At 37.8% G+C, this 144,179-nt stretch overlaps 3 protein-coding genes, 1 long non-coding RNA gene, 1 other non-coding gene and 1 pseudogene across 6 annotated transcripts; 4 read left to right on the top strand and 2 right to left on the bottom strand.

Annotated features, from left to right (window-relative positions):
- The first annotated feature begins 18,919 nt into the window (after window positions 1-18,919).
- LOC141830762 (putative galacturonosyltransferase 4) lies at window positions 18,920-35,832 on the top strand. The gene is made up of 8 exons (XM_074718185.1): window positions 18,920-19,028; window positions 19,134-19,168; window positions 19,383-19,497; window positions 19,627-19,832; window positions 33,032-33,249; window positions 34,177-34,534; window positions 34,631-35,206; window positions 35,557-35,832. Exons 1-8 carry the CDS (start codon window positions 18,920-18,922, stop codon window positions 35,830-35,832), a joined length of 1,893 nt encoding a protein of 630 aa, XP_074574286.1.
- Window positions 35,833-42,272: 6,440 nt separating this feature from the next.
- On the bottom strand, window positions 42,273-55,443 carry LOC141830567 (uncharacterized). The gene is made up of 8 exons (XM_074717972.1): window positions 55,243-55,443; window positions 47,299-47,664; window positions 46,588-46,908; window positions 46,302-46,514; window positions 46,096-46,188; window positions 45,873-45,980; window positions 45,536-45,796; window positions 42,273-42,401 (listed from the first exon to the last, which is right to left on the bottom strand). Exons 1-8 carry the CDS (start codon window positions 55,441-55,443, stop codon window positions 42,273-42,275), a joined length of 1,692 nt encoding a protein of 563 aa, XP_074574073.1.
- Window positions 54,965-55,071, top strand: LOC141831286 (small nucleolar RNA R71). The gene has a single exon (XR_012602031.1). It is a non-coding gene; the product is annotated as a small nucleolar RNA R71 (small nucleolar RNA).
- Window positions 55,444-75,021: 19,578 nt separating the features above from the next.
- Window positions 75,022-133,827, bottom strand: LOC141830813 (sodium/hydrogen exchanger 6-like). Of its 2 annotated transcripts, none has more exons than XM_074718243.1 (22): window positions 133,635-133,827; window positions 108,344-108,395; window positions 108,193-108,252; window positions 108,075-108,099; window positions 107,889-107,974; window positions 107,692-107,803; window positions 103,371-103,433; window positions 103,240-103,259; window positions 103,071-103,156; window positions 88,086-88,114; window positions 79,396-79,427; window positions 79,243-79,290; window positions 79,079-79,139; window positions 78,911-79,008; window positions 78,757-78,832; window positions 78,648-78,667; window positions 77,807-77,904; window positions 77,620-77,729; window positions 75,801-75,881; window positions 75,535-75,632; window positions 75,367-75,428; window positions 75,022-75,221 (listed from the first exon to the last, which is right to left on the bottom strand). In XM_074718243.1, exons 1-22 carry the CDS (start codon window positions 133,825-133,827, stop codon window positions 75,067-75,069), a joined length of 1,665 nt encoding a protein of 554 aa, XP_074574344.1. In that variant the 3' UTR covers window positions 75,022-75,066. The 2 variants fall into 2 exon arrangements, with proteins under 2 accessions (XP_074574344.1, XP_074574345.1); XM_074718244.1 differs by having other exon boundaries at window positions 75,098-75,219; window positions 75,358-75,428.
- LOC141831036 (uncharacterized) lies at window positions 79,576-80,646 on the top strand (annotated as a pseudogene).
- Window positions 83,081-84,098, top strand: LOC141830302 (uncharacterized). Its single transcript, XR_012601957.1, has 3 exons — window positions 83,081-83,134; window positions 83,238-83,567; window positions 83,740-84,098. It is a non-coding gene; the product is annotated as an uncharacterized LOC141830302 (long non-coding RNA).
- Window positions 133,828-144,179: the final 10,352 nt, after the last annotated feature.

Below are 144,179 nucleotides of genomic sequence, written 5' to 3'. Positions count from 1 at the left end.
AGTTGTCAGTAACTCATTTAATTAACAAACATACGATATCTTAAACACAGGGAGATTAATGTACTTATAGTAAGAAGGAGCCCATATTATAATATGGGATTGGTGCGGTAATGCAATAATAACTCTCTAGTGGAATGAGTTATTATTGATGGACTTAAGCTGTGTGTTCAGGAGGAACATGAGAAGCTTAAGCCCATCGGGAGACCAAAACTAATTCCTCCTCGAGGTCCCTACTGCAGCCTCTAGAAATCCTCAAATTCACCTTAGGAAGAATTCATGGAGACCTTTGAAAGAATTCTAGAAGACCTCTTGGAGACCTTCGGAAGAATTCTTGAAGACCTCAAAAGACCTTGGAAGACCTCCGAATGAATTCTGAAAGGATTCTGAAAAGAATTCTATGAGAAATTTTGGATAGAAAATTCTATTTATAAAAAAAAATTCTAGAATTTTATTTAGAATTTTTCCGAGAAAAAATTCGGATAAGAAAAATTTTTTTATAAGAATTCCCGCTAAGAAATTTTGTCTCTTCTTGTACAAAATTTTATTATAAAATTTTATGAATTAATTTTGTTAAATTAACAAAATATTAATTATGAAATCTCGTTAAATATTAGCGAGATATAATTAAAAAGATTTTGTTAAAGATAAGAACAAAATTAATATAATGGAAACTTATTAAAAAGATAACAAATCTTATCCGTTGGATTTTATTAGATTTGTTCTAATAAAATCTTATAAAGAGATTTATTTCTAAATAAATCTAGATAAGATAAGGTTGTTAGATTCTTTCTAATAAAATCTTATTAAGAGATTTATTTCTAAATAAATCTAGATAAGATAAGTTTATTAGATTGTTTCTAATAAATTCTTCTTAAAGATTTTAGTAGATTTTTTCTAACTAAATCTGGATAAAAAAATTTATTAGAATCTTTCTTAAATTTCCATGATGGCTTAACTATATAAAAAGGAGTTTAGGGGAGACAAAAGACACAACAATTATTTCTTTGCCGCCAACCCCTCCTCTCTTCTTCTCCCTTCTAGGGTCGGCGCTTGTTGATTCTTCCTCCCCTTTGCAAGCTTCGGTTCCTATCCTCTCTACCTCTACTAGGGCCGGCGCACAAGACTCCTAATCTTGCTAGGGCCGGCGGCCAAGAGAGTCTCGGCCACCAAGAGATATATCTCGTGTGTTCTTCAACCCTTGGCAACCCCCTTCTTTTATAGCCTAGCCATCCCATAAATATGGTATAATTTGAGCCATAAACATGGTATGATTGAATCCTAAACATGGTATGATTTAGATCAATCAATTCGGAGATTTTGGCAAGATTTCGGAAGTTTCCAATTCGAACCGAGGTGTTTAATCGATCAAACAATCGATTAAACATCGCTACTTTTTCTCATTAACACTGGTAATCGATCAGGTGATCGATTACCAGGCTGGTAATCGATCACCTGATCGATTACCTGCCTTCGTAATGAGAACTTTGGTAATCGATGCATGCAATTACACACACCCTTTGGTTGGTAGCCCGCATGTTACTGATGCTGGACTCAACAACAATGGAATCCCGCACGTCAGTATGCAATATATGCAAGCATGATGTATGATACTAGTCCATGCATCATATATCACACTACATATCCAAATAATTTGGTCCATGCACCACCTATCCCACTACAGATCCATATCATATGCTCCAATAATCAGAATGCTATAAGGTCACCTATCTAGCATATATACTGGTAATAGCATATGAACAGGTAGCAGGTGATGTCAGAATCAATGGAGATCGGATAACCAAAGCATGTCAAAGGTATCAGAGGATATCAAGATAACTGAATACTGATAAACACAACAACCAAAAGGTATCCGATACTATCAGGTAACAGTAATAACCGATATCAAAGTCTGATCAAAGTAGGAAGTAAAATAGGTATGAACAGGAACATGAATTACTGATAACTAGCAAATTACACATATCCTAAAGACATATCTATAAAAGATAAGTCAATGTACCCGCCTGCCAAGATAGGTTGCGTAACTTGGACATATATTGATTTTATTCAATCACTTTTGGATTTTGTATCAAATTACCATATTTGAGACCAAAAGTCATAAGTAATGTACGTGTGAAATTTCACGAATTTTTGAAACTCGTACAATTACTTATGCATTTTTCAAATTCGTCTCTGATAACTGAAATTCAGTTTATCAGTCGACTGTGTCAGACTGCAGTCGACTGCTGAGTCGACTGATATACTCGAAGTCGACTGATACTTCTGTTTTCAGCTTATTTTGAGAAATTAAGTCATTTTTTTCCCTCCGAAACGATTGTTGGTGCAACATTAAAGAGGGATAATCACTTTTAAGGATAATTTTACCCTACTTAGTCTATGCAATCACCTTTTGATCTTTGACAAAAAGGGGGAGAAATATGAATGTTTAAGTTAGAGAGAAAAATAAAGTTTTTCATGCCTATTCATATTTGATCATGCTATTCATGCTATTCATGTTATCATATTATGATTCTGTTAATACTCTCTGTTAATACTCTGATATCATGTGATTTATGCTTTACTTATCATGTTTTAATCACATGCTATGCTTTACATGATTTAAAGACCTAACTTAAACAAAGTTTTGCCAAACATCAAAAAGGGGGAGATTGTTGGTGCAATCTTTGCCCCAAGTGCATTGAGTTTCAATGTTTGGCTAAACTATGTTTGAAGTTAGGCAATACTTGTGATCTAACATGTGTGATGCAAGTTTGCAGGAAAGTCCAAGCGTAGTCTTGGCAAAGCAAAAGTCCAAGTGGGTAGTCTTGGCAAAGCAAAAGTCCAAGTGGGTAGTCTTGGCAAAGCAAAAGTCCAAGTGGGTAGTCTTGGCAAAGTCTTGGCAAAAAAAGTCCAAGTGGGTAGTCTTGGCAAGGAAAAGTCCAAGTGGGAAGTCTTGGCAAGGAAAAGTCCAAGTGGGAAGTCTTGGCAAGGAAAAGTCCAAGTGGGTAGTCTTGGCAAGGACTTGACATGACGAAGCTGATGGAAGCATCTCAAGCTAGTGCAGGGAAGGCATGAGGCTGTGGGAGATGTTTGAAGGCCGAGGTCTAGGTCAAGAGAAGCTGAAATGTGATTTTTCAGCTTCACCAGTCGACTGGCCCTGCCAGCAGTCGACTGCTCATAAATCAGACGCACACAGAAAAATCAGTCGAGCCAGAGGAAGACAGGAGTCGACTGGGCAGTCGACTGGTGTTATGGTGAGTCGACTGTTGCCAGTCGACTGGTCTTGGACAGTCGACTGCTATTTGAACGTTGCAGAAAATTGGCAAGCATTTAATGCGCTTTAATGCGAGATTTTGTTGCCGATTGAAGGCATCAGTCGACTGGCCCTGCCAGCAGTCGACTGATGTTGCAGAGTTATAAAAGAAGCCTGCACGAGAACAACTCAAGAATCTTCGCTATTCTTTTATTACTTTGTGCTTCTTCTGAGAACTTGTTTGTTCTCTATTCTCTGCTTACTTTCTCTCCTCCTGGACATTATTTCATATCATTCTTGAGGAGATCAAAAGAGTTGTAAAGGTTTCTCCGCCTTCGAGGTTTTCGAGAAGGAGAAGATTCATAGTGCATCGGGTGTGTGCGTGCGTGTGGATCCTTGGATTAGTCACCTCTGCGGAGGTGGATACCAAGTAAACAAACCGGGTTAGCGTTGATCTCTTGTTTTCTCTTTTATATTTTTGCTTCCGCTAATCTCTGTGCAGAGAAAGATCAAGAAAAATCGAGAAACGCTATTCACCCCCCCTCTAGCGAACCAACCGATCCTAACAGGTAATAGGTTGTTTAAAGTTAGACTTTAATGCTTTTATGATGATATTCATGCTTATTGATTCATGACTCATTTATTATCACTGTGATTATTTGTTGTTATTTTATAATGATGCATTAAAGACTTAACTTAAACATATTTTTGTCAAACATCAAAAAAGGGGAGATTGTTGGTGCAATCTTGCCCCAAGTGAATTGGATTTTAATGTTTGGCTAAAATGAGTTTAAGTTAGGCAATGTTGGTGATCTAACGTGTGTGAATTGAGTTCACAGGAAAGTCCAGGTTGGAAGACTTAGAAAATGGTGAAGTCCCGGAGGTGCGACCTCTTGGCAAATGGTGAAGTCCCGGCCTCTTGGCAAAGGTAAAGTCTCGGAGGTGAGGCCTCTTGACAAAGGATGAAGTCCCGGAGGCGCGGCCTCTTGGCAAAGGAAGACTTAACATGATGAAGCTGAGGGAAACGTCTCAAGCTAGTGCAAGGAAGGGCACGAGGCTTATGGAAGGCGTTTGAAGGCTTGCGTCAAGGCTAAGGGCTGAAGAAGAAGTTGAAAGGGGAGTTTCAGCTTGATCAGTCGACTGACCAGTCGACTGGTGATTGATCAGAAGCACACCGAAGCTGACAGAAAAATCAGTCGAGTGAGCAGTCGACTGGTATCAGTCGACTGGCGTTGGAGCAGTCGACTGCTAAGCTACCGTTGGGTGACAATTGGCCAATTAAATGAGAATTAAAGAGCCGTTTGAAGTCCATCAGTCGACTGGCCTTAGGAGCAGTCAACTGATGTACAAAATTCTATAAAAACGTAGTTTGATGATTGGAGAAGGAGTGATTCATTTTTCTATATTCTTGCACGAACTCCAATTATTGTAAACCTGATTCCTCTTCCTCTAAACTTCACTACCAATCTTGTACAAAGAAGAGATCGAGTTGTAAAGGTTTCTCCGCCTTCAAAGTGCTTTTTGAAAAGGAGAAGTTTCATAGTGGAAAGGTGCTCGCTGTGTGTGGATCCTTGGATTAGTCACCTCGTAAAGGTGGATACCAAGTAAATCGAACGGGTTAGCGTATTGTTCTTTTTGTCTTGTTTTCTTTTGCTTCTGCTGACCATTTTCGCAGAAAGATCAAAAAATGCTATTCACCCCCCTCTAGCAAACGCATTGGTCCCAACACTTTACTAGTAGCCTCGGCCAATTCTTGCTCCAGCTGCCTGCTCTGCTCGTTCGCCTCGTCCCGTTCCCGTGCGAGCGTCATGGACTGCCGCAGTATACAGTAGCTCTCAAGGCCCAGGTCCCAACTTCATACTCAGCCTCCTCTTTCTCCTCACTGAGTTGCCTCAGGTATCTGTCTATGGCGAAGTTGTCCATGGTTTCTCGACGAGATCAACTACACCAAAGGTAAAAAACTGTAGAGAATGATTGGAAGGTTGAGGTAACCCCAAATATATAGTCCTACAGTTGGCACCATCACCATCCGATCTCACACCCCCCAGCCGTAGATTTGTGCCAGCAATGTCCAGTGATGAGCGTAGATCATATATAGTATTTTAGCTTTGTTTTAACGCTCATCTACTTGCGATTTATTGCATATGCTACACTTTGTCACACCTTATTCTTTTATATTGCATATTTTACTCTTTTGCTCGGAGATCTGCTCTTTGTATATTTTGCTTGACAGGATGTGATTTAGAGCCAAAACGATGCATTATTGATGGTGGAGCAAATGGTGGAGAGAAACAAGAAGAAATGGAGCAAACACGAAGGAGAAGAAACAAGGCAGTGCCTAAGGCACGGCCGTGCCTCTACCCGTGCCCACTTCCAGAGCAGGACCGTGTTTGGGCCGTGCCTATTAGGCACGGCCGTGCCCCAGTTTTTGCCAGATCCAGCTTTGGGCCGTGCCTCAAAGGCACGGCCGTGCTTCATTCCAGAGTCGCGCCAGGTGTAGGCCGTGCTTCTTAGGCACGGCCGTGCCTATTTCCAGAGGCACGACCTGCCAAGCCGTGCCTCACAGGCACGGGCGTGCCTATTTCCCGAGGCACGCCTGCCCGAGGCCGTGCCCACTAAGCACGGCCGTGTGACGGAAAGTGCACGGGCGTGTCTACCTATCATTCTGGACTGCTCTGCAGACTTAAAGTAAAATGGGCATAACTTTCAGCTCCGATTGAACCACAGGCCGTGCCACCCCTCAAAATGAAGCTAACTTCAAGATCTACAACTTTGCTTCAGGGTGTACAGAACGATGACTTCTCTAGGCCGTGCTAAATGGCACGGCCGTGCCTCCTGACCGCGGCCACGCTGGGTGCTCTGCCCAAACTGCAGACCAAACTTCGAACCAACATAACTTTCGGCTCAGATGGAGTTATGGGTCGGTCCACCACCCAAATTGAAGATAATTCAATGCTCTACAACTTTGGTTCAGGGTCCAATTGAAGAAAACCGGGTTTACTAGGTGAAAAACCCATTGAGGCGGAGCCTTGTAAACCAGGGACAATCTGGGCAGTTTTGGGTGAGTATAAAAGGTGGAAACAAACCCAATCTTGGGTTATCTTGGGTCATTCTCCAAAACCCTAGGTCTTGGCTTGGGGAAGGTGCCTCCCCACTCTTGGGGAGGTCCTACACTTCATCTCCACCGATCCATCCTACACCGGAGCAAGAAGATCTTCAAGGGATGCCCACGCTTCAAAGATAAGTCTTCCCCTTTCTTGTGGATGACTATTTTCATGTATTCTTCTTGTAATCTTCTTGTAATGGAGTAGATCCTTGAGTTTAGGATGTAGGATGAACATCTATGTAATGATGGTGATGTATGAACTAGTTTATGTCATTTTCCCTATTCAATGAAATGTTTACCTTTGTTTCATGTGTATTGTGCCTTGAACGTGTTTGATGAAATGTTTGTGTGAGCAAATATGCATGATTATGAGGGGTAGATTACTTTGTAGGGAGATCCTAGGCCGTACACCGGGGCGCTTCGTGACAGGAAGAAAGCCTTGAACCGGGCGAGTCCGAAGTGATTCCTACATAGTGGTAAACCCCCATAAGGGATATCTAATGGTTGATGGCCACTAGGACAAGGTCCTTAACAAGATACCCTGTGACAGAGGGTAGGAATCTAGTAGTATTCCGGGGCGCCTGAGTGACAGCGGGAATGCCTTGAACCGGGCTATCTAGAATCACCTTTACTAGAGGGCCACAACATAGGACTTCAAGGTCAATTGCCAACAAAGCCTGACGAGGTCGAGTTGGTATTTTGGTTAGAATCCCTACAAGGTGGTAAACATTGAGAGTTAGGGAATGAACATGAATTAGGGACTTCACCTAGCATGGATGTGAAACCGAAATCCTAAACTTATCCATCTCATCCATAAACCCCAAGCCAATCTCTCTTTCTCTGTCACACACAACACCAATCCTCAACTCAACCATTTCCTTCTGAGTCTAGATAACTATTTAGTGACATCACTATAGCTAATACACAGTCCCTGTGGATCGATATCTTTTTATTACTTGACGACATTCCGTATACTTGCGGGAGCCTATCAAGTTTTTGGCGCCGTTGCCGGGGACTGTTGCTATTAGCTTTAGTGACTAGCAATTTTAGTTACTCTAGACTTTGAAAAATACAAAAAAAAATTCAAATATAGAAAACCCAAAATATTTTTCTTGAGGATTTAATGGATGCTTATGCAAAGAGGTTATTCCAAAGGGAAATTCAAGATTTGCTGAGTTGTTTGCCAATATTCAAATGTGCATATTGTGGTGCTGATTGGCATGTGATTGATGCATGTCCAATCTTATATGATCCTGTTTACATGTTGGGTGGAGAAAAATATGGATGCATCCCTACATTATGAATGAATGGTCTGGTGAGTCCCAAAAATAGGGCTGGTGCACTCAATGTTTTAAGTTAGGGCATGAAAGTGAAAATTGTAGCAAGAACATTGTGAATAAGAATCCTGAACATGAATATGTAACCAACCAGCATGATAATGATTATGACACTGATTTGTTTATGTATGATGATAACTTGGGTGTGTCTACAAGTATGGTTGGTAATTTTGGTGTTGAATGGGAAAATTTTGTATCATCACAAAATGTGTTATGTAAGGATTGTTTGAGACAGATAAATTTTTGTGATGCTTGCACCAAAAAACATTTTGATTCTAAATGGGAAAAGTTTGATAATCTTGCTGAGGACTTATTGGAAAATCAACTCTATCCTGCTATTGATGAAGTTTTTAAAGATCTTGTAATAGAATATTGGAATGATGTGGTAAGAGGATATGTAGGGCTTCGTATCTTGGTTGAGGAGTCCCAAGAATCATTTTCCTCTGTTCCACAACCACTAGATATTGTGGACAATGCAGGATTAGGAGACATTGAAAGGGTTAGTGTAGGGACTTGTGAATTAGAGGCCAAGCCCCAAGAATCACTCCCTTAGTTGATTCTCCACCCACACCACAACGCACCCTACCATCAAATATGTTTGATGATTTGCTAGACTATGTGATTGGTAAAGATAATATTTCTTGTGATTTACCTTTGCTTACCGATCTATATTTTCTTCTCAAGCATATTAGTGGTAGGAAATCTTTTGATAATAATTGGCATACAAAACTTTCACCACAACTTTATGAGATTGCTAGATGTAACCATTTGTATATAAGCATATTTAATGAAAAACTCAGGGCCCTCCACCGTAGGGTTCTGAAGTTTCTTACACCTCCACGGTCGAGGTTTAAGTAATAAAAATAAAGGTCAAGCTTAGGACCTTAAACAAGCGCTTCTTGGGAGGCAACCCAAGACTTTATTTTAGTTTCTTGCTTTATTTTCTTTTATGCTTTATTTTGTTTTCTAACCCATAAACCCTCTACTTACTTTTTCTTGTCTTATTTTCTTTTGAAGGTTTCATCGATATGGAGGAGTGTGCTTACCTTGAGGAGAGGAAATAGGCAACTAAAGGCCTAGAACATCTTCTGAGCTTCATTGGGTAATTTCTCTCCAAATAACATTTCTTCTCCATTATTATTTCTTTGTTTTCATTGAGGTATAGAAAAATGTAAGTCTGGGGGTTGTACATATTTTGGGTTCTTAGTTAGATTTTGTTATTTCTCTTTTGGTTTCTCCATGCATAATAAATTGAAGCATCACTTATCATAGCATTGATGGTTTGTCTTCTTGCAAAAATGCTAGCACTCTCATTTTAGATTTCATTGATTTGATATTTGGAGATAGTATGTTTGATGATCTGATCTTTCCTATCCTTGGTAGCATGAAGTGAGCTATATTTTTATTGAAAGAATTTGAGTTTTGGCCTAATTTTAGGATCTCTCTACACTATGCCTAGGTTTGATAGTAGAAAGTCTGAAATTAGTCATGAATCATTGAACCTTTAGTACTTGCGCTTCTAAGGTGATCTCTCAACTACATTTTGGTTACTGGATAAACTCGGATCATGGAAGCTCACTTGGAAAAATCAAGATCCCAAAAAAAAAAAAGAAAAAAAAAAAAAAAAAAAAAAAAAAAAAAAAAAAAAAAAGAAAAAGAAGAAAGATATAAAGGGATAAAAAAATAGTGTCGTGAGTGGAAACTGATTAGATACCCCTTTGAGACTAATAAAGGTTACTGGGGAAATATCTATCATGTTTCTCTTGATACCGAGTATTCCTTTGAGACCTTGTGTAGATGGTGCATAGCATTTTTGAGAGGGATGAACCATGCGAGTGTCTATCGCCGGAAGCAAGAGGAAAACTGGTTAAATGATGACTTGACTTTGATTATGATTTGACACTTGAAAACCCAAGGCCACATTTTACACCGAGCACGGAGAACTAACTCTTAGGCCATATTTAAGTGATTTTAATGTTTAGCTCACCAATGAAACTATAGGATAGGATTGATTGTGATTCATTAGATATTATGATACTCCATTATTTCAATTCATGAATCTAAATGCAGGTTTTTGCTTGAGGACAAGCAAAGGTTTAAGTCTGGGGGTGTGATGAGCGTAGATCATATATAGTATTTTAGCTTTGTTTTAACGCTCATCTACTTGCGATTTATTGCATATGCTACACTTTGTCACACCTTATTCTTTTATATTGCATATTTTACTCTTTTGCTCGGAGATCTGCTCTTTGTATATTTTGCTTGACAGGATGTGATTTAGAGCCAAAACGATGCATTATTGATGGTGGAGAGAAACAAGAAGAAATGGAGAAGAAGGAGTAAACACGAAGAAATGGAGGAGAAGGCCGTGCCTAAGAACACGGCCGTGCCTCTACCCGTGCCCCAGAGAGCAGGACCGTGTTTGGGCCGTGCCTATTAGGCACGGCCGTGCCCCAGTTTTTGCCAGATCCAGCTTGGGGCCGTGCCTCAAAGGCACGGCCGTGCTTCATTCCAGAGTCGCGCCAGGTGTAGGCCGTGCTTCTTAGGCACGGCCGTGCCTATTTCCAGAGAGTGCGACCATGCCAAGCCGTGCCTCACAGGCACGGCCGTGCCTATTTCCAGAGGCACGCCTGCCCGAGGCCGTGCCCACTAAGCACGGCCGTGTGACGGAAAGTGCACGGGCGTGTCTACCTATCATTCTGGACTGCTCTGCAGACTTAAAGTAAAACGGGCATATCTTTCAGCTCCGATTGAACCACGGGCCGTGCCACCCCTCAAAATGAAGCTAACTTCAAGATCTACAACTTTGCTTCAGGGTGTACAGAACGATGACTGCTCTAGGCCGTGCTAAATGGCACGGCCGTGCCTCCTGAACCGCGGCCGCGCTGGGTGCTCTGCCCAAACTGCAGACCAAACTTCGAACCAACATAACTTTCGGCTCAGATGGAGTTATGGGTCGGTCCACCACCCAAATTGAAGATAATTCAATGCTCTACAACTTTGGTTCAGGGTCCAATTGAAGAAAACCGGGTTTACTAGGTGAAAAACCCATTGAGGCGGAGCCTTGTAAACCAGGGACAATCTGGGCAGTTTTGGGTGAGTATAAAAGGTGGAAACAAACCCAATCTTGGGTTATCTTGGGTCATTCTCCAAAACCCTTGGTCTTGGCTTGGCGGCGGTGCCTCCCCACTCTTGGGGAGGCCCTAAACGCTCCATCCTTCGCCGATCCACCTCGCATTCCGACCGATCCATCCTACACCGGAGCAAGAAGATCTTCAAGGGATGCCCACGCTTCAAAGATAAGTCTTCCCCTTTCTTGTGGATGACTATTTTCATGTATTCTTCTTGTAATCTTCTTGTAATGGAGTAGATCCTTGAGTTTAGGATGTAGGATGAACATCTATGTAATGATGGTGATGTATGAACTTGTTTATGTCATTTTCCCTATTCAATGAAATGTTTACCTTTGTTTCATGTGTATTGTGCCTTGAACGTGTTTGATGAAATGTTTGTGTGAGCAAATATGCATGATTATGAGGGGTAGATTACTTTGTAGGGAGATCCTAGGCCGTACACCGGGGCGCTTCGTGACAGGAAGAAAGCCTTGAACCGGGCGAGTCCGAAGTGATTCCTACATAGTGGTAAACCCCCATAAGGGATATCTAATGGTTGATGGCCACTAGGACAAGGTCCTTAACAAGATACCCTGTGACAGAGGGTAGGAATCTAGTAGTATTCTGGGGCGCCTGATGACAGCAGGAAAGCCTTGAACCAGGCTATCTAGAATCACCTTTAGGGGGTAGGAATCTAGAGGGCCACAACATAGGACTAGAATCATCTCAGGTCAATTTTATGCCAACAAAGCCTGACGAGGTCGAGTTGGTATTTTGGTTAGAATCCCTACAAGGTGGTAAACATTGAGAGTTAAGGGAATGAACATGAATTAGGGACTTCACCTAGCATTGATGTGAAACCGAAATCCTAAACTTATCCATCTCACCCATAAACCCCAAGCCAATCTCTCTTTCTCTGTCACACACAACACACAATCCTCAACTCAACCATTTCCTTCTGAGTCTAGATAACTATCTTAGTGACATCACTATAGCTAATACACAGTCCCTGTGGTTCGATATCTTTTTATTACTTGACGACATTCCGTATACTTGCGGGAGCCTATGATGGGATGGCTCGGACTCTATCACAGTCGGGAGGTCAATCGGCTCTGGCTTCGTCGTAGCTAGAAGATCGGCTAGCTCGGATGGCACTTTGGCCTGGCTGGTCGGCACAACAAGAACTTCAGGCCATTTAGCCCCCTCGGGATCAGGGTAATCCTGTCGGTCGGCCTCGAGTAGATCGTTCCAGGCCTTCTTTAAGTCTAGGAAGTTGAGGTCGGCACCTCACGCAATAATCCCTGACTTCACGAATTGTCGAATGGCACCGTCAAAGCCATACTCCATCATTTTGCTCGACCTTAATACAACCAAATTGAAGAAGTCGGACGAGGATAAGAAGGCTCGATGATGTTCTACGAACCGAGCCTCCTCCCTTGTATGAAGATCCTCCATATCTATTTGGGCCACCTTGAGCTCAGAAATAAACTTCTCTTCTTTTGGTCGGGCTTCCTCTAGCTATTGACTCAGTTGCCCACGCTACTGGCCAAAGTCTGTCCTTAGCTTGAGAAAGTGATTACCAACCGTGGCCAGCTCAGCCTCTCATCGCGCAGCAATATGCTCGGCTTGCAAGCAGGACTCCCGAGCTTGCTTCTCGACCTGGCACAATTCCTGGGCCTCAGACCTGACCTGAGCCAGCTCCAGCTCATGGACATGGGACAAAAATTGTCCTGGGCCTTAGTCTTCCACTCCTCGGCCCTCGCTTGCGCTCTTGATTGAGCACTCTGAGCTATGACCACCTCAGCTCGGGCTCGATCAATGTCCATCAGGGCCTCAGCCAACTCTTGTGGCATCAGGGATCGGTCAGCCAGTTCTGCCGGCAAATGGATTATTTCACCATCCATCTGAGCGATGTGTTTCTCCGATCGAACCAGATGGTAGTGCAAAACTTTTTGCTCTATACTGGTCTGCAAACAGACATACTTAGTTAGCAAACAGAATAATAAACAAGGCTAAGCATAATTAAATTTATCTTTATATAGGACTCATATAAGTGGTCACTCAGCTGTCGGACAAAGTGGGCTTCTGGTCTTTAATCAATGCTTCATCTAGGTCTATCTCTTCTTCATCAGCATCATCATAAACCAGATCATTAAATATTTCAATCTTGTTATCATCTTCATCGTGTCCTGTGATTGGATGATTGAGAGAGTAGGACTGATCGTACTCAATGTTGTCAATGTCTTCATCCTCATGGTTGTCTCTGTCGCAGGAGAAAGGAGCAACGTAGGGGGGTTGTGGAGCCAACATTCTCTTGAAGTTGTAGCTGGTGGGGTGGTTGATCCCAAATCCCTCAATCAACTGATAGAACTCCTTTGTGTGATCATTGATTGATCTTGCATCCTGCCTCAACGTTTGATATCGTTGAAACATAGTCTGAGTATAGTCGAAAGGAAGAAAGTAACTCTTCATCTTCTTCTTAATTTTCTCCCAGTCAGTGGTCTCGGTCTTGCCTTGTTTCTCTCATGAGCGTAGTAGTTGTTTCCACCAGGCAGATGCTTGACCCTTGAGTTGGATGACAACCAACTTTATTTTCATCCGATCAGGCACCTTCTTATAATAAAAAATACTTTCTATTTTATTGAGCCAATCAATGAATCCTTCCGCTTGTAGGGTTCCTGAAAACTCAGGTAGATCAATTCGAAAATCGAAGTCTATATACCGTTCCTCTTGATTTTGACACTTCGAGACCCTATCAGGGTGGCGGTAAGGGTTGTCGAAGGTGGATGTGAAATCACGGTCATAGCTCCTTCGATCTTCAAAATCCTGCATCGTCAAACACTGGGTTAGTTCTGAGACTTGCCTCCGCAAATTCTCAATCATCACATCTTGAACTGTACAATCACAGTATTGGATTTCCTCCATCAGAACTTGATTATTGCCACCATAACCGCGATGATCACGACCACGATGACCATCCATTGAATCTGATGCGCTCTGATACCAATTGACGTAGGACGGGATAGTGATTATCCTACAAGCAATGCTTTGATACCAACTGACGCCGGACAAAATAGTGATTATTCTAGATATGAAAGATTGGAGGAGAAATGGGAAGATAACAAGTTCAAAAAATTTGGAAAAAATCGATAGACGGCCGCGTCGGCGCTTCTTCTAGGGCTTTTTCAAAAAAAAAGAAATTTTTATTAATCAACCAAACTGCTTGTCCCCTAAACATCAACTCATAAGATGTTTATATAGACCCAGACCTTAAGAAAGATTCCTAATCAAAAAGAAAATTTTCTTTACAAACTCGAAAAGAAAGACTTCTAATAAAAAGGAAAATTTCTTAACAAATTTGAAAAAAAAAATTTCTTAACAGACTCAAAATTTTAAAAATCCTAAACAGACTTCAAATATAAAATCCTAAGAAAAATTTTTAACAGACTCAATTCTAAAAATCCTAAACAGATTTTAAAAATACTAAAATAATAAATAATTTTTTTTAAAACTACTCTAATCCTAGACTAGTTAAACCAAAATTTTTCTCTAAATTAGCTAAATATATAATTTCTTGAACCAACTTTATCTTAGAAAGTGATCATTGTTCTAATAACTAAGATAACCCCTTTGCCTCATCACCGCTTGGAAGCTGATTTTTGAAATACATATTTAGTAAGTCAAAAGGTCAAACTTGAATCTAACATAAGGTTAAACAAATATTAAATAAAAATCTATTTTATTAATAAAGATAAAAATAGAAAATCATCTCACACAATTCATAGGATTAACTGTATGATCATCTAGAGATGGTTGAGATGAAACTAGGATGAAAAAATTTTAATTTAATTAATTCTTAAAAATCTCTAATTCAATTAATCCTTAAAAATCTCTAATTTAATTAATCCTTAAAACTTTCTAATTTACTTAATCTGAAATTTTTTAAAATTTTCTTAATCATTAAAAATTTCTAATTTACTTAATCCTTAAAAATCTCTAATATAATTAATACTTAAAGTTTTCAAAATTTTAATTAACTAAGTTTCAAAATTTTAACTAAGTTTTTAAAATTTTAATTAACTAAGTTTTTAAAATTTTAACTAAGTTTTCAAAATTTTAATTAACAAAGTTTTCAAAATTTTAATTAACTAATGAACTAAGTCTAAAATTTTTAATTAACCAATTAACTAGGTCTTAAATTTTAATTAACCAATTAAGTCCTAAATTTTAATTAATTAATCAATCCTTAAATTTTAATCAAGTCTTAAATTTTAATTAATTAACTAAGTCTTAAAATTTTAATTAACTAACTAAGTTTTAACTAATCTTTAAATTTTATAATTAATGAATTTCTTAAAATTTGTGGTTAATTAACTAAAGTATTAAAATCCTAATTAACTTAATCTTCTTAAGATTTTTTCTTAATCAAAAACCTAAATTTAAACCCAAACCCTTTAAAAGCCCAGCCTAACCTTATCCGAGCGCCCGGATAGAAAATCCAGGCGCCCCGACCCTCTTCCCGAAACCTGTCCACAATTTTACACAAGTGCCTCCAATTTTTAGGATCCAAGCGACTGGATATTCCTTCCAGGCACCCCGCACCACGCAAAATTCAAGCACCCCAATTCAAATCTAGGCACCTGGAAGTGGTTTATAAAAGAAACCTGAGGCCCATCATATCAAACTGCACCAAAACCTATACTACCTCTAAAAACCACCCTTCTCGCATGGTCGCCAAGCGTATAGGTCATCAGGTTCTTATTTCTTCATAAAAAATGCCTAGGTAAGCCCCCAAACCAACTCTAAAATAATTTAAATTAATATATTTTTTTGTTAAAGCTTTATTTTATCCATTAGGATTAAGAGGAAGACCACTGTGGCTGACACCTCTAGTACCCCTAGTACAGATCTCAAATTTCCCTCTGAGGAACATAAGATTGGGTTTGCATCATTAACATTTGTACACATACATTCTAGATATATATGTAGGACATTTTTTGCACGATCATACATACCATCCTTGGAGGTCGTAGAGCATTACGACCTTTAACGTTTAGTGTATTGTACTAGCCTGGTTAACATGAATTTGTGTGCTAGTTGTACAATAACCTAGTTTAAATCGATAATCTGACCTATTTCACCTAAGTTACAGGGAGGAATATCATCATATTATCCACCATCATTAGAGAGCACTTAGGACTACGTCATTCATCATGTCTATTTACCTGCTACCCCCTTAGGGATGTACTTTAATTTTGGGGATCCCTAGTCACACATCATGTTAAATTTGAGAGGAGTCCCAGTGGTCGGAACACCTCAGCCTCTAGGCCCCTGGAGAGGCTCCAAGCACTCAAAGTTGATTTGGTAACCTCCAAGTCAGCATGCAAATGCCTAAAAAGGATACAGAATCCCGAAAGATGTCGAGTTAGCATTAGAAGCAGATCGACGGGATAACGTGGAGGTGCCTGGAAGGACTTCCAAGCACTCGGATCAGCTTTTATAAGCAGTTACGAGGGAAAATCCTAAACACAACTTGCTACTCTAGTATGCCAACTTTCTATGCGCAAATAGTTGATCTAGTACGCCATCGTAACACTACCATGATGACTTTCTATGCACCTACAAATCCAACTAAGGGTTCAACTTGGATTGTGAAGTCGAGATCCAATAGTTGGATAATTGTCAAATGATAATATATTGTTTATGAGCTAACTTAGTTTTGTAGGAATTTGGGCAACCTGATAGATTCCATGCAACTGGAGGTCCGAGCGACTATATAGTTTCTAGGCATTTGGAGAGTAATTTTTTGCAAGATGAATTTGAGGCAACTGAAATGAATACAGGCACTTGGATAGAAAAATGCTAAAAATACATCAAAATGAATAAGGCCATGCTTGAGTCACCCGGAGGGGAATCCATGTGATCGGAGGAGGTCGAAATCGATGAGCACAGTAGAAGTCACCTAGAAGGATGTCCAAGCGACCAGAGTGGAATCGCCCGTAGGGTAATCCAAGCGATCGGAGAGACTAAATTTCAAAAATCAGCAGGTTGAATTTCCAAATCGACATGCACAACTAAAGTCGCTTAGAAGATTGTCCAAGCGATCGGAGTGGGCCTATAAAAAAGGGCTCGAATTTCAATGCTATATATGAATCTCAAGCTTTCAACTCTTCATTCTCTATGTTAAATTCGCTATCCAAGCAAGCCATGGAAGTCTTTGACAATCTACATCAAGCTCCTATCTTGTTGTTGTTGATATTATTTCATTTATTGCATTTTTTAGGAGATTTGTATAGTTGTTACAATCTCTTACATTTTGTAATCATCTCCTTCTTGCCGAAAAGTTTTTTCGGAAGGAGAATTTTAGTGATTTGTCCATCAAGGTAGTCTAGTATCGGATTACGAGCCTTGGAGTAGTAATCCGATGAGGATTGTGAACCAAGTAAAAAACTTGTGTGCTATCTTTATTTTTTGCTGCAATCTTTGATTTCGAAAACTCTTTAAAAAGAAAAGTTTTTTAAATATGAGATTCACCTCCTCCCTCTCGCGTTTTTCTCGATCCAACAATCAACACCTATCTTGATCCAATGCATATCACAATCTTTGATTGCCCATGCCTACTTCCGATAGCTTGGAGATGCAGTCTCCTAGATTCACTTCTAGTCATCCAAAACCTAAAGGTTTCTTGCAACACACAAAGATTAGTCTGAAGTATCATAGAATATGTATATATGCTTAGTATTTGGTCTGCTTAACATATTGAGCTTGCCTGGTATGTGATCTGTTTAACCTATTAAGACTTCTTATTTAAAATTTACTACTCTAGGACTTTCTTTTTGTCTAGGAGTTCACTCTTATAAAATTTTGACACTTGTCTACAGCTCATTCTTTTAAGACTTTTCCCTTGTTTAAAGTTTACTTCTCTTGGACTTTCACGTCTATCTAAAATTCACTCCTTTAAAAAAAATTTCTTGCGTATAGTTCATTTCTTTAAGAGTTTCACACTTAATTGTCTAACATCCAGTATCTTACGACCTATTAGGATTTTCAACCAACTATCAAACATCTAATCACTTTTGATTTGTTTAGACTTTACACCTAACCGCCTAACATTTAATTTCCTATAACATGCTAGGATTTTTAACCAACTATCAAGTGTTTGATCTTTTTGATTCACTTGGATTTTTTTTAATTAAATCCTTAGCAATCTTTTCTAAAAGTCTATTGTATTAATAATTTTTTTAAATATATTGATCAAACATTGTAACTTTATGTGAACTTAGTCAAAAGGGATCGACTATACCAATATATATCTCTTTGTTCTCAAAATTTATAAAGTTTAAATATTTTGAAAATTATATAATTTATGTACCAATTTTGATCAACGGCCACTTTCAATTTTCTAAAAAAAAAAATCATAAACGAACTAAATTATTTTGTTTAAATGTCAAAGTCAAATTTTAATAATTAAAAAGTGAATGACATATACTTGAACTAGAACCGTCAATATGAATTGGGTCCGTCAAATTATTTCACCTTGTCAAATAATTTAAATAAATTAGATTGAAATTTTATCATTTCATTTAAAAATTATAGATCCTTTAAGACCAACTCATGTCAAACTTGAATTGGTTTGCGGATTGAAAAGATTTTTTTAATTTAAAATAAAAATAAAAATTTAATAGATCGTAGACTGACCAATCTAATTTGTAATCAAATTTAAAAATTTTATTTTTTTATATTTTATATTTTTTTATAGACTTGTAAATCTATGAATTAATCTGTCTAATCCAAACTCATTTTAGAGGATTGAATTGAGGACTTTTTAATTTGTCCATTAAGATTGATGAGCCGGCCCTACTATGAGCCCGTCCATTTGACAGTTATAACTCGAAATAAATTTTCTTGAGATTATGAAATAATTTAAATTCAAATCTCACAGAGACATGCACGTGTTATCCACGTCATCGCGAGAGTTCCGCTGGGGCTAGACACAGGACCCTTCCCTTCCTCCATCGTCGTCCAATCGCTTTTTATTTTCGTCCGTTTCTGGAAGCCCACAACGGCCATTTCGATCCATGAATGCTTGTTTTCGAAGGCGGCGGTAGGGAACATGGCGAGGAGGAGGAGGAGGACGCTCATTCTGTTCTTTCTCTGCATCACTGTTGTCGCGCCGCTCGCTGTCTACACTGATCGGCTCGCCACCACGCCTACTTTTGTCGGTAATGCCTCCCTGAAGCAAGCAGTCCGAAGAAGAATCAATTTATCTGTGTTCATCTATTCCTCTCTCTATCACTTAACATTGGTTCCTCTTTGCTTTTCAGCAGCAATTGATCATCTCGATGACGAGATCCCTTTCCAGGTTTGTTACTCCTAGTTACAAGTTACATCAGATTTTTTTTTTATTGTGTTTTCCACGTTCTGGAGTTCAGGTAATGTGACTTATATACTGAATGAACGTCATTCGTATGGCCCTTTTCAAATTTTCTCTAATATTTCTCGAGTTTATTTTGTGCCTTTTGATCTATAACCTCGTAATAAAAGATTGTCATTTTTGTGATTCAACATCGCCGCAGGAGTCTCTTGATGCTGTCAAAGGACCAACTTGGACAATTTCCCCTAAAAATATGAGTGATTCATATCAGATCCATGCTCACTCTAGTAATGGTGTCTCGGTATCGGAGGCAAGAGGTAATTTCACTTATTCTTGCTGCCTTTTTATTGCAGTCCCATATCGTAACTAGTGCTTGCACTTCTGAAATTTGTTTCAGAATTTGTGTTACTGTGAGTTTGATATTGGCCTTTTATGTCTGATGATAGAAATATATTTGAGCAATGCTGGTGACCGTCCAAATAGAGTCCTATCCGAAGATATCAAGGGAACTAGATCAGAAGCAGAAAGTCTAATTAAGCAAGTGACTAATGAAGAGGGAAAGTATGCCGGCTTGCAGGAAGGAGAAACCAAAGGAGAGAAAATGCCGACAGGATTCCATAAAATTATATCTAAGACACAGTCTGTCAATCAGGTAGCTTCACATATGAATTTATCTGCTCAGATTAGGTTTACCTCTGGTTCTACCAAAAATTGTTTACTCATACTTGTTATATCATAGGTTCAAAAATTCCTACATAGTTTCTCAAAGAATAGATGTTGGAAAATTGGTTTCCATAACCAATAACATGAATATGGACAATGATGATTATTTTGCACGTAGACCATCGAAGGCTAATTTCCCGAATGAATGATAAATTCATGTCCAAAAATATTCAAGTAATAAAGGGTTAATCCAATATGGTCGAACGAAAGCATCATACAAAAGTAGGTCTATGGATATAAGTACACCAACGCTAACTTGAATATGTGTAAGTGATATCTCTTGTGGGATCATTGTCTAAAATATTGGGATTTATTCTTGAGATTTAGTTTACGTGGAACTAAAATTAATAATGGATGCCCTAATTGAAATGGGTCAAGATAGTTAAAATCAAGGGGATTAACACCCCATTTTTTTCATTTATTGATTTGGTGGCCCAATAAGGCTTAAACTTGGTAGTTTAGTGGACTTCCTAAAGGCTTCCATTTAGGATGCCCAATTCTACCAACCAAAAATTTTGACCATTAAGTCAAAATTAATTAAGGAATATTAATTTCTTTTAATTCATGCACTCTAGCATAATTACTGAAGGAAAGTGTATGGTGGGTATAATCAATGCATTAATATTTGAACGGTCACAAGGTTGATTTTTACTGCTTTATTAATTATTTTAACCTTGCATACTCCCTCCTCCCAACAATAAAAAGGGCTCAATACATAACTTCTAACTTAATTCTCAAGTTGTGAATTTTCCTATTGAGTTCTTCTCTCTTCCTCTCCTCTGTAAAGAGTTCTAAGACTTTAAAAATTTGTTAGGACTGAAAATTTAGAGTGTTCCTATATCGAGTTGTAGGTTGTTGTATCTTGTGAGGCTATTACCAATCAACCGTAAGCACCTGGGCATGACAATATCGTCTTAAAGAAAGAAGGACTAGTCTTTGCCTCATCTTTAAAACTATTATCCGAAGGGATAAGCTCACTTAAAAAGGTATGTCAATATCTGAAGAGATAACTCGACGATCAACAAGATTCAGTTAGTGATGATGATATAAAGAAGGGTATGCTTATTACTCAAAGGGTGTTTTGATGACCAAAAGGGTGTATTGAGATTATAAAGAGGAAAAGATCTATATTGTCATATTGAACTCCACTAGTTCGAGACATCAACTTATCAGCAAGGTGGTTGAATCAACTTTGACAACTATCCAATAGCAATCGTAAGACAATATTGTCAGTTATGATGATCATGGAGCTCACTCGTATTGAAAAGAAGGTTAATGAAAGGCTTACAATGGATGGCTAAACTAGGAACTAACAAGAAGAGGTGCATTAATAATAACCTAAACTGAAAGGCCAAGGGAACTACTATTGTGGAAAATCTAACCATAGAACCAAGGATTGTCCCTCGAAGAGGCAAAAACGAGGTCTTAAAAAGTAGAAGGCCAAAGGTCAGGTGTAGTTTACTGTGACATACTCACTCACAACAAATGTGTTTGACACTTTTTATTGTGCTGGTATTCAAAACCAATATGATTGTTACCTTGGAGACTAGTGGATTGACACAAGAGCAACACAACACGTATGTGCCGATAAGGAGATATTCTCTTCCTACTCCAACAATCTTTAGACAAGAACTTTGATTGGGTAACTCATCTAAATCTAAGGTCGTAGGACTAGGAAAGATCAAACTCCATATGTCCTCGGGAATAAAGCTAATGCTCACTGATGTCTTGCATGTTCTTGATATTCAAAAAAGTTTACTATTGGAATCTTTGCTAGTTAGGAGAGACATCAAGCTAGTATTCGAGGCTGACAAGGTCATACTTATGAAGAATAATGACTTCAAAGAGAAGGGATACTTAGAAAGTTATTCTAATTGAATACAACTCTTGTAAAATATAACTTGAGCAATAAGACTCCTCCAATTACCCATTTGATAGAGTCATCTGAGTTATGGCATGATAGTTTGGGACATGTCAACTTCAACATTCTACGTAAAATTGGATCTTTTGCCAAATGTTGAGTTCAACTTGAGTCACAAGTGTGAGACTTGTGTAGAGGTTTAAATGACCAAATTATCCTTTCTATCAATAGAAAGGAGCACCACACCTATAGAATTGATACACTGGTATATATGTGATTTAAAGTGCACGTAAACTAGAGGTGGAAAGAAGTACTTCATTACCTCTATCAATGATTGGATGAAGTACTATTATATGTACTTGCCAAGAGGAAACAATAAGGCTCGTAAAGTGTTCAAACACTACAACAATGAGGTTGAAAATCAACTTGGCAAAACCATCAAAGTCATCCACATTGATTGAGGAGAATACGGGGCACTTGAGAAATTTTACTCTAAGATGGGTATCATTCTTCAAACAACTACTCACCTCAATCCAATAGTCGAATGCTTGAACTTCTCCAAGCAAATTAGTATATCCTCTAATTTAAAAATTGAATTTATGTTTAAATAAGTTGGAAAATTAAATAAACAAGCATTGTAATTAATCTTTCTCACAATATGACCAAATAAAGAAGATATATCTGATATGAATGCATCTAATGTAGATGTGATTGAGGAAATTTGATTTAGTAAATGCAATATGAAAATTTATGGCACCATTAAATATTTTATAAAAATCATTACTCAGTACAATTTCCATCATTGTTTTGACAGATATATTCCTAATATGTAAAGTGGGGTGCTTAGTTTGGTAGATAGAAGAAAAGAAGACATTTAATTCAATTTGTTGGCAAGCATCAAAGATATAAGTAAATATAGAACGAATTGTACTAAGTGATTTGCAAATTTTCAAACTGTCATCTTGTATTGTGTTTACTTTCTTTTGGCTTCTCTGGATAACATGAATGCATTATATCATATGACTCAAAGTCATCATTAGTAGCTAATCGATTGGACTCCAAAGATGTCAAGTCAATAAGGAGTTCTTCTAATATTGCACCATTAAAAGATTTATTCATAACATCATAGGAAGACTCTTCTAAAATATTCTTAGGGGTTTTCTCTAAGGTTGGGTTATGAAGGGTTTTATATTTAAATACATTTCTTTTATTTTAGCAGCAAGATCATGGATTTTAAGAGAACTGAGATCTTCTGTTGATGTCTTTAAGTTCAATTCATTTGAGGAAGGTTGTTTTGTTTTTACATAGTTGTTAGACAATTGTCTCTTAAGTTTAGTGGGATTATATCTATCTTTTCATTGTCTTCTCTTTTCATGCCAAAGTGTGATGGTTTTTGTTTGTCTTGTTCTCTACTATTTTGGACACATCGCTAATAAATTTTAGCAGATTTACTAAGTGTGAATTTGGCAAATCATACTTGTTTAATGGAGGTAAAATTATGTTGGTCAAAATAATTTTCAATGTCATCTAACCAATTAAGAAATACATTGGGGTCCATAGTTCCATCAAATGTAGATTCTAATAGGTGGTTCATAAAAATAGTGATTCTTTTTTAGACATGGGATGATATGATTGTGGTCTTTGTATACATGTCATCCCTAAATTTAGTAGTGTATGAAGGATAACCATTATATTCATTAAGTTCACCATTCACACGAGTATAATCTAGTTGATATCTCTCTCACATACCTAAAATCTAAATCTCGCATGTATTTAGTGGTAGGTATTATGTTTTCTCTTATAAGTTAATTCAACTATTGACAAATAATGATGATTATAAAATAAAATAATATGATCAATTAAATGAGATATAGGAGAATATGATATGCTAACACACAAGTAGAGTAATTAAATTGATGATGATATTATTTATGCTGGATGATGATTAAACCAAATAGGAATATTTTATTTGATGGATGGTAATTAAACAAAATAAGAAATATTTTATTTAAATGATAACTAAACTAAATAGGAAATATTCTTTTAAGAATGATGTCTAAACTAAATTGGAAAAATATGATGATATTTTGATTTTATGAATAAGATGCTAATATGCATGAATTTATGAGAAAAGACTAACTAAATGTAAGCAGGGTTTGAAATCTCGTGCCGTATCGGACGATACGCACGAAATTTTTCGTTCCGACGAGCCACCGGCACCAGCACAGCGCCGGCACACGAAATCCGGCTGGGAACGCCGCCGGAGGCGTCGCCCGGGCTCGGCGACGCCTCCGGAGGCGTCGCCCGGCCGCCGGAGGAGCCTGTTAGAATATTTAGGATAAATATTATTATTTCTTTATAGAATAATTTTTTATCTAGAATAAGTCCCTATACTCATGTATAAATAGGGACCTATGGCTTGTAATATTCTAAGATATTCCATACTATTTTACATGGTATCAGAGCGAAGAAATTAGGTTTATCCACCTATCCCTAATTCTCTCTCTTCGCCGCCGCCATCCCGTATCTCTTCCGCGACTCCGCGACTCCTGCGCTTCTTCTTCCCGAAGCGCCTCTCTGATCGCGGCGAATTGCGATCGTGCCGAACGGAAGAACGCGTGAGCGCCGGAAACTTCCCAGCTTGTTGCGGCGTCCTCCCAGCGTTCTCCTCTCTTCTCCGGTATCGCGGCGTCCTCCCAGCGTTGCGGCGTTCTCCTTCGCGATCTGACGCGATCGTTCTCCGCTGCTCGCCCGACAGCAATCCATCTGTCGCTCCTAATCCAGAGCACCCTCCGCGTGAAGGAGAAGACTCCTTCGCCAGTTTCTTCTCAACAGGAGCCATTACCGGTGACTCCTGTTCGCGCCAGCGCCGATCGAAGCCGTCGCTCCTAATCCAGAGCACCCTCCGCGTGAAGGAGAAGACTCCTTCGCCAGCTTCTTCTCAACAGGAGCCATTACCGGTGACTCCTGTTCGCGCCAGCGCCGATCGAAGCCGCCGCCTTGCTCGCTGTCGCTTTCGACGCCGATCGCGAGGGGCGATTTCTCCTCCGCGACGCTGCGTTGTTTTGATTTCCCTGTTTTGCTCCCACAGACGGCGCCTATCCGACTCCGGAGGCTTCGTGATTGAGACAGACCTCCGTAGGTCTCCCTGTTTGTTTTGATTTCGCTGTTCTCTGTTTTGATCGGTTTCCAGCTTCCTGTCCCAGCTTCCTGTCCGGACCAAAACAGCAAAACAGCAAACAGTAAAAAAAAAAAAAAAAAAAAAAAAACAACACAAGGATCGGTTTCTTCCCGATGGCTACCTCTTCCAGCTCCACGACATCCAGCGCTTCAAAGTCAGATATCTCAATTTTTACCAACCACATCACGGCACCACTCTCTTCCGAGTTGTTGGATGGTAAGAATTATTCCTCTTGGAGCTCTCACATTGAACTTTGGCTTGTTGGACAAGGTTATGAGTCACATCTCACCCAAATCGAAGAAGATATTCAAGCTACCGAACGTCCTCTGTGGAAAAAGATTGATGCTCAGTTGTGCTGTATTATCCGAGCCACCATTCATCCATCTCTTAGGGATGTCTTCCGCACTCACAAAACTTGCAAAGCTGTTTGGACACAGGCTCAACAACTTTTTACAAATACCTCTCGGCGACTCTATCAAGTTTGTGAAGATCTCATGACTATTCTCAGTGCTCATCAGATTAAAGATTCTATGTCAACTTATCTGGGTTCAGTGTCTAGACTTCTTTGTGAATTCAATGAACTGCTTCCACCTGCGGCCACTCCTGTTGCAGAGCTTGAAAATCGGAAGAAATTTTTTATGTCTCTGGCTTTATATGGTTTGCCCACAGACTATTCTCATGTTCGTGATCAGATTTTGGGTAACCCCACAGAGGCTACTATGGATAGTACCTGGGCGACTCTCCTTCGTGTTCCTGCCAAAGTCTCGACGTTACCTCCTTCCAGTCATGTCGACTCATCAGCCTTGGTCTCTCGAAACAACAACAGACCTCCACCTCGTAAGGGTGGCAAGGGACGTCCTTGGTGTGATCATTGCCACCGACCAGGACACACAATTGATAAATGTTGGAGTCTACATGGCCGACCACCTCGTACTGCACAGATCGTCCAGAGTTCTGTTGCTCCTTCAGCTTCCACTTCACAGTTGCCACCAGATCCGACCCCACCACCCTCCTATGACGACTTTCTGAAATGGTATGAGGATCGAAAGACTTCTGATTCCCCTGCTACCGTTGCACTCACTGGTAATTCCTTTGCTGGTATATCTCACTCTTCGAGTCCTTGGATTCTTGATTCCGGAGCCACCGATCATATCACTGGTAATAAATCCCTTTTTTCTTCTCTCTCCACTTCTGGCTATTTACCTTTTGTCACCATGGCAAATGGTTCTCAAACTCAGTCCCAGGGTATTGGTATTGTTCATCCTTCTCGGTCACTTTCTATTCATAATGTTCTTTATGTTCCTGGTGCTCCTTTTAATTTATTGTCAATTAGCCAGCTTACTCGGTCTCTTGATTGTGTCATCTCATTTACTAAATCTTCTGTTTCCTTACAGGACCGGAGTACGGGGAGGATGATTGGCTTCGGATGTGAGTCTCATGGCCTATATCGACTTCAACAGTCCTCTCTTATTGGTTCGGCGACGGCATCTCCTCTTCTTATTCATGCTCAATTGGGACATCCTAGTCTTGATAAGTTAAAACAATTGCATCCTGGTCTTTCTCACTTAGAATCTTTGTCTTGTGAGTCATGTCAATTAGGAAAACATGTTCGTAGTTCGTTTTCTCCTCGCATTGTGAGTCGGGCTACGTCCCCTTTTGCTTTGGTCCATTCTGATGTTTGGGGTCCAAGTCGTGTTTCCTCTACATTGGGGTCACGGTATTTTGTTACCTTTATTGACGATTTTTCTCGTTGTACTTGGTTATATCTAATGAAGGATCGCTCAGAGTTGTTTTCTCTTTTTCAATCATTTTTCTTTGAAATTAAAACTCAATTTGGTATTTCTCTTCGAACCTTGCAGAGTGATAATGCACGTGAGTATCTCTCTACTTCATTTCAGACATTCTTAGCATCTCATGGTGTGTTGCATCGGACGTCTTGTCCTCATACCCCTCAACAGAATGGAGTGGCCGAACGCAAGAATCGTCATCTCCTTGAGACCACCCGGACTCTTCTTCTCCATTCTCATGTTCCTCTTCAGTTTTGGGGTGACGCTGTGCTTACTGCGTGCTATCTCATCAATCGTATGCCTTCCTCCACTCTACAAGGTCAAATCCCTCATCATGTTCTTTATCCTCATCAGTCTCTTCATTCTTTACCACCTAAAGTCTTTGGTTCTACATGTTTTGCTCATGCTCTCGATCCTGGCATTGACAAACTCTCTCCCCGGTCTCATAAATGTGTCTTCCTTGGGTACCCCCGGTCTCAGAAAGGGTACAAGTGTTATTCCCCTACTCTCCGTCGGTACTTCATCTCTGCTGATGTTACGTTCTTTGATTCGGTTCCATTTTTTGGGCCAAATGGATCTCCGTCCGAATTGTCTCCTTCTACGCCTGCACCAGTGGCTATCTTTTATCCTCCGGAGGAGTCTTTTTCACCTCCGGAGACATCTCCTCCATTACAGGTTTATCAGCGTCGTCCTCGTCTTGCTTTACCGCCGCCCACCACTGACACTGCCATGGACACATCTTTGGAGCCCAGTCTTTCGCCTCGTCCTCCGGTCCCATCTCCTGAGTCTGATATTCCCATTGCTCTTCGGAAAGGTATGCGTTCCACTCGTAATCCCTCTCCTCATTATGTTTCTTTGAGTTATCATCGTATTTCTCCTTCCTATTTTTCTTGTCTTTCCTCTTTGTCGTCTATTTCTCTTCCGAAGAATGCAGGTGATGCCTTTGCCCATCCAGGATGGAAACAGGCAATGCTCGATGAAATGTGTGCCTTGCAGAGCAGTGGGACTTGGGATCTCGTTCCTCTACCATCAGGGAAGTCAGTTGTCGGTTGTCGATGGGTGTATACGGTGAAGGTTGGTCCAGATGGAAAGGTTGATCGGCTTAAAGCTCGCCTTGTTGCAAAAGGCTATACTCAGATCTTCGGATTGGATTATGGGGATACTTTTTCTCCTGTTGCCAAGATGTCTTCTGTACGTCTATTCCTGTCCATTGCTGCGATTCGTCATTGGTCTCTTTATCAGTTGGACATCAAAAATGCTTTCTTACATGGTGACCTGCTCGAGGAAGTCTACATGGAGCAACCTCCGTGTTTTGTTGCTCAGGGGGAGTCTTCTGGTCTTGTATGTCGCCTACGAAAATCTTTATATGGCCTCAAGCAGTCTCCTAGAGCATGGTTTGGTAGATTTAGCACTGTCATTCAACAATTTGGCATGACTCGGAGTGAGGCTGACCATTCTGTCTTTTATCGTCACTCATCGACTGGTTGCATCTACTTAATAGTTTATGTTGATGATATTGTTATCACAGGTAGTGATAATCTCGGAATTTCACAGGTGAAACAGCATCTTTTCAAACATTTCCAGACAAAAGATCTCGGCAAACTCAAATATTTTTTGGGAATAGAAGTGGCACAGTCCAAAGATGGGATTATCATATCTCAAAGGAAATATGCAATGGATATTCTAGAAGAAACAGGTATGTTAAACTCAAAGACAGTCGACACCCCTATGGATCCTAATGTCAAGCTCATGCCAAATCAGGGGGAGCCTCTTTCAGATCCTGAACGATACAGGCGATTAGTAGGGAAACTAAGCTACCTTACTGTTACTCGTCCAGATATCTCGTTTGCAGTAAGTGTAGTAAGTCAGTTTCTCAACTCTCCATGCAAGGAACATTGGGATGCTGTGACACGTATTATTCGATATATCAAAGGCGCTCCAGGAAAGGGTCTGTTGTACGGAGACAAAGGACATACTCGAGTCGTAGGTTATTCTGATGCAGATTGGGCAGGATCTCCCATTGATAGGAAATCTACTTCTGGTTTCTGTATATTTGTTGGAGATAATCTTATTTCTTGGAAAAGCAAAAAGCAGAATGTTGTGGCAAGATCCAGTGCAGAGGCAGAATATCGAGCTATGGCCATAGCCAGTCAAGAGCTTATATGGCTCAAACAATTGCTTCAAGAGCTAAGATTTGGAGAGGTTACACAAATGTCACTTATATGTGATAATCAAGCGGCCATGCATATCGCCTCGAATCCAGTTTTTCATGAGAGAACAAAACATATTGAAGTTGACTGTCACTTTGTCAGAGAAAAAGTCATATCTGGTGAAATATCTACAAGTTTTGTTAACTCACAGGATCAACTAGCAGATATATTCACCAAGTCACTGAGAGGTCCTCGGATTGACTACATATGTAACAAGCTGGGAACATATGATTTATATTCTCCAGCTTGAGGGGGAGTGTTAGAATATTTAGGATAAATATTATTATTTCTTTATAGAATAATTTTTTTATCTAGAATAAGTCCCTATACTCATGTATAAATAGGGACCTATGGCTTGTAATATTCTAAGATATTCCATACTATTTTACAAAAATCAATTTTTAGGAAGAGGAACTACATTTATACCTAGATGATGTGAGATTCGTTGATGTTGAAGTTGTTCGAGTTTTGATTTGGACCAATAGATGAAGATACTCAATCTGCACTTCATTGAATCTAAAAGAGACAACCATTTCTTACAAACTAAAAAAGGAAAGCACAATTAATTCTTTTTAGAAATTTTGTTGGCTCTTGGCTGTATCAGTGTCTTGTTTGCAATTGGGAAAGCCGATATACGATGGTCGTTGTCGTTGTGATGAGCTAATGATGGTGATTCCTTGGAGGGAGCATTCAACCAAAAGCAACAAGATGGAGTTGACAAGACCTTTATGATGCTACCAATAGTGCTCGTGGCAATACAAGAGGAAAACACAAATTTACTATGCTACTTTTTTACAGCAATATTTTTCCTCTTTTTTTTTTCTCAAACGTTTTCCTTTTAATCTCCACTCTTTTTGTCACTTTATTTCTCACCTTTTTTCCTTCCCACCCCCCCACTTTTCCCTCTCTTTTTGTTTTTGATTTTTTTGCTCGATTTTTCTCTTACTGTATTGCTATAGTAGATTGATATTTTTTTCTTTTTCAAAGGCAAAGCCAATGATGACAAAATGACGATGCATGAAGATAATGATAGGGCATGAGATTCAGACTAGAACTTGAGAACAAATGAAAATAAAGAAATAATGATAATGGTGAAAAAACTATAGAAGGTAGATATGAAAATAGATATGCAGAGGATGCAGTAAAGAAAACTATGTATGTGATGATAATAAGAAAATGGAATCACAATAAAGAGTACTCAAAGATGTAAAGAAACAAGTTGGGTTTTAAATTGTGAATGAATTGTGGATGGGGGCTAATTTTTTGAATTGTGAATGAGTTATGGATGTGGACGAAATTAAAATTAAAGGATAATGGATAGCAGAGATAACTAGTACTGAAACTGAACCACTAGGCTTCAGCTCTGATACCAATTAACGCAGCACCAAATTCAAACTATTGAACTACCTAGAAACTAGGAACGAAATTGATAGGAAAATAAGGAAATAACCTCACACAGATAAATTAAATTGAAAATTATATTAATTCAAAGATGATTAAAATACATGACTCTGGACTCCTTTTATAGACTTGACTCAATAGTAAATATAAAAATAAATATTCTAAATAAAAAAGGCTAATCTAATAGGGATTATAATTATTCCCTATGTGTTACCCAAATAGAAAATATTAATTACCAAATAACAAAAATAAAATCTCTGATTTATTGTAGATGCGCCAATCTTAAATGTTTTCCGATTTAATTCCATTTATTGTGAATGCTCCAATCTTGAAATATTTTTTTATTCTTGAAGATTTTCAATTTCTTTCCTTTTATTGAGGATAAATCAATCTGGCATTTTGCTTCAATTTATTTACTTCAAAATTATTTTCTTTCCTGCCATATTTGTTTCCTTGTTTGCATTATTCTTTTCCTTATTTGTATTATAAGGTGAGCAAAGATTCTTAATGATTCTTATACTGTACCACAAAGGGTATAATGTAGTATTGTAGGATATTCTTGATAGGAGATCACTTATGTAAGTGCAGAGTGAGGGCTGCTTCAAAAGTATAAACACTTATAAATGCCCAAGCATTGTCCATGGTTAAAACAAACACAGTAGAGAACTGGTAGAAGCTTAGGAGTTATTGTGTGGGTATGATTTATTTGATTTACATCAATGACTGAACAATTCAATACATAATTCATTGGGAAGCCAAGTAAATCCAATCATATTCCACTATGGAAGGTTCAAAGTCACAAGCTACCTCTCCCCATTCAATAATCTTCTTGTTAGAATTCTTTTATTAAGACTTGAAACTTATCCATAATTTCCATTTATATGAGAGATTATTAAAAAATTAGTTTTCGTAACTAATAAGATGAGTATGGAAGGTGGCTATTTCATGAGTAGACCGATAAATTGATTTCCTAAGTGAATGGAAATTAATGTCCACAAATATTCAAGTAATGAAGGGTTGACCTGATATGGTGACGAAAGCATTAGTTCATATAGGTGTAGGGTCCATGGATATGAATACATGAATGCTAACTTAAATACACATAAGTGATAATTCTTATGGGACTATTGTCTAAAATATTGAAATTTATTCTAAGATTTAGTTCAAGTGGAACTAAAATTAATAACAAATGTACTAAATTGAAATTGGGCAAGATAATTAAAATCAAGGGAATCGACAACCCATTTATTGATTTATTGGCCCAATAAGGCTTAAACTTACCAACTTAGTGGGCTTCCATTTAGGAAGCCCAATTCTAAGCAAACCAAGAATTTTACCATTAAGTCAAAATTAATTAAGGAATATTAATTCCTTTGAGTTCATGCTCTCCCTCTAAATGTGGAAGCAAAGTATACGGTGGGTGTAATAAGTTCATTAATATTTGAATGGTCACAAAAGTGCTTTGTTTGCTCTTCATTCTTGTTTTTTAACCCTTCATACTCCCTCCTCACCCTTATAAAAGGGGCTCAATACCTCACTTCTAACTCACTCAATTATCAAGTTGTGAATTTTTCCTCTTGAATTCTCTCCATCTCCTCTCTAAAGAGTTCCAATGCTTCGAATTAGGACTCAAAATTTGAAGTGTTCTATTTCGATTCGTAGGTCATTGTATCTTAAGAGACAATTGTCGATCATCAATAAGCACGTAGGCAAGAAAATATTGTTTTAAAGAAAGAATGTCTAGCATTCACCTAGTCCTTAAAACTATTATCTGAAGGGATAAGCTTACTTGAAGAGGTGTGCCGATATCCAAAGGAATAGTTGATAACCGATGAAATTAAGTCGGTGACTTCATACCAAGAAGGCAAGGGGTGCCTTGATAACTGAAAAGGGTATGTCAATATTATAAAAGGGCAAGATCTACATTGTCATACTGAGCTCCACCGGTTTGACTGGACCTAAGGTGGTTGGATCAACTTCGACAACTATCTAACAACAAAAGAAACATATGCACCATAATTATGATTGAGGTCCCTAGATGCTGACCTGTTTATTCTACAGGCTAGGAGACTTTGCCTTTCACGGTCACCATTGCTATTGGGTAAAATATGCTCTATGTTCTACCAATATGAATCATGTATGTTCTGGCCTCCTTTGTGAAAAAACATCTAACATTTACTTAAAACTTTCTTTAGATGTAGTCTAGTTTGCTTCGGATAAATTGTGTTCCATGAATACCTTACAATCTTTTTTTCATATATTTTGTATATCTTCAGGAGAAACCAATCACTTCTTTTAAATCCATATTCTTTTATCGTTCAGCAAAGTGAAGTGGTAAATAAAAGGCAAAGATACACAATCTGTGATGAAGAAAAAAAATTGTTCTTGTCCCATTGATGTGTGTGACCAATAATTGTGGACTTTCACTTGTTTTGCACAGCAGATTGTGCTTGTCAAATATAATTTCGGATGCTATTCTTATGATAACGCAACATCAAGAAGGATATTGGATATACCCCAAATTCATTCACATTCCAATATTAGTCTGGTCACTAAATAGAGGGGTTGAAATCAGCATTGTTTTACCTACAGAAATACATTGGTAGTCTTTTCCTTTCTTTGCCAACTAAGTTTGAAATAGACAAAATCCAGTGATCATCTCTAAATATATGATTTTCTTTTAAAAAGGATCTTCATAATCCAGAAATGAGTTCTAAAGTTGCTTCAAGTGGCTTATCTCTTGCAAAAGTTCAGCAATTCAAGGACCAGCTAATAAGGGCAAAGGTCTATCTTAACCTTTCGCCTTCCAGAACTTATCCTGAATTCATCAGGGAGCTTCGAGCACGGGTGAGGGAAGTTGAGCACACACTTGGAGATGCAACTAATGACACTGAACTGCCAAAAGGGTATAATCTCTTATTTTTAGTTGCAACTTCTTAAGTGCAAACAAACTTTTCATTTGATATCATTTGTCTGGTTCTATTTGGATTATAGAATTATAATAGAGCATTACTTTGCCCTTGGATAAGGACATGACAAGGTTACTACGTTTGTTAATAGCAACATTAGTCCTTTCCAAATTCAGGTTAAGAAAACAAAATATAATATCAAGTTTGAAACATATTCATAAGATCATCCTTTATTTTCTTTTACAAGATACTTTGTATGCCCACTTCCATATCATATCAAGTTGGTCAATAGTATTTTTATCCTTCCTCCATATTCAGTTTATGAAAAAGAAATGTAATATCAAGTTTGAAAAATATTTGTAAGGTCATCCTTCTTTTCTATTTTATGAAAGTTGGTATGTCCTACGTCTGTATGATCATTGTTATAATCAGCGTCATCATTCTTTTATGGCTTTGAGGCAGTACAGCATCTACTTAATTATTCTACTTTGCAACAACACAACCTTGGCAGCTAAATCCCTTCCCAAATAGTTCATTCTTTTTGGGTTACGTGCTGAACTGGTCCCATGATTTTACAAAGGGCTTCTTTGAGAAACAAAAAAGTTTGGGGGTGGAAGTTTGAGGGATGAGGGATTAACTTGTATTCAACCTTTCTCATTGCTTGATAATGCACCTGTATTTGTTGCATCCTTGGAGTTGTTTTTAATTAACCCTTGTTAATTTTTTTTTCTGCATCCAGTTTGCATTTTAGGACATCTATCTGCAGGGCTTGTCATTGATGTTTCTAACAATCATTAGATATGTTGTTGCAGTGTCTTCTATATTTATTAAAAACAAACAAACTGAAGATGATGCTTCTTAGAGACTTAACAAAAATTTACATGTGTGATTGCTTGTTTGATAGCCTGATTGTCATTGATCTAGTGCCCATGAGAAACTGAAGATGATGGAACAAACTTTGGCAAAAGGCAGACAAATTCATAATGACTGCTCTTCTGTGATAAAAAAGCTACGAGCTTTTTATCAATCTGCAGAGGACCAATTGAGAGCTCAGAAAAAACAGGAATTGTTCCTGACACAAGTTGCCGCAAAAACCCTTCCTAGAGGTCTCCACTGTCTTCCTTTGCGTCTCACCACAGTGTATCATTCACTTGACTCAAGCAAACAGCAGTTCCCTCACCAAGAAAAGCTTGAAGATCCCAAACTCTTTCATTATGCACTTTTTTCTGACAATGTACTAGCGACTGCAGCAGTTGTTAATTCTACAATATTAAATGCTAAGGTCATCTTCTAATTGCATTAACCATTGTGTTTTATTTATTTTGAGTTTAAAATTGCATTCATGCTTATCGACGGATTCTTTTCTTATTACATGCAGGATCCTGAAAACCATGTATTCCATATTGTTACTGATAGGCTCAACTACGCAGCAATGAAGATGTGGTTTTTAGCAAATCCACCAGGGAAAGCTGCAATTCAGGTTCAGAATGTTGACGAATTTACATGGTTGAACTCAAGCTATAGTCCGGTTCTAAAGCAGCTTGGATCTCAGTCTATGATAGATTATTACTTCAAGTCCCACCTTGCTAAGTCTGATGGAAATTTGAAGTTTAGAAATCCAAAGTATCTATCTATCCTAAATCATCTGCGATTTTATCTACCAGAGATCTTCCCCAAGCTCAGCAAAGTTGTTTTCCTAGACGATGATGTCGTTGTGCAGAAAGACCTTTCCTCTCTCTGGGCTATTGATCTCAAGGAAAAAGTTAATGGTGCAGCTGAGACCTGTGGTGAAAATTTCCATCGGTTTGATAGGTATCTCAACTTTTCTAATCCTCTTATTGCCAAAAATTTTGACCCACGTGCTTGTGGCTGGGCATATGGAATGAATGTATTTGATTTGATTGAGTGGAGGAAACAAAACATCACGGAGATCTATCATCATTGGCAAAAACTGGTAAGAAACATGTTCTATCTTCATAAAGCACTTTTGGTACAACTTCAACTAACTCTATTTCTCTCTGAAGCATATATCAAAATGCCAATTTGGTTATCTTAGCAAATTACAGTTAGTGTTCACTATTCAGCATTTGATATATAACAATGTGGTGTCCTTTTACTCGTGCCAAATGCATGACATTATATATTTCCTTACGTAGATACTTGTGCGACATTCTCTACTGTTTCTTGTTCATACACTGTTATCCTCAAAGCAAACCTTGACGGTTTACCAAGTTCAGATCCACATTTATGCTTCATTGACACTTCCGAGTTACTTCACTTTTTTCCCCCTGTTTTTATCTACAGAATGAAGACAGACTATTGTGGAAGTTGGGTACTCTACCACCAGGTTTAATCACATTTTGGAGGCGCACTTACCCTCTAGATCGTTCATGGCATGTTCTAGGGCTTGGGTACAATCCAAATGTTAGCCAGAAAGATATTGCAGGTGCAGCTGTGATACACTACAATGGAAACATGAAACCTTGGCTTGAAATAGGCATCGGGAAGTACCGTAATTACTGGTCTAAATATGTGAACTACGACCAAGTTTATTTGAGAGACTGCAACATTAATCCTTAGGAGCCAAATGATGACTTCGTATCCCATCGAACACTGCTCCAGCTGATTCATTTTTGAGCTCCGGTTCTTTTGACCATGCATACTCTCTTTCTTTTTTTATTTTTTATTTTTTATTTTTTCAGCTTGTTTAAGTAAATGCATTATGCTTAGATACGTTCTTTGTGCTCTGGTTTCGCAAAAGCAACTTGGGCCTTTGTATTAGGTTTTCTTTTCTTTGTATGGATGCTGATATTCTTCACCATTTATGATAGATAATTGGGCATTCCCCTTCAATAGGTTTATGCAGATATTCGCAATTTTAACTTTAAAATGGACTTTCAGTAAACATATTTTCTTAGATAGTATTCAAAGGTAATAATTCTAGTTTCATGGGATCATCTCAAACCCTTTTCCATTAAAATATGTGTAGTATGAATATAACATGAGTAATGCTAATGCAAATAAGATAATAAATTGATATAAAAAATTTAAACAATGATTGAAAAATAAATTAATAACCATTAAATTTAGTTTAAAAAGTATTTTTATTTTTTTTTAGTTGGCACTAGGTATCGAGCTTACATTAACTAAGGGTGATCGGTTCAATTTCATGGATGTTTTTCATCAGCTATCAAGATAAATTAGGAAGCACTCGCAATAGATGATCCATCAACCTAGGTCAATCAAAGTACTTTCATTTTACACTTATGTGTTATGTAATTAATTTAATTTGCCTGGAACCTGCAATCAGAATATTGAAACTAGGCCTGGAGGCTACCTACAATTGGAAGTTGGGACTATGAAGTCGTTGGAAACGTTGGTTTTTTCCGTGACAATTGGAAGTTGGGGCTGCGATGAAATTCCAACACTTGGAAAGGTAGGGAAAGAGACTAAGTTTGGACTATGATGACATAGATATAGTGGAGGATTCCTTGGGGTTATTGTCTTGTCAGTTACTTCATGGGACAGAACTCCAACAATGATGGAGGCATTGAGGTTGCTAGACATTGGAGGACTCCGTACAAGTTCCACATACATAAGAGTGGGTTGGTTATCTTCCACTTTGATACGATAGTGAACCAGGACCGTGTGTTGTTCAAGGGATCATACTTTGAACAACAGTCCACTATTCCTAAAGATAATGCTAAGTTATTTCTTGTTTGATGAGGATGGTCATTTTATTCTGGCATGAGTGCAAATCCATGGCTTATCAACGGATTGCTAGACTGAGTAGGTACTTAACCTTGTTGGTTCGGAAATTGGTCGGCCAATGTATATGGACAAGCTAACCCACATGAGAACGAGTCACCTATGCGTGGCTATGAAATGAGGTTGATAAAGAAGGAAAGGAAGTTTGACACAATGCTGATCATGCTCGCAACAGGTGCACAAGTCAACTTGGAGGTTAAGTTTGGGACAATACTAGAATTTTGCGATGGTTGTCGGCGTATTGGCCACTTAAAGGAAAACTATTGGGTTGTGCGAAAGGAACCACAGGAAGCTGCAATGTATGTAGGCTGGTCCATGTTTGAGCTCATGCAAAAGGCAGAGTGCAGAGGCTACACACAGATAGTGCCAGACACAGTAGACTAGGTTGCACCGGGGGCCATAGGATCTAGTGTCTAGTGCGGTGAGCGGAGGGACCTTGGGAGATGTCGGTGCACAGAGCAGTGGATCCCAGAACAGGGACACCACCAGCATGATGCAAAGTGAAAGTAGTGTAGAGAGTGGAGATGGTGGCATAGTGAGCGAAGACACCAGTAGCATGAAGACATGGGCTTTTGAAAATCTAATATTTTTCCTTAGTCTACCAAGCATTGCTCTAATTGTCTTCTAATTGTACTGATTTCGGATTCGGGTAGAGGTTTAGTAAATATATCTGCTAAGTTAGATTTAGACTCAACATAATCGAGTACAATTTCTCCCTTAGCGACATGGTCTCTAATGAAGTGATGTTTGACTTCTATGTATTTTGTTCTAGAGTGGTGCATTGGGGTTTTGGTCAGATTTATAGAACTTAAATTATCAATCAACAACCCTGGTGTTATGATATTTTAAATTATAATCCGTTAATGTATGCATCATCCAAAGTAGTTGTGTAATATATTCACCAATGGCTATGTACTCTGTTTCAGTTGTAGATAATACAATATATTGTTGCTTTCTACTACACCAGCTGACTAGACATGGATCCAAGAATTGTCAAACTCCACTTGTACTTTTTTTGATCTAGTTTGCAGCCAGCATAGTCTGAGTCAGAGTATCCGACTAGGTTAAAGTTGCTATTCCTAGAATACCACATTCTAACATTTAATATTCCTTTTATGTATCTTAGAATGCAATGGTATAAATGATAATGATGTGAATCTAATCCTATGTTCCTCAGTAGGGAACCTGGGTCAGTGTTAGGAGTCCTAGAGGGGTCAGCCTCATTAACCCTTTTCTTAATCCTATTGCATAAAATAAGAGATTTTACTATCAAAATTTAAACTAATTAATTTTAAAGTGATTTTAGAGGTTTACCTAGGTATTTTTGTAGAATAGAACTAGAACTGACGACTTATACGCGTTGTTGGTGCCGCGGGTAGGGGGATTTTGGAAGTAGGAGAGGCTTTGGTGTGGTCAACAAGTGGTGGGCCTCGGTTTCTTTTATAACGGGGTTCCGGGCGCCTAGAAGCGAAATCGGGGCACTCGGATCTTTTGCGGTGAGGGGGTGCCTAAATTTTCTTTCCAAGCGCCGGGCTTTTCGGGGTGCCTGGGAAAATTCGTGGGCTGGTTTCTATTTTCCATTCGGGCGTTTGAATTTTAATTTCCAAGTGCCTGGAAAATGTTATTGGCCTGGCTTTTCGGGTCTGATTTTTAATTTTTTGAGTTTATTTTAATTAATTAATTAATTGTTTAGTTATGGTTGATTAATTAAGGAAGATTTGGTAAAATTTGTTAATGTTGTTAAGGTTAAGATTTGGTAAAATTTATTAAGTTATAGATTTGGTAAGAATTTAAGTTAAAGATTTGGTTAAAATTATTAAGTTTTAGGGATTTGGTAAAATTAATTAAGGTAAAATTTATTAAAGATTTATTAAAATTAATTAAGGTTTAATTTCATTAATGATTAAGAATTAATTAAAGATTAATTAATTAAATTAAATTAAGGATTAATGTTTTCGTTTTATTAATTAATTTAATTAATTTTTGTTTAATTAATTTTAATTTTCAATTTATTTACGTTTTAATTTAATTAATTTAATTATGTTTTCAATTAATTAATTATTAAATTATTTACGTTTTAATTGATTTATTAATTTACATTTACGTTTTAATTGATTATAATTAAATTAATTTATGTTTCCTTAATTGATTAATTAATTTAATTAATTTAATTTAAATTTTAATTAAATCAATTAATTTAATTTACTTAAACTTAATTCATCTCACCCATTTTTAGATGATCACACAGTTAATCCTATGAGTTGTGTGAGATGATTTTTTAATTTTATCTTTGATTAAGAAATTAATTTACTATTATCTATTATTTGATTAACCTTGGGTTAGATTCAAGTTTAACCGTTCCACTCCCTAAACATACATTTCAAGAGTCAGCTTCCAGGCGGTGGTGAGGCACAGGGACCTTCTTGGTTATCGGAACAACGACCACTTTCTAAGACAAAGCTGATTCAGGAAATCATATATTTAGCTAATATAGGGAAAAACTTTGGTCTAACTAGTCTAGGATGTGGCGAGGTAGCTTCGGCTAGTTTGACTTAGCTAAGCAGACCAAGTAAGGTACTCCTTACCCCACTTGACTACTTAAACTAGGTTTCTCCTAATGTACTATCATCTCGCCCCACCCTGGTACTATGTTGGGCAAGTGTTAACCAAATATTTAGTCCTTACCTAGCCTAGGTTGTTCTAAAAGCAGAAAACAAAAAATAAAAAAAAAAAATGCAAACAGTTATTTATGCAAGGTTTTAGATCCCTTGGATCACGACCCCTATTGGGTTTGATCAAATAATGTATTTGATCCTTGGGGACCCAGAATTGATTCAATCCAACTGGATTAATCAGTTTAGATTTGGGAACCCATGCTTGGACTCTTGGTTTCTTGGGTCTATGCAATAATGTCATGTATGCTCTATGCTTAGCTTTATGTCCAATCCCAGATCGATTGTATCCAGCCCTTTGGTTTCCAAGAATCATATCAAGATACTTGGAACCTGAGGTGAATTTTTCAAGGGATCTTTTTAGATCATCAACTTGAAGTTTCAATTGGGAGTTCTCTTCCTCAAGTTTAACTTGAGTTGAGTCCCCAACTTGAACAACTTTAGTTGGCGGTCTGGAGTTGACTTTCTCCTTGAGGAGTGCTACCTCCTCTTGGAGCGATTCAACTTGGGCATTGGATTTGGCTAGCTTTTTTGTTAAATTAAAAATAATGGAATATAATTTTTCAGTACTTACAGTGGTATTGGAACCTTTGGAAATGGATGAAAATGCAGATGTGGATTGAACTTGAACTTGAGTCGGTATCTGACTCGCTGTCGGTCTCCATGTTGGTTCATCCTTAGCCGGAAGTGCAAGAAAGCTCATGGTCGGTTCTTCTTCTGACTCTTCTGATGAGGATTCATCCCACATTGCTTTGAGAGCCTTCTTTCTTGATTTGCGCTCCTTCTTTTGATTCGGACACTCTAATCTGAAGTGACCTTTCTCCTTGCACCCATAGCAAGTGAGCTCCGTTTTGCTGATAGAAGGTTTGTTGGAATTTGACTTTTGAACCACCTTCTTTACTTCTGATTTCTTTATGCCACACTTCTTCCGCAGCATCTTTCGAACTAAGTTCACAAGTTCTGTTGTAACCTCGTCGTTGCTCTCAGAATCTGATGATGCATCAGATTCTTCTTCTGTCGTCTTTTTGGACCTTCTTTCTTTGGATGGTCCTGCAATAAGAGTTATACCTTTCTCTTCCATTTCGGCATTAGTTTGTTCGTGCAATTCAAATTCTGAAAATAGCTCATCTAGTTTTATTTTGGAAAGGTCCCTGGAGACCTTGTAAGCATCCACCATAGATGCCCACAAAGTGTTCCTCAGGAACGCTTTCAATGCGTACCTTATGACATCCTGATTCTCAACGGGTTGTCCGATCGCGTGTAGTCCATTCAGTATGTCTTGGATCCTCGCATGAAGTCCACTTGCTGATTCTCCTTCCATCATTTTGATGTTGTATAATTTGTTCATGAGGAGATCTCTCTTGCTAACCTTTGTATCTGAGGTGCCCTCATGTAACTCAATGAGTTTGTCCCAAAGGTCCTTTGCACTGATGAAGGGTCCAACTCTGTTCAGTTCTTCCTTGGTCAACCCACATTGCAACGTCTGGGTTGCCTTCGCATCTGCTTCGATCTTCTTTCCTTGTGGCAGCATCCCATTTATCGCAAGTTTGTGGTAGACCGTCATTATCGGTCGGGATTGTAAATCCCTGTCTGTATGATGATCCACATTTTCACTTGTGTCTTTAGGTGGTACTCCATTCTACCTTTCTAGTAGATGAAGTCCTCCCTAGAGAACAGAGGTGGCCTTGCGGTACTAAATCCTTCCTGATGGGCCATTTGATTCTAGCACACAAAAAAATAAAAAATTGTTCCAAGACTTGATCTTGGATTAGTAGTGTGGGAGAAAAATGAAATAACTTGATAAAAAAATTTAAAAATTTTAGTAAACTTGCTCGACCAGTGGTTGCACTGTGTTCGAGCGCCCCTCGCTCTGATACCAATTGTAGGATCATTGAGAGCGCTAGAGGGGGGTGAATAGTACTATCAGTAGCATTTTCATTTTTCATAAATTCATTCATAAATTCAATGATCAGAGTAAAGTAAATTGCAGCGGAAAATAACAAACACAAAAACTCACAAGACAAAGGTATTTTTTACTTGGTTCACAGCCACATGCTGCTACTCCAAGGCCCACGATCGTTTGATCATTTACGTTGGGCAATCCACTAAGAAACTTCCCTCTTACGAAAGGGAGTTTATCGATTACAAAATATAGGAACGGTAAAAATATTACCGTCCTTAGAAATAAGTACAGAATCGAATGAGTATTACCGAAGTAGAAGATTTGCAGACTTTTTCGTGCAGCACTTCGGTGTTAAGACGACGTTCCTGGGTGTTCCTTCGCACGCAGACAGTCGTCGGTTGTCTTTGAGTTGTTGTACTGAGGGGTCTCCCTCGAAGCTCTTATATAGGGCTTTCCGGGCGCCTGGAACCCTTTCCAGGCGCCTCCACGCTGTCCGCCGATCCACCATCGGCACTGCTGACTCGGCACTTCCAGGCGCCTGTATCCCTTTCTGGCGCCTGTATGCTGACGTGGAGGTTTCGGATGAACTTTGACTTTCACAACGCTTATCTGAATCTGGGCGCCTGGAACCACTCTAGGTGCCTAGAAGTTGAGGTGTCCCGACCACTAAAACTCTGTCACCTCACTGCTTCGCTAGCCTGGTTCCGCTGACGTCTGGTCGCCTGGACCAAATCCGGGCGTTTGGACTCCGATCGCCTGGATTCCAGATAAGGGCGCCCGGAATCAAAGTTTCCGCCCCTCCTTTCCTGCATTACAAGTTAGCACAAAACAAAGATAACAAGAAGGAGTAAATAGTTTTGCAACTTCTTATGGTCTTAACTTCAGATTTCCAGTGAAACCCTGAGTTAGACCAATGTCTACTGTTCCCACACTGGGAATGCACCCTTATCCACTCCATTCAGGAGAATTTACATGTTTACTAACAAGTCCTCCATACTTGCTAGACTTTCTACTTAGCCTCGATTCTCGACCCCTAGGATTGGCAGCTAGACATCTGGTTCACCTGACCTGCCTAGACTTTCCGCCAAACATTTAGTCCACCTGATTTGTCTGGACTTCCGCCATGCATCTGGTCCACCTGACTTTCCTGGACTTTCACTTGGTGCATTTGATCTGCCAAGACTTCTGCCTAGTCCTCCAGACCAAGACTTCTCTGTCTAGCCTTCAGCTAGGACTTTCCATTGCATAATTTCCACTAGGACTTGCCTTTGCCTAGCCTTAATAGGACTTTTTTATGCTTCCAGTATACTTAGATCAACACATTAGAAAACACCACACACTTAATTTGAACCTCTTGTCATCATCAAAACTAAGGTTCGATCATCTGGTACTTCCTGCACCAACAACTTACTCGTCTCAGGAGAATTACATCTGCCAACCCAGTCCTCTACATGATCTAGTTGAACTTTTGCTGAGCATCTAACCCTCAGCCCTGAGGATTTTCCTCCACTAGATGTCCTATCACTCATAGGGATAAGTTAATGACTGGAACTTGATACACCACCACTTCAACATCTAGTAGGGTACATCTAATTCCTGAGAGATATGAATTTCTCATAAGTGAATCGAGAGACGTATTACTTATTAAGGATGAGGAGTCTATTTCTTTGGTTTTTTGAAGAAGTCTCTGAAAGAGAGATTCATGGTTAAAAGCCACGAAATCGAAAATAGATTCCATGTATGAAAATCAAGTTTGAAACTTGGTGGATCCACTTGAAGAGATAACACCTATTTGGTGCAAATGAGTTTTTATTCAAGAAAAAAATCGACATGGATGATAAGTTGATTACCCATAAAGCAAGACTGGTGGCGAAAGACTATCGGCTGTAATATGTTATTGACTATGATAAGACCTTCTAACCAATGACTATGCTTAAATCTATAGCAGGATCTTCAACAATTTGGCTCCTTGTCTTTAATTCATCAAACTTCTATATATGCTTAGCTACAAACAAGTTATTATGCTTTAAACTAAAAAGTTGATCACATAGTTTATCATAATAATTTATTGGCAAATACTTCTCTCTTGCTTAACCTTCATCTCCTGCCATGAGTTGATTGTGTAGGATCGCTAGGGGCGCTAGAGTGAGTGAATAGCATGCGACTTATTTTCATACTTGATTCATCGTGTTCATTCTATTAGATTAGTAGATAAAATAAGAACGAAGACACCAAAATTTTACTTGGTTCCCAACCCCCCAAGGGTAAAGGCCTATGTATAGGAGACATTTATCCACTAGCTTATCTCCTCTCTGAATTTTTTTCAGAATCGGAGAAACCCCTTAAACGTTTATGTATAATCACAATTATTATAAAAATAAAGAACAAGTATAAAGAACTACAAATAACATGTTGCCGAAATCAATCCGCACTACAACAAACTTGACTTTCCGCAGCGCGCAATTAAGCTATCTGTAGCGCACATCGTGTAGGGTCTAAAGAATGTCCACATCTCCACAATAACATGATATTGTCCACTTTGGGCCTAAGCCCTCATGGTTTTATTCTTGGGCTCTCCCTAAAAGGTCTCATGCCAATGGAGATACTTTCCATCCTTTTAAACCCATGATCTTTCCCATGTGTTTTAGATGTGGTACTATGTTTGCACCCTTGCAACCCAACAATCCTCCCTCAAACAAAGGACCCACATCGCGTGCTGCATAACTCTAAGCTGTTGAAAGTCATAATACATCCGCAGCACGCGAGCCGCGCGCTGCGGAAAGATGCTTCCGCAGCGCGCGGTCTGCGCGCTGCGGAAAGTTGCATCCGCAGCACGCAGGGCGCACGCTGCAGAAAGGTGCAATTTTCTGCAGCACACGCCCTGCGCGCTGCGGAAAGGTGCATCCGCAGCACGCAGGCCGCGTGCTGCAGAAAAGTGCTATTTTCCGCAGCACGTGCCCGCGCGCTGCGGAAAGGTGCATCCGCAGCACACGGGCCGCGCGCTGCAGATAATTATATTTTTAAAATATAATAAATCTATATACACAAATATATAATACAAATACAAATAATTATAACCTGTTCAAAGCTCTAACATTTATAATACAACATACAAATATTAAATAATATCACATTCACAATTTTAAAATCATAGCTCAAATATATCAAAGATAACCATCTACATTTAGTTAGACAAAACAAAACAAGTTCATGTTCATCTTCACTACAAACAGTATATCGATTCATCCAAATCAGTCAGACAAAACTATAAACATCGATGCCCAAGCTACTGTGCTTCCTATTGCATCCTCAAGAAAAAATATTTCTTCGTTTGGTCGAATTAGCTCCACCTTCTCCACAAAAACTCTATCAATCCAAACTTTCCAATAAGATCCACCAAGAGGAACATGATGTACTTTTGCTTTTGGATCTGTGGATGCAATTCGACCTTCTGCAACCGCTCCATCAACAGACCAATGAAGCAGCTTACATTTAGCATTAACACTGATATCTCCAACAGTCATCTTCTTTAGTTTTGACTATATCACAATAAACAATAATTAATGATTAAATAAATTTTATAATAGAGCATGTTATAAATAATAAACAAAAATATAATATTAGGTTAAGATAGTTACCTGAGCTGCAATATTACTATCGCCACTAATATAATTTCCAACACCGCTTCCAATGCCACCACTAGCAACCTAATTTGACAAACAAATACCAATCAGATTCTATAAACACATAACATACCTAAGTTGGGAAAAAACATAAATACCAATCAGATTCCATAAACACCAATCAGATTCCATAAATACCAATCATGCATTTAAAACAGAAAGACCAATCAACAATTCATCAGAAGAAATACAATATAATTCTGGATAAAATCAGAATACCTATATAACTCTACAATAAAAATAGCCACATTACTAACCTGTTCTTTTTCATTTTGTGACTTTATAGTTTGAAAATAGGACCTCATTTCTTGCATTTCTTCTTGAAGATTATGCACTATACTTTCAAGATGCTTGACAGTTGTATTTTTTTCCACAAAAGCTCCGACTTTTGATGGTTTAACTCCAAAGCCCATTCCACGCACTCTACCTCGAGATTCCTTGCCAAATACAAGGCTAATTGCATCATCGGCAATGTTAGTTGTGTTTAAAGCTTCAGGTGGGCATTCTTCTATTTCTTTCTGCAAATATCAATATACAAATATTGTAAAATAGCTTTATCTACAGTGCTAGCATATGTATGAAAACTCTTATTACTATTTTATCTCCAATAGCTTGGCTAATAGGTTGGCCATTTTTCTTCTTGTGACCTTCAATCCAAACTTGTGACCTTGTAATTGTTGTATCTGCAGGACTTTCTTTTTCCTTAAGTATTTGACATATATACATATAAAAAAATTGTTAGAAATAAATAATAATATATATAAGCATATGTATAGAAATTTTGAATTCATAATTGTTTATAAATAATAACACTTACCATAATATTAGCTAATCGAGCATAACCTCTCCGGCTCATCGTGTGAATGTGATCTTGATTTTCCCTCATTGCTCTAAATTTTACGCTCTTTTCCTGAGAATAAAAATATATATAACATATTCACATATATCCAAGTACGTTAATCCTACGAGTAGTTCTAATATATCAAAATCCATTACAAGTAAATTCACTTAATTAATACTTACTTGAAATTCAGGTGATAATGTTCTCTTTACAAACAATTCCCACTGTTGTTGATCCATAAATTCAGGCTTCAAAATATTAAGATTTCGTGAAGCTACTTGACCTGTATTGGCTTCTCGTACAAGTATTTGCAGTTTGGACTTTCTATCACGCCATAACTTAGCCAACTTTTGAAAGATTATTTTCTTTTCACACTCCTCCACATTATAATTCACCTGTACATTAAGAAACACAAAATTATAATAACTTTTTGTTATAAATTAAAACTTATTAAATTCAATACATTACCTGAAGACAACTCCACATCCTATTCTTCACATCTTCATTCACATCGTTCCACCCATCTAATGTATATGACACAAATTCTTTTACCATACACCCAAGAAAAGAAGCATATTTTATAGAATTAACCCCAATTGGTTGTCCGAACTCATTACGCTCCAGCTCTTTAGGCATTAAATGACCACTAGCTAATTTCAATTTTGATGGACCCCTTGCCTTTTTCTTATCAATTTTGCCTTCGTCAATTGACTGTGTATCATGCAAATCCTCTGATGAATTAGGTGAAGTATTAGAGTCCACTCCTGATAGCCTCGTCACTAGATTAGCCTACAAAATAGCATAAAGAGAATGGAATATATAACTATGTTTTACTATAGTAAACCAAGATTAAAAAAACTTGAGAATATATATGGGGTCTTGTAGACCTAATATATATAATGGTGACTGAAGTGTTTTATTTTTTTATTCATAAGCTCAATATTCTTGTTCCCTTGTGCTCTAATTTTTTTTCTTCTTTGTACTCAATCTTAAATCTTTTTATAAGAAGTGTAATAGGTTTCTCGAACTCTATGGTTTTTCAAAACTTTCCCTATCATATAGTAACAACAACAAACTTCTTCCATAAACCAAGACTCCCTTTGGACTACCGGCAAGTAGATGCTAAAGCCATCATCAATTCAGTTTCACTCAATTAAAATTCAAACACACAACACTTACCTCTGCTTGCCGCTGCAAAGGGAGGGAATGGCGCTGCGGATTCATGGTCAGGCGGGCGCCCGGGCAGTGAGCTCTGGAGGAGACCTCGGCAGTTGGGCGAGCACGGGAGGAGTGACGGCGGCCGAGCGAGCACTGGTCGTCGGTCGGTGAGCGTGGAATCTCATGAAACCGCGTCGGCGAGCGAACTGCTGGCCAGGAGATATAGGGCGGCGAGCGAATTGGGCGGCGAGCGAGCTGGGCGGCGTGAGAGCTGAGCGGTGAAAGAGCTAGGGCGGCGAGCGAGCTGGTCGGAAGATCTAGGGCGGCGACAGCACGGGCGGGAGATCTAGGCGAGAGAACGGGCGGTCGCGAAAGAACAGAGGCAACCTAATCGCGAAAAGGTGAGGAAACCTAAATCGCGAGGAACGGGCGGGCAACGAAAAAAATAGCCTTTTTAAATATATTTAATATAATTTTAACAGCGTATTCTTTATTCGTGCTGTTAATACTATTTTTTTAACCCTCTTTTAACAGTGCAGAATTTTTGAATGCTGTAAAAAATATTATTCGTAGTGCACGATTATATGCGCGCTGTTAATTTTAAAATATAATATATTATCCGCAGCGCACTTAATTATGTGCGCTGTAAAAAATATTATCCGCAGCGCACTATAGATGTGTGCTGTTAATGACGCGCTACGGAAAGTCAAGTTTGTTGTAGTGTTTATGTTGGGTTTTTCGTGCCGCAAAAACCGCTTTTTGCGTTGCGGAAACCCCGAGACCCATGCCACCGGATCCGTGCGAAAAATGAAATAATTTGCACATACATGTTTTCTACCAAGATCTACTCTAGATCTACGAGTTTAAGAATTTACCCTCGGTGCGTGCCCTTCGCGTATCCCGCTCGTCCAAACGGTGTCGGATCTCGAGAGCGTCAAGCGCCGCTCCTCTACACGTATCCACTCGGACAATAGGTGGAGAACCAAAACCTCAAGTGTGCTAGCACCAAGGAAGTTTTGGCCAAGGCTAGAGGAGAGGAGAGGAAGAAAGAGAAAAACAGAAGGAGAGAGGAAGAAAAAGTCATTCACGTTGAGAACCAAAAGTGAATGAAAAACTCCATTTTTCATCCTCTTGTGGTGGGCCCACATCAAGGCAATTCAAGGCAATTTAATCCCATTAAAAACCTTAAACCTCCATGAGTTACAAACCTCATTTGTAACCTCCCATGAGGTGGCACCTTGATGATGTGGAGCCTCTCTATTGGCCATCACTTATGCCACCTCATCTCAAAGTCAAATGGTCAAGTCAAACATTGACCATGAGGTGGCATGAGTCAAGTCAACATAGATGATGACATGGCAAAAAGTCAAGTCAACATTTATGATGACATGGCACAAAGTCAAGTCAAACTTGACTCTCAAGTCAAGTCAAACTTGACCATAATGTCTTCCTTCTTAAGTCAAGTCAAACTTGACTTCTAATCTCCAAGGTTGATCAAATCAACTTCTCTAGTCTAATTTGGATTACACTTAATCCAATTTGATTCATCACATGAATCTAATCCTCTTGGTTCATCATATGAACCTAATCTCCACCCAATTGCCCTTTGAGTGTGACCCTATAGGTTCTTGTAACGTTGGCAATGCCCCTAAACCCATTTAGGGACATAAGCAATGAGAGGTATCTAGCAACACATCATTGCTACCCAAGTTACAAGAATGTTGAGATCCAACATCACCTTGTGACTACTAATTGTGACTCTCACAATATATGATCATGTCCTTCTATCCTTGATATCAAGATTGATTAAACCGAGGCATAGACCGTGTCATCCTCTAATCAATCTATGTCTTGAACTCCAAGTAGACACACTACAATCAAACGAGCTCAACATCACATGTTGACTCATTTGGGCATGGCCATGCACTTTAGTGGTCTCACTCTATCAAGAACTAAGATATCACTCCCGTTATATGGGAGGGATAGATCCCATCTACATCACTCACATCCCACTACATAATTTGTTACATACCCAGTAATCGCCTTTATAGTCCACCCAGTTACGGGTGACGTTTGACGAAGCCAAAGTATGTAACTCCTTATGTTGGGAACCATGGTGACTTCAGGTCTAAGGACTAATAGTCATACTAATAGCCACATGAGAAAGTATATGACACTCATATAACGATCCATGATACTTTCTCATGGCGGGTCATTCAGTATACATTCTCCAATGCATACCCATGTGTCAACTTGATATCTCATATCCATGACTTGTGAGATCAAGTCATCATGTTGACCTACATGCTAGTCTCAACGTATTAACATTGTCCTTGAATGTTAATACTTGACTAGGAATGCTTTAGAGTAGTGTTCTCTATATCATCTCACTATCGATTCAACCAATCGATTGATACAGATATGAACCTACTACTCAAGGACATTATTATACTTAGTTATTTGGCACCAATACAAGTAAGTATAATAACCACAAAAGAAATGCCTTTATAAATAAATAGAATATGATACATTGAGTCCATACATCAATCATCACATGATTGGCTCTAGGGCTCTCACTAACAACTGTTGACTTTGCCACAAGACCTTGACTGTAAACGTGGGCCCTTGACGGACGCTACAGTTCTACTATCCATTCATACATTCCTCTACTATCATATATGAAAAATTTAAAACTAAACTTTGCAGCGGAAACAATACTACTTTTTTTCATATATATAACAGAATAATAATATAAAAACTAACCTAGGTTGCATGGCAATTCTAGATTACAAAGTTCTAGACATGATAATTAAATTACTGAACATGATAATTAAGACATTGTTTAACATGCATATATAAAATTAATTGCATGGCCGAGGCTTGGTCAAGTCACCACCACACACATCTTCTCAGCCCTGTCCTGCTGCCTCCCATTTCTTAGTACCTGTTAACTGGATCTGCAATATAAGGAAAGTATCTATAAGCATAAAGCTTAGTAAGTTCCTTTCCTACTCACAAAATCCAAACGTTACATAACATCATAACATTAAAGCATACAAGCATATCAACATCTCCTAAACAGGCATAATCAATCATTTGACATTCACATCACATACATGCAACATAGTAATCATTTGTCTTTGTGAAAAATATTTAACTTAATAGATAAACATAATCCTCATCATTTTGGGGATCCCTGGCTTGTACCCATTCATTTCTTTTGCGCGCATACATACCAAGTAGTACGAGGTAGCTAATCCCGACTACACGGTTACTAGGTCTTCTCAGATGTCCTTCGACCTAGGGGCGTTTGGCTGCCTTAGGGTGCCCTTCCCTTTTTGGATTCCTTTTCAGGTTCCGGTACAAGCCATTCATTCAAAGTAAAATACTTTTTATACTTTCCTTTCCCATCATAGCAGGAATGTTCCATAACATCTTTCTTTCATTCATACTGAACATTCATGTCATACACATTCATTATATTCATCATAAGGTATAACATAACATCTTATGTTTAACCACATTTAAACCTTAATTTAGGTTTGGTTGCACTTTCTCCATAAGATTTAGCTTATTTAACCTTAAACCAACCGAATTAGGAGATTTACATCCCTATCATCGATCGAAAGATCAATTGATAGGCTTAAATCGATTCAAGGGTCGATTCTTTAGCACAGTGGCCTCTGTAATCGATCAAACGATCGATTACAGAAGCCTAATCGATCAGAAGATCGATTTTCTCATTTCGGTGTCCACAGTAGGCTTGGTAATCGATCAACCGATCGATTACAGCCTCGTAATCGATCAGCCGATCGATTACGGCCTCTTAATCGATCGGGTGATCGATTAAGAGTCGCCGATTTCCTTCTCTTTAAAGCGTGTAATCGATCCTCTAATCGATTACACCTTCTGGTAATCGATCGTCTAGTCGATTACCAGGCCTTCTGTTCTACGATCCTAAGTTCTGTTGAACCGACTAAAAGCTACAGATATATCCAGAAACAAACATCTATTTTAATTATGCCACGATTTATATTACCTTATTTATGTTATCATGAAGACAAATCGTTGGTAACTAGTATTTGCACTCTAAACATGCTTTAAACCTTTAAACAAAGAACATATAAACAACGCATGATTTATTCTACCGCGGTAATCCTTTAACGAAGAGAACATATAAACAAAACATGATTTATCTACAGCAGCAATCCTTTAAACGAAGAACATATAAACAAACATGATTTATCTACAGCAGAAAACTATCATCGTAGTCATTATACTGCAGGTGAGGGAACTTACCTGGTTCGAAGATTTCTGGAGATTTTTACCCTAACGAACAGCCTCGTTCTCCTTCCTTGGCTGAGGGAGAGGTCTCCAAAATCCCAGATCTCTCGGGAAGAACAGAGAAGAAAGAACGAAGGAGGAAAAACTCATCTTGTGCGAGGAGGAGGGTTTATAAAGAGAGATTGAACGGAAGTTACATTAACTCCCGCAACCCATGAACCCATGACTTAACCCCACTAAGTATTTCATCGTTTGGTTTAATGAAACTTTATAAACCTTCATTTTAACAAGCATTTCCCTCATGCCTTTAACAAGAATTAACTACTATCCCTTATGGTTCCTTAAGGCTTGCTACATATTGGAGGTCCAAGGGTCAATCCCTGGCACCTCCACATTTCTTTTTTTTTTCTTTTCTTTCTTTTGCAAAGCCTCCATGGACTCAACTTAACATCTTAGGTTATTCTTAAAACATAAGTATTCATTCTTTTTATCATAATCAATCTATCATTTATGCATCAATATCTAGAAATTATCGAAGGAAATTTCGGGTATTACATTGACTAAGGGTACTTCCTTGTTCCTTAGTCTCTTGACGTCTCGATCCAGGATTCGTAGGGGTTTACTTTCATAACTTAGGTCCTCCTGGATTTGTACGGCCTGCGGCTCAATCACTTGGTCCGTATTGGAAATACATTTCTTGAGCATCGACACATGGAACACGTTGTGAATAGCTGCCATCTCCTGAGGTAGCTCGAGCTCATAAGCCACCTTGCCAACTCTGTTCAAGATCTTGTACGGTCCCACGTATCACAGACTTAGCTTTTCTTTCTTCCCGAATCTCATTATTCCTTTCATAGGAGATACTCGGAGAAATACCAAATCTCCGACATTGAATTCTAAAGGTCTATGTCGCTGATCCGCATAGTTCTTCTGCCGGCTCTGAGCAGTCTCTATCCTTTGGCGAATATTCTGTATCGCTCGGGTGGTGTCGTCAATGAAATCTATCTGGAGTCCCATCTCTTTCTTCTCACCACCTTTGTACCAACAGATTAGAGCCTACATCTCCTCCCATATAAAGCTTCATAGGGTGTCATTCCGATGGTAGCTTGATAGCTATTATTGTAAGCGAATTTCGCTAAACATAAGTATCGGTACCAGGTCTCTTTGAAATCCAAGACACAAGCTCGTAACATGTCCTTCAGTACTTGGTTCACCCTTTCTGTTTGCCCATCTTGAAGGGAGTCGCTCGGAAATCGTTTCGTTGATTTTCCTTGTACAAAAATTTTTTGCACAAGGACGAAACTTTCCATGCGGCCCCACGGATCGATGGCTTCTTGTGTTTGTTTTCAGGTTCCATACAAAGGTAATTACAACTAATAAAAGCGGAATAACTTAGTCATACCGTTCACCTTTGGATTGTGTGGATGATGGTTTTAAATCAAAAACCTCTTGGTCTTCTCTTGTATTCCTCTAGCCCTCTTGGACGTCGTGTGGGCGACGATCCTCCAAGATGTGATCCACCCGAGAGCTTTTCTTTCTTTCCTTCCGAATCCTAGAGCAAGGCTTCTTCTTCTTCTTCTCTTCTCCTTCTTCCTCTATTTCTTCTTCTCCTTCTTTGGCCGCCGGCCCTAGCAAAGAGATTGCTTCTTTGTGTGCCGGCCCTAGCTCAAGGGGAAGATGGAAGAAGGGGGCGCCGGCCCTAGCAAGTAGAGAAGAGGAGGAGGAGGGGAAAAGGGGTAGCCGGCCCTAGCACTTGGATGTTGCCGCCGGCCCTAGCAAGAGGAGGCAATAAGTTATGTTTTTTTTCCTTAATCCTCTTACAAACCCCTTCTTTTATAGCCAAGCCTTCTCAGAAATTTTTAAAATTTTCCAACAAATTCCTTAAATAGATTTTGATAGAATAAATCAATCAAATCTTTAAGAATATTTGTTTTAAAAAAATCTGACAAACTTATCTTATCCAGATTTAAAATTAAAATCTCTTGATAAGATTTTGTCAGTTTTTAATAAAATTTCTTTTCCTTGTTTGCGGAAGAAAAAACCGAACCAAGTTCTTATTCTTGTAGCCGGCCCTTAAGAATAAAACCGAACCAAGTCTTTTTATTCTTAAGTTGTAGTGGGCCCTAGCAAGAGAATAAAATCGAACCATGTTCTAGTTGAACCAAGTTCTAATTAAACTAAGTGGGTGGATATTATGGCTTCATTTAGAGGCTACAACAGGGACCACGAGGAGGAATTGGTTTTGGCCTTCCGATGAGCTAAGGCTTCCCGTGTTCGCCCCGAACACACAACCTTAGTCCATCAATAATAACTCATACCACTAAAGAGTTATTATCGAACTACCGCACCAATCCCATATTACAATATGGGCTCCTTCTTACCATGAGTGCATTAGTCTCCCTGTGTTTAAGATATCGAATGTCCGTTAATTAATCGAATTACTGACAATTCAATTAATTAACTTCTGAGTCCGAGAGTAGTACCACTCAACCTTATTATCATGCGGAACTAAGTCCACCTGCAGGGTTTACATGATAATCTTTATGAGCTCCTCAAGGGGACATCATCAACCTATTTAATAGGACACAGTTTCCTTCTATAATCAACAACACACCATATACATAACATTATTTCCTAACTCATCGGGCCTTTTGATCTAACGAGATAAATCTCACCCTTTGATGAATCAAAGAAATATATGCTAAGTATTTGTGCTTGTTATTATATCCGGATTAAGAGTATGCACTTCCATGATAACTGAGGTCTAGTCCGATTATATAGTCAGTATAAATTGAATGACCTCAATCGGTCCTGCTCAATACACACAAAGTGTACTAGTGTAATTTTATAGTTAAGATAAACTAATACCAAATTACACTACAACCGTTTCAATGGTTTGTCCCTATCCATCACGGTTGTGAGCACCTTTATAACTTATAAGGAACTGATAACATGATCTTCTGTGTGGCACCACACACCATGTTATCTACAGTATAAATTAAATGGACAACTGTATTTGACTAAAACACAGACATTTGACTACATATGATTCTCATTAGAATGAATAAAATTACAGATGTTCTTACAAAAGCTCAGGCTTATAGTATACATCCCTACACATTTGTATCATCTGGGGATGTGGATTCTTTTGAAGTAACATCACTGAATACCGGTGCATTCATTCTCTTCTTCCCTTTCCTCTTGAAAACCAAAAGATTTTATTTCAAAAATATTTTCTGAAGGTTCCTCCTTATTATCAAGAGCCCAATCTTTGATATTTTACACAATTAGATTATCTCATATGCGTCTGATTTGTTCTAATTCAACAGTGATCCACTAGCGGCTGAATCTAGCATGCTCTTGTTTTCAAAAAAAAGCCCCACATAGAAGGTGTGCCCACTCAATTTCATGATGTGGGCACTGCGGAAGCATATTTCTATATTTGTCCCAAGCATCACATAGAGATTCTCTTTCTATCTGTTGGAAATTCAAAATCTGATTTCTCAAAATCATCACTTTTCTTGGTAGGAAGAACTTATTTATGAATGCTCGTTCTAATTGATCCCATGATTTGATGCTTTGAGGTGGTAATAAGTACATCCAATCCTTAGCCGAGTTACAGAGACTGAAAGGAAACATCAATAGCAAGATAAACTCAGATTGAACTCCTTCGTATCTCACTGTATTACAGTATCTGTGGAACTCCATGAGGTGAGTGTAAGGATTTTCTGCTTCAATTCCCTTAAACTGAACCTTTTGAATTTTTGCTATAAGGCCTGAATTTATCTCAAAACTTAAAGCAGAGATTTGCGGAAGCACGATAGGATCCAATGATCTTCCTGAAATTGGTGAGGAGTAACTTTTCAGCGGCATGTAATCCATTTTCTCAATTTCTTTCCTACAGAGTCAAGAAAAGTTAGCTAGGCCTCTATTATGCAATTCTGAAAGAATGTATAAGAATAAGAATGAAAGAATTATATGGAAGTGAATGAATGAATGTGAAAAGACTCTTAATGTAAAAGCTTAGTGAAAAATTACGCACTATCCCCAACAACGACACCAAAAACTTGATGGGCTTCTGCAAGTATATAGAATGCCATCAAGTAATAAAAGATATCGAACCACAGGGACCGAGAAATCAATCACTAAACTAACACAAGAAGAGTGGAGAGATCACGTAATTTGGGTTGAGATGGGGAAAGTGAGAGTGTAGTCGAGCTCCTAAACTTCAATCGAAGAAAATCAACTAGTGATAGGATTGGAAAAATGATCCTAGGACTTCACATTCCTCGAGATTATGTTTGATTGACTATGGACTCCTTACCATTCTTCAATGTTTACACATTTATAGAGATTCTAACTAAAATATCCAATTAGACCTCGTCTGATTTCCTCGGAATAAAATTAATAATCCTCTAACGTTACGATTGCTAGTTTGAGATGACCTAGATAGCCTAGTTATAGCTCTCCCGCTGTCACCGGGCACTCCAGCATACTACTAGTATCCTACCCCCTGTCACCGGGTATCCAATTAAGGACCTCTCCCTAACAATCAATAACCATTAGCTATCTTTCATAAATATTCATTGTAACCTAAGAATTCCCTCGGAAAGTCCGGTTAAAGGTTTGTCTTCTGTCACAAGGCACCCTGGTCATACGATCCTAAAATTTCCTTAAACCACAACTCACCCTCATCCTTATAGATTTATACCATTTACATTCATTTCATCAAATAAGCACAAAGCACAAATTCATAAAGCAAATGCACAAATATATCATAGAACATGATAAACACAAATCCATAGTTACAATCATCCATAATATACCTCGATTCCTCCTACATCCTAGAATCTAAGGTTCTACTCCATGATGGAGGAGATACAATGCAAAGAAGATTTAAAGAAATACATTTTAGATCCTAATCTGAGATAGAAAAAGGAAATAAAACATATCAATGGATGTCTTCTTCTTTGCCTTGCAATCTCCTCGTCGACGATGGATGGATGCGATGGAGTAGGCCCGAAAGGATGGATGCATCGTCAATTTTTCTACTCCATGATGGAGGAGATACAATGCAAAGAAGATTTAAAGAAATACATTTTAGATCCTAATCTGAGATAGAAAAAGGAAATAAAACTTATCAATGGATGTCTTCTTCTTTGCCTTGCAATCTCCTCGTCAACGATGGATGGATGCGATGGAGTAGGCCCGAAAGGATGGATGCATCGTCAATTTTTACTTCGGATGGCGATTACGGTGGCTCCCTATCACTCTTAAGATCTCTCTCTCCTTTTTAGGGCAAATAAGAGGGGTATTTATATGTTCCCGAAATCAAGTCCTCACCGCACGGCCCATGGCACACGGCCAGCACGCCCTATCACACGGTCGTGCCTAGTAGGCACGACCATGTGTTGCTGACCCCCTGGAAAATAGTCACGGCCAGAGCCTGTTGAGTCTCTAAAAATCAACGGCTATGCGACCATGCCTAGGCACGGCCATGAGCTGCTGACCCCTGGAAAATAGGCACGGCCAGAGCCTGTTGAGTCTCTGGAAATCTAGCACGGCCGTGCTTGTGAGGCACGACCAGAAGCAAGTGCTCCTCTAGAAATTAGGCACGGCCGTGCCTGGTGGGCACGGCCAGGCCTTGGCTCAATGCTGGAATGGAGACACGGCTGTGCCTGTTATGCACGGCCCTGTGAGGCTGGCTCTCTGGATGAAGGCACGGCCGTGCCTGGTAGGCACGGCCAGGGATTGATGCTATTCTGGTGGTGAGGCACAGCCGTGTCCTGGTGGGCACGGTCCCTTGGAAATTGAGACACGACCGTGCCTTGGAGACACGATCCTGTCTTGCCTTGTCTTCGGTTAGTTCTCCATTTCGCCTTCTTTCGCTCCATTTCCGCCCTACAAAAGCATAAATGTAAGAGCAAACCTTCAAACCAGGAAATGAAGAAAACATGCCTAATGCATAGATAAAGATGTGATAAACGTAAGAAAATGACATGAAATACAGAAAGATGTGCAATGAAAACCTCAAAAACATATATATTCCCTACGCACAATCAACAATTCATAGTGTGAGAAATTTATAATTGGATTACAATTTGTGAGCATCTCTACATATGTAATTATGAAAGTATTAAAATTATCTCTAGTTGATAAATTGATGAACACGGACGTCATCAATTCCGTTGAGTCTAGTAAATTTTAAACTCCTTGATTTACCAAGTAGCTGTTTCACCGGCTAGAAACATTGAATATTGAGAGTTAAATATGGATGCTATTTAAAGGTAACTAATTCATTAGAGTGACCTGCCATGAGACTTTATATGATTCTATACATATGAAAATGAAGATCTCAGTGCAACTTAAGTGCAAGTTTCCTTAGACTTGCGGTATTCAAGTCACCTTGGTCATGGAGGGTTATACTTTGACATCTTAAGCAAACATCTCTGAAGAGGTGTGGACCCAGGATGATTGGGTATATATATGTCGAAGTGCCCGAACGTATTTGAAAAGTCGGTAGAGGATTCATCGCTCTTTGTAAAAGCGACATACTGCGGCAGCTTGTTAGGATTGTTATTGAAAGTCTTTGGCCAAAGCATTACATGTCAAGAGTATGACACTCTTGGATACATGTAAGAGTAACTTGAATCCACAGAACAAGAAAGCAAGCTTGGGCTGGGTGTGATGTAGTCAGCCTAGTAGGGACTGACACACACAGATCATGTCCTAAACCAAGCAAGTATAAGACGGTGAAAGGAATGAGACACGTTCCATTATAGCTGTTGAAGGGTTTAGAAATTATTCTTAAATCAGTTGTTGATTTTTTTGATCAATTGGAGATCATGACGTACTGCTAGGTGTCACTCATGATCGATCTGTAATTAAGGATTAATTTCAGACGGCCAAATAACCGAAAACCTATTAGGTCACACGCACTACAAGTTTCTTAGAAGGACTTAAAATGAGTTTGAAAACTGGACTCTCAGACTGAGAGAAATGAAGTTCGATCAGACCGGACAAAGGCAAAATGATAGGTTTCATCTTATGAAGATAAAATAAACAAAATCGGAGGTGGTTTGGTTATTGAACCAAACGATTCAATTTTGAATCAAAATTTAATCAACTTGATTTGGTTCATGATGAAAGATATTTTGACTAAACACTGCAATAAATTTGGCTTTTTGCAGCGCGCAATTAAGCTATCCGCAGTGCACATCGCATGCTGCATAACCCTAAGCTATTGAAACTTATAATTCATCAGCAATACGCGAGGCGCGCGCTGCGAAAAGTTGCATCCGCAGCACGCAGACGCGCACTGTGGAAAATTGCATCCGCAGCGCACTGTCCATGTGCTACAGATGCAACTTTTCGCAGCATGCGCTCGCGAGCTACTGATGCAATTTTCCACTGCGCACGCCCCGCGCGCTGCGGATAATTATATTTTTAAAATATAATATACCTATATACACAAATATAATACAAATAAAATAATATAACCTGCTCAAAGCTCTAACATTTATAATCCAACACACAAATACCACATACAAAATATCAAATACTGTCACATTCACAATTATAAAATCAGAGCTTAAACAATGTGCATATATATCAGAGATAATCATCTACATTTAGTTAGATAAAATAATTCAAACAAAAATTCATCTTTACTACAAACAGTATATGGTCAAATCTATATCAGTCAGACAAAACTATAAACATTGATGCTCAAGCAACTACGCTTCCTATTGCATCCTCAAGAAAAACATCTCTTCGTTTGATCGAATTAGCTCCACCATCTCCATGAAAACTCTATCAATCGAAACTTTCTAATAAGATCCACCAAGAGGAACGTGATGTACTTTTGCTTTTGGATCTGTAGATGCAATTCGACCATGCAACAACTCCATCAATAGACCAATGAAGCAGCTTATATTTAGCATTAACAATGATATCTCCAACACTCACCTTCTTTAATTTTGACTATATAACAATAAAAAATAATTAATGATTAAACAAATTTTATAACAGAGTATACTATAAATAATAAATGAAAGTATAATATTGCATTAAGATAGTTACCTGAGCTACAACATTGCTATCGCCACTAATATAATTTTCAATACCGTACCAATGCCACCATTAGCAACCTAATTATACAAACAAATTAGTTATTGTTAGTCTAATACAAAAGAAATAAGGTAGAACAATTTCTCACATATTGAAAGAAGCAACTAGAGGAGAAAAATACATAGCCGACAAACTATTCTGTATATGAAATGCATATAAGAAAGAAGAAATCAGCAATAAGAAGAGATTCTGTAAACAATCAGCAATAAGTGTGGAAAGAAGAAAATCTAAAACAGATAAGAAGCACGCTAAGAGGAGATTAAAGATTTAATCTTCTAGCATCTGACCCATTCCCATATCAAAGACCTATATTTCATCATTTGCCAAAGACTAGCAAGAAGCACACTATAATTTGCTCCACTAGGAGCAATAATTGTCATAGTGGCATATAAAAGGAACATGTATACAAATTCTCACAAAAAAGAAGAAACAAGTCATTCACATAAGTTCAGACATCAGAACTCAAGATGTGAATGGATGACAATTATCAGCTTAGAAAATAGATGAGCTAATGGAAAGATCAGAAGCAAAAGCAACAACCAAACAAAAGCCGACAGATAGGTAGGTCCAAGAATGTACAACTTTCAAGAATATTGGGGGTCCGCGTAGTGTGGTTAGTGGGAAGTAGCAAGTAATTTGCTCCCTTAAGAGCCATATAAACTTATCACAAAGGCATATGAAAAGCATGTGTATAAGAAAGAATCAGAAACCAGTTGCAGCACCTTCTGGAACAAATTCCTGTAGGAAAAGAATTTGAATTCCATACTAGAAAACTCTCCCAAGAAATCCTATTCCAATCCTCATGTTTGAATTCATTTCTTGTGATTGGAATCATAGTATACAAGCATATCAACATTACAATGTACATTTCTTAGTATCTTGAACTATCAATAATGAAAAAAAAAGCAGTCAACATCAGCAAAGGAAATGAAGACTTATCAAAATTTTATCTACAGAAAAAAAGGAGGAAAACAGTGCTTGACTTATCAAAATGAAAATGAAATGAAGAGAAACTAAATGCTGCCTTGATAACCCATCGGCAAAATGAGTCAACATTTATTAATTGAGTTTTCAAATCTGTTGCCTCAAAAGATCCCTCTAACTAAACATAGAGGAATGGATTTTTTTTCCATTTCCCGTCAAAATTATCTTTTGCCCACTAGCCAAATAAGAGGAATCCTATAGGGTTTTAGAATCCTTGTAGCAAGAGAACATTATGAGGTGCATCATCCATGTTCCATTGTGATTTGGATAACTAATATTTGATTCATTAAATCAGCCTCTCAGAAAATGCTACATAAATTAGCCTCTAGGAAAAGGCCCAATACATGACCAATACAGAGACATGAGAGATCAGATTGTAAAGGCTAAGGTGTATGCAATTGCTGGACTTAAAGATGCACACAATTGGAATTCAGCACTTAAAGGCCTACTGGAATGCAGGTATGACACTGAAGCATTGCTGAAAATTAGAATTCAGCATTGCTGTACTAGAAGCATTACTGAAAATTTATAATTTTCCCTTCCAACACAGGTATGACATTGATTATGCAAGCTGAATACCATGTTAATGCAAGTTGAAATTCTATGCACACAAAAAGGCAAGCTAACTCGTTTATGCAAGCTGAATACCATGTTAATGCAACCGTTGATGCCCATAAGGTATTCCGTGGGAACGCTTTTAAGGCGTACTTGATTACATCTTTATTTTTCAGAAGTTGTCCTATGACGTGTAGACCACTTAGCAGGTCTTGGATCCTTGTGTGCAGTCCACTCATGGATTCCCCATCCTGCATCTTTGTTATAGAGCCTATTAAGGAGTAAGTTACACTTACCTTCGTATCTGAGGTTCCCTCGTACAACTCAATGAGTTTGTCCCATAAGTCCTTAGCACTTATAAAAGGACCAACTCGGTTGAGCTCTTCCTTGGTATGACCACATTGTAGTGTTTGTGTAGATTTGGCATTGGCCTCAATTTTTTATTTTTTAGCGGCGCCCCATTTCTCGCATGGTTGCGGGATGTCATCTATGTTGATTGGGAGAGTGAATCCAGTCTGGATTACGATCCACATCTTCACTTGCGTTTTCAAGTGGTATTTTATCCTCCCCTTCTAGTACATGAAATCTTTACCCGAGAAAAGGGAAGTCTGGCAGTACTGTAACCTTCTTAATGGGTCATTCAAGAACTTGCACACAAAAAATAAGCAAAAAAATATCCTAAGACTTGATCTTGGATTAGTAGTGCGGAAGAAAATTAATCAAAAATTAGAGCGACGAAAAAACTTGCTTGATTAGTGGTTGTACTAATTTCGAGCATCCCTCGCTCTAATACCAATTATAGGATCGAGGTGAGCGCTAGAGGAGGGAGGGGTGAATAACGCATTTGTCGCTTATTTACAAACTTGAAAAAATTCCGTAACTCAGAGTAAAATATATTTCACAATGGAAGAATATAAATGATACTTTTGTTTTACTCAGTTCACAGCCACTGGCTGCTACTCCAAGGTCCATGGTCCTTAACCGTTTACGACGGGCAATCCACTAATTAACACTCCTTTTTCAAGAGAGTTTTCGCCTTTATAAAATTTAGGACCGATAAACTTTTACCATCTTAATAAGTACAAGAAAATACAGCAAAAGTAAATATTTTTACCGATAAGATTAAATAAAATATGGGCGCAGTTGTCAGCGCAATTTTTTGATGTTACAATGATGTCTTAGATGCTTCAGTCATGCGCAAAACAGTCGCAAAGGTAACATGAAAGAGTATCATAGGATTTTCCCTCATAGCTACTTATATAGCTTGATCCATGCTATTGGAACTCCTTCTAGGTGCCTCCACATCATCCCGTCAATCTGCTTTCGACGCTGACTCGGCATCTCCGAGCCCATGTATCCCTTCCGGATGTCTGGATGCTGACGTGGAGGTTGTTGAGTCACCTTTAACTTCGCTGCGCCTTATCCATCTTCCATCGCCTGGAGACTAAGGTGTCTCGACCACTTCAAGCTCGTCATGTCATCCGCCTTGCTAGCTCGATTGGCTAACGTCTGGGTGCCTAGATCCCTTCCGGGCGCCTGGACCATACGGTCACTTGAATCCAAATAGGGGTGCTCAGAACCTAAAGTTCTGGTCCCTTATTTTCTACATAACAAAGTAAGTCCAGAACATATAAAACATGAAATAGATAATTTATCAACTATCTAGTCTTGACTTTTCTATTTTCAGTGAAACGCTAGGTCAGACCGACGCCTACTGTTCCCTTCCAGGGAATGTGTCCTTACCCATGTAGGATCGTTGAGAGCACTAGAGGGGGTGAATAGCGCTATCAGTAGCATTTTCATTTTTCATAAATTCGTTCATAAATTCGATCGATCAGAGTAAAGTAAGTTGCAGCAGAAAATAACAGACACAAAAATTCACAAGGACAAAGGTATTTTTTTACTTGGTTCATAGTCATAGGTTGTTACTCTAAGGCCCATAATTGTTTGATCGTTTACATTGGGTAGTCCACTAAGAAACTCCCCTCTTACGAAAGAGAGTTTATCGATTACAAAATATAGGAACGGTAAAAATATTACCATCCTTAGAAATAAGTACAGAATCAAATGAGTATTACCGAAGTAGAAGATTTACAGACTTTTTGTGTAGCACTCCGACGTTAGGACGACGTTCCTGGGTGTTCCTTCGCACGCAGACAGTTGTCAGTTGTCTCTAAGTTGGTGTACTATGGGGTCTCCCTTGAAGCTCTTATATAGGGCTTTCTGGGTGCCTAGAACCCTTTCTAGGCACCTCCATGCTGTCCGTCGATCCACCATCGGCGCTGTTGACTCAGCACTTCCAAACGCCTGTATCCGTTTTCGGGCACCTGTGTGCTGAGGTGGAGGTTCCGGATGAACTTTGACTTCCACAATGCTTATCCGAATCCGAGCGCCTAGAACCACTCCGCCGTGCCTGGAAGCTGAGGTGTCCCGACCACTAAGACTCTGCCACCTCATTGCTTCGCTGGCCTGGTTCCACTGACATTCAATCGCTTGGATCAAATCCGGGCGCTTGGACTCCAGTCGCCTGGATTCCAGATAAGGGCGCCCAGAATCAAAGTTCCCGCCCTTCCTTTCCTACATTATAATTTAGCACAAAACAAAGATAACAGGAAGGAGTAAATAGTTTTGTAACTGTTTATAGTCTTAACTTTAGATTTCCAGTGAAATCCTGGGTTAGATCGACGCCTATTGTTCCCATACTAGGAACGCGCCCTTACCCACTTCGTTCGAGAGAATTTACCTGTTTGCCAACAAGTCCTCCAGACTTGTTGGACTTTCTGCTTAGCCTCGATCCTCGGCCCCCAGGATTTGCTGCTAGATATTTGGTCCACCTGATCTTCCTAGACTTTCCGCCAAACATCTGGTCCACCTGATCTGTCTGGACTTCCGCTATGCATCTGGTCCACCTGACCTGCCTAGACTTTCACCTGGTGCACTTGATCCGCCAAGACTTCTGCCTAGTCCTCCAGACCAGGACTTCTGCTGCCTAACCTCCAACTAGGACTTTCCATTGCCTAATTTCCACTAGGACTTATCTGTGCCTAGTCTCAACTAGGACTTTCCTGTGCTCCCTGCATACTTAGATCAATACATTAGAAAATACCACACACTTAACTTGAACCTCTTGCCATCATCAAAACTAAGGTTTGATCATCTAGTGCTCCCTGCACCAACAATCTCCCCCTTTTTTATTATGGCAACCTGAGTTTCAAGTTAAGAAAATATTTTTGAAAAAAATATCATTTAATTCATGCTTAAGAAAATATTTCTGAAAGAATGTCATTTAATTCATGTATGTGATAACAATTATGCAACATGTAGAATGATATAGCATGATTATCAATCTCCCCTGCTTTTAGGACTCCCCTGAATTTATATTTGGGAAAACAAATAAGTTTTTAAAATTCTTTTATAATTTTATACTCTCCCCCTGAACTTGATAAGGTTTAGTTTGATCAATTTGATATAAAATCATTCAAGTCCCTTAAAAGCACTTTTGAAAATGTTTTGATTTTTGAAAGCTTTATGAACTTGATAACAATTTGAAATCATTTGAACTTTTCAAAAAAATTTTAAAATCATTTGAACTTGAAATCTTTATATCTCTCCCCCTTTGACATAATCAAGATATAATAAACATATAGGTTTGAGTCCAAGCATGTTATCTATATAGAAAATAGTTACATAAAAAAAAGTTATCTATGGGACATATGTCCAACTTAGTTTTCAGCTAACTACCAAGAAATAGTAGTTTGACCTAGTTAATCAAGTTTAAGTGTATCATTCCATTTAATTTATGTTAGGAACACTTAACTTGATTCATAATATGTGTTTATATCCCAAGTTTTGATTCGATGCATAGACATAAGCATCTAAAACTTAGGCTAAAATCCTATGCATCTCACACCGTTCTAGGTTTCACAATACACAATCAAGTTAGCTAGTGTATTTTGTGAGATGCTTAACCTAGATCTATAGGTTCATGCTTTCTAGGAGAGAATTTTAGTCTAAGGCTGAAATATTCCTTTCATTTTTTTTGAAATTCAAAATTTAAAAGTAAGTTTTTCAAAAAGAAAAAATAAACTTTTAAAATATTTTTAAAAAACTAAGTAATAGTAGATTAGAAGACATGGGTTTTTGAAAATCTAATATTTTCCCTTAGTCTACCAAGTATTACCCTAATTGTCTTCTAATTGTACTGAACTCGAATTCAGGTAGAGGTTTAGTAAATATATCTGCTAAGTTAGATTTGGACTCAACATAATCGAGTACAATTTCTCCCTTAGCGACATGGTCTCTAATGAAGTGATGTTTGACCTCTGTGTTTTGTTCTAAAGTGGTGCATTGGGGTTTTGGTCAGATTTATGGAACTTATATTATCAATCAACACCTTGGTGTTATGATATTTTAAATTATAATTCGTTAATGTGTGCATCATCTAAAGTAGTTGTGCAATATATTCACCGATGGCTATATACTCTGGTTCAGTTGTAGATAATGCAACACATTATTACTTTCTACTACACCAGCTAACTAGACATGGATCCAAGAATTGTCATACTCCACTTGTACTTTTTTGGTCTAGTTTGCACCCAGCATAGTCTAAATCAGAGTATCCGACTAGGTCAAAGTTGTTATTACTAGGATACCATATTCTAACATTTAATGTTCTTTTTATGTATCTTAGAATGTAATGGTATAAATGATAATGATGTGAATCTAATCCTATGTTCCTTAGTAGGGAACCTGGGGTCAGTGTTAGGAGTCCAAGAGGGGCTAGCCTCATTAGCCCTTTTCTTAATCTTATTGCACAAAATAAGAGATTTTACTATCAAAAATTAAACTAATTAATTTTAAAGTAATTTTAGAGGTTTACCTAGGTATTTTCGTAGAATAAAACTAGAACTGACAACCTATACGCGTTGTCCGTGCCGTGGGATGGGGGATTTTAGAAGTAGAGGAGGCTTTGGTGTGGTCAACAAGTACGTGGGCCACAGTTTCTTTTATAACAGGGTTTCAGGCACCTGGAAGTGAAATCGGGGCACCTAGATCTTTTGCTGTGCGGAGTGCCTGGATTTTTTTCCAGGCATTTGGATTCAGAAAACCAGGGGCGCTTGGGAAAATTCGTGGACTGGTTTCTGATTTTTCATTCGGAGCGTCTGAATTTTAATTTCCGAGTGCCTAGAAAAGGTTGTGCCTGGCTTTTTGTGTCTGATTCAAATTTTTTGAGTTTATTTTAATTAATTAATTAATTGTTTAATTGATTGATTAATTAAGGATTTTATTTGTTAATGTTGTTGAGGTTAAGATTTGGTAATTTTTATGAAGGTATAGATTTTGTAAGATTTAGTAAAATTAATTAAGGTAAAATTTATTAGGGATTTGGTAAAATTAATTAAGGTTAAATTTATTAGAGATTTGGTAAAATTTATTAAGTTATAGATTTATTAATGATTAAGAATTAATTAAAGATTAATTAATTTAATTAAATTAAGGATTAACGTTTTTGTTTAAATAATTTTTGTTTAATTACGTTTTATTTTTCAATTAATTTACATTTAATTAATTAATTTAATTAGTTTTCATTAATTTACTTTACGTTTTAATGATTAATTAATTTACATTTACGTTTTAATTGATTATAATTAAATTAATTTATGCTTCCTTAATTAATTAACTTAGTTTTAATTAATTTAATTTAAATTAATCAAATCAATTAATTTAATTTACTTGCCTTAATTCATCTAACCCATTTTTAGATGATCACACAGTTAATACTATGAGTTGTGTGAGATGATTTTTTAATTTTATCTTTGATTAAGGAATTAATTTACTGTTATCTATTATTTGATTAACCTTGGATTAGATTCAAGTTTAATCATTTGACTCCCTAAACATACATTTCAAGAGTCAGCTTCCAAGCGGTGGCGAGGCATAGGGACCTTCTTGGTTATCAGAACAACGACCACTTTTTAAGACAAAGCTGATTCAAAAAATTTTATATTTTGCTAATCTTGGGAAAAACTTTGGTCTAACTGTCTAGGATGTGGCGAGGTAGCTTCGTCTAGTTCAACTTAGCTAAACAGACCAAGTAAAGGTACTCCTTATCCCACCTAACTACTTAAACTAGGTTTCTCTAACGTACTATTATCTCGCTCCACCCTGGTACTATGTTGGGCAAGTGTTAACCAAATTTTCAGTTCTTACCTAGCCTAGGTTGTTCTAAAAGAAAAAATAAAAAATAAAAAATGCAAACAGTTATTTATGCAAGGTTTTAGATCCCTCTAGATCACAACCCTTACTGGGTCTGATCAAATAATGTATTTGATCCTTAGGGATCCACAATTAATTCAATCCAACTGGATTAATCAGTTTAGATTTGAGAACCCATATTTGGACTCTTGATCATATTCTCACTTACCGAAGGTCATATCAGCTCAAGATTGTTGGATATATTGAATTTGATTTTGATGGATGCTAAGATAGCATGAAATCTATACCAGACTACTTCTACCTGCTAGCTGGAGGAGCTATCGCTTGGAAGAGTGTGAAACAATCTCTTGTGGCCTCTTCCACTATAGAAGAAGAGTTCATAGTATGTTATTATTAGTGCAATCAACCTGTAACACCCCCCCCTTCCTACATATTCGGGGATGCTACTTACTTTAACATTATTAAATCCTAAATAGAAATTCCCATAGACAAATTTAAAAAAATATTCTGAAAATAACCAAAAGTTACTATTTTTAATAAACCAACTGTTCCAACTCTTAAGATGCGGAAGCAATTGATATAAAAGATAAAATTAGTATGAGCAAGGTTTTTATTTATTCCTTTGATTTATTCCGCGGTTCCGCCGCCACACACATCGAACAGTGCTCCTGCTGCCTCCCGTTACTTAACGCTTTTCTTTTCCTCTATCTGCAGTATAAGGAATGCAACTATAAGCAAAGCTTAGTAAGTACATACCTAATCTCACAAAACAACGAAAATCATTGCATGCATTCTTTCGTAATCAAACAGGAAATAACTTGTAGTTATGAAGACATGTACTTAAGCAGAAACTACCTGAACATCAAAATACTTGTATTACATAGAAAATTTCTAAGTTTCTTTATATTTGAAAATTCATACATTTGGAAATAAGTAAACATACTTAAACATACTTATGGGCCCGGGCGGAGTATCAATGCGCGCATCTTTGATAGAACTCGGGGTAGCTAGTCACGGAATGCTACCAGAGGACTTATCTTATCAGGCGACCTTTGGCCTGGAATTCCTTTCCTTATGGGCGAACCTTTGGCCCGGAATTCATTGTGGGCGAACCTTTGGCCCGATACCCGCCTCTTAAAAGTAAAATACATTTCTTTACATATTATAAAGTTCTTATACTTTCACTTACAATATCTTTGTCCTTTCAATCATTTATCATGTTTTACTTCCATCCGAAATAGGAAGAATAGTTTACGTATTCATGTTTAAATCCTAAATCATGCTATGGGAAGAACATATGTATATTCCTATTTTAACATGAATGATACTAGAGGAAGAACACATAAATACATTCATGTCTAACATAAATCATGTCATGGAAAGAGCATACATATAAATACATTCATGTTTAACAGAAATCATGTCATGAAAAGCTTACATAATCATGCGGAAGAACAATACGAAAACAACTTATACTGCAGGTGAGGTGTACTTACCTTATCTTCTCTACTCACTAGGTTTTCGACGCTAGGGTTAATGAAATCGAAGGTCTTCTTCGAAGTGCTCTAGCGCCTTCTCTGTGCGACCTAGCAAAAATCATAACTATGACTTAACCATAATTATTAAATTAACTTGACTTAACCGGCTTAAGAGTTAACCCTGTACCAAATCAACTCATTTTAATTAACCAATACCTAACTTAATCCATTAACTAAGGTTAATCAACCATTAAATAATTAACTAATTAATTAATCGACCAACTAATTAATTAATGAGATTAACCACTTAATCATCTTTTCATTAACGCTAATGTTACCTTACTAAGTCTTTCTTCGGCAAGGTAATCAGGCGGTGGACAGCGAGAAAACTAAAAAGGGAAGCTAGGCCGGCTCCTTCTCTTCTTCCTACTCGACCAGCAGTGGCGTTGGCAGAGGAGGGCAGAGGCGCCGGTAGTGAGCAGAGGAAGCAACTCCTCTCCGGCGTTCCGGCGGCAGCGAAGGCAAAGCCGAGAGGAGACGGCAGCGGTGGCGGGCGGCGAGCGACTGGGCCTCTGCAGTTCCTTCCTTCTCCGACGACGGAGAGCGGCGGCAGTGAGGGTGCGGCAGAGCAGAGAGGAGGTGGCGGCGCGTTAGGGTTGTGCGGCGACAAACAACCGGATCGTGGCTAGGGTTTCCCTTCTTATAGCCCCCTTCCGTTCCGAGTTTTCCGCCAGCGGACGCGGGCGGCGGCGGGCCGGGCACGGTCGCGTGGACGGGTCTCGCGGGCGGGGTCTCGTGGGCAGAACGCGGCGGTTTATCGAGGAGTGCACAGTAACCTTATAAATTCGAGATTAAGAATTTTCGATTAAACCGGGTCTAATTTCTTAAATCGAACCAGATTAAATTTTGGTTCGCTTGGTTCGGCCATCAAACGACTTCCGAATTGACCCAAACTAATTTTGTTAGATTTGTCTTTGCAAGACGAATCTTTTCACCTATTTTATTTTATCAAAATTTCTTCCAGTATGAACCAAACCAACTTGGTTCAGTTTGATTCAATCTTGGTTCGTTTGGTTCACTAACCAAACGGTCTCTGATTTGACCCAAACTAATTTTGTTTAATTCGTCTTTGCAAAGACGAATTTTCCCTTCTATTTTATCAACTCCCTTCTATCATTTAACTAAAGGACCTTTATTGAAATTTTAAATCTAATTAAAAATCCTAAAAATTGTAACAAAATTAATATGGGTGTTACACAACCTCTAGGGTTTGATGTTTGTTTAACAATATGTTTAATAGAGTATGGTCAAGATTAACCTAGTCAAGAGAGAAGTCTAGTCAGATCAAGGTTGACCAAATGTCTAGTAAAAGAAAAAGTTCAGTTAGGTCAAGGTTGACTGGATGACTACAAAAGAAAAAAGTCTAAGCAAATTAAGGGTGACCGGATGCTTAGCAAAAGAAAAAAAATCCTAAGAGAGTGAATCTTAGATAGTAAGAAGTCTTGGAGGAGTGAACTCCAAGCAAGAGGAAAATCATAAGGAAGTGAATTTTAGATAGTAAGAATGAAGGCGCTGGAATTCCATCCTATTCAATTTCTTCTAGATAAAAAACTTATACAGGGACAGAACCTTTCTAAGCAACCCACATGATCGATCAGACATGTGCTTGATCGATCAAGCAAGTTCTTGATCGATCAAAACACACCTTGATCGAACCATAAGATCGCTGGCCTCTTGTGTTGGTATTCAGGATCCATACAAAGAAAACTAATTACGCAGCAGAATTATTAAATTAGTTATACCTTTCCTTTGTAGCCGAAAACCTCCGGAGCTTTTGTTGTATTCCTCTCCTCTTCTTGGACGTCGTGTGGGCGACGATCTCCCAAGAGAATAAACATCCACTTCTCTTCCCTCTAAGCCTAACTGCCGGCCTCCTCTTCCTTGGTTCCAAGCTGGCTACACCAAGGTAAAGGCTTCCTCCTCTTGCTTCCAAACCACCGGCCACACCAAGAGAGGATTAGGAACGCCGACCACCCCTTTGAGAGCTAGGGTTGCACCGCCACCTCCTCTTCCTTGGATCCAAACCACCGCCCACAAGAGGGTTGTGAGATAGTTTAGGGTTAGGGAAAGGGGGGTGCCACCTCCTCTTGCTTTAGGTGGCGTTGGCTCCCTCAAGAGAAAAAAAATCGAATAGGTTTTGGGTGGATGCGAGGCTATATATAGAGGCTACAACAGAGACCTAGAGGAGGAATTGATTTAGGCCTCCTGCTGGGCTTGGACTTTCCGTGTTCGGCCTGAACACACAGCTTAAGCCCATCAATAATAACTTATTTCACTAAAGAGTTATTATTGAACTATCGCACCAATCTCATATTACAATATGGGCTCCTTCTTATCATGAGTAAAGTTAATCTCCCTGTGTTTAAGATATCGTATGTCCATTAATTAAACGAGTTACTGACAACTCAATTAATTAACTTTTAATTCCAAGAGTAGTACCACTCAACTTTATTATCATGCCGGACTAAGTCTACCTGCAAGGTTTACATGATAATCTTTATGAGCTCCTCAAGGGGACATCATCAGCCTAAATAATTAGGACACAAATTTCTTCTATAATCAACAACACACCATATAAACAACACTATCTCCCAACTCATCGGGCTTATTGATTTAACGAATAAATCTCACTCATTGACAAGTTAAAGAAATAAATACTAAGTATATATGCTTGTTATTATATTAGAATTAAGAGAACGCACATCCATAATAATAGAGGTCTTGTTCTTTTATATAATCAGTATAAATCGAACAACCTTAAACGGTACTGCTCAATACACACATAGTGTACTAGTGTAATTTTATAGTCAAGATAAACTAATACCAATTACACTACAACCATTCCAATGGTTTGTCCCAATCCATTTTGGTTGTGAGCTACTATTTATAATTTATAAGGAACTGATAACATGATCTTCTGTGTGATACCACACACCATGTTATCTACAATATAAATTAATTGGATAACTGCATTAACATATATAAAAAATATAAAATGCAAACATTTGACCAAAGTGATTCTTATTTCAAAATAGATGTTCATACAAAAGCTAGGCTTATAGTATACATCCTAACAAAGAAGTCTTAGAGGAATAAACTCTAAACAAATAAAAATTCTAACGGAGTGAACCTTAGATAATGAAAAGCCTTGAAGGAGTGAACTCCTAGTTGGGACAACCTTAGGCGTTGATCCGACTGAAGGAACCAACGGAGGTTTCTAAATCGAGATCAGACAGTCTTAAACTATTAAATGATTTCATGCATATATCTATATATTTCTAACTCTATTTGGCAAAACTTCTATTGTGTTAACTTTGCAGAAAAATAAAGTTCTCCAAAATTAAAGAGTTCAGTCAATCGAATCTAGTGGTTCAATCAACCAATCCAAGAAGAATGGCATAATGCAGAATCGTATTCAACATAGAAGGAAACACATATTCAGTTGACTGATCAAGAGGATTAGTTGACCGAACAACTTTAAAAAGTGTGGATCGGATGAGATCGAATCGATCAACAAAGGAAATTTTGAGGATCAATCAATTAATCAAGTGGATCAGTCGATCAAACAAGCAGATTTTGCTAAATCGATCAGATCAGATTGGAGCACTCAAGGAAAGAGAAGGTTTGATCATTTAGAAGGTTCAGTTAACGAGGTTCAGTTGATCGGATGAAGCCTATAAAAGAAACCTCAAGATCCAAGACTCTACATCAATTCTCAAGCATCTACTCTTCTCTCCTATTGCTTCATTCATGCAAGTGATGCTACTACTTTGCCAAGAGGCTCTCCAACAATTTGTGACTACATCCAACTTATTGCATTATCAATATTTTCATTTTTTGCACTTACTTTAAAAGGAGATATAGCTTGTTATTACACTCCTCATTCTTGTATGAGTTTTCCTCCAAAAGTTTTCAAAGAGGAGAAATTTAGTGGATTGGTTAATCGAAACGATCCAAGGGATCGTGGGCTTTGGAGTAATAGTCATCAAATTGTAAACCAAGTAACTGACTGAGTCCTTTTGTATTTGTTTTTCCACTACATCTCTATTTGTGTTTGTTAAAAGAAAAAAAGTTTTCAATTTTCAAAAGCGCAATAGTCACCCCTCCTCCTCTATCGCATATTTCGATCCTACAATTTTGAGACATTCAATCATGGAATATGATTGCAAAAGTTTGTCACGGGGTTGCACATAATAGATGGAATTGATACACTTATTTTATGATAATAAATCATCATTTCTATATTCCAACAATAATAGGAGTCGACGAAGTCAAAGTATATAGACATTAAATTCCTAATTATAAAAGAAAGAGTTCAAAATGGACAGTGATCATAAAGCATTTCGAAATAAACCATGATTGCATATCTGCTTACTAAAGGAGTGCTACCCAAGGGGTTTCATGAGCACACTGCTCGTATGGGTGTCATGTCCTTTGATGATGTTCAATTTAGTGGAAGTTTGTAATATTGAGTTGGCAAACTTTGGTTACTTCAATTAATTGTTTTTGAGGTTAATTTCTACATAAATAAATTTATTTAGTTACTTTACACACTGACTTTGATTTATGATTCGATCTCACTAAAGTTTAAAGTGGCCAGTAGAAAATAGACATATTATTATCACATTACATGGGATTTCCTTACTACATATTCATATCATAATCCATGCCATTCAATTGTGTCTATGTATGTGATCATCAAGGGTTGAGTTACGATAGGCGTAACATATGTCGCTTTATTCCTTTGTTATCGGATTGGTGATAGATATATTTTTGATAATGACAATAAATTTGAGCTCATAATATTATTTTTGCAAAACATAATTATAAAGTTATATGTATTATCCTAGTGGGAGATTGTTGGATCATTAATCCAATGTTGGACTTATATGTGCAATAATTATGTATTGTGGGTTGTAAACCCAATTAAAGATGATCAATTGAGATTTTAGATATTTGAATTTTAAGATATCTAATACGGTATGTAGAGACCTAAGGGATAATCTCTATTTTAATGATAGACTAAAATATAAAAAAATACCAATCGGATATTCCTAATAGGGTTTCCTATAAATAAGGGATTACGATCCGATTTTGAACCATCCCCTATTCTTTTCAACATCCCATTGTCGGAGAATGTCTGAGAGAACAATAAAGGGAACTCTTAGAAGAATCATATTGATCCAAAAGACCAAACCGTACGACTCCAGAAGGTAAAAATTATTATGGATGCAAGTATACTTCCGCACTTCAGTTTATTTGAAAACAATTGTACCTTTTGTAACATTAGTTGCAAACTTATTGTCAGCATTCATGGTCATTTGACCAAAATTTTTTTTAATAATCTAAATATTTAACATACAACTTACACAATTAGAAATCAAATTTTAAAATATTCTTCTCATTTGAAATTCAAACCTTAATCCTTTTATTAATCCTGGAGTGCTTTACCGCACTGCATGGCCAACAACAATGCTTGCCATGCTATCATATATACAAACGATAGTTTGCAGCTTTCCATTTAAATTGAATCAAGAGAAAATCGAGATCAAAATTTTAATCAGAATTAAAAACCTCCAGATTTTAATTTTGGCAGCTGACCAAAAACTTCGTCCAGCTTTGTTAACTCTCATCTTTCAAACAAATTATTATTTTAAAATATTAGTCTTATCAAAATCGTTAATTGCATGGTAATGGACTAAACCAATATGTATTTAAAAATGTAATGTGCAAAAAATATTTAAGAGAAACAAGAGCCCTACTGATCGAGGACGATTCAGAACAGCGTTAGAAAGTTGGTGGAATTGGAATACACTCCACTGTTGCACTGGAGACGTGAATGTGAATTGAACATCAAATGGCTTCATACCATAGAAAAATGACAACAATACCGCAGAAAGAGAAACTCTGAGCGAAAAACAACTTGTCACAGTATTGGAATTTTTTTAAAAAATAAAATAAAATAAAACTGCAAGAATTCTGGTCTGCTACCTATTGTTCCATGTATCACTTTTGAAGAAAAAAAAAATCTAAGGCTTAATGGAAGTATGCATACAATTAATTGCTAAAAGGTACATCAAAGTCATGTGATTATTAAAACAAATATATATATATGGCCACAGTAGGTTCCTCCTATCCATGATGTTTCGAATAAGGCGATTGCTGTTTTCCCCAAATAAAATTTGTATGGTTTATTGACATAGTTGGAATGCTGATCTTGAAGTTTCAGGACCGACTTCTCACATGCATCAAACAAAATCAGTCTCTCTTTCAGAAAAGCGAGGCAACGAATGGTAATTCAACAAGATTTTCCCTTTTATATGCTCCAATTGGTTTGCAACAGAATGAATTGATCGAAATTATCCTTTCTTACCAGGTATCTCGTTCTGAGATTTGAAGAAAGGAGACAGATAATTCCTATCCAACGCAGTGAATGAGGCAGAACTACAGAGAATAAAAAAAGAAACATTGATAATCACTGCTGTGACGGTCTAATAAAAAAGTTAAGATAGTTTGAGAAACAACTAACAAATAGATCCTATTTTTGCACCTTTGGAACTCCTTGAGTTTCATCCTGATCCTGTGCCCAGGAGAGGTTTCCACATCATATGATTCTCCAAGGAAGTTATTGCTCGCCTCAAAGTTATCCTTGATGTCAAGAATTATGAATTAGGTTTTCATGATAGGAGTAAATTTGACAAAAACAAGAATAGTCAAAAATATTGTACGAATCTTAAAATTGCGACAAATTCTCAGGTAGGAAAAATTACATGAATTAATGCATAATAACCAAGTCATGCAGTTTTTGAGACTTACTTCACATAAATCACTGTGGCTATCACCAACAACTTTCAACGATTCAAGCATCTTTCCTGTTGATCCTCCTATTAGGAGCACCTGAACAATTGGTATTAAGGTAAAGAAGCAATTTTCATCCTGGAATGAAGTCACATCTGCAAGCCCAGGAAACCATAGCAATAGGCTATAATATGAGATGCATCTACGACTTGAACAATTCTAGGCCAAAATGTTAAATTGATGAATAAAGTTTTTAACTCAATTACAATTGGCAGTCTCCCTATTACATGGTTAATTGCCAAATCAACAAACAAAAACAAAGATAATAAATAATAATATTTAATATAAATATACTTTGAATAATGTTTACTATAACTCCTCCACCCCCCCCCCCCCCCCCCCCCCCCCCCCCCCCCCCCCCCCCCCCCCCCCCCCCCCCCCCCCCCCCCCCCCCCCCCCCCCCTTCATATCCTTCTAGGAAGACCAATGTTCTCATGTTCTCTTCTTTCTACAAATGCTCGTTATCCTCGTATGTGGTTTTGACTGTTTAGTATTCCTAACAGCAAGGAATTGAAGCTGACAATGGGCAAAGCGTTCCTCCAGAGAATGTAATAAGCATTCATGAGAAAATGCAAGGACCAACAGGTCAAACTCATGGCAGGGAGAAATCACAAATGGAATTCAGCTGATTAAAAAGGTTAAGAACATTGTGGAGACAATTTGGTCCACATCCTCCGTGAAAGCCTTACACCTTTGGTATACCAGTCATTATGCCCATGATAAATGTTAGGTAGCTAAGTGTAGAGCGGATAATTGTTGAGAAGCATCCAAGTAGAGAGCCACCTTAAGATGAGTGCTCTCTTATGTTGACTATTCTAAGGCCTCAAATCATATTTGAAGCAATGATAGATTCGTTTTCCCTTGGTGATGCAGTGACAACAGTATTGAGAATCCAAGATAACCTAAGCCCATAGTGAAACCTCCCATCAAAATCATAATAATAATAATAATAATGCACTACCCACAAGCCCAACCACTTCCACCGCTACATGTTTCTCTTCCTATATAAAAAGACAACTCCATACACTCCAACAACCAACCCCTCTATTTTTCACGTCATGTGTGCCATCAAAGGACTCACCCCCACCCTGGACTTGTCTCCCTATCCCTTTATCTCCCATGAACAAGCTAGTCTACCGCCCTCTTAATGTGCAACTTCCTTTGGTGTGATTGGTCATCTCAAATCTGTAAGGTTGGTAGGTCAAGGAGGTGGTTGAGTTTAATATTTAATTCCTTCCCTATTGCAAGATTTCACTCTTGCTAGTCCTCATATTTTCTAATAAATGCTCCATCAAGACTTTGGTTGTCAATGATATCAAAAACCATAGTGCTGGAAACATGACTTTTAAGAGAGAAAAAGAGAACATTATGCTTTTCATGAGCATGAAGAAGAGAAGATAGAGCCAAGAGAACAATTTTGAGGTTAATCTTTATTGTTGATGTAAACATTACATATAAATAGTCAAACTTGGTTATTTGTAAACTGATCTATAAGATATTTTAGACCCATTATAAAGTAACTAAGTCTAATTACTTTGTCCATTATTAATTCTACTAACATAGGAACTGGCTTACATGGCAAATAAGAATTTTTATACCCACAACTCCCAACCTTCTTACCAAATAATGATTTGACATTATCGTTGGTATGGCTTATAAAAGGAACTACTAAAACACAACAAAACCCTCACTATCCATATCTAGCGATAAAATTGTCTGATATTGCATCAAATACATATTCTTTAGCGCTATATCATATTCCAGAGTAAGAACTTACTGTTATAACAATTATGGATGTAGTAGCAGTTAAAATAATCTTGCCATGTCCATCAGGAAGATCATGTACCGATTGAAGGGCAAGTGCAAAAGCCATAGCCCCTCTAAGCCCTGCTTATGTAAGTTCACTAATAGTTGAAAATTAATCCAAATGTATAATATGTGAATATAAGAGACTGCCAACGTACCACTATACCAAAGTGCCTTTTGATGTCTCACAGGTATTTGAGAATCTACTGGCCGTGCCATGTTGATCAAATAAGAACAAGAGAAGACATGTACCGCCCTTCAAAATAAAAAGGTAATAAACCATTATAAATTGACTCATCAGAAACTCATACAAAACTAGAACGACCAAACAAATTGTCTTAAGTTTATAAGCAAAAGCAAACACATCATCTCCATGTTTGTCTTGATTTTTAGTGGCCAGCTACAGAATCTAATCCCAATCCCTCAATTTAGCATCTCTACCCAATTATTTGACATAAGAAATATTTAGATCAAACTAAAGTTTTCCTTAGTCTTCCTGTATCCTTTTTATCTTCCACTCTTGCCAACTCAACTTGTCCAATCATAGAATCTACAAGTCACATTTAAACATGTACATACCCTCTCAATTTCTTTTATATCATTTTATCTCTATCAGATTTACACCTAGTTGTTCTAATTCCTCACAAATTTATCTCTTAGCATTTTCATCTCTATTGGATTAGTTTTATCTACCTTCCTGGTACAAGTTGGATACCAACACTTAGCCATCGACACTTCGAGGGGCTAGTATTGTCAACTCTGCATCCATTGGCCAACCAATGCTTCTCGTATGACAGACATTCTTAAGTGGATACTTTTTTAGTTTGGATCTCCTGATTATGATTTTAGTCACCTTGTGCATTTATTTATAAATTTTGTTTGACCCTCAGAAGTCAGCATCATGCAATTGGAAGAGCACATATGAGTTTGAAGGGCATAATGTGAACTAAAAGCATTTAATGGTGGAATAATCTCAATAAAATATGTTAGTACCAGTACCTTGCAACTCCAATGAATAGCTGATTCATTCAACAAGTGAGAAGTCAAAGAGTGCCCAAAGTTCATGAAAGAGAAGTATATAACAAATCGATAACAATTAAAAGGATACAATAGAAAAGAAGATGAATCCAACATGCGACCAGCTATGTTGTTCCATTGTGATATCAAAACCCATGTATATAAATCTGGAGAGCATGTCAACAACTATGCTATAAACCTGGAATTCAATGAGCACAGAAAGTCATAACACAGAATTGCCTTACAGAAAAGTTTCTGCTAGTGATGAAAGTAAATGGAAGAAATAAGGAGTAAGCTGTTGAGAAATTCTGGACAAATTTGAGAATGTATATCGCTTCATCACCTGGCATGCAAAAAAGAACTATTAAATATCCAATATATTTAAGGATGGTAGTGAGGTAAAGAATACTTACAATTCCAGTAAACAATATTGAAACTATACCAGAGAGGCCAAGCCCTTCAGCAAGCATATACCTAAAAACATCAAAAAACTTACGATACCAGTTGACAACTTTGATATTTAATTGAATCAAAGAAGTTAAGAGGAATATGCAGGATTGGAGCAGGACTGACTTACGAAAGGTAAGGGAAAAGGGCAAAAAGACAGCTTTCCAGATTGTGCAGACTGAAAAAAAAAAAGGAAATTGAAATAGAGTAGTTTATTTGCTCTAGTCAAAAGAATGAAAATTATTTTTAAAAGAAAATCATCTGTCTAAATGTCTACACTTACTTATCAATATCCAATCCTGCATACTTGAAGAGGTGCAGAGTGGTTAAGAATCTCAAGAATACAAACTAATAGGAAGCACACAACAAAAACAAAAAATTCCACTCTTATTGACAATCACTCTTCTATTCAATAAGCGTAAGACTTTCCAATTTCTGAAATTTTTTGTCAACTTCTATCCTTTATCATTCCCGAAGGGATGATACACACCATAGCGTGTACATGCATAGATCGGAAGAAGCACTTCTATGCATCAACAGCAACCAACAAGACAGAATGTTCATTCAAGAAAAAAGTTACAACCAGTTGCAGAGGAGTCAGATGCAATACATACACCTAGGTATTCTTCAAGTATGCATCCAAATATTACACAGCCAAGCAGAAGGAACTATGGCCCTCATCGTCTTCCGAGACAACCGGTGACTGGGAGACCAGTCAAGACTAGCAACTATGGAAGTTGACCTCACCCGCAGAAGCCAACTAGTATATGTTGTACCTAACATAATGATAATTGTTGGTAATTTTTACAGGAACATCCAGATTTCCATAATTACACGAGGATATGAGCAATAGAGAAATGGTGAAGCAAATCTCCTAATTACAAGGGGGATGGTTGGACGACTCTTTAACACTCCAAACGTAGGATTTGCCTACGAGATACAAGGAGTGATTGATTACCTAACGAGTCATGGAGTCCATGCCTTGCCAGAACGAAGGTACTCAACAACAGCATTACAGGGGCTCGATTGGGTAATCAGGCCTACCCAAGTAGAAATCCTCATGCAACCCACTGAAGTAAATTCAAGAAGCTTATTAAATGGAAGCATAGCTCTAAGCTTCCAAAATTATATTGCTACACATACTTCAAGACCACCTCACTTCAATCAACGGCATGAGGAAGTCCAAAGCAAGGAAGAAGAACCCAGGGCCTCACATACTCTCGCGGTATTCCTTGAACTAAAAGGTCTTGTTGATTCTTTGAAACAGGAACATGAAAATCTCCAAGACGAGATGGAGGAAATCATGCAAATTCCTCCCGGGCAAACAGAATATCTGTATGTACTAGTGAGAAGATTATCACCAGCAGCCAGAATTCCTGAAAGGAAAAGCTTGGGAGCTGCGGGTTTCGATCTCGCAGCTGACAAAAATTTCCATATAAACGCAAGAGGACGAGCACTTATCTCCACCGGAATTAGCATGGAGATACCTTTCGGATCCTATGGAAGAATCACAGCACGCTCAAGTGCTACCTAGAAATTAGGCTTGGATGTCAGAGCTAGCGTTATAGACTCTGATTACAGAGGTGAAATCATGATTATGATTTTTAATCATTCTGATAATAATGTTGAAATTCTGCAGGGGCAACCCATAGTACAAATAATTTTTGAAAAAATTATAACTCCTGATATCTATGAAGTCAAAGTTCTAGCGGAATCGGAACGAGGACAAGGAGGTTTCGGCTCAACATCAAAAACCAAGGATGTTGAATTTATAGAAAAAGTTCTCTTGCCAAAAGAAACCAAGGATATTGAAGAGCCCCAAAGGAGGAGGCTCCTCAACCCGTACGACCTGATTATATTACATTACAAGAATTATAGAGGAAATGGGCAAAAGGAAAACAAATAGTAGGTGCCCTTATGGAACAAAGTTCATCAACGCAGGATCAGGAGAATCTTTTGAGCGACCATGCAGGAACTGCAAGTCCAGGGGCCTCTGCACTTCGGTCCATAGATCTCTCATTAGAGGAACTTGATACTGAAGGAGATGACTTTTTCGGCACACTTCAGTATATGACCTCCATTACAACCCAAGTAGCATACGAAGATGAAGAGGATTCACCCCCACAATGGGATCGATATTCAGATGATGAAGACTGATATAATCCATTTGCATCAAAAAATAGTTCCTAGTTTTCCTAGTCCTCCCACCATATTATTGCAGCTGGAGCAGAGTGGACTACCCCATCCTCAGAAGACTGGTTGAAGAACAAAATAAGGCACCAGTTCAAGACCAGCATATGTATTCATCCAGCACAACCACCCTATCTCCATATAGACCGGCACCAGATGTGGCTATGGGAACACCTGGATACCCATCAGCAAGGGAAGGTTCAAATACAACCCCCAATTTTCAGACTACTCAGGAGCCACAAGCACATAACACTAGGTTTCGAGGAGGAAACAATAATGAGATGTGGACACTCCCATCAGCGCAACAACAAGGAGGAGCACTATTTGTAATTCCTACTCAACTGGAATTATTCCATGACACCTTCTCGCGATGGGAATCCATTTACAAAAAATTTTGTGACAACGCAAGCTTTCACTGAGGAGCACTATTTGTAATTCCTACTCAACTGGAATTATTCCATGACACCTTCTCGCGATGGGAATCCATTTACAAAAAATTTTGTGACAACGCAAGCTTTCACTGACTCCCGTGACAAGCTTGAATTTATGGAAAACCTCCTTGGGGAGGTTGAAAAATTAGCGTGGATTCAATGGAGGATGCAATACCCTGATGCATATAAAGCTTAGTTATAGTAGCAGAAGGTTGATGTGTAATCAATATCAAACTAGGTGAAACACAGAATAGTACGAGTTATTATGTCAACACCAAGAGGAACATGTTGAAGCAAGAAGTGTTATATCAACACAAGATGGCTATTATGTGTATTTAGGTAGCAGAAGCCAAGTTGGGATTCTCATTAGGAATGATGTCTTTCCAAGTATAATGAATCTAATTGTTTTATGGTGTCGAAAAGGTAACTAAGGATGCCTTCAAGGTCACCTATGCCTTTTGCTAAGGGGAAACAAACAAGCAGAACAGTAAGACAGAGACCCTTCTCTCTAGGAGATATGAGAGGGTCAAAAGATGTTTCAAAGAATCTTGATGTCGTGGACCATTTTGATGGGACTCGAACACTCAAAGTGAAGTAAAGGAAATATTTTCTTAAAGAGAGGAACCAACAAAATAGGTCGTTGCTAAAGAAGCAAGAGAAGCTATCACGGGAAACACACTAGAAGGAGGTACTAGCTTAGGTACAAGGAGGAACTTCTACATATGTTTCCTTAGTTCATTGACTATGTAAGATAGGTTTTGATGACTATTTTGGATTCCTTAGTTAGTTCTGGTCAATATCTTATTTTTAAGTTCATGGGTTGCAATTATTGGGATGATTCTTAGATAGGCCCGTGTTAAGAACCTGAGCAAGTTTTCTTATGTTCTAGGTTTTCCTATCCCTGACCTTCTTTAAGAATGAGGTGTGAAGTTTATACATAAGTTTATGTGTTGGAATTGTCAAACGACCATTGCAGTTCAAGCTGCATTGGACTTGACCACTTGACCTCAGAGCCTAGACAAGTCAATTGAATGGCCCTCATGCAAAGACCTAATCCTTTGATTATGCATGATTTGCCCCATTTGTTTTTATAATGTAAAGTAATCATTTGCAAGTCAACTTGGGGGGGATTTATCTCACTTTATTGTGTGATACCCCTCAAAGCTCATGAATTAAACTTCTCATGTCATCACAATGCTTCTTTATGGTCGGACTTCAATTAATATCAAGATGAAAGTCATGCACCTTTCTATGCCTTTTGATAGAAATCATGTCATTTTCTTTCATGATGTCTCTTAGGGTCTTTACACGAAGTTTTATGTTATTTCTTTTAGGTGCCTCTTTTAGGTCAATCTTTCATAAAAGCATACGTCATGCACCTTTCTGCACCTACACCATGAGGTCTTTATATGATTTTCTATCATAGCACTGCTTATGGTATTCACTCGAGCTCTTACATCATTTCTCTTAATGATGCCTTTTTGGGATAATCTTTGTAGGAGAGAATTTTTTGTGGTGCTCCTTCTCGCATTAATCAAGCACAAGCACTGGTTGAGGAAAAGGTGTTGAGTGTCCCTAAGTTCAGGCTAGCTCAACCGTGGTGATTCAGAAAGTACTTCACCACAATATCCTGATATCGGTTGGTCTGAAAATGTAGCAATTCGAAAAAGAAACTGATTGTATGGAACTTTTGAAGGCTTTAAAAATAATTTTGAGGTTCACGATGTTCCATGTTCTAGGTGATGAGACTGGTGTATATGGATGGTCGGAATGCTTGAGGGGGTGAATAGTGATTGTTCCTACAAATAAAAAATAATACTACTCTTGCTACAAGGTAAGCAAGGTCACACAATAATTAGTGCAACGGAAATAAAAGCATATGACAATTGCATATCGTAATCGCTAACACAAAGATGTAACGTGATTTGGAATCCTTGTTTATAATCCATGGTCTATGACTCGTTAGTGAGTCACTCCTAGAAAGCTCACTATTTTCTCCTTCGCAGATAATCTTTGAAGGTGGAGAAACCTCTTACAACATACAACATGAACTACAATGAAGATCAAAGAGGAGAGAATAGCTTAAAAGATTCCAATGGAAAGGCTCAATATGATCTACCCAATCTATATTTTGTAAACCTTCAAAAATTCACCTTGCTAACTTTTATATAGCCTTCAACCTCTTCAATCTTTACTTATTATTCAATGATCTATCATTGATCAATCGACTAGATTCACCATCAATCACTTGGTTCCTCGATTGCTTCATCCCGAATCTACCTTAGATTTCACTATTAGTCAATTAGGCCACTATAACCCTTAGGTCATTTGAGCATCGCAACGCAACTTTATTTGATCGAGAGCTCCTCCATCAGATGACTAGAATTCTTTATCAGTCAACTCACAATCAACTAAACTCAGCTCCAATCGACTATAACTTTAACTTTGATAATCATAATAATTGAGTCTCTCTTATTGGCAATCATGCCCTAAGTGGTTGAGTTCGACCTTAAATTTTAATATTTGTGCAAAGGGTTTAAATTAAGTGTTACATGTTATATTTGATATGTGTGTTTGAGTTGTGTAGGGATTTACAAGACACACATGGAGCTTCAAGAGCTCATGACTCGACATAGTCAAGTGATGTTGATGATGATTTGGCACAACCAAGCCAGCACGTTAAGTGGCTTGGAGGTCAGTGGACATCTGAGAATCTTAAATGAGGCAAACAAAAGACCATGATGAAAAGCACTGAAGTGGTGTTGGAACAGCTTGTGGAGCATGACTTAGCAAGACCAAATTAGCACTTCGATGGCTTATAGTCCATAAAGAAAAGAGAAAAATAGTATGGGACATCCAATGGATCACATGATGAGAAGCATTGAGGCACAACACTAATAACAACAACTAGTGGAGGCAAAATACATACGTAAAATGTGAAGGATGGCACGTGGAATAAGCCAAAAGCTTAATGTGAAATGGCTATGGTGGTGAAGTCAAGATACAAAACGTAAGCTTTTATTATGACTTGATTATTAGGAAGATCATAGTCCGGTTCCAATCTACTAAAACCGAGTCCAATCGATTGGAGAGTTAAGATAACTATGGAGTTGACTCAGAGTGATCAGCCAATGAACAAAAATATTTCTATTCGTGGCTAAGTCAATTGGATAGTTGAATGATTTGTGGTTAATCAATTAATGAAGAACTCCAATCGAGTGATGCTGTAGCAATTAAGCCGAAATGAGTCGTTGATAAGTAATTTTGTGCTATAACATTTAGATGGCCTAAGGACTACAATGACCCAATCAACTAATGTTGAAATTCAATCAATTTAAGTAGTCATTACCAAACTCGAACTCAAGCAATCAGATGAACCAATTGACTAATAGGTGGATCTAGTCAATTGATATGCAACAGATAAATTGAACAAGTGAAGGTTGAAGAGGGATGAAGGTTATATAGGGGAGTAAGGTGGACAGCTCATGGTTGACGAAATAGTGATTTATTATATCCTATAGGCCTCATCTTGTAATCCTTAGCCTTCCTCTTAATCTCATTATATACTTGTACGTTGTAAGAGGTTTCTCCATTTCTGGAGGTTATTCGTGAAGGAGAAAGATAGTGAGCTTTTCGAGAGTGGGTCACCAAGTCATTGGTTGTGGAATAGGAAGAAGGGTTCTGAACAACATTAAACCTCCTTGTTATAGATTGGTATGAAAGTTTATTTATGTTTATTTTTATTCCGCTATGCTAATCTTATGTGACCTTACTAAGCTTGTCGCAAAAGAAGGATACCTATTGGTATGCAAGTTTCTTTATATTTATTTTTATTCCATAACACTAATCTTATGTGACCTGGTGCAACAATAAAGTTATTATCGTGTAAAGTTGCAGGTTCGAGTCTCGGAAACAACCTCTTACAAAGCAGGGTAAAATTACGTATTAAACTCCGCATTGGTGGGAGTTTTATGTACCGAATTGCCCTTTAGCGCTAATCTTATGTGACCTTGCTAAGCTTTTAGCAAAGGAGGATTAGAATTCAATTGCAAGTACGATCGTCATTCACCTCCTCTAGCTCATCCATCACATTCAGTCCCAACATTACCTAGGTTGAAGATTGAAACTCTAATCACCCTAAGTCGCCTCTTTAGTCGACTCGCTCACTAATCGACTGGACTTAGCTCCATTTGACTAGAATTTCAACTTTAATCATCCTAATGATCAAGTCTTGCCTAGGTTAAAGACTACCCTCTTCCAAGACTACAAGTCTCTCAACTCTCATAGCTCACATACTAGAGCTTATCAACAGTAGTTTAACTTCGCCACCAACGTCATCTCTCTTCGGGTTACTTTAGATGCACCACACTCTCGACTCATTTCACGTATCATCCTTCACGCTTCATTTAGTAGTGCATCTTCTTCCAGCTGTCATCAACGTTGCACCAAGATGTTCCTTGTCTTGTAGTCTCCTAAATGTTCATTCCATCCTTCTTCCTCTAATAGGCCTCGAGCCATTGAGTCACCAACTTAACTGCGTCAAATCATGCTCCACGAACTACTCCATACCACCTGAATATTTCTCATCCTATGGTCCCTCGGTTACCTCATGCAACCTTCTCCAATTTCCAACGGACCTCCAAGCTATTGAGTGTGTTGCTTTGATCAAGCCAAGTCATCATCAACACACGACATTGTCGAATCACGAGCTCTTTAAGCTATGCTGCCAAGTCCCTACATATCTTAAACACCCATATCAAATACAACATGCAAGATCTAACTTAAACCCTTTGCACAAACATCAAAACTCAAGATTGGGCCCAACCACTTAGAGCATAATTGCACCAACACTAAGGATCTTTGTTCCCTCCATTGTGGTAACCTTGTATGCTCCCGGTTTTACATTTTTGGCTATCTTGTGCAGAGACCTTCCTAGCTTGGTGCCATCTTCGCTTGATCCATTGGATTGCTTGCCTTAGCTTCCTCTCCCCATCTTTAGCCTTCTCTTCTTGACTCCTTGGTTTTAGGCTAGGTCACTACCTATTTGTACCATATTATACATCCCCATGTGAGGTTTCAGATTGACTATAGTAGGTCCAGATTCACTCTCAAATTCTAGTTCACCTACTCATGAAATTGACAATCCTATATCCCAATGTTCTCACCTGAGTTGGTATGACCATTTCCAATTTGAACACCAGAATGAAGAGGGACTCCCAGTGAGGAATTCAAGGAGGTTGGTAGAACAACATTACCCTAGATACCTCTCGTATCCAACTACTACCAAAGTCCTCCACCCTTTTCTTCAAGTCCTTAAGCAAGATTTGATTGGTGACATCAGTCTGTCTATTAATCTAGGGATGAACAGGTAAGGTAAATTTCAACTCAATTTCGTATTCATAACAGTAATTCCTGTTTTAAAGCTGCTGAATTTGGTTGTATTGTCCGTCACCAACACTAGGGATACTAAATCATGTATTATACTTTTCTACACGAAATCTTTGGTCTATTTCTCAGTTGTATTTCATATTGGGTTTTCCCCACTTAGAGAAATGGTCTACCAACTATTAAGAAGTTTGACGGAGTATAGGGATATGGCTCTAGAAACACACCATATGTACTATGGCAATCAAGCTGTCATGACAGCATCTAATTCAATGTTCCATATGTCACTTCATCAAATGGAAAGTGCAATCCAATAGAATTTTCAACTCATTCATCAATTCCATTGATCAACTAGTAGATTTGCTAGCCAACTTGTCAAGGAATTCAAGAGTTGCGTATATCTATAAGAAATTATATTTCTTTATATATTTGTAGCAACTTAAGGTAGAGCACTGAGTAGAGTCTTAAAAATATAGCATCACATAATACTAGGGACCTAATTGTAAGTTTTAGTACAAATAGAAAGAAGAAATTTCCTCCAGAAATACCACTAATCTACCCTGTAACAGAATCAAACTAATACAAGTAAACTAGACAAACAGGGAAGTACAAAATTAAATACAGGCCAAACATGAGCAAGTCTAGACTCCGCCTAAATATATTTCAACCAACTGAACTAAACTTTTGAACTGGTAAAAAACTATTTAAACTACTCCAAGTTTGTTGAGAACTATTGTTCTGCAAATCTGTAGTTGACGACTTCTAGCAAGAGCAAAAAATACCCTAATTCCTTTAGGTAAGTAATTAGAATTAAAGAACAAACATATGCAAACATAATGCTGAAACACTAGAAGGTTTGCAAGACTTGCTTAAAAATCAAAAATGAAACAAACAAAAATGTAGTATAATAGAAAAATATAACCAAAATCTTTAATGAAACCAGATGGCAAGCTGATCAAAAGGATATAAGAGCAGAGATGAAACCCACTCCAACCCCTGCAGAAATGTTAAGTTAGTCAGAAGAGCCTACAGCTTTTAAAGGCTAAGCGTGAAGGAATTAAGAGAAACAACTGTACTAAGAAAAATGCCAATAAACAATACACTTGCATACTGGCAAGGAGAAAATTAAAACCATATCATAGAACAACTATCTAATAGTATCCTTACAGATTAGGGGAATAATATTGTATATAAAGTTGTGAGAGAACTGTTATATGGTATTTACAGGACTCAACACATACCTTAAACTCAATGCACCTAACAAAGAATTAAACCAATTAAGAACCTGATTATTCTAATACTCCTGATCAAACTATAGTAGATCACCTGATTATTCTAAGGGGTGCCAAACCACCCGACACAGTACAAGATTTCAAATCATGAGTGAGCTTCTCCTTACAAATAACACCTTCTCAGTTACTGAATCATATCATGCTGATGCTACACAATGTAGCAACATGTTCTCATTCATCATCATTGGCAACAAAATTATGATGACACAATGAACATATGAAAGGATCAAATAAGCTCTCTCATGAATACAAAGTAAAGTTTGATATCACATTCCAGTTGAAATGAGATTGTTGGTGTCATGCCGACAATGTTGACACATGGTATCGAAGGCATCAATAAGGAGAAAGAAGGAATAAGGGAGGAGGAAGCAATAGGAGTGGTGTAGAAGAGGAAGAAGATTGGAGAAGAAAGAAAAGAAGGGGCAATATTGATTCATCACATCACCTAGTTCTTGTCGCATCATGTTCCCATTTGTTACAGATATCACAGAAGCCTAGGGAAGTTCTCACACCACATCTCCATCATTGCAGAAGCCACACATGAAGTTTGCATTAATCGCCACTGTCTTGTGAAGCCTTGTGTTATCATCTATAGCTTTTTGTGATTTTTAAGAGTTCTACACAATAGTCGGTTGGTGGAAATAACATGTCTAGTCTATGTTATCAGCATGGAACAAAATTGTAAACTATGATACAAAGTATAAACTAGTAAATGCACAAAAAATAGAGGAAAATTAAAAGCATCATACAAAACATTAATCCCAATAATTTAATGTCTTAGAGCAACAATTACAATTACAGTAGTGTGCCTAATAACTCCCCTTGGGCTAATCAAGGGATGAGTATTAGATTGGTCACAATTTGCCTATTAGTAAATATCATAACCCCTCATGCACTGATATCTCTAAGTGTGATCGCTACTTAGGCAACGACCATAATTATCACAGGCCTTGTAATATCCCTAAATAACATAATCTTTTGTTAGGCATCAATAACCTAACCATCATCCAACCTGTGATATATTTGAAGTTATGTAATTCCTTGTTAAGCATTAGCAACCCAAAAGATCATGGGCCCTATCATGATTGCAAGTAAGAAGCTCTATAAGCTCTCAGTGAGTAGTCAGCTCTTCCCATTTAGAGAGAAGCTCTCCCTTCTCACTAGGTAGGAAAGTGATGGGAAAGGATACAGTTGGCTCTTCTTGCAGCTGAAGAAGCCGAAGTGGTATCCCCACCCCTAGGGCAGGCTCAACTAGAGGCTAACATTCACTGGACTCCCTGTGGTGTTGTGGGGGTTTTTCTAGAGGATAGCTATGCTTGTGCTTGCTGGCACATCGAGTGGAGGGACAACACAGCTGCTGGACAAACAGGCAACTGCCGTTGGGCGACAGTGATGAAGGGTTCTCAAGGGTGAAGGCTATTGTTAACCTACTAGACAAAAAGCTTCCGTTTGGCTTGTGGGGATAAACGGTGTCATTGGTTACTGCTTAGAACCGATGCCATGGCTACTGCTTGGAAGGCGGAAGGGATTCAAGGCTGGAAGGGGGCGACGTTACTAACCAAACAGAAGAGCAAGTGAAGCTCCTTTAGCCTTCCCCTTGTGGTTGTTGCTAGGACGGTGACACTCTCCCTCACCAAGCCACTGCAAATTAGAAGTGTGAAGCAAAGATCAGCTGAAAAGCTCACTAAACACACAGCCCCTGGCTAACAAAACCGACAGAAAAGAAGCACAGGAGGCTGCGGCATGCCAACTGACCGACCAGAATAGAGGTTAGCTTTGAGTTCCTCTGTTCCAAACAGAGCAAATTTTCACCACTCTGCTGGGGTTAGCAGCCAAAAGAGGACCAATGTGGGAAGGCTGGGAGGTAGCAGAAGCACCCCTCTTGCTGGGCAACTCAAGGCGCACAGCCTTAGCAGAGAATGGAGCATGGGGTGCATGCCTCACTTGGATACTGCAGGTGAAGGAGGAAGTTGGACTTAGGATGGAAGCGGAGCAGGATACTCTATTCTAAGCGGAGCACACTACTCTATTCTAAAGGAGCATGAGTTTCCAAGGCTAGGGATTGTAACCTCGCACTTGTTTTTGGTTGGTGGAGGCGGCAGCTAAAGAAAGGAGTTGCCAAGGCGAGTGATGACAAGCCTCGAGCTCCTCTCTAGCAGGTGGAAGGAACACACGTGCGATGCACGTGGATGGCAGTAGAAATTGGGGATTCAAATTTGTGTTGTCCAGTACAGGAAGTAGGGATGACAAATGGCGGTAAAGTATGGATTTCAAATTTGAAATTCAAATCTGAGTTGGTAGGCACATGTTGGTCACATAGACTGGGCTGAAACCAGAGAAGGCAGAGGTTGCTGGGATGGGCTTCAAAGTTTGAATCCAAACTTGTAAGTCCAATTTGAAAGGAACTAGCAACAAAAAAACCAACTTGTATGGAGGCCCCCAATGGAGATAAGCAGGGCAGAGCTTCCAAGGATCTAATCCAAGGCCATGGGGGAGGTCATAGGTGTAGTGTAGCAAGAGAAGAAGCCAAGGCTGCTATGAGGACCCTAGGTACTCCAGGCTTCATCTTGTCGAGCCAACACATCGACAGCCTAAAGTGCACCTACAGGCTTGCATCAAGCTATCGAAAGGAGTGGTAGGACAGTAAGCCAAGTATGCAACCTCCAAGGAAGAATCAAACAATCTTGACCAAAGTCATGATCGTGTTGCTACAACAGGGTAGTAAATGAGCTACCTCCAAGGGTGGATGGAGCAAGAGGCAAACACCCGACCTAGGATGCTTTCATATACCGAGGTCTGGCGCTCATTTTGTCATGGGGATGAGATGCAGTTGTGGTGCAAGGGAGCTACCTCCGTTGATCCCCCAGTGGAGCGAGAGGCAACCGTGCAACCTAGGGCTACTGGTCATCCATCACAGCCCGGTGCCAAATGCGACTTTGGAGTTCGAAGGCAAATACACTTTGAGTATCTCCTGAGCAAATTAAGGTTGGATAGCTCAAACTTTTGTATGTGATACAAACAGAGCTACAGACCACTGAAGCTACTCAATCTAACCTTTGGTCTGACTATCTGTTCAAATTAGGAACTAGATTGGGTATGCCCAATCAAGATTGTACATCATTTTTAATTTGGATAATATTTATCTACCTATCAAAAAAAATTAAGAAGCTCTATAATCATCGAGCTAAATGTCAATAAATGAATCAAGATGTATGTAACAACTCTCTTTACGCTCTAATTCATCACATCATACTATATGTTCATGTTAATGTACATATTTTACATAGGACGTGCTAGATTGAATAACATGTAATAAGAACAATCTCTAGATGCATTCACAAACAAGGACAACAAACACTAGTATGCATCACCAATACAATCAAGATATTCTAAGCACATATCAATATAACATATAAGCATTGTATATAAGGTAAGTACACCTGAACACATAATGGGACCAAGATTTTTTTAAAAAAAAGAAAAGATTACAAAGCCGCTCAATATAATGGTAGCATACCTAAAAAATTTACTTAATTGTTTGGTGTTGAATCTTATTGTTTTATATTTTGAAGAGTGTTAGTTAGATATTTTAATTTATAAATAGAATGTGGATGTATCCATGCAACAATATTAGTGGATTTTTTTGGAGGTGATAGAAACCGATGGTTGAATTATAATTAAATTTTGGGTGAGTTGAGTCAAGTAAAGGAGGCCCTTGATTTCATTAGTTTGATTTGGAGTTTAAATGTGTAGTACATACAAGTTAAGCATGCCTAAGGGTATTTTTATAAATAGGATGTCCGTGTAATCTCAAGAGAGGCACATGGTTGGCACAGATTAGGTACTTGAGATTTACCTTTGTTAGAATATTTAGGGATATTAGTCTATAAAAAATATATATATTTTATAGAATAGTTCTCCTAGAATATGTCCCTAAATTGGTGTATAAATAGGGCCTTGTTTCTTATAATAAAACAAGATTTCCAGTATTATTTTACATGGTATCAGAGCGAGATTAGGTTTAGGTTTCTCCTTCCTCTCCTGTGAGCAGCGCGGCGCCACAAGACGGAGCCTTCCTCTCTTTCCTTCGACCGCCGCTTCTCTTCATCGTCTTCTTCTTCATCGGTGCGACCTGTGGTAACCGTTCGTCCCGGTTTTCTCGGCGGTGCACCGGGACCTTACAGCAACCATCTGTTCTCTGTACCTCTATTCCTCTCTTTACTTTTACTTCCACCTGTTTGTATCTGCTCTCTTCGACGCGCTGCACCTCGATCGCGCATGGGTTACAAAGCCCACACGACATTGTCGTGCTTACGCCTCGGGGTTTTGTAAAAGACAACGTCACCTTCATCCGGTTGTCATCGGCGCTTCCTAGGAACCAAGCAGCACCACCCCACCACTGGCAACAGTTGAAGCCACCATATTAAAGATGGGAACCTCGGGAAACTGGATCTCGACCGTGAAGACCAAGCACGTAGAACTTTGCCTCTCCTGGATCCAAGCACGTAGCAGACTTCTTCACCGCCATCCCTTACAGCCGCAGGCTCGCTGGTGACTCTGCGTCCACATCTTCTGCCTCTCCTGGTAGAGCCCAAGTTACCACCAAGGTTCTTCCTGTGCAAGTATAAGCAATGGCTTCTCAAACTCAATCTCAGGGTGTTGGTATTGTTCATCCTTCTTCAGCTAGCAGCTTACTCTCTCTTAATTGTGTTGCTTCTATTTCCTTATAGGACCGAAGTACGGGGAGGATGATTGATTTCATGTGAGGCTCATGTTTCTTACAGCCGCAGGCTCGCTCAGGGGACATCCTGATAAGTTAAAGCAATTACATCCTGATCTTTCTCGCTCCAGTCATGTCAATTAGGAAAGCATGTTTCAAACAGCCTCTCCTGCAGAAGCGACGCGATTTCTCTTGGTTTTATCTGATGAAAGATCATTCGGAGTTGTTTACTCTTTTTCAATCTTTTTTCTATGAAATTAAAACTCAATTTGGTATTTCTCATCGAATTTTACAGAGTGTCATTGACACATCTTTGGAGCGAAGTATTTCGCCTTGTCCTCCAGTCTCATCTCTTAAGTCTGATATTCCCATTGCACTTCGAAAAGATATGCGTTCCACTCATAATCCTTCTCCTCATTATGTTTCTTTGAGTTATCATCGTATTTCTCCTTTCTATTTTTCTTGTCTTTCCTCCTTTTCGTCTGTTTCTCTTCCGAAGACTACAGGTGATGCCTTTGCCTATCCAGGATGGAAATAGGCTATGCTCAATGAAATGTGTGCCTTACAGAGCAATGGGACTTGAAATCTTGTTCCTCTACCACCAAAAAAGTTAGTTGTCAGTTGTCGATAAGTATATACAGTGAAAGTTGGTCCAGATGGAAAGGTTGTCCGGCTTAAAGCTAGCCTCGTTGCTAAAGGCTATACTCAGATCTTCGGATTGGATTATGGGGACACTTTTTCTCCTGTTGCCAAGATGTCCTCTGTACGCATATTCCTGTTCATTACTGCAATTCGACATTAGTCTTTTTATCAGTTGAGCATCAAAAATGCTTTCTTACATGATGACCTACTCGAAGAAGTCTACATAGAGCAACCTTCGTGTTTTGTTGCTCAGGGGGAGTCTTCTAGTCTTGTATGTCGCCTCCGGAAATCTTTATATGGCCTCAAACAGTCTCCCAGAGCATAGTTCGGTAAATTTAGTAATGTAATTCAACAGTTTGGCATGACTCGGAGTGAGGCTGACCATTCTGTCTTTTATCGTCACTGATCTACTGGTTGCATCTACTTAGTAGTTTATGTTGATGACATTGTTATCACGGGTAGTGATTATCTCGGGATTTCATAGTTTAAACAACATCTTTTCAAACATTTCCAGATAAAAAATCTCGACAAACTCAAATATTTTTTAAGGATAGAAGTAGCACAGTCCAAAGATGAGATTATCATATCCCAAAGGAAGTACGCAATGGATATTCTAAAAGAAATAAGCATGTTAAACTTAAAGACAGTTGACACCCCCACAGATCCTAATGTCAAACTCATGTCAAATCAGGGGAAACCTCTTCCAGATCCTAAACGATACAGACGATTAGTAGGGAGACTAAGCTACCTTACTGTTACTCGTCTGTATATCTCATTTGCAATAAGTGTAGTAAATAGTAAGTCATTTTCTCAACTCTCCATGCAAGGAACATTGGGATGCTGTGACACACATTATTCGATATATCAGAGACGCTCCAGGAAAGGGTCTTTTGTACGAAGACGAAGGACATACTCGAGTCGTAGGGTATTCTGATGTAGATTGGGTAGGATCTCCCATTGATAGGAGATCTACTTCTGGATTTTGTATATTTATCGGAGATAACCTTATTTCTTGGAAAAGAAAAAAGCAGAATATTATGGCAAGATCCAATGCAGAGGCAGAATATCGAACTATGGTCATAGTCAGTCAAGAGCTTATATGGCTCAAACAGTTGCTTCAAAAGCTAAGATTTGAAGAGGTTACACAAATGTCACTTATATGTGACAACCAAGCTGTCATGCATATCGTCTCGAATCCAATTTTTCATGAGAGGACAAAGCATATTGAAGTCGACTGTCACTTTGTCAGAGAGAATGTCATATCTGATGAAATATCTATTAATTTTGTTAACTCACATGATCAACTAGCAGATATATTCACTAAGTCACTAAGAGGCCCTCGAATTAACTACATATGTAATAAGCTGGGTACATATGATTTACATTCTCCAGCTTGAGGGGGAGTATTAGAATATTTAAGGATATTAGTCTATAAAAAATATATATTTTTTTATAGAATAGTTATCCTAGAATAGGTCCCTAAATTGGTGTATAAATAGGACCTTGTTTCTTGTAATAAAATAAGATTTCATGTATTATTTTACAACCTTATTACATACCCACTAATACCCGTATAAAATATCAAAACTGAGATTCATGCTGACTTGGTTAACTAAACGGGCACCTATTGGGTACCCAAATTGGGTGAATAGTTATCGATTAAGTAGAAATCAAATAACATAAACATAACTAATAAAATCAATACTAATACGAACCATTAACACTATCAATAACTTCTAATAAAATTATCAAAAACATAGAAAGTTATCGCCACAGGTCATCAAACCCGTGAAGGATAACATGCACTAATGATCCAATTAGCACCAAGATAGAAGATGCACAATAGAAAGACACTTAGTGATGAGATGAAGAAATTAGGATCCCTCAAGTGGCTCAAGTACTAATATCTTGTTAAAATTTAGGTAGAAATTATTAGTCATCCAACCGATGTAGCCCTCTACTACCTATATATAAATGTTACTAATGAATACAGAGTGAGATGGATCATTAAGGCCCCATTTACTCTAAGTGACTTCTTTTATTTACATTCACTCATTTTTCTACTTTTCCATTCATCCACGTTTCCATCCTTTAGTGTAAACAGAACCACATTTCCATTCATCCACATTTTTCTTCTTTTGTTTTCATACTCCTTGCATTGTTGCTCTTGTTAGTTATCATTATTGGGATCATTTGTAGAAGGTAATTAAGTGTTTGTCTTCTCAACGATGAAGCTAGCAGCAAGAACTATTGTTAATCTTATGGATAAAGCAAGGATTTTCCTTTTATTTACATCCATTCATTTTTTCCAACCGTTGGAGTAAATGGAACCTATGGTTGTATTTTGTTGAAAAGTTAGAGAATACTAGAGAAAAGAAAAAGAAAAGAGGAAAAAGAGCAAGGGAAGAGGGAAAAAATGCCATTTTCTTATTTGTGTTTCCTTCTAGGAAAAAAAATTATATACTCTTCTTTGTGTTTCTTCGGAGAGAGAGGACAAGAGAAAACAAGTACTAAGGATAGAAAATAAAAGGAAGAGGATGTGTTTCCTAGAGGGGAAGGAAAGTGTAAGGTCCAGTAAAAACATAAATTTTCATACATTTCTTTCCAATATAGAGGGTCAAACAATGAACAGAGCGGCAACAGATAGGTTCTGAGTTTAATTCGGACAGATAGCATTCAAGGAAGAGTGAATCTTTCTTCCACTTTTTTCCAGCCCAAGTAATTCCTTTGAAAGGAATTGTTTTCTCACATTTTTCTTTCTTCTTTTGTTTCTTTCTACAAAGAATGAAACAAAGAATAAATAGGATGAGGAACTCGTCAGTGACAATAAAGAATGTTACAAGGAGATGAGCAATAACAGTCAAAAGCATGGTGGAAGTGAATCTTTCAGCATAGCTTTGAAAGCAAGGAAGATTAACTTTTTTACCAACACAAATTTCTTCCCAAAGGAATTACTTTTTCTGTCATATTTCCTTTCCTATTGTTTCTTTCACCCAAATAAGGAAACAGAACATAAAGAGGAAGAATAACTTGGTAATAATCAAGAATGTTAGGAGAGAAGTAACAAGAGGCAAAACTATGGAGGAATGCTTTGTCATATTGATAGGGATGCTTGTAACAAGATACTAGTGAAAGAATATTTTCCTAAATTAAATATCCTTGTAGTAAACAAAATAGAGATATGGCTCAAGGTGCAATCTCAATCAATAAATACAACAATTAACCAACAAATTGTAAGATTGTCAAATGCTAAGCCAATATTGATAATAATGTTTGTAAGATGTCGGCTTCTCTATCAAGAAAACACTAACCATATACTTGTTATATTTGAGAGGTGCCCTAAGTCAATCATCTTATGGTTATACTATTTATTAGATAAATAGCAATTCATTATTTGAGTATACATTCTCTATGTGTTTGATTGGATCTTAAACTCATTTACTAAATGTCCGCAATACGATTCATAGCATGAGAGATTTATGATTGGATCACAATTAGTGAGCATCTCTACATGTGCAATTATGAATATATTGAAATTATCCCTAGTTGATGAATTGATGAGCACGGACGTCATCAATTCTGTTGAGAGTAGTACGTTTTAATCTCCTTGGTTTACCAAACAGCTGTCCTCACTAGCTGGAGATATTAGATGTTGAAAGTTAAACGTGGATGCTAATTAAAAGTAACTAATGTTATGTAGAGGTGCCCGAAAGCAATCACCTTATAGTTGTACTATTTATTAGATAAATAAAAATTCATTATTTGAGTGCGCATTTTCTATGTTTTTGATTGAATCTTAAATTCATTTACTAAATATCCGTAATATGATTCATAGCATGAGAGAATTTATGATTGGATCACAACTAGTGAGCATCTCTACATGTGCAATTATGAATGTATTGAAATTATCCCTAGTTGATGAATTGATAAGCACGGACGTCATCAATTCTGTTGAGAGTAGCACGTTTTAATCTCCTTGGTTTACCAAACAGTTGTTCTCACTAGCTGGAGAAATTAGATGTTGAAAGTTAAACGTGGATGCTAGTTAAAGGTAACTAGTTCATTGGAGTAACCTGTCATGAGACTTCATATGGTTCTATGCATATGTCAATGAAGATCTCAGTGCAACTTAAGTGCGAGTTTCCTTTGACTTGTGGTATTCAAGTCACCTTAATCATAGAGGCTTATATTTTAACATCTTAAGCAAACATCTCCAAAGAGGTGTGGACCCAAGATGATTAGGTATAAGTCAAAATACCCGAAGGTATTTGGATAGCCCACAGAGGATTCACCGCTCTTTGAAAAAGGAGATGTATACTCTGCGATCGCTTGTCAGGATTGTTACTAGAAATCATTGGTCGAAGCATTGCATGTTAAGAGTATTGTACTCTTGGACACATGTATGAGTAATTTGAATCCACAAGACAAGAAAACAAACTTAGGCTAGTGTGATGTAGTCAGGCTAGTGGGGATTAACACATATAGATCATATCCTGAACTAAGCGGGTATAAAATAGTGAAAGGAACGATGCACGATTCATTGTAGCTGCTGAAGAGTTTAGAAATAGTTCTGGAATCAATCATTGATTTTTCAATCAATTAGAGATCATGATGTACTATTAGGTGTCACTCATGATCGTTCCATAATTAATGGTTAATTACGGACGGCCAACATAGTCGGAAACCCATTGGGTCATACGCACTACAAGTTTCTCTAAAGGACTTAAAACGAGTTTGAGAATTGGATTCTCATAACGAGAGAAATAAAATCTGGTTGGACTAGACAAAGGCAAAAATGATGGACTTCGTCTTAGGAAGAAATGAACCAAATTGGTTTAGTTCCTGATGGGAAATATTTTGACAAATCGGATGCGATGATAATTTTCGTCTTAAAATTGGTTTAGTTCAAATCGTAGGTGTTTTGATCATCAAACCAAAGGATTTAGTTTTGAACCAAATTAAACCAACCTGGTTTGATTTGAACCGAACTCAAGTTAATTGGCATATGAGTTTTAGTTATCGAGCTAAGGATGGGGTTTTGGATTTGACCCAAACCTAATAAGGGATGTTATATGGGATATAACGTTAAAGGAAGAATGGACAGTTGAGATTACAATTAAGTTTGATCACAATCATTCATTTAAATCTATACATCCTAAACCTAAGTTTTGCTACACTAATGAGTTAAACCCTATTGCTACAGTAAAACTCCAATAACCCAACTCGGTTCGGCTCCTTTCTCCTCCGCCCGATCCCGATCGCACGCCGCAGGGATTTCTCCTCCGCCCGATCCCAATCGCGCGCCACAGGGTTTTCTCCTTCGTCTGATCCCGATCTCATGCCACAGGGATTTCTCCTCCGCCCAATCCCGATCGCGTGCCACAACGTCTCCGCCCAATCCCGATCGCGCACCGCAACGTCTCCGCTCGATCCCAATTCAGCCAGCGAGAAAATCGCATGAATCACGATTAAAGCATCACCGGCCGCATGGGAGAGAAGCACGTCGAAACCCTAGCTGAGCGCCGCCCTCCTTCCTTCCCAAGCGTTATTTCCCAATTAGCATCTCCCGTTGTTGACCGCGAGAAAAAGAAGGAAGATTAACAGCCACCTCCCTTCCCTCCCGAGCAGAGGTCGCCGATTGTGTGTGCAAAGAGGATGGATCGCGATTTCCCCGACCGCGATCAGGACCCTAGCGTTGCCTCCTTCGCGAGAGAGAAGCGATCGAAAACCCTAGAGTACCACTAGCTGCTGGTTTTGCGCAATCACCTTCTCTCAATTGAGAGCCGCCGGTTGCTAGATTGTTCTCGAGTTTTCACAAGTCGTGAGGGAGATCTCGAGCCACTTGTGTTTTCTTTCTCCCTAGAAAACAAACCCGAGCACGGCTGTTATTCTCCTCCTTTGATCGCGATTTTCCTTTCTAAGGATCAAGATTTCTCCGCGTGTGCTCGCCGCTTCTTTTAGTTTTCTCCCGATTAGAAAACCCCTAATAAAGCCGACCGCCTTCTCCCATCAAGCTTTTCTTGAGCTCGTGGGTCGCTGCTGAGTTCCAATCCTAGTCATCGGGGAATAAGGAGTACCAGCCAACATGGGATGTCGGCAGCCTGGTGTTTCTCGTGGACAGCAGCTATCGGAGAAGAATCGCCATTAGAGCTCTTGTGAAGAGTCGTTCGGTTACCACTGGCCACCGGAGCGTTCTTCGTCACTGGAAACCGTTTCCAACCACAGGAGACATCATCTCCCTATTGCCGAGGTTTACCTTTAGGTTGTCATCGGGGTTTTGCTGTCGGAAGCTTGCGAAGCTATCCGAGCTTATTCCATTTTTGCCGGAAAGGTTTCAGCCAATTGCCCCAAACCGACAGTTAAAGGTTGACCACTGAAAACTATATCAAGAATACGACTGCCGGTGATAATTAGAAAACCCATAAAATCTGTCGCGACAAATGTTGTTGTGTGTTTCTGATATTAGGGTTTTCTCTCGAATCAATCATTGTCGATCGTCGGCTAGTACCGAAGACGGTAATGCGACTCGTGGCTTTGGAAATCGTCCAGACGAGAACTTGACGTAAATCACCAGTAAAGGCTAAGTTTTGATAGAGTCGCTCGATTGATGTCAATCTCATTCCCACTCAACGTCATCTGTCAAGTATGTCTAGAATAATTTTTATTCTTTAAAAAACTTTAATTTTCAGTTATGTCTTACACCTGTTGTATGTTGCATGCGTGTGTTGCAAGTATTGTAATAATTAGATTTAATTATTATATTTTCTTCCACTGCGCATATTTGCGAAATGTGTAAATACGCGTAACGTACCGCGCCGGACCTAACAACTAGTTCATTCGAGTGACCTGCCATGAGACTTCAAATGGTTCTATGAATATGTCAATGAAGATCTCAGTGCAGCTTAAGTGCGAGTTTCCTTTGACTTGCGGTACTCAAGTTATCTTGGTCATGGAAGCTTATACTTTGACATCTTAAGCAAACATCTCCAAGGAGGTGTGAGTCCGGGATGATTGGGTATAAGTCGAATTGTCCGAAGGTGTTTAGATACCCCATAGAGGATTCATCGCTCTTTGTAAAAAGAGATGTATACCCTGCGATCACTTGTTAGGATTATTACTGAAAGTTTTTAGCCAAAGCATTACATGTCAAAAGTATGGTACTCTTAGACACATGTATAAGTAACTTGAATCCACAGGACAAGAAAGCAAACTTGAGTTAGATATGACGTAGTCAGTCGAGTGGAGACTAACACAAATAGATCATGTCCTAAGCTAAGCGGGTATAAGATAGTGAATGGAACGAGACACGTTTCATTGTAACTGTTGAAAGGTTTATAAATGATTCTGAAATCAATAGTTAATTTTTCGATCAATTAGGGGTTATGATGTACTACTAGATGTCACTCATGATCGTTCTGTAATTAATGGTTAATTACGACTGACCAACATAGCTGGGAACCTATTGGGTCACACACACTACAAGTTTCTCCGAAAGACTTAAAACGAATTTGAGGATTGAATTATCAGATCGAGAGAAATAAAATCTGATTGGACCGGACAAAGGGCAAAGATGATGAGATTCGTCTTATAAAGATGAAATGAATCAAATGGTTTGGTTCTGATGAAAGAAATCTTGACAGATCGGAAGCGATGATGTGTTTCGTCTTATGAAGGTGAAATGAACAAAATTGGTTTGATTCAGATTGGAAGTGTTTTGGTTATTAAACTGAACGATATGGTTATGAACCAAATTGGATCAACTTGGTTTTATTTTGAACTGAACTTAAGTTAATCAACATAAGGGTTTCGGGCATTGAGTTAAGAGATGGGGTTTTGGATTAGATCCAAACCGAATAAAATGTTGTATGAGATATAATATTAAATAGGAATGAGCGATTGGTATTAAATCCAAATGGTTAGGATTGATTATAACCATTCAAACTTTACTTCTATTAAACCCGGTTTGCTACAGTGTCCGGTCTGGTTTGCTACAGTGAATCCTCGATTAAACCCGATTCAGCCTTTCCCCTATTTTTTTCGATATTCTCCGATTGGTCGTCGCGCTCACACGGGAACAAGAATTGTGACCTCCTCGCGATCCCAATTCCGCCGGCATTAAAAGCACGTGAATCGCGATTTAAGGTCATCCTAGCCTCGTGGGAGGGACGACGAAGAAACCCTAGCGCTGCCCTCCGCTCTCCACGCTCGCCTCGAGTTGCAATTTGACGGCCACTTGATTCCTTTTCTCGCGATTAGAAAACCCAGACTACCGTGAGAGGAGAATACCGACCATACCCGCCTGTCTCCTTCCTCTCTTCTGATCACCAACCACCACATACTCCCGTAGCCTTCCTTTACTACCAGATCTCACCTCCCAGCCGCCGTCGGAGCTCTTGTGAAGAGTTGTTGTCGGTCACCAAAGGAGGCTGTCGAAGTTGCTACCGGGACGCCGAGTTGCCATCGGGGTTCGTCACCGAAAGCTTGACCGCTTTTGGAGATTTTTCCATCTTCGCCAGAAAGAGTTCCAACCGTTTGCCCTACACCGTAACTACACCAGGAATAAGATTGCCAGCAATAATTAGAAAGCCCTAAAAACGAATGCAACGTGTGTTGTTGCGTGTTTTCAACATTAGGATTTTCTCTCGTATTGACTGTTGCTACTCGTCGGCTAGTACCGAAGACGGTGACGCGACTCGTGACTTAAGAAGTCGTCCAGACGAGAGCTTGGCATGGATCACCGATAGAGGCGGAACTTTAAAAGAACCGCTCGATTGATGTCAATCTCATTCCACGGCATCCGTCACATATACCTAGAATAAATTGTTATTCTGCAAATTTTTTTTAATTTCCAGTTATGCCTTGTACCTGTTATATCATGCATGCATGTGTTGAGAGTGTTGTAATAATTAGTCATAATTATTGTCTTCCGCTGCATACGTTTGTGAAACGTGTAAACACACGCAACACACTGGGACAATCCTAACAATATTCACACAAATAACAGTGAACTAGCATATTTGTGATAAAATACTAGTGACTTGTAATATCTTCCTAACAAAATATCATTGTAGCAAACAAAATATAGATTGCCTAATTCAAAAAAGTACAATCTCAATGAACAATCATGAAAATTAGCCAATAAATGCAAGGTAATTAGATGCTAAACAAAGAGTGATAAATAATGTGCAGAAGATGCCTTCTTTAGTGCAAGAAAATCAATACAACATATTCAAAAATCAAAATGAAATTAGTTATACACAACTATTTCTATAATAACTGATAAATTTTGAATTCTGACCCGAAGACATCGAACCAAAAAAAGTCTCCAGAAACTTCAGAATGACCAAAATTAAATTTTGCCCTGAGGACTTGCTACTCATAGTCCTGGAATTAATGCAATCAAATTAAAGTTAGTGTTTGCACTCTGCAGAAGAGGGTGTAAGTAGTTATAACCTTTAAATGCAAACCTGTATAATGAGATGGCCATCTTCAGAATTACCACAGCAGAAGGCAAAAAAGGCAACCAACAAAACGCTAGTTAGCATATACATCTATCCTGTATTAGAAAATAGTTTTTGAGAAGGCAATATATGCATACTGCATCATTAAGGACAGATTCACCAAAGACCAGCGCATATAGGTTGACATCGGTACCAAGCTCCTGTGCAGCAAAAAGAAAGGTCAAATAACATAACAAACAAATAGAAAAGATTTACACAAGACGCTGCATTTTAAAGATTGGTATCTTTTTCTTTAGAGATTTATGGATAATGGCTAAAAGGAATAATTCATTTTGAACAGTACGTGTCTTTCTTTCTTCACATTGATGACATTTTACTAGGATTTCTGGTATTGTCAATGAATCAAATATTCATGAAGAAAGCTTGATATTCAAATTCATTTATGCTCATTCAATGGTGTATATATATATATATATATATATATATATATATATATACTTGAAAATAATTTTTAAGATCAACAAAATAAGAAAACAAACTTGAAAATTTATAAGCTCAACTTGTTAACATTCATAAACAAAACTCATGAAGTTCATGAGCAATTTTATTTACAAGCTTGTAGAAGGCTCATATACAGTCCTTAGCGTATTTACTTAAATATATAAAGAATATAATATATGTGTAGGAACATTTATGAACCGAGTAGAGGAAAATAGTAGACGATCCCAAAATCTAGTCAAAACCTTACCCAAAATTCAGAATTCACTAATACTAAGGTGAGTAACAGAAATAAATCTCAAACAAGCACACGCTAACACAAGTGTATAGTGTTGTTCAAAGACCTCACTCCTGTTCTACAGCCTATGGCACTCTGGTGTATCACCCCACAAATCCAATATACTTCCCCTTTAAAGGAGACAATGGGGTAAGCCTCTACAAGTCTAAGGATAAAAGCTCCAAGGGTGACACCTTACTCAACCAATGAGATTTTGCAAGCTATCATAGCTTGACCCTAAATCGGATTTCACTCAAAAAACAACTCAAGTGAGCCTTTTCCTAAAAATGAAAATGAAACCTAGGAAAAAGATAAATTACCAAGAGCGTCAAATGTTGAAGTGGTCAACCTTAGTTAGCTCTTGGATTCCTTTAGGAAATTATTATAGATGAGCATACGAATATTAGATGTTATAATAAAATTCATAAGGGACACAAAGCCCTACAAGAGCTTATTATGTTCTAGTCATATGACTTGCTTCAGTCGAATGAAACTCTTATCCGTCAACAAGCACATCTAGGCATCTCCTCTTAGTTCACTTAGAGCTCGTCAAAAGTGAATTGTAAGGTTCAAGCTTGGGCTAGTCAACAACCACACCTTGGGTACCTCTCAAAGTCGCAACACTTTAAGAACCAAATTCTATGTAGCGTACCCACTACCTAGGCAATTACACATCAATGTAATTTATATGCTCAAAAACAAATTCAAGATTGTAACATCGTAACCATAATATAAGATTTGAAATCTTCGAATTTTTAGTTCCTCAGTCAAGCATCTCCTCAATCGACCTGCCTTGATTAGGGCTTGGTTGACCAATTACCTTGATATGGGTAACCTTCAAGTTAACCGAGCACATTCTAAATCCACATCACTTGCCCTTGAGTGGACCAAGCCCTTCCTTAATTCCAAGCACTTGCCTTTAGGTACTCCAAGCATCTCTTTGATTTAAGTTAGTTACCCTTTAACTCTTTATTCACTCGATCTAGGCTAACTGCCCTCGAATCCACCAAGCTCTTCCTAGATCTAAGTCACCTATGTTGTACCATGGTAAGAGGTGTCGAGTGTCAACATGACAGAATACTCATCAATATGATTGACACAAGAGACGCTATTTGTGTCGAGTAGTATCGAGTTTTGGTAATTTAATGAAATGATATGTTTCGACCATGCCGCCTGACATAGTATAATAGTTCAAACCATTGGAATGATATGTTTCAACTATGTTGCTCGGCATAATACAAGATTTTAAACTATAAGAAAATATAAGTTCAATTACTACATTTATAAAAACAAAGTTGAACACAAAAGATTGGTACAAAAAACTTTAATTCGATTGATATAAGTATGGTTCTACCTTGTCTATTTTTCCAGTAAACAAGCTTGAGTGCAACAAACCTCAGCTCAACTTACTTGATTACAGCCCTAAGGATTTCAATACACCAACAACTAACCATACAATCCTGAATATTTGAGCTAGTTACATGGATAATCCAAGCATTGAGCTTGAATTTCAAGACTATGCTAGTCTAGTAATAGATATATCATATATGTAATATCCATGTCCATAAAAAAATTTGTCTATGAAGGCTAACACTCAGTGCTTCTCATTGTTTTTGGAAGATTTTAAACCTTATAAGTGTTCAATTTTTAGAAAAACATTCTTTAGTATTTAGAAAGCTAATTGAAAGTATCTCAAAAAAGAGATAGAACGACCCCGAAAAAGTAAGCATCATTATCTCCAGTAGAAAAAAATTACAGCAATAACCTCCAAAAAATATGGTCAGTCTCCTAAGTGACAACTGAATAAATATATTTAATTATTTGACAAGCCAAGAAAAGTTAATGAAGAAGGCATAAAAGAAATTGTTAAATTCACAGGCATCTTACAGGCCTATCGAAAATAAAATTCTTACTCCATTAAAAAGATCTAAGGATACTCATAAACATCCCATTCCAAGAATTACCCATGGACCTTTGTAGTTCTAACTTGGTTATGTTGTAGACTGAACTACAAAATTTTCAGGTATTCTGCAACTCATTAGAAATAATTATTGCATAATCATAAACAACCATGATATATAAACTGATCATGAATCTTGAACAGTTTTTCAAAATCAATAGCAATTGCTGGCTGGCTCCCTCCTCTTGGGTTGTTTCTGAAGCCTCAAATCCATTTTTGTCAGCAACATATATATGCTGGGGCTCGAGCAATCAACAGAATAGGAAACCAACCAAGGGTTTGATTGGAACAATACAATTTTGATACCGTGAAGCAAATTAGTGGAGGGAAGGAGTTGAAGAAGAAAAAGAAAAACTAGAGAAAACAACTGAATAGAGGCATTGCATGTTGTAGTTTTGGTCCCTAGTTGGAATGGTGTCATCTCATCACCATGTGTGTTGTGATAATAGTTGATGCATGTTAACATGCATTGAAGTATGTCAAGATAAGTTTAGATGAATTTTATTCTTTTATGGTCTTTCACTTGATTTTCTACTCTTTGTTTAATTAGATTATCTCAATTTGTAATTGAAATAAAATTAATTTTAATTATTTTTTATTTTAATGTGTGTCTAACATGTGTCGAGATGAATTAATATAACTTTTACTCCTAAAATCTTATTCCATTTGTCTTAGTCACTTATATAAATACTACTTACAGAAATTAGATAATCATATTTGAGAAACAAGCTACAAAAAATAAAACACCATTATACATTTTATATCATGCCAAGGCATGGTAAGTGTCGACATAATCAACATAGGAGGCACATGAGAGAATACTAATGCCAATTAATATTCAGTTTTAGTAATTTACCAGAATGATACATTTCAACTATGTTCCCTAGTATGGTATGAGATTTTAATCAAAGATCTCAGCTGTTGGATTCATCCATTTTTGCTATTACCAGACAAATTTAAGTAAATTTCAAATGAATGCCATGTGAAATGGGGGCATTTTACAGATTTCTACCAAATTATATGTATGATAGATTTGCGGGCAAATGTAGGATCAGATTTGAATAGAAATCAATTGATTTTGAGCACTATAAACTAAAGTATATATGAAGCATGTTTGGTTTAATTACTTGACACCAATAAATAATTAATTGAGCTTTCTATTATGTCACTATCTCAACAAAATGAACATAGGATTTTTATACCTCTTCTTTCTAGGAAAATGAAAATCAATCAAAATGAGCAGTATAAAATTATAAGACACCTGAAATATGTATAGCACTGTGACAGGATCTGTTGCTAATATAGGATCACATCTGAATAGAGACCAATTGATTTTGAGCACTATAAAATAAAGTATATATGAAGCATGTTTGGTTTAATTATTTGGCACCAATTATTAATTAATTGAGCGTTCTATCATTTCACTATCTCAACAAAATAAACATAAGGTTTTATACCTCTTCTTTCTAGAAAAATGAAAACCTATCAAAATTAGCAGTATAAAATTATAAGACACCTGAAATGTAGGATCAGCTCTGAAAAGAGACCAATTGATTCTTAGCACTATAAACTAAAGTATATGTGAAAGCATGTTTGGTTTAATTATTGGACACCCATTACTAATTAATTGAGCTTTCTATCATTTCACTATCTCAACGAAATAAGCATAGGATTTCTATATCTCTCTTTTCTAGGAAAATGAAAACCTATCAAAATAAGACACCTGAAATATGGATAAAACTGTGACAGGATCTGTTGCTGATATTAGAGCACCAAACATTAGACATTCAACCAGCGGCAGTTGATACATGAAATATACTACACCACCAAGGTATCTGCAGTTACAGGGAAATGAGTTATACAGGGGATTATGAGGGAATACATACATCAGAAATGTGTCAGTTATGAAAACAATCTTACACTAGAACTCCTGTTACAACAGAAGCAATAAAGGTTCCAAAAATAGCCAATGTGATGATAGCTCCAAAGTTTGAGAAGAATGGTTTCTGGATACAATAGGTCAGCTATATCAGACATGGAACTTTTTTATAGAACTATGTTATCATGATGATATCATCTGAGTTAATAGCAACTTTGGAACATTACCGGTGCTAAGCTAAATCCAGACTGAGTAGAGTGCAGTCAAGTCAAACATATCATGAATATATGCTAAACATAAGATAAGCAATTATGTGTGAAAATTTGCATCAGAGAAAAAGGATATAATATAATAGGGGGCAGCAAGAACAAAAAGAAAAATTCCTCATGGAAATTGAACCATCCCCTGAGAAAAAGCAAAACAACCAATAAGTAAAATGATATAGTAATCCAACCAATCAGTAAATAGTATAATATAGACAAGAACAAGAATATACCTAATATTTGTCTGTTTATTTGATATGTTAGCAATTCCTCCAACTATTAAACCTGACACGTACAAGAAAAAGATTTATTTCTCATGAATCAACTAAAACTTTCAAGACAGCATAAAAAACGACTTGTTTCAAATATTTATGTTCAAACTATTTAGATTTTTCAGAATGTCATCCCTAATGTTTATAATTCCTACAAAAGGGTGCCTACATTGTGACTTTAAGGCTTGTCATGCATCAAATATGAAGTTCATTGATGGATATTTACATTAATGCTAAGGAGCATAGTTGCATTCAGCATTCAGGTATCAAAGAAGAATATCCATTAGCCACATTCAGGTATCAAGAAAATCCATTATCCACATAATGAAAGCCATGATAAAACTACCATCATGCAGTTTATTTGGAGTATATGACATCTTATCTCAGCCAGCCTCCCTTTTGTCCTCATCTAAAATCTCATAATGAGAGAAAGGAGAAGATAGTACGAAAATGATAAAAATTGTACTATTACTTAAATGAGTAGGACAAGTGGGCAGTGTTTAAAATAAATCGATGTGATAAAGACTCATGAAAATTAGAGCAAGTCTACAAGAAATATTAAAAATACAAACAAAATATATTATATTTTGCCTCTTGATAGATTCAATTTCCTGAACCAATTTATTTTAACTAGATATACTTATTCATTGCTTCAGAGAAATATTTGCAAAGGCCGCTTACAATGCTTGTGCTTAAAAAGCACGGTAATGGATTGTAACAGTTTATGATCACATAAAAAATGAGTCAGTTGAATCAATCTCTAATCTATTATAGTCCTTGTTGTGTCCATGGAGCGCAAACGCATGCAAGGTTTTTGTCACAATAGAGGGAAGAGAGGAGAAGATGAGGAGGTCAGAGCCGCCTTCTAAGGGGAATATCTCTTTTCAAAAATCTTAATAGTAAAAGGGGGGCTTCATACCATATAGAATTTGGGAAAAGGACAATACAAGTGCTTTAAGCTTTTAAATGCCCCAAGCACAATCATAAAGTATCATGTATAGGAAAATTTATGCCCTCAAGGCGTAGCCGAGCCGGTTGCAGGTGGTAGAATTGCCACCATATAGCAAGGGTATAATCGTGACAACTACGAAATACTCTCCCACCTGTGGGCTTGCTCGGTACCTAATTTACCTGTCTGTATCTAGCCGTGGGGTCGGCGATACTAGGCCGCTTGGGGTGAGTGTAATCATCTTTTGCCACTATGTATAGAAAATTTTCATGACATTCTAATGTATAGCAAGGAACATGACACCTACCTACATCCATCTAATCCTTGAAACCTTCAACGAAAAGAGTTATTTATCAATCTAAAAAAGTGTTCCTTCTTATAATCACAGTTGCTCTTCTTTAGTTTATTACTCCCACGTAGAGCATTTCAACAAACATATACAGAATTAGAGCAATCAAGAATTGATTTAAACCCCATACCCTTTAAAAGGCTCAAAGTTTCCACAAAGTTGCAACTTCTATAAAGGTTTCACTAAGAATTTTAGTTCCACAAGGGCTTCCATCACAAATTATCTTAAGAAAGAGGAGATTTTCATTGGTCTAAGTTTGTCTCTCTAACTTTTTAGGAAATCAAAGAAATGATGACTAAGGCACTTGTCCTCACTTAATCTAACCAGCCAAACAATTCGAGCTAGCTTGGGATGCATCTAGAGGTATCCTAAGCCAAGAAAGGCAATTGATTGTCTTCGTTAGTAAGAAGCTCAATAAGACTTGACAGCATCATATAATTTTTAAAAATCACTATTCTCCAAGCCTTAAGGCATTGGCGATATTACTTATTACTAAATGAATTGATATTTGTTATAATATGAATATTTAGGGATATTCCTATATAAAAATATATATTTTTATATAAAATAGATCTCCTAGAATAGGTCCCTATAATGGTGTATAAATAGGGTTTTGTTCCTTGTAATAAAATAAGAGAGATTTTCTATATTATTTTACATGGTATCAGAGCGCGAGGGTGTAGGTTTATCCGCCTAACCCTAATTCATTTTCTCTGTTCGCCACCGCCACACACCGTGAGCGCGCGTCTCGCCTCCTCTCTGCTCGCACCCACAATCCCGACGCCGCCAAGGCTTCTCCTCTCTGGCAGACTGATGAACAGGATGCGCTAGGGTTTTCTCTGCCTCTTGCTTCTCCGGCGGCGCGTCGCGAGGGAAAGAAGAACAGGGCACCGCGCCAATCGCTAGTCTGACCGCCGCGCCATCGCTGGTTTGATGCCTCTGTCAAGCGTCGGCTGCGACTCTTTCTCCAAGCGTCGGCCACGAGTTTTCCTCCTCCATCACCCAACGCCGATCGCTTGGCAACGCCGCCGCCCTGAGGTTTCCTCCTCAACGCGAACGTTGCCGGGCGGTGGTTCCTCTCTGGTCATGCGCTCTCTACTCTGCCAGAGCTTCTTCTTCCCGTGGATGGCGCGATGACTGCTTCGCCCGTTTCCTCCAGCTACACCGCTCGATTTCATTGATCGCGTGGAGAGGGAGAGAGGGCAACGATTGGAACCCTTATTTCCGGCCATGTGAAAAGCAAGGGAACGTCCCCTGTTTCAGTCGTGTGGGAGGTGTGGGAGAAAAAGAAACCCGTTTTGTTTGGCGCCATCCAGCGGCCTTCATTTCCAGCGCCGCCAGCGTTCCTGGGAACACCAGCGACCTTCGTTTCCAGCGCCACCAGCAACCGTAGTAGAGAAGATCTTCTCCTGCGCCTCTCCGAAGCCTACGAGCTTCGTTTCCAACGCCACCAGCGACCGTAGTAGAGCAGATCTTCTCCTGCGCCTCTCCGAAGCCCGCGAGCGCCGCCACCCTCACCTTGCCCAACTATCGATCGCATCCTCCTCCGAGATCAAGTACGTCTTGAATAGTCTCTTTGTTGCGGATACTTAGCCCAGATCTGTGAGCAGAAGATTTGTGAAAATTATGGCCCATGCAGGTTTGGTCTCATCAGCTTTGATCTCTTGAAACAACAACATACCTCCACCTCGTAAGGGTGGCAAAGGGCGCCCTTGTTGTGATCATTGCCATCGATCTGGACACACAATTGATAAATATTGGAGTCTACATGGTCGACCTCCCCGTGCTGCGCAGATTGTCCAGAGTTCTGTCGCTCCTTCAGCTTCCACTTCATAGTTGCCACCAGATCCAATCCCACCGCCTTCCTATGATGACTTTCTGAAATGGTATGAGGATCGAAAGACCTCTGATTCCCCTGTTGTCATTGCACTCACTAGTAATTCCTTTGCTAGTATATCTCACTCTTCGAATACTTGGGTTCTTGATTCCGAGGCCACCGATCATATCATTGATAATAGATCTCTTTTTTTTTCTTTCTCTACATCTGGTTATTTACCCTTTGTCACCATGGTAAATGGTTCTCAAATTCAGTCCCAGGGTATTGGTGTTGTTCATCCTTCTCCGTCCCTTTCTATTCACAATATTCTTTATGTTTCCGGTGCTCCTTTTAATTTATTATCAATTAATCAGCTTACTCGGTCTTTTGATTGTGTCATCTCGTTTACTAAACCTTCTGTTTGCTTATAAGACTGGAGTACGAGGAGGATGATTGGCTTCAGAAATGAGTCTCATGGCCTATATCAACTTCAGCAGTCCTGTCTTGTTGGTTCGGCAGCAGCATCTCCCCTTCTTATTCATGCTCAATTGGGACATCCTGGTCTTGATAAGTTGAAACAATTACATCCTGGTCTTTCTCACTTAGAGTCTTTATCTTGTGAATCATGTCAATTAGGAAAGCATGTTCGTAGTTCTTTTTCTCCTCGCACTGTGAGTCGGGCTACGTCGCCTTTTGCTTTGATTCATTCCGATGTTTGGGGTCCGAGTCATGTTTCTTCTATATTAGGGTCACGATATCTTGTTACCTTTATAGACAATTTTTCCCGTTGTACTTGGTTATATTTGATGAAGGATCGTTTGGAGTTGTTTTCTCTTTTTCAATCTTTTTTCTATGAAATTAAAACTCAATTTAGTATTTCTCTTCGAACCTTGCAGAGTGATAATGCACGTGAGTATCTATCTACTCCGTTTCAAACTTTCTTGGCGTCTCATGGTGTGTTGCATCGGATGTCTTGTCCTCATACCCCTCAACAGAATAGAGTTGTCGAACGCAAAAATCGACATCTTCTTGAGACCACCCCAACTCTTCTTCTCCATTCTCATGTTCCTCTTCAGTTTTGAGGTGACGTTGTACTTACTGCGTGTTATCTCATCAATCGCATGCCTTCCTCCACTCTACAAGGTCAAATTCCTCATCATGTTCTTTATCCTCATCAGTCTCTTCATCCTTTACCACCTAAGATCTTTGCTTCTATATGTTTTGCTCATGCTCTCGATCCTGACATTGACAAACTCTCTCTCCTGTCTAATAAATGTGTCTTCCTTGGGTACCCACGGTCTCAGAAAGGGTACAAGTGTTATTCCCCTACTCTCCGTCGTTACTTCATCTCTGCTGATGTCACGTTCTTTGATTCGTTCCATTTTTTGAGCCTAATGGATCTCCGTCCGAGTTTTCTCCTTCTATGCCTGCACCAATGGCTATCTTTTATCCTCCGGAGGAGTCTCTGTCACCTCCGGAGACATCTCCTCCGTTGCAGGTTTATCAGCGTCGTCCTCGTCCCGCTTTGCCGTTGCCCACCACTGACACTGCCATGGCCACATATTTGGAGCCAAATCTTTCGCCTCATCCTCAGGTCCCATCTCCTGAGTCTAATATTCTTATTGCACTTCGGAAAGGTATGTGTTCCACTCGTAATCCTTCTCCTCATTATGTTTCTTTGAGTTATCATCGTATTTCTCCTTATTTTTCTTGTCTTTCCTCCTTATCGTTTGTTTCTCTTTTGAAGACTGCAGATGATGTCTTTACCCATCCAGGATGGAAACAGGCTATGCTCGATGAAATGTGTGTCTTACAGAGCAGTGGGACTTGGGATCTCATTCCTCTACCACTAGGGAAGTCAGTTGTCGGTTGTTGATGGGTATATACGGTGAAAATTGATCCAGATGGAAAGGTTGTCCGGCTTAAGGCTCGTCTCGTTGCTAAAGGCTTTACTCAGATCTTCGGATTGGATTATGGGGACACTTTTTCTCTTGTTGTCAAGATGTCCTACGTGCACATATTCCTATCCATTGCTGCGATTCGACATTGGCCTCTTTATCAGTTGGACATCAAAAATGCTTTCTTACATGGTGACCTGCTCGAAGAAATCTACATGGAGCAACCTCCGTGTTTTGTTGCTCAGGGAGAGTCTTCTGGTCTTGTATGTCGCTTGCGGAAATCTTTATATGGCCTCAAGCGGTCTCCCAGAGCATGGTTCGGTAGATTTAGTACTATAATTCAACAATTTGGCATGACTCGGAGTGAGGCTGACCATTCTGTCTTTTATCGTCATTCATCTACTGGTTGCATCTACTTAATAGTTTATATTGATGATATTGTTATTACAGGCAGTGATCATCTCGGGATTTCACAAGTGAAACAGTATCTTTTTAAACATTTCCAGACAAAAGATCTCGGCAAATTCAAATATTTTTTGGGGATATAAGTAGCACAGTCCAAAGATGGGATTATCATATTCCAAAGGAAGTATGCAATAGATATTCTAAAAGAAATAGGCATGTTAAACTCAAAGACAGTTGACACCCCCATGGATCCTAATGTTAAACTAATGTCAAATCAGGGGGGGCCTCTTCTAAATCCTGAACAATACAGGCGATTAGTAGGGAGACTAAGCTACCTTACTGTTACTCGTCCGAATATCTCATTTGCAGTAAGTGTAGTAAGTCAGTTTCTCAACTCTCCATGCAAGGAACATTGGGATATTGTGACTCGCATTATCTGATATATCAGAAGCGCTCCAGGAAAGGATCTTTTATACGAAGACAAAGGGCATACTCGAGTCGTAGGGTATTTTGATGCAGATTGGGCAGGATCTCCCATTGATAAGAAATCTACTTATGGGTTTTGTATATTTGTCGGAGATAACCTTGTTTCTTAGAAAAATAAAAAGCAAAATATTGTGGCAAGATCCAGTGCAGAGGCAGAATATCGAACTATGGTCATAACCAGTCAAAAGCTTATATGGCTCAAACAGTTGCTTCAAGAGCTAAGATTTGGAGAGGTTACATAAATGTCACTTATATGTGACAACCAAACCGTCATGCATATCGCCTCGAATCCAATTTTTCATGAGAGGACAAAGCATATTGAAGTCGACTATCACTTTGTCAGAGAGAAAGTCATATCTAGTGAAATATCTACTAGTTTTGTTAATTCACATGATCAATTAGCAGATATATTCACTAAGTCACTGAGAGGTCCTCGAATTGACTACATATGTAATAAGCTAGGTGCATATGATTTATATTCTCCAGCTTGAGAAAAAGTATTAGAATGTTTAGGGATATTCCTATATAAAAATATATATTTTTATATAAAATAGGTCTCCTAGAATAGGTCCCTATAATAGTGTATAAATAGGCCTTCTTCATTGTAATAAAATAAGAGAGATTTTCTATATTATTTTACAATATTGAACCAAATCACAAAGCAGTTAGATACATCCTATCACAAACAAAGTTGAGGGTATACTTTCATCCCAAAACACCAACCACTACAAGATAACAAACTCACACACGCATAATATGAGTCATATATACAAAATGGAAATCACAATAATAAGATTTAAACAGTTCAAGGGAGAATTCCCTACATGTCTTGACAATAATTTTTCAAGACCTCTAAATGGAAAGTACCACAATTGACTTTGTAATTAAAGATAGCTACCTATTTAATATTGTTAGCTATTTTTTGCAGACCCTATGGAAATTATTTAGGACCAAACTCAAGAATTATTTGCATCTACAAATGGCATATAAACTAGGTGATTAAGTATAGTTTAAAATTTTACATAGGTGTCTAATAGAGAAAATCAAGAATTTGGAACTATATTTTACCAATTGATTCCTTATAATAATTCCGAAAATCATTACGCAAGTAAAAAACCAATTGAGACTATCTAGTTAAAGCTTGCCATACAATAGATTTAGTTTCATTCATAGTTTAAAATCTCGTACAGCACCGAGCAACACGAGCAAAACATTACGTTCCGCCCATCGACCGGTAAGGCACAGAGATCGACACGCCTACGGACGCAGCAAAAGGGTTGTGCAACCCCCGCGAGCGCAACAGAGCAATCACGAGACTCCAGTGGCAGCGGAGGAAAGGTCGTGCGACCCTCGCAGCTGCCATAGAGTGCGCGTGCGCACACGACAAGGGTGTTATTTTTTAATTAAAACATAATTAACACAGGGTAATAATTTTAATAAACTCCCAAGTATAGTACAGATTGTCTAAATAGGCTTAATTAAAACCTAATATAACTATCCCATTAACTTTAATATATATTATCTATTTTAATTTTTAAAAATATATAATAAAATTTATTTATTTATTTATCATATTAGAGATCTCATTTTTTTTTTTTAAATATTTAAGTTAAATTTTTTTATTAATAAATTTTATATTTAAAAAATATTGAAAATATATCGACACGGTACGATACAGTATCAAAACTGTATCGTTCTAGTCATAGATTGAAACTCCGATACGGCTCGAAATTTTAAATTATGATTTCATTACTATTAATTTTCTTGCCTATCACCTTCCACCTTTCTAGGACAACAAAGAGCTTTTCTAAGTATATTCGAGAAATCAATACCAATGTGAGGAGAAAACTCACACTAATAGCCTTTATAAATTTCATGTAGATCCACATTATAGACAAAAGGAATAAAATGTAGGAAACTTGCCTTTATATGCATCCACACTGATTTGTTTGTAAAAAATGCTTAACCTACCTCCTATATCAAACACTAGCCTAATCAACATAGAAGATCTAATATCTTACAAAGAGGACATTTATGCGCCTTCTTTATCAATTGATTTATTCAAAGATTGTAGTCCTATCACTCTGACTCCATCTCTCCCTCAATGTAGCTTACTTATACGATTGCAACATCAACAAACAATGCTAGCTCCCTATCAAAGCACTAGAAGATAACTAGTTTAATGGATAGGTATTCCAATACAGAAGACGCATAGGAGATGCAAGGATTACAGAAGAAGAATTGTAATTCATAGGACCTAACTTATTGAATAAATGGAATAAGAACCATTAGAGTCATCTCACACAAACGCACCTTTGATTGTCCGCTCTACATCTATGCGAGGCATCGTAAAACATGATAGAACATCTTACTCACTTTCATGAGAGATTCAAGTTCTTCTTAACGGGGAATTTAGATTATTTGAGATTTATATTGCAGATTATATAAATAAAAATAAAAATATAGGGATATGATTGACCTTGATTGTAGGATATGATTTAGCTTGATTGTAGGAATTTGATTAAGTCTAGATGCTCCATCACTTTATGAAGCTCTCTTATTGGAACATACGGAGCCTTAACCGGCCCCTTAAAACATAATGCATAGCCTCATTCAAGTACATAAACTAGATGTTATGTGTTTTAGAGACAAAATTAAACCAAGACAAAGTTCAACAACTTATGGAGACTAAATTTCAAAAATGGAATGAGTTCAATAACAATCAGGAGATAAGGGGAGACACGCTTTTGATTTTATGGGATCGAGCCACAGTCTTCTTTGAGTTGTTGGGTCAAATTGATCAGGCCATTAACTGCAAGGTTCACTGCAAGGTAACATCGTTTAGCTTTCATGTAAGCTTTGTATATGGCCTATATTCAATTGTGAGCAGGAAATCCTTATGGAGTAACCTCCAAGAATGGAGTGGGGTGTTGGATTCTCCATGGATGATTCTATGAGACTTTAATAGTGTCACATCTCCCGAGGAAAATATAATGGCGTAGAGGTGACAGCTTATGAGACTCAAGACATCACTGAATGCCTTTTGGGTCTGACTAACATGGCTTCTGTTGGCTGCTTCTACATGTGGACAAACAACTCTGTTTGGTGCAAGTTGGACGGTTCTGGTTAACTCCTTATGGATGCAGGCGGAGGTGAACGGAAAGGCAAATTTCTTACTGTCTGGTTGTCTCTTGGACCATTCTCCATGTGTGGTGACTCTGTTTCAACCCAAAGAGCAAAGAAGATTGGAGTTCACGTTCTTCAACATGTGGGTGAAACACCTGCAATTTCTATAACTGATACAAGCGAAATGGTAGCAGTCTAAAAATGGCTCTCGGCAGCATTCATGCTGTTTGAGGGTGAAAGGACTGAAACGGCCTTTGAAACAACTCAACAAGGAGCACTTTGACCACATATTGGCCCATGCAAATCACTCAGTCCAGTAGCTGCAAGCAGTTCAGCAAAGGTGATGAACATATCCAGATAACATTCTATTAAGGGTGGAGATAGCAAAGTTGAGGAGGAAGACACTTATGCTGAAGGAAGCAGAAAGGTTGTTCTACCAGCAGCAAGCTAAATACTGCTACCTAATGAATAGTGACAAATGCACAAAGTTCTTCCATGGCTTAATCAAACAAATGTGAAGTGAAACCATGTTGTTTCTATTTGCAAAGAGGATGGCACACGAACTCAATTCCAACAAGAGGGGGCAGCTGAATTTGCGATCTACTATGAGAAGTTGCTAGGTTCACAAGTAATCTATGAACCATTTGAACAACAGGTGGTAACCTCAGGACCTAAGATAATAGGGGAGCAGGCCAAGTTGCTGGCCAAGCCATTTACGAAGGGGATCAAGCTGGCTTTGTTCAACATTGATGATGATAAATCCCTGGGGCTAAATGGGTTCACTTCTTACTTCTTCAAACAGGCTTGGGAGCTAGTTGGTCTTCACTTCACGGATGCGGTTATGGTTTAACAGCAGACTTACTGTTGAAGTAAATCAATCATGATCTCGAAAGCATCTCATGCTCAGTGGGGATGATTTTAGGCCAATAGCATGTTGTAATGTGACTTATAAAGTTATTAGCTGTATATATAATACCATCTTAGCGGTATATATATATATATATATATTTGTTAATTATGTTAGCTTTATTAACTTCCTAATTGTAGATAGTTTCCTAATATAAGTTTAATTTCCTAAGATGAATTTCTTGTCTTGTATAGAAATATGTCTCATCTTTCAATAAAGTGATATATTCTTTTTCTACCTCAAATAGCATAGTATCAAAGTATTAGAGATTCTAATTAAAGTTCCATCCTCGTTGCTGCTACCCTCTTGTTTTCTACCTGTTAGCGTGTGACAAAGCCGACCACTACCGTATCTTCTTCCTTTGTTCGTCAACACGTCTCACGAACCCCTTCGCATTTGCCTCAAACGTCTGCGCATCAAACCGACGAGCTCACAGTCCCATGCTCATCTCGCTGCCCATCAACCACTACATCTTGGTCTTCCTTCGGGTTATTTTCTTATTTGACTTCCTTTGGGATAAAGTCTTATGGCTAAGTATAAGCCTTCTATTATGATAGATGTGGTGTCTGTGATGTCTAAAATCATAAGTTGAATAATTCAAACTATTTGAATTGCAGTAAGAATGTTCATTTCTATGGAGTATTGATAAAGATGGTCATTTAACTGATGATCCTCCTAAAGATGAGTCAAAGCAAGCATGGCTTAGAGAGAATGCTCACTTATTCCTTTAGATTCGGAATTATATTGATAGTGAAGTAATTGGTTTGATCAATCATTATGAATTTGTTAAAAAAACTGATGGATTATTTGGAATTTTTGTACTCTAGAAAAGGAAATCTCTCATGCATATATGAGGTTTGCAATACCTTTTACTGTGTGAAAAAACAAGATCAACATTTAATCAATTATTTTATGGTGTTCAAGAAGACATATGAGAAGCTTAATATGCTACTGTCCTTTAGCCCTTATGTGAAGGTTCAAAAACACCAATGAGAGCATATGGCTATCATGAGCTTCTTCGCTGGCCTATCTCCTTTGAGTCCCCTAAGTTATAAGTTCTCTCTAATTCTGAGGTTTCCTCTTTACAAGGTGTATTTAGCCGCGTTTTCCATACAAAAAGTGCTACACCCGTTCGGCTTAATGGTGCTTTGGTAAGTCGCAATACTAATTATGTGTATAGAAGATCAATTAGTCATAGTGGAAACAAAAAAGTAGGCTCACAAGACTTTCAAACTCGAATTTTTATGGTATTATGTGCAACTACTGTCGTAAGTCAAGTCATACAAAGTTTGAGTATAAAAAGTTTTAGTACAAAAATCAATAAAAACACTTGACCTATATTGCGTCCACCAATAATACCTCTGATAAATCAATTTTTATCTCTACAGATGAATTTGTCAAGTTCTCAGAATATCAGGAATCACTCAAGTCTTCATTTTCCTTGTATCACTGTTATTGTTGATTCAGGTAAACACAATGCATATCTTGTTTCCTCATCCTCCAAATAGGTCATTGATTCTGATGCCACAGATCATATGACAGGTAACTATAGTCTCTTTTCTACTTTCAAGTCCAAAGCTAACACTTCTACAATTACTTTAGCTGATGGGTCACCATCTTACGTTCATGGGTCTGACACTATCAACATTACCCCTTTGCTTCCTCTGTCCTCTGTCTTATATTTATCTAATTTATCCTTTAATTTGCTCTCTATCAGTCAACTAACTCGTAATCTTAACTGTTGCATCTCATTTTTTCTTAATCATTGTTATTTCAAAATCTTTAGACAAAGAAAATTATTGGTAAATGACACGAGTCTAGAGGCCTCTATATTTTTGACTCATCGCTCCCAAAATCTTTTGCTTGCTCGAGTGTCACTTCTCCTTTCGAGACTCATTGTAGGTTAGATCATCCATCTCTCCCTTTGCTCAAGGAGCTTTGTTCACAATATAATAAGATATCTTCATTATATTGTGAGTCGTATCAGTTTGTAAAATATCACCATCTTAGTTCAAATCCTAGAGTAAATAAATGTGCTACTATTCCTTTCAAATTAGTTCATTATGATATTTGGATCTTTGTCCTATTTTGTCTAAACCTAGATTTAAGTATTTTATTACTTTTGTGAATAATTATTCTCGTATAACTTAATTATATTTAATGAAAAGTCGTTTTGAGTTATTTCATCTATTTTGTGCATTTTGCGCTGAGATTAAAACTTAGTTCGATGTAACCATCCGTACCTTGCAAAGTGATAATATCAAAGAATATACATTCGGTTTATTTCAATCTTATATGGGTCAGAATAGCATGCTTCATGAAACCTCTTGTGTTGATACTCCATTTAAAATGATGTGACAAAACGTAAGAACAGGCATCTTCTTAAAACTGCATGGGCTCTTTTATTTCAAATGAATGTTCCCAAAGCATTTTGGAATGATGCAATTTCTACAGCATATTTTCTCATTAATCACATGTCATCCTCTGTTCTTTATAGTGAGACCCCTTTCAAAATATTTTTTCCAATAAATCGTTATTTCCTGTTAACCTTAAGATATTTGATAGCACCTGTTTTGTTCGAGATGTTCATCCGCATATCACTAAATTAGACCCCAAGTCTTTGAAGTGTATCTTCCTTAGTTACTCTTGTTTTCAAAAAGGATATATAGGTGTTATTGTCCCAGTTATTCTTGCCTGAGATCGACCTAGGATGGATCACCAAATACGTAGCCGCTGGTGTGGCAAAGCTTCCAAAGAACGCGGTGCAAGCGGTTACTCGAAGGGCCTGTAAACCTCAAAAGGAAGGGGTTAGAATGGAGATCAGGGATGCCCTGACTCAGTCACTCCGACGCCCAAGTCAGGTTTCCGTCCAAAAATTGGTTGAAGAGGAGATGAGGCAGAGACTAAAGGAAGAGAGTAAGGTTTAAAAAATACTTCCACTTACCTTTCTTTGCAAGAGAGGGCTCCTCTTGTAGAGTGTAGTAGGTTGAAGATGTCACATCTACGGTAAGGAAAATGTCCTATCTCTTACACCCCGTACTGTAACTGCATCAATCATAGATCGACAATGTCATTCCGGGTAGCTATCAGCACCCATGTCACTCCTGTAATTCTCGGGTGTCAAAGGGTTCGGACGCCTATCAGGTCAAGCCTTCCAATGAGTCAGGCTTCCGTGAAGAGTCGGGCGAGTTAGGCTTTCACGAGGAGTTGGCGAGTCAGGCTTCCACGAGGCCTCTACGTGGATCAGTACCTGCCCCATGTTGTTGTTAGTAAGAACTATGACTCGATGGGACATGAAGTAGGGTCGTAATCGACGAGTCATAAAGACTAACCCCAGGCTAACTTCTCTAGGCCTGTATATCTACTTTCAGTATTTTTCAACAAAGGACTTAAGAAATAAATTGAGTGTTGTACATGATCCTCCTGTTTGACAAGGGTGGATCCGACGGCCCACTCAATCATAGAAATGTATACCCATAGTCATTCGCCAGGCAACGACTTGGAGAGCAAAAGTAAATGCAGCAGACAATCTTTGAGCTCCATGAAAGCCTTGTCACAACTCTCATCCCATTTAAACTGATTAACCTTCTGGAGTGCTTTGTAAAAGGGCAAACTGTTGTTGGTCGATCGGGCGATAAACCGAGAGAGGATGGTAATGCGACCCACAAGCCTTTGAGCTTCTCAAAGGTTGTGAGGAGTCATGCTCTAGAGTGCTTGAATCTTCTCTGGATTGGCTTCTATCTCCCGCTCAATTACCACATAACCGAGAAACCAACCAACTTTAACTCCAAAGACACACTTGTTAGGATTTAGCTTAAGCTCATATCTTCTCAGGTTTTTGCAGGTTTCCTCCACATCGGGAATTAGACTCTCTGCCCGAGCAGTCTTAATCATAATGTCATCCACATGTACCTCAATATTTCGCCCGACTTGGTGTTCAAATACTCGGTCTATCAAGCGTTGATAGGTGGCCCCTGCATTCCATCCGAGGTGACAAAACTAACCTTCTCGTGATTCTCTGCGGCTAAAGGGATTTAATGATAGCTTTGATACGTATCCAACATGCAGATAATTTGCACCCTGCCATTGAACCTACCAACTGGTCGATGCGAGGGAGAGAGTAACAATCCTTTAGACAAGTTTTATTGAGGTCCCTGAAGTCCACACAGACCCGTCATCTGTTCTCTAGTTTGGGCATTAGCACTACGTTGGATAATCAAGTTGAGAATTGAACCTCCCGAATATGCCCGATTTCTAACAATATGTTAATTTCCACTCGAATCACCTTGTTCTACTCGGGGCTAAAATGTCTTCTTTTTTGCTTGATTGGTCTTCCCTCGGGGAGCGTGTTGAATTGGTGTGTCATTATTGTCGAGGAAACACCGGTGATGTCCTTAGCCGATCAGGTAAAGACATCCCAGTTGCGAAGAGGCATACACCTAGTCCTTGCTTAATCTTGAGAGGTAGATCCGCTGTCACTTGAGTAGTTGCATTTGCCCGTTCGGGATGGATCCGAATCTGCTCTTGTCCTTCCACTACTTGGGAAATGGGCACATCCTGCACAAATTGTATCTCGCCCCCTTGGGTCCTCCGACGTTTCCGTATGTTTGTTTGGACAATTTCCGCATAACATTTCCTGACAGTCACCTAGTCTCCTTATACCTCCCCCACTTAATCTCCTATAAGAAATTTTATTTTCTGGTGAAATGTAGACACAACAGCTTGGAAAGCGCTCAAGGTGGGTCTCCCCAAGATAACATTATAGGCGGAAAGTGTTTCAACAACAGTGAAGAGGGTGCGACGAATCCGTCGTAGGGACGCCTCCCCCAGAGATATGGCCAAGCTGATCTAGCCGAGTGGCTACACTTCATGTCCAATAAACCTAAATAAAGATGTAGTCATGGGCCGCAATGCAACTTTATCAATCTACATCTGATCGAACACCCTTTTGAAGATGATGTTCACAGAACTACCTGTATTAATGAAAATCCTGACGACGTTATAGTTATCTATAGTAGCATGAATAACTAAAGCATCTTCATGCGGGGCTTCCACCCCTCTCAACTCCTAAGGCCTAAAGCTTATTTGAGAGTCTTCCTCTTGTCCTTGACTAGTACTGATATTGTAGTTCTCGAATCGTCGACCATGAGCTTTTCTTGCTCGGTTAGAATCTCCCTCCGTCGAGCCTTCCGAGATCATATGGATATCGCCTAAGGGAGCATTATCTTTGTTGTCATCTCGGTGGGTTTCCCGACTGGATCGGGTTGGCCCTCAGGACTCTCTAGGGGAGGGGTGAGCTAGCCCAGTCGACCGCCTAGGGAAACGGTCTCTTCTATCAGTTCGTGGAGGAGAGAGTTGGGTCTGACATTGGGGTGAATGACCCTTTCGGGGTTGACGGGGTTGACGGGGTTGAGAAGGAGAACTTTGATTCCCGGAGTGTTGATCAATGGCCCGACGAAGTTCCTTGACATACTAGTAGCATTCTTACGTGGAATGGCTCTTCGATTGATGATAGGTACAAAAACGAGGAAGTCATTGGCTTGACTCTGGAGGCTAAGTTGGGGTTGCCTCCACTGTCTGTATGGTAGTGGCTTGCATCTACTCCACGCAAGGGTTGTGGCAGTGTCCTTTGCTCGGACCGGGCGATCACGAGGGCACCCCGGCTGACATCTAGTAATGACTTGCCTCTATGTCCTTCCTCTTAGCTAACTAAGCTTCTTCCACATTAACATATTTAACGGCTCAACTCAATAATGTATCAACACTGGGGGTTTCTTTACTAAGAATCGAAAGAAATCTCCCTCTACTAATTCTTGAGAGAAAGCACTCGCTAGCACCTTTGAAGTAGCGGAAGGGGCATCCTGAGCGATCCGATTGAACCACTGCACATATTCTTTCAAGGTTTCCGTGGGTCTTTGCTTTAGGGCGAATAAGTCCATGGGGGTTTTGTGGTATGTCTTATTGCTTGCGAAATAATGTAAGAAAGAAGTCTTAAACTCGGCAAAAGACCTGATGAACGCAATGGGGAGCTAACTAAACCATCGCTACGCCGACCCAAACAGCGTCATCAAGAAAACACGACATTTTATATCACCCGTATATTGATGCAATAAGGCTGCATTTTCGAATCGGCCCAAATGATCTTCCAGATCTGCTGCTCCTACATAATCTCCTATTTGTGGTATTCGGAAATGGCGAAATAGCTCCTCCTCTAAGATATTCCGGGAGAAAGGGATACCCATTGAGCTATACATCTCGCCCATGAAAGGCCCTTTGCCCCTATAAAGGACTCCAGGAGGTGTCTATCCCGCCGAAGACTTAAGAAAAAGATCACGCTTCATTGCAATCTCGATTGGTGTCCCCGTGGGGACCTTAGGTGCCTCCGCTGGTTGATGTTGCTTCCGGTTGGGAACTAGAGGTACCTTGACGAACGCAGATGGTATTTTTGAAGGGGAAGAGTTCATCATGGGTTGATTTTATAAAGCTGCTTGGACAGCAGTCGTCACAATCTTGTGAACTCTTCGTGTGTCATGGTGATGGTGGCTGATTTTCTGAGATCATCCATTTGGATGTCTCAGTTTAGGATCTCAACTCAGTGTTCCCACAGACGACGTCAATTTATTCTTGTTTGAGATCAATGCAAGATGGACCACCAGACACGTAGCCGCTGGCATAGCGAAGCTCCCAAAGAACGCAGGGCAAGCGGTCACTCAAAGGGCTTGTAAACCTCAAAAGGAAAGGGTTGGAATGGATGTTAGGGGTGCTCTGGCTCAACCACTCTGAGCTCAAGTCAAGTTGCTGGCCAAAAACCAATTGAAGAGGAGATGAGGTTGAGACTAGAGGAAGAGAGTAACGTTCAAAAAATGCTTCCACTTACCTTTCTTTACGAGAGAGGGATCCTCTTGTAGGGTGTAGTAGGTTGAGGACATCACGTCTACGATAAGGAAAATGTTCCATCTCCTACACCCCGAGCAGTCGGGCTTCCACGAGGAGTCGGAAGGTTTTACCCACCTTCTCAATCCAACGTATCATCCCTCTCTGTGGGACCAGACCTGACTTTTTGACCCCAAGTAAAACCACCTATAACACCAGTCTTAACAAATATCTTGTTTCAATTGATGTTACCCTCATGGAAGACACACCTTATTTTCAATCTTCATCTATTCCGACTCGTCAGGGGGAGGATGATAATTAGTTAGTAGTTTCTGTCAAATCCTCCACATTCGTCTCAGAACTAGATTATGTCACGTCTCTTATTATTCAAGTCTACTCCAAACGTCAACCTCTTGATTCAGATCCTGCACCTCCTTCGTCAGCTGATCCAGTCTTGAGCGATGATCTCCTTATTATGTTACGCAAAAGTAAACGACAGTGTACCTATCCTACTTTTTTTGTTTCTTATAACAGTCTGTCGTCTTCCTATTATTCTTTTATTCCTTCACTTGACTCTATTTCTATTCCTAAAATTATTCGTGAAGTCATATCTCATTCTGACTGGTATGATGCGATGATAGAGGAGATGAATGCTTTGGATGACAATAGCATTTGGGATTTGGTTGATTTACCTTCAAGTAAATGGGTTATTGGATGTAAATGAGTGTTCGCAGTTAAAGTCCACCTGGATAGACCAGTTGCCAGATTGAAAGTCCATCTTGTCGCAAAAAATTTTGCTCAAACCTATAGTGTGAATTATTCCGACACTTTTTCTCCTGTTGTAAGATATTCGTTCGATTGTTTATTTCAATAGTTACTACTCATCATTGGCTTTTACATCAATTTGATATCAAGAATGTTTTTCTTCATGGAGATCTTCAAAAAAAAGTGTATATAAAGCAACCTCTTAGTTTTGTTGCTCAAGGGAGTTATAACAAGTTTGTCGTCTTCGAAAGTCCTTGTATGGTTTAAAACAATCCTCGTGCTTAGTTTGAAAAATTTAGTCAGGTTGTTGAAAATTTTGGTACGATGAAAAGTAAATCTGACCATTATGTATTTTACAAGCAATCAGAAGTTGGAATCATCTTGTTAGTTGTGTATGTGGATGATATTGTCATCACTAGAAGTGATGTTACGGGAATCTCATCTTTTAAGTCTTTTATTCATACTCAGTTTCATACGAAGGACTTGAGGGTACGTGTTGAAGTTACAAGGATTAGAAAAGGTATATTTCTATCTCAGAGAAAATATATCTTTGATCTATTAACTGAGACAGGAACTTGGGGGCAAAGCGTTGTACTGCTCTAATGATTTAGAACATACACCTCACAGGAGATGGGGAACTATTCGAACATCCTAAGAGATATCAAAGATTGGTTGGAAGGTTGAATTACCTTACTATAACTCGTCTAGATATTGCATGTCTAGTTAGTGTTGTCAATCAGTTAATATCATCTCCAACAATTCATCATTGAGAAGCGATAGAGCAAATTTTGTGTTACTTGAAAGGGGCACCCGGACGAAGTATCATGTATGCAAATCATGGGTATACTCATATTGAATGTTTTTCTGATGCAGATTAGGCAAGTTCCAAAATGAATAGAAAATCTACTTCAGGTTATTGTATCTTTCTTGGAGAAATTTAGTCTCATGGAAAAGTAAAAAATAAAATGTTATGTCACGATCCAGTGCAGAGTCAGAATATAGGACTATGGCATAGTTTATGTGTAAGATAATGAGGATATATCAACTCTTGACTGAAGTAGGACTTAAGGCTTCAGTACCAACAAAATTATGGTGCGATAATCAAGTTGCTCTTCATATTGCATCGAATCCTGTGTTTCATGAACGAACTAAGCACATTGAAATTAATTATCATTTTGTTCGTAAGAAGATTCAACAAAACTTGATTTATACAGGATATGTAAGGATTGGTGAACAACTAAGGGGCATCTTTACAAAAGCTTTAAATGAAATTTGGATTGATTATCTTTGTAACAAGTTGAGCTTGATTAATATCTACGCTCTAACTTGAGACTTGAGGGGGAGTATTAGTTATATATATGATATTATATTATATTATATTATATTATATATATATATATATATATATATATATATATATATATATATATATATATAGTTTTTAGAAGGGGAGCCTTGGCGCAACGGTAAGGTTGCTACCATGTGACCTAGAGGTCACGGGTTCAAATCCTAGAAGCAGCCTCTTGCCAAAGGCAAGGTAAGGCTGCGTACAATGGATCCTTTCCCCGGACCCCGCATGGCGGGAGCTTCGTGCACCGGGCTGCCCTTTATATATATATATATATATATATATATATATATACATAGTTTTTAGTCTCGTATATATATATACCTCATCTTTTAATAAAGTGATATATTCTTTTTCTACCTCAAATAACAAAAGTCATAATTAAACTGCTGGCTAGGAGGTTATCAGAGGTTCTGGGTTCCAACACAAACAGCTTTCATCAAAGGGAGAAAGTTAATTGATAATACACAGCTAGCTCAGGAGTTACTAAGGTAATACAGCGAAAAGAGGATCTCGCCTAGATGTATGATAAAGACTAATCTACAAAATGTATATGATTCTGTCAGCTAGGAATTCTGAAAGATGGTCCTGTTAAGCTTGGGAGTTTCACCACAAATTCATCAAATGGGTGATGGAGTGTATGTCCACAGTCTCCTACTAAGTGAAGGTGAATGGCAGCTTATATGGATATTTTAAAGGAAAAGGGGGTTCCGACAGGGTTATCCATTATCTCCGAATCTTATCTATTGTGCATTGAGTACCTATTACAACTGAGGACTGATTTTAACTAAGGCTTAAAATCCCATGTCGTTCCATCCGATACAGATGAAATAATTCATTCCGTCCGCGGATCGACATCGGCACCGACACTGACACTGGCACCAGCACGCCTCTGATGCCAACGTCCCCCGAGGTCTCACGGACGTGTCGTGCGAGCCTGGTGACACATCTGAACGTGTCACGTGAGTCTGGTGACGCGTCTAGATCATAGTTTGCAGAATTATAATCCTACACAGGATCAATTTCGGATCAGGTTCGGATCGGTCGGGATCAAATCATAGAATCATATGATCGTATCAAAAACCTGATATTTTATGAAACATGATTAATAATTAAAAAAAATATCTTAAAAAATCATTTGCATATAAATAGATTAATAATTTTGTATATACATGCAATCGTCGACACTCGACACTACAAATGACATTATTACAGTACAAATTTAAATTACCTAGTAATTTAAATATCATTCTAGCATAATAACCTTCAATAATATTTATATTTTCATATCACAAAATGAAATAGTATAAAATTTCTACTAACACAATAATAATAATCGCATCTATCTTCAAGAATGTTCCTTTGGTTCACAAAATGGCTCAATTTAAAGGCCGACAAAGCAGCTGGTATAGCAAAAGTTATTGAAACTTTTGATTTGAACACAAACACCGGAAATAATCTTCTAAAAATCTGTTGATTCCGCAGAATATCAGGCAATAGATATTCATATTCATCATTTTAGGGAAAAGAAACGGCAGAATATTATTGATCAAAAACTAACTAAAACAACTAAACAAATGTTTAAATAGTCTTAGAACCGTAACCCTAACTCTGTAAAAAACGAAAATAACCTAAATTATAAAATAACCTAAATTATAAAATAACCTAAATTATAAAATAATCTAAAAAATAATAATAAAAGATTAAAAATCTTCCAAGCCTTCAAAAAGGCTTAAAACTATATTTTTTTTGTCTAAAACTTAGCGGTTATGGGCTTCACCTAATAACTAATTGTAGATCTCTGAACAGACTTTGATTTGATATATTATAGGTTCCGTAGTTCAACTCGAGTCAAAAATTATAGTCTCTCAAAGCTTCTACCAATCCTGATATGATCCTACTGATTCTACTCCGATCCCCACCGATCCTACTGATCCTGCTCCAATTCTATTGCAAAAATTAATCCTGCACAATCCAGGATCGATTCGGTGTTCTAGATCGTAGGATCCTATGATCCAGGATCGTGATTTTGCATACATGGGTCCGGATGCGTCGCGCTGCCCAAGCGACCCGTCCGAATCTATTGCATTGGCGCGGAGGCTGCCGCAAAAGCTTCACATGGAACAAGGGGCGGGAGCGAAGGTTTTTAACTTAGATTTAATTAAATAACTTTGATTAATAATTTTAATCAACTCCTAGCTATAATTAGGATAATTTAAATAGGCTTAATTAAAATCTAATAAAATTATTCCATTTTTTTAATTATTTTATTTTTTTATTTTTAAATATTTAAATTAAATTATTTTATTTGTAATTAATATATTTTATATTTAAAAATATCAAAACTATATCGACATAATACGATATAATATCGAAACTATATCGTTCCGCTCCGGCACTGAAACTTCGACACAAGTCAAGATTTTAAACCTTGATTTTAACTACCACCCAAGATGTGATAGTTTGAAGATCATGCATCCAGCATTCATAGGTGATTTAATTCTCATGGCACATAGAGATATTACCTCAATTAGAATCATGATTTAAAATTTCACCATATCAGAATTTTGGTTTATGACCAGAACGATATAGTTTCAGTATCGTATTGTATCGCGCCGATACAATTTCGCTACTTTTTATGTAAAATATATTAATTAAAAACTATTATTATAATATTTGATTCTACAAATATTTATTATTAGATTAAATTAATAATTAAAATTAAAATTAAGTAAAAGTCAATTTAGAATTAATTAAAATTTAGACATAATAATTAGGATCAAGTAGGTTTAAATTAAATTGAATTTAATTATTTTAATCAGTTTAAAGAGAGAAAAATTCTATGTATTTAAGGAGGAAAGAAATAAGAAAAAAATCTTATGTGTTTAAGTGTGTTTAAGGATAAAAAGAATTTTAAAAAATAAAATATTGGGAGGAAGGAGAAAGAATTAACTATTAAAAAATATTAATAATTAAAAAAATAAAGGAAATTTTTTAAAATCGAAAAAAAAAACTCACCTGCAGTCTCACGCGAGGCCTCCACGTAGCCACGAGGCTTGTGCGAGCCTCACCAACTGCGAGGCTTGCAGGTGGCTTAGAGATCTTAGGGAGGAGACTTCTTCATCTTCTATTGGCAAAGGGTGAGAGGGAAATTCTTCTTAAGTTGAACGACATAAGGAAGAAAATTCCTCTTTGACATTACAAATAGATGAATTAAAGAAAAGCTTGGAATTGCTTAGTTTGGGTTCCAAGTATCTAGAAACGATACTTGGGAGTGAGCGAGCCCTATATAGTAAGGCGGGTATTGGCTATAAGCCAAAACAAAAGGAGATCTCATATGTATCATTAATTTGTAATAAATACCTCCTTCATGGCTAAAACTGACACTAAGAGAATTGTTAGGTCTAGAGTAGTCAAAGCTTGGGTACCCAAGTTGTTTGGTAGTTTCTGTTAACTATATCAAACTTAATGGATCTTGGGTACCAAAGGACTTAGTATTTCATAATAAGTACAAGCCAAGGTACAAACCAACGATGAGAATTCCGATAAATAAATGTTGGATAATGGGTGCTCTAGGCACATAATGGGAGAACATGAGGAAATTCACCACCTTCAAGCACAAGGACAAGGAAATGGTACCCTTTGGCATTAGTGGAAAACTCAAAGTGGTAGGTTTAAATAACATTGAACTAAAATTTTGTCATTAATAAAGTACTTTTAGTAGAAAACATAAAATTTAACTTAGCATTTGTCAATTGTGTGACAATAGATACAAGGTTGAGTTTCACTCAACCAAGTCCACCAAGTGTTTGGTAAAGCACCACGACTTAGATACTATTATGCAAGTAGGACATAGGAAGAATAACATATATGCTATAAATCTTTGCTTGTGTTTCTAAACTTTCTAGTGAGTGTCTCATGCCAACATAAGACAAATCTCAAAGGTATCCAAGAGAGACTTGGTGAAAGGCCTATCAAATATAAAATGCATCAAAGACAAAAATTGTGACGTGTGTCATTTTAATCATAATGTACTTTCCTTTGAATGGTAGTAAACATTATTTAGATATAATAGATGATTACACTAAGTCTTGGGTTCATTTTTTAAAACATAAGAATGATAACCTAGAAACACTAGCTAGATTTTGTAAAAGAGTAGAAAACAAAAAGAAATTCAAAATAAACTGAATCCAGAGTGATCATTATGATAATATGAGAATTCTAGTTTTCCAAAATTTTGCAAGGAAAATAGGAATATGCATGAGTTTTCTTGTCCTAGAACACCTCAACAAAAAAAGATGGTGGAGAGAAAAAACTGAGCCCTACAAGAGGCGGCTAGGTATGCATACTCACTACCTAGTTACCTTTGGACTAAAGCAATCAATGTTGCAAGTCATATTTAAAATAGGATTTATCTATATAGGCTTTTAGGAAAAAACATATGAACTTTGGTATAAAAAAGTTGATCTTATAGTTTAAAACCCTTAACCAACTTAGTATATTTTATATGAGGGAGGTTGTTGCATATGAAAATTGACAATATCTGAATGTGTATGGACATGCATTTGTATATGCATGCATTTTGAATGTTTTTCATATGCCTATATGTCACGACTACAAACAATTATTTTTTATAGGCAAAAATAATAGTGATGCCAATTAACTAAAATCATGTTATCAAAAAAAATGTCCACACAAGAATAGGACTAAAATCTTATCAAAAATTCTTATTAAAGCCTATATATATAGAACTAGTCTTGTGAAGGGATACATGATCCGATATCCATAAGAGGGATATAGGGTTTTGTCTGCAATGAGTCTTCCTATGATGCAACCAAACCTCTATGATAGGCAAACCATTAAAGAAAATTCAATGGGTAATAAATGGGTAGTTGGTCAAAGGAGTATATTTATATATGGCTAAATCAAAAATAAGGACCAACAGTTATTTGGTCTAGTCATTGGTCTAGTCGTAAGTGAGCTTGACTCAAAGCACTTTCTGCCAAAGGTGGACGTTTTGAATTTGTACAATGACACTATTAGGAGGGGGTTAAGGGGATTAACCTTGTCACTCCTACCTAATAGAGAATTGTATAATATCCATTGTAATGTGAAACCACCTTGTGGTCAATGAAAAATATAAGAAGAAAAGCACTTAATGTGCGAGAAGATCTATTGAAAGAACTTTCATTGAATTAATGATAATAAGTAGTTTAATGTACAAGTATAGGATAAGTTTCTAGAAATTCCTAAAGTGATTTGCAGTAGCATAGGTGTGAGATCTGATTTTACTTATATCCCTAACAAAGGATTTACCATATAACAATTTTTTATTTTAGCCGCAATTATGAGCCATACCCCCTATGAAATTAAGGTACTATGCATGGTTATTTATACACTAGTACACTAGCCCACCTCATACTCTTATACTATGTAAATTTTAGTTAAAGTCATGCCAAAAGATATAGTTCAAGAGTTGAACTCGCCATGTAAACTCAAAATTAAATATGGAATAACTTATTTTATTTAATTTTGAATTATGTATTAGTAAAAGACAAAATTCTTTAACTCCAATTGGTATATTGAAGAAGTATTTGTACACTATAAAAGGAGAGAAAAACCATTGACATTTGGTACTATAGGAGAGTCTTAATCTATATTGCCTTCCCCTATATTTCTTTTTCTTAAGTGTTTTTAATATTATATTTCTTATTTGTATATATGGCAAGTCTCCTCACCAACATGCCGACAGTAGAGATTATACCAATTTTATCCTTGAGGTAGAAGGTTGGAACCGGACCCACAGAACTAGACTAAATATTGGACTTACGATCATGATCTTTGATTTGTTTTGGGGTTTTTCTCCAATATTTCTTATTTATGTGCATTAATTTTCTGTCTTGATTCGAGATATCTCTTGATCAGTACATGGTAAGTGCAAATCAGCAAAAATCCATATTCTATATAATATGGTACAGAGAATAGTAAAGCAGGCGTCCATTGGAAAGCACTGATTAACTCCAGTAACTCTGTTTTTTCCATAAAAGTAACTCTAAACCTATAATGAAATTCTCATAGATTCGAACTCGTCTGCCAAGGCATGTCCATTACATAGTTGAACGGAATGGAGAAGCGAAGGTAGGAGGGTGCATAAGCATGTGACGCCACGCAAAGAATCACATAACATACGAAGTGGAATTCTTCACGCAAATGCCTAGTTATTATGTAAAAAAGATCAAGCAAGCGAAAGGACTTGGTAACGCCCAGAAAAAGGACTTTGAAAGGCAAAACGTAGGTGAATACAACCTGTCTTTGTTCTCAGGCCATTACCTATGAGGAGGGAGACGCTTGCCTCCGGGAGGTAGTAAAACTTGCGGCGACGGAGGAGGTGGCCGACGAGGAAAGAAAGAATCAGCATTGATATCTGGAGCAGGATCCCTAACCCCGCCGCCTGCTGCTCCTCGCCCGGGTCCGGAGGCGGCAGGATTCCGGGAGCAGATGCGGACACGTTCAAACCCGACATCGCCAGCGATCGATCACCTCTCTCTGTTTCGTCGAGCCAATCGATCTCCATCTGTTGCCGTTAATCCTCGTTATTAATCCCAAATGCTCCTTTTTAAGATTTCCGCGTTGCGTTCTCCTCTCTCCTCTCTCCTTTCTCCTCTCCCTTTATATAGTCTGCTATTCCCGCAAACGAAACGAGCAGCAGCGGGCGGAGGCCGATCAAAAATGAGGCGGACGGTGCCGATTCGCCTTCCCGGGACCGCACGCAGAGAAACTAGCACGAGTAGTCGTGGATCATCCGCCGTCGGCTCTTTGAGGCCCGAAACGTAAGAAGACGGTAGCCGTTGATGGGTTGAGACTGGGCGCATACTTCCGATTCCACGTGGCGGACGGAAATGGCCGTGTTATTGGGAGAGCGCTCGTCGTGGAGCGAGAAATAAGCGGATCCTGGATCCGTGCATCCAAGGGAACGGATGCGGGTGGCCATGCAACGGAGCGGGAACGAGATTGCGGATCATACTACTAAGGTTTTATTTATTAGTGTGTTAAAAAAGTATTGTCATTGAAAATTTTTAAAATCAATAGAAATATAAATTTTTTAAAGAGAATTTTCTTTATAGAAAACAAAAGCTATTTTTAAACTCTTCACTTTATGAATGGATCTTTCTTTATCATTACTCCTCTTTATTTGATCAAATCAAGCCTAATGATCCACTTGGTCAAGTGAGTTTATCAAACTAAACAAGTTAGGCAAGGTAAGTAGTTTGAATAGATAGAGTGAATCAATAAGACTACACAACTTAACTGGATCAATTGAGAGAGATGAATCAAAAGTCATATTAAGTTGAGCAGATCAATTAGGTGGAATCCGGCATCTTAATAGTCTTATACGGTCGATTCCATAATCATTTATAAGAAAGTAAATCGAGAAACTATAGCTAACATATCTTTCAAACATACAACCCATCCAAACATAGAACAGATCAGCTAGGGTAATTGGGTTCGATGGATTTGTCCAATTAACTAAGCTAATTAATTTGATTATGTCAAGTATTAATAATAATAAAAAATGGGTTTATTCAATATAGTTGAACTAGGTGAGTTGAATATGTGAATTAAAGAAGCCAAACTGGAAGGCCAAAAGTAATGGAAATTTAAAATTTTACTGACCATTTTTCCTAAAGATTGAATGAAATCAAAATATAAATTAAAAATATTTGTATTATAAATTTGCCTTTGTAAAAATCATGCATATTCCACCTTTAATTCGTCCATGTGACTCGTGCTTATCATGAATTTAAACACGAATTAGTTGTCCCGTTGTTCTAGTTATAAACATGGTTATCAAATTGAACCATAGATCTAAATTAAACTAATTAAAAAGCTAGACAAATTAAAAATCAATTCATAATTTATCCCAACAACCTTTCATTTAAAAATTAATTAATTTTCAAAAGATTCCAAGCCTTTTGAAAATATTTACAATTTTTAAAAATATTTATTCTTCAAATTAATATTTACACCACTTATAGAATTAGTTTAAAATTTTAAAATTAACTCTTCAATTTAGTTAATCAACTAGTTTATTAATTATATAGCATAATTAATTTGTAGTTATCAAATAATTGATTAGGATAATTAACACCTAATTAATTTTTACCACTCTATGTTATGTGATTTAATAGTCTAGCCTTTTAGTGTAGGTCTGCCTAAATTATCAAACTCTTTGATCTCATATTTTCTTTCCCCGATTTAGAGATACAGTCTTGATTAACATTTAACAAGATCTCAAGCCCATTTATTCATTTATTGTTCTATAAGTGGTGAGTGAAAGCTCTTTTGCACTGATACATATTGTGTAAGTTAGTTCTCTTATCGACTTATATAATGACATACATACCCTAGGACCTAAATTAATATCTTTGCTAATATAATACTACATGTATTATTTAACATAATTCTAACATACTCAGAATCACTAACTTAAAAACATTCTCAATTAGATTCTACTATGATAAATTTCTCAAAGTGATTACTAATCAAATTGACCATGTGATTCATGATCCCCTCTACTAAATCAGAAGATCTATGTTGATTATTTATCCATCTCCATGAGGCTGACGGTAAGGCTAACGATTAGTATGAACCTTTTCATAAGTTTAAGCCACAAGCATCAAAGTAAGTTAATTGTTTTATAAGATGATTGTGTTAATCTTAAATCAAATGACCTATTGCAAAAGCGAATTGAAGTGTTGGAGTAGGTGGATTGAAAGGATGGTTAGTAAATAATCCAAAAAGCTAGAAGGAGAGGGGATGAATAGTATATGTATACATGTAAATAAAAATGATATACTATTGCTACAATCTTAGTAAGGTCACAACAAAAACATTAGCAACTAAAATCAAATTATAAAAAAAACACACACAAGTATGCCATAATGCCAATAAAAGTTTTAAATTTTGGTTTGACAGCCTACTACTTCTACTCCACGTCCTATAATCCGACATTGGATTACTTGTGTAATTATCTATACTTCCTTTTTATGGCAGCCTCAAAGGTGGCAAAACTCTTGTAATTCAAAGTTAACACAAGAGGCTTACAAAAGTAACTAGGGTAGAAAGTACAAAGAAAATGATAGAATATTCGTATGGAATATGTTTTATTGTTTACGTAATTCACGTCCTCTAGAACCCTTGAAATAATATTTGTCTAAATTTGCTTTGACATGATCTTCCTAAGTTGACATCCATCAGTCAACTAATCCTCATTATATGATCCATTTGTTATGACTTTGAAGTAGTCTTCTTGTAGCATCAATCATCATCAATCAATTAGTTTTAATCAATTTAGATTGTTCCCCTTAAATCATGATTGTTTCCTTTAGCTATTACTTCATTTGGGCACAACTAGTCGATTATTTATAAACATCAGTCAACTAAGTCATTACCGATCAACAACCTAATTGAGTAGCCTCCAAAATAGATCATTATATTAATTATTTAAGTCATCTATCCAATCAAATCAACTATCAATCAACTAAAGCACTCCTTCAATTAATAGGTATGTTGATTATGGTCAATCTAATGACTGAGTTAGCTTAAATTGAGATCTTCAATCAACATGTATGTTGATTATGGTCAATCTAATAGCTTAAATTAAGATCTATCTTCACCAAGTACATTTGCTCTTAGCTCACCCTATAGTCATCTCTATCATGAAGCCATCTCTTGTAAGGTTTTTGGTCTCTCAGATGAATCAAGCCCTTAGTTCACTCCTTATGCCATCATTCACATTCCACTTATGTAGTCCACCTCAGCCATCTTCAACCAAATTTCTCATTTCTCGAATGCATCAAGTCCTCAACTCTCTCCTTGTACCATCCTTCATGCTCTGTTTACGTAGTCCACTTTCCAAGCACAATTACACTTTGATACTCTTTATCTGCAATCCCTTAGAAATCCACTTTGATGGTCTTAATGGACCTTGAGTCATCGTGTAACCACAACCTTGGATTACACCAAGTCCTCTCTATGTGTGTATTCACCAAGTCCCTCGACACTCAAACACACATATCAAACCATAAAATAAGACTTAACTTAAATTCTTTGCCTAAATATCAAAACTCAAGATTACACTAGATAACTTGTGGTACAATTGCACCAAAATGAAGAAGATGTGATAATCATAAACAAGGTAAAGGAGCTTAGATGCAAAAGGGAGTTGAAGAGGATGCTGAAAAAGCACAAGAAGAATCAAAACTTCCATAAGATGAAGTAGAGGAAGATATTCAAGCTCAAATTATTAAGGGAATTAATGACGATATAAGACATGTAGGTTCAATTATGCTCCAACTTGGCCCTATTAGATCAAGGTGCTTTGTTGTTTGAGCAATGTGATTAAGTTGAATGTTTTATGTTAGGTTGATATCTCAAGTAGGTTAAGGTTGACTTTATATTTGACATTAGATGAAGTTCAAGTATATTAAAGTTAATAAGACACTTGGCAATTGAGAAAGTATTGCCCTAAATTCAAAATACATGTTGCTTGATTCTCATAATTCACTTAAGAATTTACACTATGCATCTTGACTTTGCCTACAAAATCATCTACCATCAGGTCTTACATCCCTTGGATGTACTGAGCCCTCATCTTGTTATATGTGTTATGCTTCACTCTTTACCTACATAGTTCTTCATCCAACCATCAATTTTGCACATTGATGCTCCTTATCTTACAATCATTTGGATATTCAATTCTATCCTTTTTTAAAACTCCATTAGCCCTCATGTTGGTGCAATCGTGCCTTAAGTGGTAGGGTTCAACTTTGGATTTTAATGTTTAAGCAAATAGTTTAAGTTACACCTTGCATATGTGTTGGTGCAATCAACCATTGAAAGGTTGACTATGATTTAGAGTTTTAATATTTAAGCAATATAATTGAACAATATATTGTGTTTGAACAATATTGTAGGATACTTTTAATGCTAAAGAGGGGGGGGGGGGGGGGGGGGGGGGGGAGGGTGAATAGCGTAATCGAAATATCTTCATTCTTTCTTTTTCTTGTCAATCAGAGTGTTAGAAATATGCAGCGGAATAAAGACAAGAACAATACAAAAAAAATATAAGGTTTTAACGTGATTTGATAATCCCCCGAGTTCCTACTCCGATCCACCTATGTCTCAATCGTGAACACTAAAATTTTCTCCTTTCTAGTTCTAGAGATGGAAAAACCTCTTACACGTTTGTAAGACAATCACAAGAATAGAAAAGATATGTAAATAAAAGCATAAACAATAAAGACAAACTTGTGATAAATCGACTGAAAATTTTGAGTGCCGCAACACTCCTCCTGATGCTTCTCAGACCACATGAGCAAAACTTCAAAGAACTTTTGAGCACTTAGAACAAAGAGAATGATTGTAGGTCTTCTTAGAAGAGGCTTCTTGAGTCCCCTTTTATACAAATCAATCGGTACTCCTTTGGTTGACTAGACGCTTCTCGAGCTACTGGACCTCTACCAATTTAGCTGCAAACTCAATCTTCTTCGAGCAAAATTTTAACCTCCTGATCGATCAAACACCCTCCAATCACTTGTACCTCTATCAAAACTTATCCGTGGACCAACTTGTGTGAACCCGATCACGTCGCCTTCAGATTAATCGGAGGGTCTAGTCAATCAGACTTTTGGTTGATCGAATTTCCTTTCAAACAATTGGATAATGAGTCTGATGACCCGGACCAGTTCCCAATTCATCCCCCCCAAGCCTTCATCCTACTACTATTTCCTGTGAAACAAATAAGTAGACAATAAGCAAAAGCTGCAAGACTTAGTACTTGATTTACCTAACTTACTAGGTTTACTTACTTTGTCAAGTGTTCAATTTTCAACTGGCTCTCTTAGACTTAACCTAATTCCCAACTAGGTCTTCTCCTATCTGGTTCCCAATTAGGATTTCTACTGCCTAGTTCCTAATCAAGACTTCCATTGTCTTGCCCCTCTAGAACTTCTACTACCTAGGGTTCACTCTCCTAGGATTTTTTTCTTTGCTTGGAGTGAGTGTTAGCCTTAGAGCCATTCATGAGATGATTGACTAGGAAACTTTTATATCATATTTTATTAATAAAGAAAATATTTTGGTTATTATATTTACTTCATGTTTGTGTCAAATGAATAAGCATAATATGTCCTTGGACAGTAGGTTCTAATCTATACTATACCAATTGATTGAATTGATAGTGAAAAGATGTAAAGAACATTACTCTTAACTATTTTTAGTCAAACATTAATATACCAAGATAATATTAATATGTTGAGACTAGCGTATAGGTTAATTAATAACTTAATCTCACAAATCATGGATATGGAATATTACGTTAACACATGGATATATATTAGAGAATATATACTGAATTAACCCCATGAGAAAATTTCATGGATCGTTATATACTGTCATAAATTTTCTCATAGTGACTATTGGTATGAATAGTCCTTAGACCTAAAGTCACTATAGTTTTCTACATAAGGAGTTGTATACTTTGGTATCGTCAAAGGTCACCCGTAACAGGGTGGACTATAAAGTCGATCACTAGGGATGCAATGAATTATGCGGAGGGGTGTGAGTGATGTAGATGAGATTTATCCCTCTCATATGACAAGAGTAATATTTGTAGGCCTCTTGATCAAGTAAGGACTATTAGAATGCATGGTCATGCTCAAATGAAATATGAAATATTGAGCTCATCTGCTTGAGTGAGTCTACTCAAGGATCAAGAAACACAAAGATTGATAAAAGGATAACCTTGTCTATGTCTCGTTGATCAATCTCGATATCGAGGATAGAATGACAAAGTCATACATTATAATAAACACGGAAAGGTTAGGTCGGATCTCAACTTTCTCGTCACTTTGGTAGCAATGATGTATTACTAGATGTCACTCATTGTTTATGTGTCTAAAGCAGTTTAGATACATTGCCGACGTTACAAGAACCTATTTGATCACACACAAAGAACATGATGTTTCAAAGATAAGTTGATTTTAGTTAGACTAAAATGTGATTCGAAATTGGATTAATTGAGTTAAACTCAAATGAATCCAATTGAATTATGAGATTGGGTCTAATCCAAGTTTGACTCATTTAGATTAGACTCAACCACTTAATAATGGATAATGTTCATTAAAAGGTTTAATGAAATATTATTAAAGAGGAAGGTCAAGAGACATTCTATTCATTGATGAATAGAAGATGAAGAGCCAAAAAGAATACCAAGAGTTTGTGGTATTCATTGTAATTTATAGGTATTAAGATGAGGGGAAGCTCAAGGGGTAAAGACCCTTTGTATTCATTGGATGAATACGAAAAGACTTCTTGCAAATTTGAAATTGAGAGAGTGCCCATCATCCCTCTTCTTCCTCCTCTCCTTCTTCTTAGCCGAAACACACAAGGTATGTTTTTAGTCCTCTTGTCATATGAATCATTCCAAGTTGCTAGCACAACTAAGGTGGTTCATCTTCGAGATCGAGATCGAGATTGTGTTCGTGTAGATACTATTAGAGACACGATCATTCTAATCCTGCAGAGATCCGATGAACCAAGGACTAGCGTGATACGCTAAAGGCACACAACAAAGGTATAACTCTTAGCTAGAACTTTGTAGAAATTTTTTAAATGGATCATTAGAAGGGATCCTATTTTTCGCTGCGTATATTGGTATTTTTCGTATAAGAGATCCCAACAGTAGTATCAGAGTCACTTGCGAAAGATTGTACAAAACTTAGTGTTTACATGTGATATAGAAATTGGATATGTATTTTATTATGAGTTGCATAATCGTTTGAGCATTTTGTCGAGTATGCAACAGTTTATGTTAATCAAACTAAAAGATTGTAGTATCTTCATACATATTATGAACGTGTGCTATAATCCAATTGCATTTGATAAATTATTATAACCTAAGGTCTTCATGATGGTTGATGATGTTGCATCAATCTAGTGGAAACAGATTGTGAAAAAATTTTATGAACTATTATGAATAGACTGTGTAATTTTTATCGTAAGGATGTATTAACAGATTATGGAGGGTATCGAGTTAGTATTTGATGGACCAACGGGACTGCCGTGAGATTTTGACTTATAGTAATGTAATCATAATAAATAATGTCATAGATCTATTGTGGATGTTTGGGATGTATACTATAAGCCTAGCTTTTTGTATGAACATCTATTTTGAAATAATTTGAAATGAGAATCACTTTGGTCAAATATTTGTATTTTATATTTTTTATATATGTTAATGCAGTTGTCCACTTAATTTATATTGTAGATAACATGGTGTGTGGTGCCACACAAAAGATCATGTTATCAGTTCCTTATAAATTATAAACAGTAGCTCACAACCAAGATGGATTGGGACAAACCATTGGAACGGTTGTAGTGTAATTGGTATTAGTTTATCTTGACTATAAAATTACACTAGTACACTTTGTGTGTATTGAGTAGGACCGTTTGAGGTCATTCGATTTATACTGACTATATAATCAAACTAGACTTCTATTATTATAGATGTGCATGCTCTTAATCCCTATATAATAATAAGCACATATACTTAGTATTTATTTCTTTAATTCATCAAAGGGTGAGATTTATTCGTTAAATCAATAAACCCAATAAGTTGAGAGATAATGCTATGTATATGGTGTGTTATTGATTATAGAAGGAATCTGTGTCCTAATTATTTAGACTGATGATGTCCCCTTGAGGAGCTCATAAAGATTATTATATAAACCCTGCAGGTGGACTTAGTCCGCATAATAATAAAGTTGAGTGGTACTACTCTAGAAATTAGATGTTAATTAATTAAGTTGTCAATAATTATTTAATTGACAGACATACGATATCTTAAACACAAGGAGATTAACGCACTCATAATAAGAAGGAGCCCATATTGTAATATGGGATTGGTACGGTAGTTCAATAATAATCCTTTAGTGGTATGAATTATTATTGATAGACTTGAGTTGAGCGTTTAGGAAGAACACGGGAAGCCCAAGCTCATCAGGAGGCCTAAATCAATTCCTCCTCTAGGTCCCTATTGTAGCCTCTAGAAAAGCCTCGTATCTACCCAATAAGATTCTCTTAGAATTCTGTTAAGAATTTGGTTAGAATTCTATTAGAATTTTGTTAAGAATTCTATTAAAATTTTGTTAAGAATTCTATTAAAATTCTATTAAGAATTTTGTTAGCATTCAGTTAATAGAATTTGGTTAATCCTAAATAGAATTATGTCAATTTTGTTATCCAATAAAATTATGTTAATTTTGTTATCCAATAAAATTATATTAATTTTGTTAGCTAATAAAATTTTATTAATTATGTTATTTTTTTCCTAAACTTTCTATGATGGCAAAGCTATAAAAGAAGAGGAGAGAGGGGGCTCAAGGATAGATAACCTAATCTCATCTTGTGCTTGTGGTCAGCGCCCACACCTCCTTAATCCCTTCTTTTATTTTCCTCTAGGGTTGGCGCCCTATAAGTTCTTGTTCTTCTCCTAGGGCCGGTGCCCATCTTGCTCTCTTCTCCCTTTAGGATAGGCGCCCTATCCCTCTTCTCCCTTGCTAGGGTCTCGCCCAAGGGGCAGCGGGAACGTCTATTTATTGAGCCTTTAGTTCTTACAGTGTGGACATCGTGATAGGTGTTATGTTTAATGTAGGTTATTGCAATTATTTTAGTAGGGGGTGCTCCAACCAACAATTGACAGACGATCATTGCCAGGTTTGATGCTACCATCTAGAACTCACATATAGTTCCTATGATGCATTTCTTATTTGGAATGACGAATTTGCAATATATATTATATTGGTAAATGTGGGAATAGATTCCAAGACTTTGTCAACAACTACACATCACCTCACCTGTTGAATTAGCTTTGATATGTTCTGATGCATGATAGCTTGCAATACCATTAGCTAATTTTTCATCTTCATACTATGTTTTTTTTTTGCTGTTCTTTCTTTATCAATTACTTAGAGGGCTAAAGTATGTGCACTCAGCAAATGTTTTGCACCTGGCCACGCAGTCCAGACACTGGCAGGAGGTACAATCTCGAGCTTGGTTGCTTTGCGTGGGTGACTCGTGTTTCGGTTTCTTGAATCTTGTTCTTTAGACCTTTTTCTGTTCCCCTTGTCTTGTCTCCTATTAAAGAACGAGCAACCAAGGCAGAAAGCAGGAACCATGGTCTCAGCTCTATTGATAATTCGATGAAACGAGCAGAAAAAGCGCAACAGAAGGCTGCATGGGCAAAGCTTATTTCACAGCACTCTCAGGTAGTATTGCCGCGTTAATGTCTTTATCAGTTTCATAAAAACTAAATTTCCTACTAGTTCAGTTTCTTTTTTGGTTTTTCTCCTTGACAACTCATATTTAGTAGTAACAACACTTAATCTATATTTGTATTACCATGTCTAGTTCAGTTTCCTTTGTAAGAAGAATGCACTGTTTAGGGTTAACATTAGTTTGATCAAGAGCAGTAATTTTAGTATCAAAATAGATCTTTATTGTATGGTATGATAGATATATTGGAGACTTAATATGGATAGCAGTTGTAGTATAGCATAGTTTTTACTATAGTTTTTACTATTTCAGCATCTTGATATTCCTGTCAGCTTGTTAATCAAATTAACATTTTATTATTCCATTGCAGGCTTCGAACTTCCATATAAATATCGGGGAGCTTGTTTACCATAGTTCTTGGAATAATGTTTGTATTGTGAAACTTTGTATTTGTTGTGATGTGATAAACTTTGTGTTAAACTTTGTGTTAAACTTTGTGATGTGATAAATTTATGTGATAAACTTTATGTTTGTTGTGTG

Source organism: Curcuma longa, chromosome 6 (assembly GCF_044706935.1).
Source record: "Curcuma longa cultivar G26 ecotype Majalengka, Jawa Barat chromosome 6, ITB_CL_G26_1.1, whole genome shotgun sequence".
Lineage (NCBI taxonomy): Eukaryota > Viridiplantae > Streptophyta > Magnoliopsida > Zingiberales > Zingiberaceae > Curcuma > Curcuma longa.
This window is presented reverse-complemented; position numbering and strand designations above follow the sequence as displayed.

Excerpts from the sequence above, each read along its gene's own strand:
- LOC141830762 (XM_074718185.1), top strand. The coding sequence starts at position 18,920 with ATGGCGAGGAGGAGGAGGAGGACGCTCATTCTGTTCTTTCTCTGCATC. Across the intron at positions 33,250-34,176 it reads GACACTGAACTGCCAAAAGG|TGCCCATGAGAAACTGAAGA; the intron begins GTATAATCTCTT and ends TCATTGATCTAG. Across the intron at positions 34,535-34,630 it reads CTACAATATTAAATGCTAAG|GATCCTGAAAACCATGTATT; the intron begins GTCATCTTCTAA and ends TATTACATGCAG.
- LOC141830567 (XM_074717972.1), bottom strand. The coding sequence starts at position 55,443 with ATGGATTACATGCCGCTGAAAAGTTACTCCTCACCAATTTCAGGAAGA. Across the intron at positions 47,665-55,242 it reads TCCACAGATACTGTAATACA|GTTGCCTCTGTTCTTTCGCG; the intron begins GTGAGATACGAA and ends TTTCGCGATTAG. Across the intron at positions 46,189-46,301 it reads CATTATCACCTGAATTTCAA|GAAAAGAGCGTAAAATTTAG; the intron begins GTAAGTATTAAT and ends TTTTATTCTCAG.
- LOC141830813 (XM_074718243.1), bottom strand. The coding sequence starts at position 133,827 with ATGTCGGGTTTGAACGTGTCCGCATCTGCTCCCGGAATCCTGCCGCCT. Across the intron at positions 107,975-108,074 it reads CTGGATTTAGCTTAGCACCG|AAACCATTCTTCTCAAACTT; the intron begins GTAATGTTCCAA and ends TATTGTATCCAG. Across the intron at positions 75,633-75,800 it reads GCCACAGTGATTTATGTGAA|GATAACTTTGAGGCGAGCAA; the intron begins GTAAGTCTCAAA and ends CTTGACATCAAG.